The following is a 129133-nucleotide window of genomic DNA, read 5'->3' on the forward strand; positions in this document are numbered from 1 at the left end:
GTCCTTTTATTTTGGGTTTATTTGAGTTCTTATTTTGGGTTTGCAATTTGCTGATTTATGTTTATGATTGAGTCCTAAAATGAGTTGTAAGTTTGCTGAATTGAGTCTTCAATTGAGTCCTCATAATTGAATGCCAAGTGGCATCAAAAGAGTCCATGTTATGTAAAGATTGGGTCAAGTTACATTGGGTTTAGTTATCCCAACGCCTAAATTTAATTGAGTCCAAGGCATTGAAGGGGATTTAATTTAGGAGTTGTGTAATTGAGTCATTATGTGAGAGGATTGAGTCCATGTGAGAGAGGATTGAGTCCTTATGTGAGAGGATTGAGTCCATGTGTTTAAGATTGAGTCCTGGTAATTGAGTGCCATGTGGCAATCCTTGGCTAAAAATTAGGAGGCTCAAGAGTCCATGAAGAGAAGTTCAACCATGAAGACCTCTTACATGTGGAAGAAATTCAAAGTTCAGATCCAGTTGAAATCCATGACAGATTGAACACCATATAATATTTTGAAGATTTTGGGAGCTACAGAAGTCTATTTGAGTTGATTCGAATTTTGTTGGAAGGTAAACATCCATAGCTTTCCAATGACTATAAGAACATGAAATTTGGAGATCGGATGAAATCTGAGGAGTCTCCCGAACTTCATGCTGATGTTGGTACTCGAGAAGGTGTTTGAGTCAAAGTAGGATTCTAGTTGCCTTGCGGCTGAATTCTCTTCTTATGGGGTTCCAATCCGCACACCCAACATGGGAATTCATGGGTGTCTAGGCTTAGGTGGCAAGATATTTGATTGGTCAATTAGAAGATTTAAATTTTAAGAGAGTCCTCATGTAACTAGGAGTCCAAATAAAATTCTGGTTGTAATCCTTATCCGTTGCCAACCTCCCTCTCTATATAAGGAAAGGTATAAAGAATGAAATCAGAATTTTGGTGTTTGAAAAAAAAAAGAGAGAAAACAAAAAAAAAAAATTCTGCAACCCACCCCGACTGCATCAATTGGTATCAGAGCAAAGGATCCTTCACCAACCAGAGCAAATTCTTTGTTCACCATGAATATGTGGACCGACCGTGCTTACAATGCTGATTGGCGATTTCAATATCACCATACTTACAACACTGATTGGGGATCTCAACATCACCATGCTTACAACACCGATTGGCGGTCTCAACAACGAGAAGAAGAAGAGATGGATCATATAGAAGCATGACTACGACTTCGTCACCAACAAGATAAGAAGCTGGCTAAAGTTCTCCATCGAATGGATCTTATACGGCAGAAGGAAGAGGCGTACTAACTCGCACTTCGCATAGAGTCACAATAGCGATAACGACGCCCTGCACAAACACTGATCGTGCGACGGCATTTAGAATGCAGTAGCCAAGGAGTCCCTTTTTCTCGAGGTAACGCTCCTGTTTTCAGATCTGAAACCTCTTTTAATCAAAGTGCTTATCAAGAAAGAGGTGCTCCACAGGCCAATGAAAGGGGCAAAAGACCCATGCCCCAATCCAAGCCGCAAGGAAGGAACCCTACGAATTGCTACAAGTGTGGCGGTCGAGGCCATTTCGTCGTCGTTTGTCCCACTAAAGACGAATGTTTCATGTTGGTATGTGAGGAGGCCGAGATCATAAAGCCTTCTGATGTTCCTCCTCAGCCCACTGGTGTCGAAAGAAGCAGAGTAAACGAAGGAACCGAGGCATATGAAGAAGAAGATCTTGACGCTGATTCAGAAAATTCAGCAGAGATCAACCATGAATCCGAGACCATGTTTGCATTGATTGCCAAGAAAGAAGGTTCTGAAAATTTGGCAGCAGCAGGAACATAACAAACTGAAAATTCTAAAGCAGTAAAAATCAAGCAATCCGAAGTTTCTGCAGTAGAAAATTTAGATCAACAGATGGCCACTGAAGAACCCATTGATGCAGAAAATTCAGATTGCTAGTGGTCAAGGAAGAGCCAATTTCAGCAGCGATCCACGAGAAAGTCGGATCTGAAATTTCAGAGGAGGTCATCCCGTGCCAAGTGTGTGCACCCACATCAGAGTGCGCAGCGGTTCGGCATCGTAATCAGCCCGCACTGGACTCGTGTCTTGGTCCATTCAAGTCACACATCCCGGCTAGCCGAGTCATGCATCCCATTCCAAGCAACCAGCGCCCATACAGTAGACCAATTTCACTTGGGCTAGAAATCTTCAACTCCGCCCCAACTCGACGGAGTCGAGTTCTTTCTCAGCATGGAGGAATTGATGGAGCACGAGCCCAAGTCATAATGGATATATGTCGAGTTTGGATCCTTGCTTGGGAGTGTCCGAAAACACATTGGGTTCATAAGTTCCAGCATTTAATTACATTAGATTGAGTCTATTTGATTTTGGTCAATTAGGCCATATTGAGTCATTTTATTTTGGGTTTATTTGAGTTCTTGTATTGAGTTTGCAATTTGCTAATTTATGTTTATGATTGAGTCCTAAAATGAGTTGTAAGTTTGCTGAATTGAGTCTTCAATTGAGTCCTTGTAATTGAATGCCAAGTGGCATCAAAAGAGTCCATGTTATGTAAGGATTGGGTCAAGTTACATTGGGTTTAATTATCCCAACGCCTAAATTTAATTGGGTCCAAGGCATTGAAGGATCTTGATTTAATTTAGGAGTTGTGTGATTGAGTCCTTGTGTGAGAGGATTGAATCCATGTGTTTAAGATTGAGTCCATGTGAGAGAGGATTGAGTCCATGTGTTTAAGATTGAGTCCTTGTAATTGAGTACCATGTGGCAATCCTTGGTTAAAGATTAGGAGGCTTAAGAGTCCATGAAGAGAAGTTCAACCATGAAGACCTCTCACATGTATAAGAAATTTAGAGTTCAGATCCAGTTGAAATCCAGATAGATTGAATACCATATAGCATTTTGAAGATTTTAGGAGTTACAAAAGTCTAATTGAGTTGATTCGAATTTTGTTGGAAAGTAGACATCCATAGCTTTCCAATGACTATAATAACATGAAATTTGGAGATCGGATAAAATCTGAGGAGTCTCCCAAACTTCATGCTGATGTTGGTACTTGAGAAGGTGTTTGAGTCAAAGTAGGATTCTAGTTGCCTTGCAGTGGAGTCCTACTTTAAAGGGATGAGTCCCATGCCTAAAGGAGATCAATTCAATTGGAACTACTCCCAAGGTGAGGTGTCATCTTATCTCTTAGGAATTTAGATTTAAAAGGAAGTTTAGTTAGGATAAAAGTTTTTTAAATTTAGATGGAAACATTGTCCAAATCTCTCATATATATGAGGAAATATAATGAATGAAGGGGAGATAAATTTTGCATAATTTTTAGAGATATTCTGAAGCTTCTTCACGTTGAAGAAAACCCCTTTCCAGCCATTGGTGAGATGCCATTGGAGAGAAAAAGATAAAGGTGAGATGCCCCAACCTTCTCCTCAAATTCTAGAAACCTAGGGTGTGAGACTCAACCTAGTTTTCCTTAGTTATCCTTTAGAAATAAAATCCAAAAAAATACTCCATTATTCCCTCACATCCACAAGAGCTTTCCACCTTCATATTCTTTAGAAAAATCCACGTTCATATAGCCAACATATTGATCATCAAATTGGGTTCAAATTAGTTCCTTTTGGTGTACCGATTGTGCCCTAGTTCTTCCATCACCCACCTATTAGAAATTCTGATTAAATTCAAGCAAAGTTTCTTCCATCCTCTTCAATACTTCATCCCTTTCAGAAACCATCTAATACTTCAGAAAATTCGCAAGCTATCAGATCTTATATTGATTAGTCCAATCGGCTCGAATTGATTCCTTTCAACGAATCCAAATGCAATCTAGAACCGCCCAACGCCAACCTTTCTTTGGAGCCAATTGCTGCCAATCAAGTTCCTATCTTTTTCTTCAGATTCCTTTTCTTCTTCAGACGCTTCTCATCAGTGAAAAGAGAAAAAATTTTGGAAAGAAAAAAAAAGAAAAGGAAGAGAGAATCATAGCCCTAGGTTGGATCCTTCTACCACATCTGTTCTGCGTCACTGCACCACCATAGTCTTCTGCTCCAAAACAAAACCGATCTGCCTAAAACTATTTTTTTTTTGCTACACTAGACGATTCATACAAGTCTAGTATGAATATATTCAAAAATGTTAAAATATAATAAGTCACAGAGCGCTCTAGGCAGCTCCTCCTCAACAGTCTAGAGAAACCCCTCGGAGTGATTAGCCACAAAAAAAGCCATCCAGTCTGTAGCTTCATTAGCTTTCCTATAGACGCGTTTGGACCGGAAGGTAATGTCACTGCTTGCCATACCCCAAACATTCCAGAGCAGAGGGTGGCGGCCACCAATATCACTAGTGCACCTTTGGATCCAACCAATCATTGTAGTCGAGTCGCCTTCGAACAGGATTGCATTGGCCAGCAGCACACGCCGAGAATGACACATACCAGCTCTAGCTGCCCTTAGCTCCACCCTCAAGGACTGAAATATCGAAGATTGGGCACTCTCCAACTACCATCACTCTAGAGTCCAGGCTTCCGATCACGAAATCCTCACCACCAATCCTGCCACTATTCAAAACATATCCATCAAAGTTGACTTTGAGAAAACTCGGAGGTGGAGGCTCCTAGGTGATGCATACCGTCCAAGATGCTGCAAAAAGCATAGATAGAGTCTCATGAGTCTCAAGCTGTCAACGACCTATTCGAAAGACCTGCATGGGTGATCTCTATAGTCTGCACTCGAGCCTTCTCCATGACAAACCTTAGTGTAGGACTGCTTTCTCCAAAAATTCGAGAGCCAAATATGGTAAGTAGTATAAGTTTCCCTGATGGCCTCATACTGGGTTTGAGGTGTGTCAGCCAACCTTTTAAACACCTGAGTGAAGGAGCCAGATTGAGACGGGGCATCCGATGGAATACCAACAAACTTCCACACATGCATAGCTCGATCACACTAGAACAGAACATAATCCACATTCTCCTCCACCTTGTACCTAGGACAGTACGACAGGATGCTCATTCCGCGCCTACTTAGGATAAACTTCGTCGGTAGTTGATCCCAAGCCAACTTTCAAAGCAATAAGACAACCCTTGGGTGAAGATCAAATCTTCAAATCTTGGTGCAATTCTGCCTTTGATGCTCCTCACTCTAGAGAATGTCGTAGATATCCCTCACTTTGACTTTAGGTCTACAGGACGTACTCTAAATCCTCACATCCGGGCCAGCACACCCAAGAATCTCCAGTGAATGTACTCTCTCTATGCAAGGTGCTCTCCAAATAGATGACCAATCTGGTTGGAGTCCCATCTTATCCCATTAAGGTGGAGGAGATCGCTAACCCGCAAACCACTCACGACCTCTACATTGATAATGGTCAGCTAGAGTCTCATCGGGAGAGTATCCACCCAAAAATTCTCCACAATATCCACATTGTGCCCATCTTCAATCAACAATCTAGTATTAGCCAATGCAATAGGAACATGCTTGCATATTTCTCTCTATATGAAGGAGCATCTCCAATTACTCTAAAATGCTCGATCAGCAGTTTCTGGGCCATACTGGGATGTCATCATCTGACTCCAAAAGTATTATGACTAAGGCCCTGTTTGGAGGAGCTGTTGGCAGTAGAGCTGTTGGAAGTAGAGCTGTCTGAAGTAGAGCTGTCTGAAGTAGAGATGTTATAAAAAGTTGTTTGTTGTTTGGTAACTACATTCGTAAAGTACTATGGTACTTTGTTTTATGTTTGGTAAACAAACTGAGAAAGTACTTTTGTATGACAAAATTACCATAAAGGACATTGCATAGTATTATACAACAGAACATAATAGAACATAACATATATTAAAATATACGATATAGTATAATATTATTGTAATATAAAATAATATTATGTTAATATAGCATAATAGTAATATAATTATTAGAGTAAATTAATATTTGGTAATATAACATAATATTAAATTATTTAACATAACATATTAATGTATTATGATATAATGTAATATATATTATATTTATAGTATAATACAATAATAAAGGTATAAAATATTATAATTATTAGTATAAATTAATTTCTCATAATATAACATAATATTAAATTATTTAAAATAACATATTAATGTATTATAATGTAATGTAATATAATATAATATTTATAGTATAATACAATAATAAAGATATAAAATATTATAATTATTAGTATAAATTAATTTTCCATAATATAATATAATATTAAATTATTTAACATAACATATTAATGTATTATGATATAATATAATATGATATTATATTTATAGTATAATACAAAAATAAAGGTATAAAATATTATAATTATTAGTATAAATTAATTTTCCATAATATAACATAATATTAAATAATTTAACATAACATATTAATGTATTATGTTATAATATAATATGATATTATTTTTATAGTATAATACAAAAATAAAGGTATAAAATATTATAATTATTAGTATAAAATAATTTTCCATAATATAACATTATATTAAATTATTTAAAATAACATATTAATGTATTATGATATAACATATTATAATATTATATTTATAGTATAATACAATAATAAAGGTATAAAATATTTTAATTATTAGTGTAAATTAATTTTTCATCCTCCGAATGACCATTTATCTCTCTAACAATTTTTCTAGCTAGATGATAAAATTGATTAAATGATTACTATATGTTTAGACGAGAATCACATAGATGAAAAATTATTTAGCATATTCTACATGCGTACTTTAATAAGGCTTGGAATACACTTCATATAGCCTGGCACACAGTTATGTCTTCGTGGCATACAGATTAGCCTTTCTGACACACAATTAAGTCTTTCTGGTACATAGTTAAGTAATTTTCGTACACAGTTACTGTTAGATGTATGCCCTAGAAGCCAATCTGGCAGACACATTATTTATTCTGGGACATAAATTTGTACTTGACTTTATTATTATTGAATAATAAATGAGCATCTTTTCATTCATATTGTTTATGTATCTATGAATCGTCCAAGAAATTAATAAGATGATGATACATATTCTCAAGAGTTGAGAATTTGAGCCATGTATCATTGGTGATTAATTTCTAAATGCTCCTGATCAATGGATCATCACGAGGATGGTGATCGATCCGATCAGTGCACAGATCGCTTTCCTTATGGATGGACGAGACTCGAGTCCACAGTGTAGGGACACTGAAGTGAGAGTGCAGGTGCTTGTTAGAGAACAAGGGTACTGAGCGTGTCCAAGACAAGAAGTCACTTGGATGTCTATCCACTCGTCAGTGACTTACTTGATGTTGCAGTAGTGTGACTGGTCCTTTGACCTGCGGTGCTTCGGCTACTCATAGTGAGGTTATTGTAGTTTGACTGCACATATACATGGTCTCTAGTCATATAGGTCCTTGATGTGTAGATTGGCTGCAGTAGGTTCACTGTAGGAGTAGGGTATGCACTTACATGGAATCTATCGACCTTGATAGAAGAGGAGTGATCCTATGTGATTTATTAGACAGAGTTCTAAGACCTTGGCCAGGGCAATAATATACAGTGGACAAAGAGTTTTCCACTATCGAACTCAAGTCGAATAAATCTAGACATATGACAGACGACGGGTTTTGACGAGTTATCCATGACCTCCGGTCTGTAGGGATCCACGATAGAAGGACTGTATCATACGATAACTGCACCTAGAGGTTCATCATTCTATTCTACTAGGTGGCCACTACATACTGCTAGGTGTCACTGGTAGATGGTGAGACTCACAGGGATCATCTTGATGGTCGATAAACCCTGATGAGTTGAGTTGAAATTGTTTCAACCCATTGAAAGGAGTTTTCAATGATATTGTTGGGATTTGTATCCTAAATGTCAATCGTCAGCATATTAATGATTGAATTTTGTAAATGAATTGACAAATTAATAAAGTGTTATTTGGCATTATTCATCATTTCATCTTCAAATGAACTCTTATATGATGAAGTCCTTAGGACTTATGTTATGATAAAGGAGGATTTATCTTTGAGTCCTTAAACTTGTTCGCGACCAAATGATATGTTGTTACTAGGACGACAGCATTATCGAGATTAGGTCGTTATGTGACATATACGTTGGTTGTCCTCTTAACCAAGGAGTGTGGAGACACTGGTATGCCACACAGGTGAAGTGTAGGAGTACATTTCACTGAACGTGACCAATTCCGGAATGCTCTACTGTCGAGAGATGTTCCGAGTGGATATGGGTATAAGTTTGGCCCTCTGACCTGAGACCGCAACCTGTGACTAGAAGCAACTCACTGTACTTTGGTACCGGACTATCTGAATTTCTAATTCAGTGACGGAAGGTCACTGGGTGCAGTCAAGTACTTGCGTAGTCAGTTGTGAGTCAAGATGGAATTGACCCCTCCTGAAAACAGGAGATAATGTCTTGTGATTAATTTAGCAAAACCTTGGCCAGGGTAATCCCAGTGAGGAGTCACGGGATATCTAAAGTTAATCATATAATGGATGTACTAATTATAGGGTTGACAGTGAGCTCTAAGTCATCCTGGCATTAGGAGTCAAAGGGATTGAATTATACAGTAACCATAGTTCAGGGTTCCAGAATATTTGCTTCGCATATATTCGGCCTATCCGGACGTTGGGTACCATTGCTAGATGGTCACATCAATTAGTGTAGGAAATTGTTCCTATACTACCGGCTTAGGTTCGAACCTATGAGGTCACACGCATAGAAGATTCCTGATTGATCAAGAAAGCTGATGAATGATTAAGAATCATTCAGGGATAATTTGGTCAATTTGATTGGCAAATTATCTTATAAAATAATTAAAGTAATTATTGAAGGATTAATTAGTAATTAAATTACTAATAAACTCAATTTGATTGAGTAATTGTGCTAAGGATGAGCCAAATTGAATTGGATTCAAGTTTGGGCTCAATCAGGATTTTGACCTGATTGGATTAGGTTAGAACCAAAAAGGACTTAAGCTGATCAAATTAATTTTAAATTAATTTGTTCTTAATTGGGGATTGACCTAATTGGATTAGGTCCAACACAAAGTAATTAATTCAATTTGATTGAGTTTGCATGAGCCAAAATTGAATTGGATTCAATTTGAGCTCAATCAGGGTCTGACCTGATTAGATTGGGTTCAACCAAATTGCTTTGTTTTAATTTGGGTTTGACCAAATTTGATTAGGTGCAACCCAAGAGGATTAGGCTCAGATGATGTGGCAATTATTGGTGACATGGAATTGGATTTCATGAATTTTAAATAAACCAAAATTATTGCATGGCACATGGACCCATTGCTTGACACATGGCGACATTGTTTGTTATTTGAATTTAAATTCAAACATTAAGCAATGTGTTAAATGATTTTAATCACTCAAACCATCAGCCAAGGTGGCGTATGAGTTTTTGAATGGATTAAATTCGAATTTCAAGAGGTGATTTCGAAATTATGAAGTGTTTTACCTTGCCGCATGGATTTCAAATTCCTTCCCTCTTGCACATGTGTTTAAAATTTGAATTTAAATCAGATTTGGTTGAGATCTGATTTGGGTTGTTCCTATTCCTTTGCATGTGCCAACTAAAAGAGGTTTTCTGAAAATAAATTTCGAATTTTGAATGAAAATTCGGAGGCCATTAAAAGGGGTCAAACATGGGCACCAAAAACACATCCATTGCAGCCTTCTTCCTCACCCGCCTCCTCTTCCTCTTCTTCTCCATTTTAGATAGGGTTTTCAGGGTGAATATCTAGAAGATTCAAGATCAGATCTGAGTCCTCTACTTCTCTTACAAACCTCATCTCCATCTGCTTCAAGACGATTGATCAAGAGTTGATTGAATCCCGACGGGCAGATTTCAGCTTTCAAGAAATTCTGCGCAAGCTAGCACTTCCGCAGGATTGGATCTCTTCAGGAACTTCGCGTGGACTTCTCGTAGAGGCCATTCGTGTGCGTGGCTGCGAAGTCGAGGATCAGATCCACAAGTTTCTTCCATCATAAAAGGTATTAATCCTACATTAATCTTTTATTATGGTGTCAAGATCTAGGTCTGATTCCCCGAGGTTTTACCCTCTTTTGGGGCTCCTCACGGAGATATCTCCAGAATCCATTCAATGGATATTCGGAGATTAATCGGAATAGAGTTCTTAAATTTCAGATCTGATAGTTAATCATGCATAAAAGTTTTAGCATAATTGTTTAAACGATTCCGGCATAATCCTATGTGTTCTTAAGGTGCTGATTTCTAGATTTGATCTTGTAAGCATGCATGAATTAAATTGTTTGATTCGATTTTTCCGCTGCGTTTTAAAACTTAAAAAGAACTACGTATGGCTTGATCCCCCTTATGAAGGGGTACGTAGGCAACCCGATCAGGTTCAGCCATGTTTTTTTTAAAAAAAAAAAAAAAAAATCAGCATGCTTAACACCGAAGAACCTAGGATTCACTTTCAGTGGTATCAGAGCAAGGTTTATGTTTAAACTTTTATGTTTTAATTCTTGCAATTAAATCTGAAATCATTAACATGTTTAGATTAGATCTAAAGTGCTTTTTATGATTGATTTAATTGCTGATTATGCATGATTAAGTAGATCTGAAATTTTGGATGCATATGATGCATGTTTGTGTTAGGATTAGTAACATGAATAAATCTAAAATCATAATATTGTTTAGATTAGATCTAAATAAAGTTTATGATTCATATGATCTCTGATTTTAATGAACAAATCAGATCTGAAAATAAAAGTGAAAAAAAAAAATACATAAGATGTATGTTGTTTGTATTAATTCATGTTGTTATGTATATGTGATGCATGAACATAAAACATAATGACTTAAACATGAATTAAATCTGATTACATGTGATTAATTACAAAAACTCAGATCTGAAAATATGTTTTAAGAACTGAAAGATTGTAATTAATATGTAATTAAAAAGAAATATGCAATGATCAAAACTTTCATAAGTCTAAACTTAATTGAGAATTAAGTGTTATGAAATAGAATTGTAACTCAATTAATTGACATTGCATAATTCTTTGGGCATATGGGTTAGCTTGAATCAAATTCTTAGGATTGGGTTAGACCTAAGGTTAGAATCATACATGGAGAAATAGAATTAATTGATCAAATCTAATTAAGTAGTAACTAGATTAGGTCAAGAAAATTCTAGATCAATTTACAATAGTTGTAGATGGATCAAGTCCATGTCTTTGATTAGACCAAGATGGAACTTGATTTAGGCTCAGAGGTGTAGCCCGAGCTATTTGAGTAATCAAATCGAAATTGATTAACCAGTCGGTGTCTAAGGTAAGTTTGGCAGTTTTGACCGGTGGTTTTTAATTGGGAGCTACTCGCACTGATTCGTCTTTGCCGAGTTAATGGCATATCCCTTCCACCGATCTCACTTACCTGGCCGACATGGTCAATCACATTTTGATTGGATCACTTAATGATTCGAGTTAGCCCATGCCTATAAGGAAAATCAGTTTGACTGATTTAGGTGTCTCCTTAACCGGTTTGAGTCTAATCTGATTTGGTGAAGTCAGTGGGAGAAATTAGACTAACCGGATCTTCTCATCTATCCTAATTATGAAATCCTCTAAAATTATTAGGTCCTTAAAATGAAATGGTTATGGAGATAACTAGGTCATAGCCTCCCATTAAGTTGGGTGATAATGGGTCCAATGTTTTGATAATTATTGGAGGCGCGACACGCCTGGTACTTATCAAGCATTGGAATTGTCATTCAATATATGATGAGTTAAGTGTACCTTCAATAGGCGATCAGGTGAGCCGAGCCACACTCGGGCTTGGTCGTCTATTAGTTGATTAGACTTAACCCTATCATTTAATGGTTGGACCTGACTAGGGTATTCGGTGGAGGCGCCACACGCCTGCCGGAAAACCTAGGGCAAAATCATCACTAGAAGTTGCTTGGTGAAGCAATTGGTTAAGAACCTACCAATAGGTGCATATGGGTTGGCCGAGCCACACTCGGGCCTATATGTGATCTATTGGGTTCTAGTGCCCACTAAAGAATTAGGAGTAATTTTTCGAATTAGAGGTAGAGGCTACCAATTTGTATAAAATAGTGGGAATACCTTTAGACTAAAGTCCAAGTCTATTGAGTTTAGTCAATTCATATACTAATAGCCAAATTTTCTTTTTATGCAGAAATGGCCACTAATTTGTCACTTCGCTCATTGTTGGACAATGACAAGTTGACTGGTCCAAATTTCAATAATTGGCATAGGAAACTGAAAATAGTGTTAGAGCATGAGAGGATCCTTTATGTGATAACGGATCAAGCACCTGAGCAGCCCGCTGCTAATGCATCAAGATCGGCCAGAGACACTTATCAGAAGTGGCTCAGTGACCGGATCACTGTTCGATGCATCATGTTGGCAGCAATGAGTGATGAGTTTAGTAGGCGTTTTGAGAATACGCAGCCGGAAGATATCATTCAAGTGTTGAATGAATCATTCGGCGTTCCTGACGACGTTGAGAGGCACAAAACTAGTTGTGCCATCTTCAGCGCCCGAATGAAAGATGGGACCTCGATAACTGATCATGTACTGTACATGATTGAGTTGATCGAGCGTCTAAGCTCTCTTGGCTTTCCCCTTCATGATCAATTGGGGAAGGATGCCATACTAAACTCATTGCCTGGATCATACCGTCCTTTTCTCACTCATTTTCGTATGACGAAACCTGTAGTGAATTATCACCAATTGTTGGGGTTACTACAAACGTTTGAGAATGATCACCAACTTCTTAAGAAGACGGTGAACTTAGTGGGAGGTTCATCCAAGGGTCGCTCCTTTAAGAAAGGAAAAAAAAAAAAAAAAAAAAAAATAAAATCCAAAAGAAACAGGTGCACCATGCTCAGCCTAGTCAGAAAAAGAATAAAAAGGCTGATCAGAGAAAGGCGGAGTGCTTCTTCTGCAAGAAGCAAGGACATTGGAAGAGGAACTGTCCTCTTTACATTGCATCCCTCGATCCGAACCGGCCTAAGAAAAATGGACAATCAGTTGCCAATCAAGGTACTTATATGATAACACCTTGCAATTTTTCTATTTGTGATAATTCGACCTGGGTATTGGATACCGGTAGTCCTTTTAATATTTGCAATTTGTTGCAGGGGCTACAAGTCAGTAAGAGATTTGAAGAAGGAGAAAGGTTCCTGAATGTTGGAGATGGAAGACCAGTTCCAGTTCTAGCTTTAGGAATTCTTAAACTTAAATTCAGCTCTCATGTAAATGTCCTTAGTGATTGTCACTATTGTCCAAGTTTTCTATTGAATATCATTTCTGTAGGCCTTTTGGCCAAAAATGGTTATGAAATATCAATAAAAAAGGATTATTGCAATGTCATTTGGAATGGTGTTGTTGTAATGAATGGAATTCTGAGTAATGGCATTTACATTTTGTCACAGCCTGTTCATGTAATGTATAAATCCAATAAGCGCCCTAGAATAGATAATGTCACGGATGTCTACCTTTGGCATCATAGGCTAGGTCATATTAACAAGAACAGGATGAACAGGTTAAGTAAAGAGGGAATCCTTGATTTTAATGATTGTGAATCATTGACAACCTGTGAATCATGTCTTCTTGGTAAAATGACCAAATCACCTTTTACCGGAAAAGGTGAACGAGCCAGTGATTTATTGACCCTTGTACATTCTGATGTATGTGGGCCAATGAGCACAGATGCTAGAGGTGGGTATTCATATTTCATTACGTTTACAGACGACCTTTCTAGGTATGGTTATGTCTATTTAATGAGACATAAATCTGAATCATTTGAAATGTTCAAATTATATCGTAATGAAGTAGAAAAACAAACTGGAAAGTGTATTAAAACTCTTCGATCAGATCGAGGAGGTGAATACCTCTCCAGTGAATTTTTGACATATCTAGGAGAAAATGGGATTCTCTCTCAATGGACTCCTCCTGGTACACCACAATATAATGGTGTGTCAGAAAGGAGAAATCGAACTCTGTTAGACATGGTTCGATCCATGATGGGGTTTGCTAATCTGCCCATATCCTTTTGGGGATATGCTCTTGAGTCAGCCTGCTATATTCTAAATAAGGTTCCAAGTAAGTCTGTAAATAAAACACCACATGAGATGTGGACTGGACGTAAGCCGATGCTCTCTCACCTTAGGATTTGGGGGTGTCCGGCGTACGTCAAACGTTTGAAGACAGACAAACTTGAACCCAAGTCTGACAAATGTTTCTTTGTTGGTTACCCTAAAGAAACTAAAGGATATTACTTCTACTTTGCTGAAGAACAAAAGTTGTTCGTAAGCAATAGAGCAATTTTCTTAGAAAAGGAATTCCTTGGTGAAGGAACAAATAGCTCTAATGTTGAGCTTAGAGAAGTTCAACATGTAGAAGATCCGACACCATCTACTGAACCAGCTGAGTCGGATTTGATTAGATCAGATCCAGAACCCATATTAGATGTACCATTAAGGCGATCGGGTAGAGTACCACGTCAGCCGGACAGATACTACGGTTTCTTGGTCCGGGATGGGGATCCTATCGAACTTGATGAAAACGATGAGGATCCGATCACATATATGGATGCAATGCAGAGGTATGACTCTGATAAATGGCTTGGAGCCATGCAATCCGAAATGGAATCCATGAAGGTCAATGATGTTTGGACATTAGTTGACCCACCCGAAGGAATTAAACCCATAGGGTGTAAGTGGATATTCAAAAGGAAACGGGGCGCAGACGGAAAAGTAGAGACCTATAAAGCCCGTCTGGTTGCCAAGGGATATCGTCAATGTTATGGTATTGACTATGACGAGACGTTTTCTCCTGTGGCAATGCTCAAATCCATTCGGATTATGCTTGCGATAGCAGCACACTTAGATTATGAGATCTGGCAGATGGATGTTAAAACTGCTTTTCTAAATGGAGATTTAGAAGAAGAGGTGTATATGATGCAACCTGAAGGTTTTATATCTGCAGATGAGTCTAAGGTGTGCAAGCTTCAAAAATCCATTTATGGATTAAAGCAAGCTTCACGGAGTTGGAACATACGATTTGATAAGGTGATCAAATCATATGGCTTCATTAAGAATGAAGAGGAACCTTGCATTTATAAATGGGCAAATGGTTCAGTTATTATATTTCTTGTTTTGTATGTGGATGACATTCTTTTAATCGGGAATGACATTCCTGCATTACAAGGAATAAAGGTTTGGCTATCATCTCAATTTGCCATGAAGGATTTGGGAGAAGCATCTTACATCCTAGGGATGAAGATCTATAGAGATAGATCTAGAAGATTGCTTGGATTATCCCAATCCACATACATTGATACTATACTGAAAAGGTTCAGTATGATTAATTCCAAGAAAGGCTATCTTCCAATGGGCCATGGAATTAACCTCTCTAAAAGGGATTGTCCGACAACCTCTCAAGAAAGAGAGAGTATGGATAGAATTCCATATGCTTCGGCAGTGGGATCTATAATGTATGCCATGACATGTACTAGACCAGACGTGGCATACTCACTAGGAGTAGTGAGTAGATACCAGTCTGATCCAGGTAGCAACCACTGGAAGGTTGTCAAAACCATCCTTAAGTATTTGAGAAATACTAAAGATCAGTGGCTTGTCTACGGTGATTCTGACTTAAAACTTGAAGGATATACCGATTCAAGTTTTCAGTCAGATCAAGATGATAGCAAGAGCGTGTCGGGATATATCTTCACTCTTAAGGGTGGGGCCATCTGCTGGAAGAGTTCCAAGCAGCATACAGTGGCAGATTCTACATGTGAAGCAGAATATATCGCAGCATCTGATGCCGCCAAGGAAGCTGTATGGTTGCGAAAGTTCATCACCGAGCTTGGAGTGACACCCTCAATTGATGGTCCAGTACCTGTATTTTGTGACAATACTGGAGCCATAGCTCAAGCAAGAGAACCCAAAGCACATCAGCGGACCAAACATATTCTACGTCGCTACCACTTGGTTCGAGAGATCGTCGAACGAGGTGATATTGATCTTCAGAAGATCGACACAAAAGAAAATCTGGCTGACCCATTTACCAAAGTCCTCGGCATCAAAGAGTTCGACGAACACAAGTCGAAGATGGGTATTAGATACTGTGCCGATTGGCATTAGGCTAAGTGGGAGTTGTTGGGATTTGTATCCTAAATGTCAATCGTCAGCATATTAATGATTGAATTTTGTAAATGAATTGACAAATTAATAAAGTGTTATTTGGCATTATTCATCATTTCATCTTCAAATGAACTCTTATATGATGAAGTCCTTAGGACTTATGTTATGATAAAGGAGGATTTATCTTTGAGTCCTTAAACTTGTTCGCGACCAAATGATATGTTGTTACTAGGACGACAGCATTATCGAGATTAGGTCGTTATGTGACATATACGTTGGTTGTCCTCTTAACCAAGGAGTGTGGAGACACTGGTATGCCACACAGGTGAAGTGTAGGAGTACATTTCACTGAACGTGACCAATTCCGGAATGCTCTACTGTCGAGAGATGTTCCGAGTGGATATGGGTATAAGTTTGGCCCTCTGACCTGAGACCGCAACCTGTGACTAGAAGCAACTCACTGTACTTTGGTACCGGACTATCTGAATTTCTAATTCAGTGACGGAAGGTCACTGGGTGCAGTCAAGTACTTGCGTAGTCAGTTGTGAGTCAAGATGGAATTGACCCCTCCTGAAAACAGGAGATAATGTCTTGTGATTAATTTAGCAAAACCTTGGCCAGGGTAATCCCAGTGAGGAGTCACGGGATATCTAAAGTTAATCATATAATGGATGTACTAATTATAGGGTTGACAGTGAGCTCTAAGTCATCCTGGCATTAGGAGTCAAAGGGATTGAATTATACAGTAACCATAGTTCAGGGTTCCAGAATATTTGCTTCGCATATATTCGGCCTATCCGGACGTTGGGTACCATTGCTAGATGGTCACATCAATTAGTGTAGGAAATTGTTCCTATACTACCGGCTTAGGTTCGAACCTATGAGGTCACACGCATAGAAGATTCCTGATTGATCAAGAAAGCTGATGAATGATTAAGAATCATTCAGGGATAATTTGGTCAATTTGATTGGCAAATTATCTTATAAAATAATTAAAGTAATTATTGAAGGATTAATTAGTAATTAAATTACTAATAAACTCAATTTGATTGAGTAATTGTGCTAAGGATGAGCCAAATTGAATTGGATTCAAGTTTGGGCTCAATCAGGATTTTGACCTGATTGGATTAGGTTAGAACCAAAAAGGACTTAAGCTGATCAAATTAATTTTAAATTAATTTGTTCTTAATTGGGGATTGACCTAATTGGATTAGGTCCAACACAAAGTAATTAATTCAATTTGATTGAGTTTGCATGAGCCAAAATTGAATTGGATTCAATTTGAGCTCAATCAGGGTCTGACCTGATTAGATTGGGTTCAACCAAATTGCTTTGTTTTAATTTGGGTTTGACCAAATTTGATTAGGTGCAACCCAAGAGGATTAGGCTCAGATGATGTGGCAATTATTGGTGACATGGAATTGGATTTCATGAATTTTAAATAAACCAAAATTATTGCATGGCACATGGACCCATTGCTTGACACATGGCGACATTGTTTGTTATTTGAATTTAAATTCAAACATTAAGCAATGTGTTAAATGATTTTAATCACTCAAACCATCAGCCAAGGTGGCGTATGAGTTTTTGAATGGATTAAATTCGAATTTCAAGAGGTGATTTCGAAATTATGAAGTGTTTTACCTTGCCGCATGGATTTCAAATTCCTTCCCTCTTGCACATGTGTTTAAAATTTGAATTTAAATCAGATTTGGTTGAGATCTGATTTGGGTTGTTCCTATTCCTTTGCATGTGCCAACTAAAAGAGGTTTTCTGAAAATAAATTTCGAATTTTGAATGAAAATTCGGAGGCCATTAAAAGGGGTCAAACATGGGCACCAAAAACACATCCATTGCAGCCTTCTTCCTCACCCGCCTCCTCTTCCTCTTCTTCTCCATTTTAGATAGGGTTTTCAGGGTGAATATCTAGAAGATTCAAGATCAGATCTGAGTCCTCTACTTCTCTTACAAACCTCATCTCCATCTGCTTCAAGACGATTGATCAAGAGTTGATTGAATCCCGACGGGCAGATTTCAGCTTTCAAGAAATTCTGCGCAAGCTAGCACTTCCGCAGGATTGGATCTCTTCAGGAACTTCGCGTGGACTTCTCGTAGAGGCCATTCGTGTGCGTGGCTGCGAAGTCGAGGATCAGATCCACAAGTTTCTTCCATCATAAAAGGTATTAATCCTACATTAATCTTTTATTATGGTGTCAAGATCTAGGTCTGATTCCCCGAGGTTTTACCCTCTTTTGGGGCTCCTCACGGAGATATCTCCAGAATCCATTCAATGGATATTCGGAGATTAATCGGAATAGAGTTCTTAAATTTCAGATCTGATAGTTAATCATGCATAAAAGTTTTAGCATAATTGTTTAAACGATTCCGGCATAATCCTATGTGTTCTTAAGGTGCTGATTTCTAGATTTGATCTTGTAAGCATGCATGAATTAAATTGTTTGATTCGATTTTTCCGCTGCGTTTTAAAACTTAAAAAGAACTACGTATGGCTTGATCCCCCTTATGAAGGGGTACGTAGGCAACCCGATCAGGTTCAGCCATGTTTTTTTTAAAAAAAAAAAAAAAAAATCAGCATGCTTAACACCGAAGAACCTAGGATTCACTTTCAGATATTGTGATAGAGATCGCAATATATCTCACTACCAGTCAGAATAGAACCTATGGGGTCACACACATTAGAAGTATTGATCGATCCAATGGTTGAATTGTGATTAAGAATCACAAATAATCAATTAGATTGATAAATGAAAACCCGCTAAGAGTTAGTGGTTAGAAGAAGGAATAATTGCAATCGGATTGTAATTTAATTTAATTAATTGGACTTGATCATGAGTCCTACTTGGAGTGGGAATCATGGAGTCCTAATTGGATTAGGATTTCAAATTAAATTAGAGTCCTACTTGGAATAGGATTTCTAATGTCCTAATTGTCTTAGGGCTGAAATTTGAACAAGTCCTGATTAGATTAGAATTTTCTTAAGTCCTAATTAATTTTAAATTTAATCTAATTAATTTCATGACTCCTAATTGGATTAGGATTGAAGAGTTCAATAGAGTCATGGTTCAATTAAGTCCTAATTAGATTAGGATTGGGAGGAAATTGAAATAGGTCCATACAAGTCCTATTTTGACTAGGATTGGACTCATGCACTAGACCCAAATTAAATCACCCATTAATTTGATTAAGTGGCAGATTTAAATGGATAAGAGGGAGGGGAATATGCCCCTCCCTTTGAGCCATGCGTGGGAGAAAAAGGAGGGGCGCATGCCCCTCCTAGGTGGCATGAAATAGAGATAAGGATGAGCTCCTAAAAATAGGAGCTCATCTTTATCCCTTTGCAATTAAAAAGGGAGCATGGAATTTCGGCCAAAATGAATGTTTTTCTCCTCATTCCAGCCGTGAGCACCCTCCTCCATCTTCCTCCTTTGAGCCACAATCAAGAGAAGAAAAAGAAAAGCTTGGGACGCCCTCTTCCTTCTTCATCTTGGTTCCAAAAAGGAAGAAAAAGAGAAAGGCTGCGGGTCTTGTTTTCTTCTTCCTAAATCCATCCTTCTTCTTCTTCCTCTCAAGCCAATCAAAGGTTGATTCAAAGGAGAGGACTTCAGCCATCCATAGCCATCTCTGCAAGGGAGCTAGCACCCCGGTGAGATCCAAATGCTTCGATCGAGTCAGTACTTCGTGTAGATACCTGTAGAGGCCGGACGCGTGTGCGGCTTCCACTGAGCCTTGATCAAATACCACGTAAATCAGATTTGCGGAGACCATCTACCCGCACAAGGTGAAGATCTAATCTTCTTAATAATTTTAAAATGGTTTAAAATAATTTAATTCTAATCTATCTACAAACGAATGGTTTTAAAATACGTTCATGCGATGAACGGATCCCGCATATGTTTTTCCGCTGCAATCTGAAAATTATTTCGAAATTTTCATGGCATATGAGGGATGTTAACAGTGGTATCAGAGCCATAGTTATGTAGATTAAGATTAGAATTAAATTTTTCAAGGCATTTTAGATCTAAAATTTAATGGATTATGCCTGCTGAAATTTATGTATGTAGAATTTTCAGCTTGCTGATTTTTCTGCATACTAATTATTAGATGCTTAGATTAATGATTCTAAAGCTTTGATAATGTGATTACAAATATTTAGAGTCAAATCTAGCATGATCAGCAAGTCATGAGATGAAATAATCAGTTAAATATCAGATCTGAAAAATAATTTTTATGCATGTGATGCGTATGGTGATGATCATGGATGGACCCTTTGAATGTGCTGAAATGTTCTGCGATGTTCTGTGATGCATGTAATTTTAATTTTCAGATGCCTGCGTGCATCTTAAATTCATGTATTAGAGACCTGCGTGTCTCATGAAAAAGGGTTGTAATTTATTCTTTTATTTTATTTTAATTTTTAAAGCAATCTGGGATGTAATCTGTGATGTGTGTTGCACGTCGATGGTTGATCGATATGTACATCAACAAGCTCAACATGCACGGATCGAGATCAAGGGTTGATTAAAGATGGATCAAGGAGTTGATCACAATTGGACCTAGAGGATCAAGATCGAGTCAAGAGTTGAAGACGATCAAACCAATTGACGTGCATGTGCTTGTAAAATGACCCCATCCTGGATCCATGATCATCACCATTTAATTTTATTTTTGATAAATGCCTGGATGTTTAATGCTTATGTTTATGTGGGTAGATTTATATTTGCATGAGATGTGAATATGCGATCGAGTGAGACCTAAATCGAAACCTCCCTAATCAGTCGAGGGTGAACCAACATGAGTTATTCATATTTGATTAATTGATCTAATTGGTGTCTAGGCAAGCCTATAAGGTGGTTACTTAATTAGGACCTTACTCTCTGAGTAAGGGGAGCCTCCCACCTGCTTACCTGGCCAATTATTCGATTACCTCTTATGAAGAACTCAAGTTGCAAACACTAAGACTTGATTATGCAATATTAAGTCCATAGGTCTTCCACCGTAGTAGAGCTGCTAAGGTCTTTTCGGTGTTGATTTGTCTTGGCTGGACACAGTGGGCAAGTTGCATCGGGGATCTGGACCTCTCTATTAGACATGAGATGTTGCGGGGTAAAGGTGGGGTTGGGCACCAATAACTGTTAGGTGAGGACCCAATGACGACTTTATTTCTGCGGTTATACGGTGGGTCTGACTTAACTAAGTAATGGGACCAATAACTGTTAGGTGAGGTCTTCATCACTTAGAGACCAAGTACCACTGCAATTTGCTTGAGAAGCATTGTACAAGAGTTGTACACTCATCCATTTATATGTCACCAATAACTATTAGGTGAGGCGGCATGTAAATAGGTGAGACCGCAGTACCCACTAGAAATCCTAGTCGCGTAGGGTTTTCGTTTCTCCATCAGGAGAGTATGAGGGATTCGAGAAAATAGTGGGAATATATTTGTTTTAAAAGTTCCTAGAACAAATTAAGTTCAAGTACAAAGTCTAACTAGAATCTTTACTCTCTACAGATCACAATGTCAGCTTCAAACCCTTTGACCCGAATCCTTGAAACCAACAGACTGACCAGAACCAACTATAAAGACTGGCTTAGAAACCTGAAAATTGTTCTGAATTGTGAGAAAATAGGGTATGTGCTCGAGAATGATATCCCTAGGCTACCAGCACGTCCTACTGATGATCAGCGTGAGACGCATCAGAAGTGGACTGATGACGACATTAGGGTCAAGTGCTATATCATGGCATCCATGACTAACGAACTTCAATGCCAGCATGAGAACATAAAGACTGCTAGGGAAATACTGGCTCACCTGCAAGAGTTGTATGGTGAGCAGAGCCGCACTGCACGCTTTGAAGTGTCCAAGAGGCTCTTCAAGGCAAAGATGCGTGAGGGGCAATCTGTCCATGATCATTGTTTGACTATGATCAAGGACCTCGAGGAGCTTGAGAAGCTCGGTATGTCCATGCATAAGGAACTGCAGATAGATCTGATCCTGCAATCCCTTCCTGATTCATTTGGTCAGTTTATAGTAAACTACCATATGAATAAAATTGAATGCACTAAGACCGAATTGTTGAATATGTTGGTAACTGCTGAAGGGGCTTTGAAAGGTTCAAGGGGCTCTGTTCTGGCTGCTGAGCTGACTTCTGGTTCCAAGAGAAAGTATACTTGGAAGAAAAAGAAGCCTGCAAAGAAGCACAAGAAAGACAAAAAGCCTGAGAAGGAAGTTCATAAGAAAAGGGCTGATGACAAAGGAAAATGTTTCCACTGCAACGTCGACGGCCACTGGAAAAGGAACTGCCCTTCATACCTCGAGAGCCTGAAGAACAAAAGGGACACACCTTCTGAAGGTATGCTAGACTTGCTCGTGATTGAAACTAACCTTACGGTTTCTTCTACTTCTAGTTGGGTTATAGATTCTGGTTCTAGTGCTCATTTGTGCACTACTATGCAGGGTCTAAAGGAAAGTAGGAGGCTGGCGGAAGGTGCAGTAACCCTTCGGGTTGGCAACGGGGCAAGAGTTGCTGCTGTAGCTGTGGGCACCTACCCTCTGCGATTACCGTCTGGATTTAGTTTATTGCTTAGAGACTGTTATTATGTCCCTGCTGCTAGCAGGAATTTGATTTCTATTTCGTGTTTAGCACATGATGGTCATGTTTTGACTTTTGACAAAGACTGCTGTTCTATTTATTTCAGAAATAAATTAGTTGCACGTGGTTTCATGATTGACAGTCTCTATCACTTGCATATTGATGTGTCTGTGAATGTGTCTGAGCAAGTAGTGAGTGCCATAGGATCTAAAAGATCCAGAGATGAGATAAACTAGAAGTATTTGTGGCACCTCAGGCTTGGCCATATTGGAGAGGACAGAATGAACAAAATGGAGAAAGATAGGCTTCTTGCCCCATTGACTTCCGAGTTATATCCAGTTTGTGAGTCCTGTCTTCAAGGAAAAATGGCTAGATTACCCTTTATAGGATATGGGGAGAGGACCACTGAAATACTTACCCTGGTACACACTGATGTCTGTGGCCCATTCGATGTGCTAGCCAGGGGTCGTTATTCATACTTCATTACCTTTACCGATGACTATTCACGATATGGGTATGTGTATCTTATGAGATACAAATCTGAGTCTTTTGAAAAGTTCAAAGAGTTCAGAAATGAAGTAGAAAAACAGACTGGAAAAACCCTTAAGGTTCTTCGATCAGATCGAGGAGGAGAATACCTTAGTGGGAAATTCCGAGATTATCTCAAGGAAAATGGCATAGTCTCACAATGGATGCCTCCGGGTACACCTCAACTCAACGGGGTGTCAGAAAGGAGGAATCAGACTCTATTGGATATGGTTCGATCCATGATGAGCTTTACTGATCTACCTATGTTTCTTTGGGGAGATGCCTTATTATCCGCAATTTATTTATTGAATAGAGTTCCCTCTAAATCCGTTCCTACCACACCGTATGAGATATGGCATGGTAAGAAGCCGAGTCTTGGTCATCTCAAGATTTGGGGATGTCCGGCCCACGTCAAGCGACTACAGGCGGACAAGTTAGAGTATAGGACCATAAGTGCTCGTTTCATTGGATATCCTAAAGAGTTATTAGGATTCAATTTTTACGTCTCAAAGGATCACAATGTGTTTGTGAGCCGACATGCCGTCTTCTTGGAAAAACAGTTTATCCTTGATAGAGGCAGTGGGAGAAAAATTGAGCTTGAAGAGAGAGTCTCTGAAAAGCAACGAGTCATGGATCCTATAGAACCTATTCATACAGAGCCAGTACACGTAGTACCTCCTCCACCTCATAGATCTAGTAGGGTCTCCCATCCTCCCGATAAATACTTAGGTATACTAGTAGAGGACACCGAGAAAATGTTCCTCATGGGAGATAGGGAACATGTACAGGATCCCAATACCTACAACGAGGCGATATCAGATATCGATTCCGAGAAATGGCTGGAAGCCATGAAGTCAGAGATAGACTCCATATATTCCAACCAAGTCTGGACCTTAGTAGATCCACCAGAAGGTATAGTACCTATTGGATGCAAATGGATCTACAAAAGGAAGATAGGTTCGGATGGAAAGGTAGAGACCTATAAGGCAAGGCTAGTGGCGAAAGGGTATAGTTAGCGCGAAGGCATTGACTATCAGGAGACTTTTTCACCTGTAGCCATGCTAAAATCCATTCGAACGTTGCTTGCCATTGCAGCGTTTCATGATTATGAAATATGGCAGATGGATGTGAAAACTGCTTTCCTGAATGGATATCTTGATGAAGATATTTATATGGAGCAGCCTTTGGGTTTCACTTCCAGTGATGGAGATCACAAGGTCTGCAAGCTGCAAAGGTCCATCTATGGACTAAAGCAAGCATCTCGGAGCTGGAATACTCGTTTCAATGATGCAATCAAATCGTTTGATTTCATCAAGAACGAAGAGGAACCGTGTGTTTACAAGAAGGTTAGTGGGAGTGCTGTCGTGTTCCTCGTACTGTACGTGGATGACATCCTCTTGATTGGGAATGATGCTCCCATGCTAACCTCGGTCAAGGTCTGGTTGTCAAAAGAGTTCTCCATGAAAGACCTTGGGGAAGCATCCTACATTTTGGGGATTAAGATCTATAGAGATAGATCTAAGAGGTTGCTTGGCCTATCACAGAAGATGTACATAGAGGAGGTACTGAAGAGGTTCAGTATGGAAAACTCCAAGAGGGGTCTATTACCCCTTAGGCATGGGATTCATCTCTCCAAAAAGATGTGCCCCAACACATCTGAAGAGATTCAACGCATGAGCAGGATTCCTTATGCTTCTGCAATAGGGAGCCTCATGTATGCCATGCTATGTACACGACCTGATATAGCCCTTGCTGTGAGTGTCACTAGCAGATATCAGTCGAATCCAGGCGAAGAGCACTGGACAGCTGTAAAGAACATTCTTAAGTACTTAAGAAGAACTAAAGATTTGTTCTTGGTCTTTGGAGGAGCATCGGAGTTAAAGGTAGAAGGATACACAGATTCAGACTTTATGACTGATATTGATGATAGAAAGTCTACATCTGGATATGTGTTCTTGTGCAATGGTGGTACGGTAAATTGGAAGAGTTCCAAACAACCGATCATTGCTGATTCTACCATAGAAGCTGAGTATATCGCCGCCTCTGAAGCTGCAAAGGAAGCTTTCTGGTTCAAGAAATTCATTGCAGAGCTAGATGTAATGCCATCAGATGCCATCACACTCTACTGCGATAATAATGGCGCCATAGCTCTCGCTAAGGAGCCAAGGTCTCATCAGAAGTCCAAGCACATAGAGCGGCGTTTCCACCTCATACGCGACTATCTCGAGAAGAAATATGTCGAGGTACAGAGAGTAGACTCCGCGGACAACGTGGCAGACCCGCTCACTAAACAGCTAAGTCAGCAGAAGACTGAAGCCCACCTTGAGAAGATGGGACTTAGATATATGGCTGATTGGCTTTAGTGCAAGTGGGAGATTGTTAGATGTATGCCCTAGAAGCCAATCTGGCAGACACATTATTTATTCTGGGACATAAATTTGTACTTGACTTTATTATTATTGAACAATAAATGGGCATCTTTTCATTCATATTGTTTATGTGTCTATGAATCGTCCAAGAAATTAATAAGATGATGATACATATTCTCAAGAGTTGAGAATTTGAGCCATGTATCATTGGTGATTAATTTCTAAATGCTCCTGATCAATGGATCATCACGAGGATGGTGATCGATCCGATCAGTGCACAGATCGCTTTCCTTATGGATGGACGAGACTCGAGTCCACAGTGTAGGGACACTGAAGTGAAAGTGCAGGTGCTTGTTAGAGAACAAGGGTACTGAGCGTGACCAAGACAAGAAGTCACTTGGATGTCTATCCACTCGTCAGTGACTTACTTGATGTTGCAGTAGTGTGACTGGTCCTTTGACCTGCGGTGCTTCGGCTACTCATAGTGAGGTTATTGTAGTTTGACTGCACATATACATGGTCTCTAGTCATATGGGTCCTTGTTGTGTAGATTGGCTGCAGTAGGTTCACTGTAGGAGCAGGGTATGCACTTACATGGAATCTATCGACCTTGATAGAAGAGGAGTGATCCTATGTGATTTATTAGACAGAGTTCTAAGACCTTGGCCAAGGCAATAATATACAGTGGACAAAGAGTTTTCCACTATCGAACTCAAGTCGAATAAATCTAGACATATGACAGACGACGGGGTTTGACGAGTTATCCATGACCTCCGGTATGTAGGGATCCACGATAGAAGGACTGTATCATACGATAACTGCATCTAGAGGTTCATTATTCTATTATACTGGGTGGCCACTACATACTGCTAGGTGTCACTGGTGGATGGTGAGACTCACAGGGATCATCTTGATGGTCGATAAATCCTGATGAGTTGAGTTGAAATTGTTTCAACCCATTGAAAGGAGTTTTCAATGATATTGTGATAGAGATCGCAATATATCTCACTACCAGTCAGAATAGAACCTATGGGGTCACACACATTAGAAGTATTGATCGATCCAATGGTTGAATTGTGATTAAGAATCACAAATAATCAATTAGATTGATAAATGAAAACCCGCTAAGAGTTAGTGGTTAGAAGAAGAAATAATTGCAATCGGATTGTAATTTAATTTAATTAATTGAATTTAATTAATTGGACTTGATCATGAGTCCTACTTGGAGTGGGAATCATGGAGTCCTAATTGGATTAGGATTTCAAATTAAATTAGAGTCCTACTTGGAATAGGATTTCTAATGTCCTAATTGTCTTAGGGCTGAAATTTGAACAAGTCCTGATTAGATTAGGATTTTCTTAAGTACTAATTAATTTTAAATTTAATCTAATTAATTTCATGACTCCTAATTGGATTAGGATTGAAGAGTTCAATAGAGTCATGGTTCAATTAAGTCCTAATTAGATTAGGATTGGGAGGAAATTGAAATAGGTCCATACAAGTCCTATTTTGACTAGGATTGGACTCATGCACTAGACCCAAATTAGATCACCCATTAATTTGATTAAGTGACAGATTTAAATGGATAAGAGGGAGGGGAATATGCCCCTCCCTTTGAGCCATGCGTGAGAGAAAAAGGAGGGGCGCATGCCCCTCCTAGGTGGTATGAAATAGAGATAAGGATGAGCTCCTAAAAAATAGGAGCTCATCTTTATCCCTTTGCAATTAAAAAGGGAGCATGGAATTTCAGCCAAAATGAATGTTTTTCTCCTCATTCCAGCCGTGAGCACCCTCCTCCATCTTCCTCCTTTGAGCCACAATCAAGAGAAGAAAAAGAAAAGCTTGGGACGCCCTCTTCCTTCTTCATCTTGGTTCCAAAAAGGAAGAAAAAGAGAAAGGCTGCGGGTCTTGTTTTCTTCTTCCTAAATCCATCCTTCTTCTTCTTCCTCTCAAGCCAATCAAAGGTTGATTCAAAGGAGAGGACTTCAGCCATCCATAGCCATCTCTGCAAGGGAGCTAGCACCCCGGTGAGATCCAAAGGCTTCGATCGAGTCAGTACTTCGTGTGGATACTTGTAGAGGCCGGACGCGTGTGCGGCTTCCACTGAGCCTTGATCAAATACCATGTAAATCAGATTTGCGGAGACCATCTACCCGCACAAGGTGAAGATCTGATCTTCTTAATGATTTTAAAATGGTTTAAAATAATTTAATTCTAATCTATCTACAAACGAATGGTTTTAAAATACGTTCATGCGATGAACGGATCCTGCATATGTTTTTCCGCTGCAATCTGAAAATTATTTCGAAATTTTCATGGCATATGAGGGATGCTAACAGTTACATAAGGATTGAACACAATTAATCTAACATGGTATACACATATCTTAGCACATAGTTAATCAAGGATTGCACATAGTTAATATCCATCCTCTCTAACTTTACCTTGTTCATACTTTTCTACATTGTTAACGTAGTAGCAACAAAAATGCAACAAACATTCATGTTTGGTCAAATACAAAACAAAACAACATGTGGAATTGCACTGCATTCAGAAGTCAACGAGCTATAAGTTGAGAAGCAATATGATCACGCAGAATATCCATCTTACGGTTACCCAATATTTGGCTTTGCTCTGCACTCAGTTCTTCCTGTGGTTCATTAATATCTAAACAATCAGAAGAGAGTAGATCCTCATTATCATCATAAGGCTGAAACTCCAAATCTTTGATTGCATGATTTCTAATAAAATTATGAATAGCCATGGAAGCCACCACAATTTGGACTTGTTTATGATAAGAAAAGTTAGGCATGGTACTCAACATTCTCCATCTACTTTTCCAGCTGCAGAATGTCCTCTCAATAGTTGTTGCCCAAGGTGATAAGCCAAGAGGGGGGGTGAATTGGTTTCTCTCGATTTTAACTATCTTACTTATGTTAATTGATGAGTTAGTAGAATTAAAACTAATCACAATACAAACAACAAGAAGTATAGTGGTTCGGTGCTCTCCTAAGCACCTACGTCCACTCCCCAAGCGACCCCTTGGGAATTCACTATAATTCCGCGGATTACAGTTGGATTGTTTTCCGGGCTCACAATCCAAAAACCTTTACACTTTGGTTTTCCGGGTTCACCAAAAACCTATGTTGGTTTTACGGGCTCACCAACGAACCTATGTTGGTTTTCCGGGCTCACCAACGAACCTTTACACTTTGGTTTTCCAGGTTCACCAAAAACCTATGTTGGTTTTACGGGCTCACCAACGAACCTATGTTGGTTTTTCGGGCTCACCAACGAACCTTTACAATTGGTTTTACGGGTTCACCAATCAACTTATACCGTTGGTTTTGCGGGCTGACCAACTAACCTTTACAAGGAGTTTAATAACCAAGATAAGAAGATTTAAGCTCCTAGATGAGCAAATATAACAATATAATCTACAAAGAAGAGTTTAGAGAATAGTTATCGCTTGATGTGACTTCTCTCTTCTTTGTCAAGGATGCTTCACTCTTCAAGGGTGGATGGAGCTCTTAATGACTCTTTGAATCTGCTCAACCACTTTCTTTTGACTCTTGAATGAAGCACTTGGATGAAGAAGATTAGGGCACTTTGTCTTTCTTGTGTACTCTTTGATATTTTGCAAAAGGATGTTCTCTCTGATGAATAGTGCCACTTTAAATAGTTTCCTTCATCCATTGGACAAGCTCCAATGGTTAAAATTCAAAAACTAGCCGTTACTCACTGTTGGAAGGACAAAAAGTACTTCTGCAGAACTAGCCGTTATGCTTCTGCCCGTGTTTGGGTCGGCTCAACCTGTCCTTGGGTCGACCCAACTTTCACTTGGGTCGACTCAACCTTTTCTTGGGTCGACCCTCTCAGAACCACAGAAACTTGCAATTCAGCCTTCCTTCACTTGGGTCGACTCAACATTTCTTTGGGTCGACTCAAGGTTCAGTTGGGTCGACTCAACTTCTTCTTGGGTCGACCCTCTCAGGGTTTCCAGAGAACCTTTTCTGTCATGTATTCTGTCATTGTCTTTGGGTCGACCCTCTCAGTATTTGGGTCGACTCAAGCTTGGGTCGACTCAACTTCATCTTGGGTCGACCCTCTCAGTATTTCTAGAGAACCATTTTCCTGAGTCTTTGAAAGGCTTGAGGTTTGGGTCGACTCATGCTTTCCTTGGGTCGACCCAACTTACTGTTCATCTGTGCCATTTTTGCAGAAGTGTGCCAAATACTTTCTTGATGTGCCGGGGTCGACCCAATCAACCTTGGGATCGACTCAATCCACATTTTGCTGCAACTCAAGGTTAGATTCATTCATATAAACAATGAAATGCATCTTTATCTTATTATACAAATATACTGAGAGTAACAGACTTATAAATGAAGTATCGAATTAACTTGTAACATACTCTTGATTATTGCTTGTTAATCATCAAAATAACACTATCATCCTCAATAGTGCATCTCAGGGAGGAATGTGCATGATTAAAGATTTCATGCATACCCCTTGGTTGACTTCCACGTCAAAAATCTGGTAAATGATATCTCTCCCCTTTGTAAGGCCCCATATATCCCAACGTGTGAGGATATCCTGCATCCACCAAATAATATTTACCTGCATATATATATATATATATGAGTTAGTATTTTAATATATTTAATGAAAGTTAAAAAAGTATACTTGCAATCATAATATATTTAATTAATATGCATACGTCTATATTATAATATATTTAATTAAAATGCATACCTCTAGGTGGGTGTGGAAATTGGAGCTCTTTTCTGTGTATAGCATCTAAAAAAATACGAGTATCATGAGCAGTACCTTTCCATCCAGCACAAACAAAAGTGAAACGCATGTCAAAATCACAACAAGCCATAACATTTTGTGTAAGAATCCCTTTTCGGCCAATATATGATACTTGTTTGGATGGAGAAATTTTCACTGGTATATGGGTGCCATCAATTGCTCCAATGCAGTCCTTAAAATAAGGCCACCAACGACTATCATCCCGAATTTTACTTGGAATATTTTTGAACTCTTTATCCAGCGGGCTAATAATATCCTTGGACATCCTTAAAACATCATTTAAAACATGGGTGAAATATCTACTAACCGTTTCTCCGGAATGTTGAAATCTTTCTTGAACCATCCTATTCCCAAAACCATGTCATAGAATCATCAAAAACATAGACACCAGCTCCTCAACAGGAATATATCTAGAAGCCTTTAAACCATATTTGATTTTCAATTCCATGCACAGATTAATAAATACATGTTTTTCCATTCGAAATTGTTGTTGGCATCTATATGGATTGCCATGTAAAATTTCTGATACAAACTTGTATCCGGTTTGATAAGAGGTCCTACAAGGCTCCTTTTCAATATATTTTGTGTAATATTCAGTAACCATACCAACAGTTGCAGTTAGTAGAATATTATAATTATCATCATCAACTATCTCATCTTTATTGGAATAATTCTCCTCAGAACTATTGTCAATGCTGCCCATACCTGTAGAAAACATATTATGCAAAAAATAAAACATCTGTAGCAAATAAAACAAATGATATATAAATATATAATGCAAATACATATAATATCATAAAATCATAACATCTATAATATCCATAAAATCAATAGCATCCACGATACATTATCCAAGAGATGCCACAAATACATATAGTCCATCATCATTCTATAATAGAAGTTCATAATTAAAACTACAAAACATATTGCCATAATAGTACGTCAACAACTACTTATGTAAGTTTTACATTCGCTTGAGCCATTCAATTCAAAGATTGGTATCTCGGAGAGCCATAAACATCTCTCGATGTTCTCTTTTAAGGAGCACCTCAGCAGCAATCAAAAGCAATTCAGGTTGTGCTACCATCTCAGGCATCATATGCACTACGTCCATCACCTCATCGATACTACGTCCAGGTTTATCAATCATCTTGGATGGCACTGTACTTCTCTTCTCCACTGCATCAATAAGACGACTCAATTGCTGAGATAGTTGTGCAGCACCCCCAACCTTTTTGCATTTCTTATCATGCAAAGTAGAGCTAACTCTCTTCTTTCCTCTCTCTTGGATAGCATCAGATGCAAGAGTAAGGTTAACATTAAAATTATCAGTGGGAACATCATCAATTTTATATGCAATCATATGATGGTCCTCATCTAAGTCACCTAAGCCCTCAAACGTATCATTATTAACCCCATCCAACCTCTCATATACTCCAATTGTGTCCTCAACATCCTCCTGCACCAGTAAAGCTGGTGCCCAGGCCCCCTCCCCAGTGGCACTAGTATCTCTAAATAACCTATCCAATTTTATGGTATGTTGTAGACCACACTCTCGAAACTTAGCTGCATCAGGAATCTCCTGCAAGTTAACAATATATAGTTGTCAATAATAGTTTATAGGTTAGTATAAAAAATCTTACAAATATTAAACTAGTGGCACGTGTACCTGCAATTTTTTTTTCCCACAATGCATCTGGTGCATCTATTGTATTTCTAACATGATCCCATCCAATCCCTGTTTCCTTTCCCACCAATTTCATCCAAATGCTCCAATTTGCTTTCAGGTTATCCCACTTATTTTTAAATTTTTTGTAGTCATATTGATTTCCAGTCTTCTCATTGAATTTTTTAATTATATTGGCCCACCCTACCCTATTGAAATGTGTTCCTGGGCGATTACCAGCTTCATCTTCACCAATACATATATCGATAAACTCCTCGATCAATTTTTCATTCCAAATGGCCTTCCTCTTCTTCTCATCTTGGGTTGATGGACCAGCAAGGGTATGTTGGCTCTTCTTAGACATTTGTTCTTCTTACAATGCAACAACAAAGACATGAAACATTTTGTCAATCATAAGTCATGATTTCATCCATATGAATAAAACACCTTGTAAAGCATATTAGAAAAACAATGAGATATTAGACAAGGCATGCAATAAGAGGCAAAGTTTCTATACATGGTTGGACATTATGTACATCTGGTGGTTCTCTTGTAATTGTTTACCCTTCACCTCTCAGTCCACTGGTTCAAAATTGTCCATTAAACTTCTGATGAATTTATATTATGTGAGTTAATAAAGCTTATCATATGGAACATGTTGCTGGAAATTGGACCCGGGGGCTGCCGCGAACCGAGAGGGGAGGAGCTCCGCTGCCGGGGCGGTGGATGGCGGTGCGTCGACTGGTGGCGTCCTCCGGGAGAGTCCTGCAAGAAAGCCGGTGGCCGGGCTTTCCGGCGCCGGCCCTCCGAAGCTTAAGTCAGAGGGGGCTAATATGTGGGGGGAGTAAAAGAGGAGAATGTTTGTTCTGTGTTCTCTCCTGTGTTGTTGTGTGTATGTCCGTTTGGTGTTCTCTTCTTTCCCCCCTCCTTCCCCCCAGGTTCCCTTTTATAGGAAGATATTATGTTACCTGGGAGGTGACAGGGGGATTTGTCCTCTTTTGTGATAATTGGGCACGATTTTGCTCATTAATGGCGTAGTGGAGAATAAGGCCGGATCAGACCGGAGTCAGGGAGTTGTCGCGGTCGATCGGACCCATTGGGGTGGTTGAACCGCCGGTTGTGGTGGGCCTGGGGTTCGTAGATGGTAAGTGCATTAATTGCTGAGTGAACCGGCGGTCAGGGAGAGCCATACGCTTTGATGGTTCAGTGATCCGGAGATCATCTTGAGCCGTGTTCATTTAATGACTGAGTGCATCGGAGGCCTGAGGGGGTCTCATGCATTAATGATAGGCCGTGCCGAATACCTGCGGAGATCTCGTGCCTTGATGGCTTAGGGATGGCGGCAGGTTGTAGTGGAGTCATGTATTTAGTTGTCAGATCCTTTAAAGGGTTAGACAGAGATTGGGTATTCGGCTAAGGCATGGGCCTGGCACGGGTGCCGAGCCGAGCTGGTCACCCAGCGGAGTGTCCTATGGTGGGATTGCTTCTGGTCGGTACTTTCTAGTCGAGCGCCTCTCTGGTCGGCGCTCTTTGGTCGGGCGCCTCTCTGGTCGGCGCTCTTTGGTCGAGCGCCTCTCTGGTCGGCGCTCTTTAGTCGGGCGCCTCCGAGATGACATGACTTGGGTTTTTCCCCAACACTACCCCCCGACTTTCGAGTTCCAGCTGGCTACCAGCTTGAGCGCGGGAAGTAGTTTTAGTTGGGTCATTATGGATTCCAAAAATTTTAAATTATTGCGCGTTTCGAATTATCGGGCGCTTCGAGGTGCCTTTAATAGGCGGCGTCTCCTCTTTCCCGAAATGTCTCATTATTGGGACGCCTTCTCCGAAGCGTCCTCGCGTCGTGGGCTCATGATGGGGCCGCACGATCCGATGGGGCGCTTCGGTGTTCGAAGCGTCAACCTGAATTAAATGTGGCGCTCCGTCTTTTGGGTCGACACGTGTCGTAATCCAAACGGGGTGCAGCGTTTTTCTCGCTGATCCGGGCTGTTGGAGGGGTCTATATAAACCTTCACCTGGCCTCTCGTTCCTTTTTTATTGTCTTCTTCCTCCAGCTCTTCTCAGTCCGAAGTTTCCTTTCTCCGGCGTCTTCTACAGGTCCCCTTTTTTCCTTTCAATCTTTCCCTCTTCCTCCTAATGGGTTCCGTTCCAAGTGAAGTTGAGTCCACCATGAGTGTTCTGGAGGTCGAAATGACCGAAGAGTGGTTTTTCCCTCTTCAAGGGTTCCGTTTGGAACCCGCCAGGCGGGGGGATCGGGTAACCGATCCTCCGGTAGGCCGGATTGGAGTGTATCTAGAATCACTCTGGGCCGGCCTACGATTCCCTCTTCACGGCTTCGTGAACGAGTTGTTGACGGTATACCAATTGGTTCCGGCGCAACTCGCTCCGAATGCCTGGAGGACAGTGATCGGTTTTCTGTCATTGTGCTTACTGCACGGGATTCCGACCTCTGTCAACGTTTTCCGGCGACTTTTTGTTTTGAAGTCGAATCCGGGAGATGGAGAGTGGCTCTACATCGCCCTTCGGGCGGGTCGGCCACTCTTTCAGGGCGCTCCTTCGTCCATTCATGATTGGAAGAAGAAGTTCTTCTTCCTAGGTTCTGAACGGACATGGGGGTTTGACCCTAGGTGGGGGCCGACCCAGCTCAGGTCCGTCAACAAAGCCCCCAAGCTTTCTCCGCGTGAGCAGGGGATCATCGACACCATCCGCAGCCTCGGGGACGGTATTTTACTGAGCGGCCTCATAAGTGAGGATGCTCTAGTGAACGTTGGCCTGAGCTCGGCGCGTCCCCATGGTAAGAGTAACAATAGGGTGTCTTTTTTGTTTTGTTACAGTTCTAAGCTCTAATCCTGCTCGCCCTTGCAGATATCGCAAAGATGGTGACCAAGAGCGAGGTCCTATACGCCCGTTTTCAGAAGAGGGCGGCCGAGCTCTCAGGAGAACCAACCGAGCCGAGGAAGAAGGCAAAGACCTCAGCGACCGCATTGGTCGAGGTGGGCGCTGCTCGCCCCGCGCACTCCGAAGCTGGTCGGGGCGCGGGCTCCAGTGGAGCTACGGTGGCGCTCCCGTGTCCGGCGCCAATTTCCCAGATCCCTGGTCGGCAGGAAGCCCCAATCGCTGACCAGGGGGGAGTTCAGCGGGTCTGGCGCTCGCGCGTCCCGCTCCAGTTCTGCGGCAGTCCTATCGGCCGCCTGTCCGACCCCAGCCCTCCAGTTCCGAGCCGGGGAGCAGCCAAGGAGCTGCGGGGTCGGCTCTGCCCAGGCCAGCCGAAGTCGGCCTTCCGGGCTCGTCGGGCTCACGGGAGCGGGTGCCTTACGCTCCCGTCTGGTCGGTCTTCGAGGGCATTTCGGCCCTCGATAATCCCCAAGTGGCGCGCGAAGTATTCCGGGTCGCGCTACTTTCGGTCGACCAGGCCAAAATCCGGTCCATGGACTACAGCGCCTTCATGGACTCCACTCTCTACTCCGCCGTCCGGGTAAGTTAGTTTCCCTGTTTGTACAGTCAAGTATTATTTTTAGTATCTCATGTTTTTCACGTCTCTTTTACAGCATCTGCACGAGACGGAGACGCTGATGCACATAGTGCAAGACTACCGGGAGCGGGCCCAGAGGCATCAGCGGGGGCACGAGGAGGCCGAGGCAAAGTGCCAGGCGTCCGAGGCCGAGCGCCTTATGCTCCAAGCAAAGGTGGGAGCAGTCGAGGACGAGGTTCGAGCTCTGACCGCCGAGCTCGAAGAGGAGAAGGGCGCGCATACGTTGGCAAGATCTGAAGTGCGCGCCGCGGAGGCTCGTTTGGCCGAGGCCGAGCTGGCACTGGCCACCCGCGAGCAGGAGGTGGGGAATGCCCGCCTCAAAACCTTAGAGCTCGAGCGGGAAGTCAAGAACCTCGAGCGGAAAGCCGCATACCATGAGGCTCGGGAGCAAGAGGCTCGGGAGCAGGCCCGAGACGCAGTGAAGCTCTTCCGCGAGTTGGAGGAGTTCCGTGACCTCCTAGAAGAGGAGGGCGTGAACGGGCTGATTCAAGGACTTCCGCAACCAATTGCGGCAGCTCCTTCCCGACTTCGACCTGAACCTGCTCAGACCAGGAGCAGGGGTCGAAAGGTCGGAGGCGGAGGCGGAGGCAGAAGCTCCGGAGGCCGACCAGGAAGGTCTGGCCGAGGCGGCCGAGGCCGTCCCCGAAGTCACCGAGGTGGCCTCCGAGGCTGTTCCTGTTGCTGCCGAGGCTGCCGAAGAGGAGGCCTTGACCGCAGAGCCGGCCGTTCCTGAAGCTGCCGAGGCCGAGCCTTAGTATAGTGTGTTTTGTTTTTTTTTTGTTTTTTTTTTTTTGTAAGTCGGGATGGTCCCCATATTTGTAAGGGTCGAGCCCGAGCTTTGTACTTAACCCACGGGCTTTTTGAAATGAATATACATATTTTCCGCAACTCGCAAGCGCTTGTGGTAGACTTAGGTTTCTCTGCTTGGATCCACTTTAGGCTCCAAAGGACATGGGCTCTACGGTCCCAACTTCGTCCGCCACAATTGGACTTTCGTTTAGGCTCGGCATACCGAGCTTAGGTTCGAGTTTCCATTACTCAGTCCTAAGACAAGTAATACAGTGACGCTTGTCTAGGATGCGTTTGGGCTCGGGGGAATCTTTTCGAGCTTAGTTCAGAATTCGATCGAGCCCTAGGACTATCACTAAGACTTGAAGTTTAGTGAAGTCCGGACCTCGAGTCGCCGAGGCGGATGATCGGACTTTTTCCGACAAAACGGGTTGGATCGCTCGTCAGCTCATGATGAGGATTCATCGAGCTGACGGTATAGACCAAGTTTACTATTAAACGGTGCATGTAGGAGGGGCGAGGCCGAGCGATGACTGGCCCGACCGGGGGCCTCGACGTCAGTCGGGGGTTCATTCAAGTAGTTACTTAACCAAGGATGAAAGTAAATTGAGAATGTAAAGACATTGAGTGGGTACCTGGTACCATGAGCGTTCTTACGCCGAGGCCGTGAACCTCGCCTGGCAACTGAAAACGCTTTTCTGCTCGGAGTCCGCTCTTTGGGGACGTCGGCAGAGAAGAATCCAAGTAAAAATAAATGAGATAAAGTAAAGACGTTAATTGAACGGGTACCTGGTACCGTGAGCGTTCTTACGCCGAGGCCGTGAACCTCGCCTGGCAACTGAAAACGCTTTTCTGCTCGGAGTCCGCTCTTTGGGGACGTCGGCAGAGAAGAATCCAAGTAAAAATAAATGAGATAATGTAAAGACATTAATTGAACGGGTACCTGGTACCGTGAGCGTTCTTATGCCGAGGCCGTGAACTCCGCCTGGCGACTGAAAACGCTTTTCTGCTCGGAGTCCGCTCTTTGGGGACGTCGGCAGAGAAGAATCCAAGTAAAAATAAATGAGATAATGTAAAGACATTAATTGAACGGGTACCTGGTACCGTGAGCATTCTTACGCCGAGGCCGTGAACCTCGCCTGGCAACTGAAAACGCTTTTCTGCTCGGAGTTCGCTCTGGTACCGTGAGCGTTCTTACGCCGAGGCCGTGAACTCCGCCTGGCGACTGAAAACGCTTTTCTGTTCGGAGTCCGCTCTTTGGGGACGTCGGCAGAGAAGAATCCAGTTTGTTGCCAATCACGGACTTTTCGCTGATTACGAACAGGGGATTGAGTCGAGCTCCGCGATCGATGGAGAACGAGCCGAGCTCGTTGGTTGAAGCCGATGGAGAACGAGCCGAGCCCGTTGGTCGGTGAAGACCGCATCCCGAAGTATCGGGGCATCCCGACCGTGGTCGGGGTAGGAGAACGAGCCGAGCTCGTTGGCTGAAGTCGATGGAGAACGAGCCGAGCTCGTTGGTCGGTGAAGACCGCATCCCGAAGTATCGGGGCATTCCGACCGTGGTCGGGGTAGGAGAACAAGCCGAGCTCGTTGGCTGAAGTCGATGGAGAACGAGCCGAGCTCGTTGGTTGAAGTCGATGGAGAACGAGCCGAGCTCGTCGGTTGAAGTCGATGGAGAACGAGCCGAGCTCGTTGGTCGGTGAAGACCGCATCCCGAAGTATCGGGGCATCCCGACCGTGGTCGGGGTAGGAGAACGAGCCGAGCTCATTGGCTGAAGTCGATGGAGAACGAGCCAAGCTCGTTGGTCGGTGAAGACCGCATCCCGAAGTATCGGGGCATCCCGACCGTGGTCGGGGTAGGAGAACGAGCCGAGCTCGTTGGCTGAAGTCGATGGAGAACGAGCCGAGCTCGTTGGTTGAAGTCGATGGAGAACGAGCCGAGCTCGTTGGTCGGTGAAGACCGCATCCCGAAGTATCGGGGCATCCCGACCTTGGTTGGGGTAGGAGAACGAGCCGAGCTCGTTGGCTGAAGTCGATGGAGAACGAGCCGAGCTCGTTGGTTGAAGTCGATGGAGAACGAGCCGAGCTCGTCGGTTGAAGTCGATGGAGAACGAGCCGAGCTCGTTGGTCGGTGAAGACCGCATCCCGAAGTATCGGGGCATCCCGACCTTGGTCGGGGTAGGAGAACGAGCCGAGCTCGTTGGCTGAAGTCGATGGAGAACGAGCCGAGCTCGTTGGTCGGTGAAGACCGCATCCGAAGTATCGGGTTATCCCGACCTTGGTCGGGGTAGGAGAATAAGCCTGGTACCATGAGACAATTAGGAGAGTTGGTGAGTTCGAATAAGTACACAAACCATCATAAGTCATCATAAAATGAGATTTATGGTTGAATAGTGGAGGACCCCTTGGGGTCCTACTGGTGATACACGCGGAGATTTTCAGAACTCCAGCTTCGTGGAATGGGAGTCCCATCTAGAGACTCTAGCTTGTAAGTTCCGGGCCGGCGGATGCGCGTGACTCGGTAGGGTCCTTCCCAGTTTGGGGCCAATTTCCCTTGCTCAGTTGGTCGGGAGGCCTCAGCTCTTCTGAGGACAAGGTCTCCTGGTTTGAAGGATTTGATTTTGACCCTGGCGTTGTAGTACTGAGCTGTCTTTTGCTGGTACCTCGCCATGCGAACTCGGGTGGCCTCCCTTGTTTCCTCGATCAGGTCAAGGTTGCTCCTGAGCTGCGAGGAGTTGGAGCTGGCATCGTGATGTTCGACTCTTGGAGAAGGAAGCCCAATCTCCAACGGGATGACAGCTTCCGTTCCATATGTCAGATTGAAGGGAGTCTCGCCGGCGGGGATACGGAATGTGGTCCGGTAAGCCCATAGGACATTGTATAGGTCTTCGACCCATTGTCCTTTGGATTTGTCGAGCCTGGCTTTGAGCCCCTGCAAAATAGTACGGTTTGTTACCTCGGTTTCTCCGTTCGTCTGAGGGTGCGCGACCGAGGTGAAGTGGTGGTCGATGCCAAGCTCGGAGCAGAATTCTCTAAAATGGAGGTTGTCAAACTGGCGACCGTTGTCGGATATGAGGATGCGGGGGAGCCCGAATTTGCAAATTATTGATTTCCAGACGAAATCCCGCATCTTCTGCTCGGTGATCCGGGCAAGAGGCTCGGCTTCCACCCACTTTGTAAAATAGTCGATGGAGACGACCAGGAATTTTCTTTGCCCGGTAGCCAGAGGAAATGGCCCTAGAATGTCAATTCCCCACTGGGCAAAAGGCCAAGGGGAGCTGATAGAAGTTAAGGGAGCCGAGGGTCGGCGTTGGATATTGGCGTTTCTCTGGCATCGGTCGCATCTTCGGACAAAGTCCACAGCATCCTTCTGGAGTGTCGGCCAATAATATCCTTGGCGTAAAATTTTATGGGCCAATGCTCGTCCTCCCAGATGGTTTCCGCAGATCCCTTCATGGACTTTGCGCATTGCATAGTCAGCCTCTGTTGGGCGAAGACATCTGAGGAGGGGAGAGGTGAAAGATCTCCGATAAAGCTTTCCCTCATGCAGTATGTACCAGGTGGCGGGGCGCTTTATTCGGCGAGCCTCTCGTTCATCGCCGGGGAGGACTTCGTCTTGCAGATAGCTGATGAGCTCATCCATCCAGCTGGGCTCGGACTCAACGCAAAGGGCCTGCTCGGGCTCCTCCGTACTGGGTTTTTGGAGATACTCCAGTGCTGCCGCTTTGGGGAGCTCGCTCATGCGAGAGGACGCCAGCTTTGACAGCTGGTCGGCCCTAAGATTCTCCGACCTGGCGATATGTTGGATGTGGAAAGAATTCAGGGTCGAGGCGAGATCCCGTACCTTCTGAAGATATTTCTGCATTGTGGGGTCTCTGGCTTCGAAGTCACCCATGATTTGGTTGACGACGAGCTGAGAATCGCTGAAGGCCTTCAGGTCCTTCACTCCTAGCTCTCTAGCTAGCTTGAGCCCGGCGACGAGTGCTTCGTACTCCGCCATATTGTTGGAAGCAGAAAACTCGAGGCGTAGGGCTTGCTCAGCGACCACCCCCTCCGGGCTAGTAAGGATGAGACCTACTCCGCTACCCCCCGAGTTTGAAGAGCCATCGACATGTAAAGTCCATGCCAAACTCGGGGTCTGCTCCGTTGGTGGCTCAGGTTCGAGCTCGACCTCGTCCGGTATGGTGCACTCGACTATGAAGTCAGCGAGTGCTTGCGCTTTGATCGCCGGTCTGGGTCGATACTCGAGGTCAAATTCTCCGAGCTCGATGGCCCATTTAGTGATCCGGCCTGCGCGGTCTGATCTTTGTAGGATCTGCTTTACTGGCTGGTCGGTCAGCACGGCCATTGTGTGGGCTTGGAAGTAAGGCCGGAGCCTCCGAGCTGAGATGACCAATGCATAAGCAGTCTTCTCCAGCTTGGAGTATCGGGTTTCAGCATCCCTCAAGACCCGGCTGGTGTAATATACTGGTTTTTGGAGTTTGCCCTCCTCTCGGACCAGGACCGAGCTTACTGCCACAGGGGAGACAGCTAAATATAGATAAAGGAGTTCACCCTGTTGAGGCTTTGTGAGCAGGGGAGGGGAAGCCAGAAGGTGTTTGAGCTCTTCAAAAGACTGCTGGCACTCGTCCGACCATAAGAAGTTCTTCGGCTTCTTGAGAGCCGCAAAGAATGGAAGGCAGCGCTCGGCCGAGCGGGAGATGAATCTCCCGAGAGCTGCAACTCGGCCCGTAAGCCGTTGTACCTCTTTAACTGTCCTTGGAGGTGTCATCTCCTGGAGTGCTCGGATCTTTTCAGGGTTGGCCTCGATTCCCCGTTGTGTAATGATGAAGCCGAGGAATTTGCCGGAGGTGACTCCGAATGCGCATTTGGCCGGGTTGAGCTTCATTTGGTACCTCCGAAGTGTGGAGAATGCTTCATCAAGGTCGGCCACATGGTCTTGCGCCACCTTGCTTTTCACCAGCATGTCATCAACATAGACCTCCATATTTCGGCCTATTTGATCTTTGAAGATCCGGCTGACCAGCCTCTGATAAGTTGCCCCGGCATTCTTTAAGCCGAAGGGCATTACCCTGTAGCAGTAGGTTCCCCCATCGGTGATGAAGGCCGTTTTTTTTTCATCTTCTGGCGCCATGCGGATCTGGTTGTATCCGGAAAAGGCGTCCATAAATGCTAGCAGCTCGTGACCCGAGGTGGAGTCCACGAGCTGGTCGATGCTGGGGAGTGGAAAGCTGTCCTTTGGGCAGGCTTTATTCAGGTTGGTGTAGTCCACGTACATGCGCCATTTTCCGCTGGCTTTTTTGACGAGGACCACATTGGCGAGCCACTCCGGGTAAGATATCTCCCGGATGAAGCCAGCTTCGAGGAGTTTGTCAACCTCCTCGGCTGCTGCTCGTTGTCGTTCAGGGGCAGCGCCTCGCTTCTTTTGTCGCACGGGCTTGCAGGTTGGCTTCACTTGGAGCCGGTGGACCATGATTTCTGGATCTATCCCCGGCATATCCGCGGGCGACCATGCGAAGACGTCCATGTTGTCTTGCAAGAAGTTGACGAGGCGATCCCTTTCACACTCGTTGAGGCCAGAGCCGACCTGCACGGTTAGCTCGGGGAAGTTTTTGCGCAAAGGAACTTGGATTAATAACTCACCAAGCTCCACCCACTTTTTCTGAGGGTTGACCCGTGCCTCCCGAGTTTCAGTTGAAGGCTGGTCGGTTGTTGGGACAGGCACCTCAGCTAGTCGTTTCGCCTCGTGGGTCGCCATGTAGCATCGCCTACTACCGTCTAGTCCCCACGAACTTCGCCGACTCCTTGGCTGGTGGGGAATCGCATGAGCAGGTGTCGAGTCGAGACTACCGTTCGGAGGGCGTTGAGACCTGGTCTTCCCAGAATGGCGTTGTAGACCGAGGGCAGGCGTATTACGAGAAAGCTCATCCCCACGGTGCTTTCACGGGGGGCGAGCCCGACTGTGACCAGGAGGTCGACCTCGCCCTCTACTGGGACTGAATCCCCAGTAAATCCAACCAACGGAGCATTCATCCTCCGTAGTTGCTCTGCTGTCATCCCTATTTTACAGTAGGCATCAAAATACAAAACATTCGCCGAGCTTCCATTATCGATCAAGATGCGTTTTACATCAAATTTATTTATGATCATGGAGATGACCACGGCATCATCGTGGGGAGTTTTGACTCCCTCCAAGTCATCGTCTGAGAAAGAGATGGCTTCCGAGACGCGCAGACGCTTCGAGGAGGTTCCTTCCCTTGACGCTTCTCCAACTGGGGGCCCGCCTCGGATGGTGTTGATGGTGCCGGCGATGGGCCTGTTGGCATTTGAACCTTCAGGCTGTGCGGCTTCTTCGGCTGGCTTCTTTTCTTTGCGCCGGCCTCGCACAAATCGATCGAGCACCCCTCGGCGGAGGAGTGCTTCGATCTTGTTCCGGAGCTGATAGCAGTCCTCGGTATCATGGCCGTGATCCCGATGGAAACGGCAATACTTCCGGGGATCACGCCGGATTCCGAAGTCTCGTTTCGGAGGTGGGAGCCGGATACAATCCTGCCCCTCAATCTCCATAAGGATTTCGGCCCGAGGAGCAGTGAGGGGAGTGTAGTTTTCATACCTCCCTTCGAGTGCACGGGCCCGTGGTAGGAACCTCGGGCGGAATGGTGACCTCTGCTGAGGCGGTCCCCGTAGTCGGGGTGGACTCTTCAGGGGGGGCGGATTTCTAGCTCGACGCGGGGACGGGCTTCTGGGCTGGCCACGCTCCTCGCGGCGTCTCTTCTGTTTCTTGGGGTTCTGCTCGACCCCGCTCCACCTAACAGCCACGGCTTCCTCGGCCTTGGCGTACTTCCGCGCCCGAACAAGCATTTCGGTGAGGTCTGCAGGAAAGTTCTTCTCGATGGAGAAGAGGAACCTGTAAGACCGGGCTCCAGTCTTTAGTGCTGACATGGCGATTGATTGATCGAGTTCCCGAACTTCCCATGTTGCGGCGGTAAACCGGTCCAAGTACTCCCTGAGGGATTCTCCCTCCTTTTGTTTGATATCAAGGAGGGAGTCCGATGTCCGCCGCTGGGGCTGGCTGGCGGCAAAATTGCCGGCGAATTGTCTGCCGAGCTGCTCACAAGAGGAGACAGTACTCGGCTTTAGTCCGGTAAACCAAAGTCGGGCCGGTCCTCGGAGTGTCGCTGGGAAAGCTTTGCACATTATGGCCTCCGAGGCTCCTTGTAGGGCCATTAAGACCCGATAACTTTCCAGGTGGTCAAGGGGGTCGGCCCTGCCGTTGTAAGGCTCCACCTGGGGCATCTTGAACCACGATGGGACCGGCTCGTCTTCAATCTCCGGGGAAAAGGGGGACTTCGCGGTGAACTCGAAGTCGCCATCGCATCCCGATTTCCTTCCGTGGAGTGCCTGGATCTGGCGCTCCAGCTTCTCGACCTTCTTGTCGAGTTCATCATTCTGGAGGATCGCTGCAGCGGTTCGTTCGGGTGCAAATTGCCCTGGAACTGACTCAGCCTCCGAGGGTTGTGGCCAGCCATCAGGGCCTCTAACTGGGCGTTCTCTCCAGAGGGAGGCCTGGACTTGGGAGTCCTGACCTCGAAGGGGAAGCCCGCTTGCAGGGGGCTCCGGTTGAACTGGAGCCGGAGGAAGCGGTACCGTCGGGATGCCCCTGGGTTGCAAGCCTTGGACAGCGGTAGCCAAGGCTTGCACCTGTTGCACCAGGACATCAAACTGCTCCGGCCGGACTTGAGGAGTTAACTCGGCTGGGGGCGGCGAGTTCTGGACAGAGTGTTCAGGGCTAGGTGGAAGACGTCGGGAGGCATTGGAAGCCCCCTTACTTCTTAGTTTCATGGCAGCAACTCGGGCCCTTCCTCTAGCGCCAACTGTTGCTGGAAATTGGACCCGAGGGCTGCCGCGAACCGAGAGGGGAGGAGCTCCGCTGTCGGGGCGGTGGATGGCGGTGCGTCGACTGGTGGCGTCCTCCGGGAGAGTCCTGCAAGAAAGCCGGTGGCTGGGCTTTCCAGCGCCGGCCCTCCGAAGCTTAAGTCAGAGGGGGCTAATATATGGGGGGAGTAAAAGAGGAGAATGTTTGTTCTGTGTTCTCTCCTGTGTTGTTGTGTGTATGTCCGTTTGGTGTTCTCTTCTTTCCCCCCTCCTTCCCCCCAGGTTCCCTTTTATAGGAAGATATTATGTTACCTGGGAGGTGACAGGGGGATTTGTCCTCTTTTGTGATAATTGGGCACGATTTTGCTCATTAATAGCGTAGTGGAGAATAAGGCCGGATCAGACCGGAGTCAGAGAGTTGTCGCGGTCGATCGGACCCATTGGGGTGGTTGAACCGCCGGCTGTGGTGGGCCTGGGGTTCGTAGATGGTAAGTGCATTAATTGCTGAGTGAACCGGCGGTCAGGGAGAGCCATACGCTTTGATGGTTCAGTGATCCGGAGATCATCTTGAGCCGTGTTCATTTAATGACTGAGTGCATCGGAGGCCTGAGGGGGTCTCATGCATTAATGATAGGCCGTGCCGAATACCTGCGGAGATCTCGTGCCTTGATGGCTTAGGGATGGCGGCAGGTTGTAGTGGAGTCATGTATTTAGTTGTCAGATCCTTTAAAGGGTTAGACGGAGATTGGGTATTCGGCTAAGGCATGGGCCTGGCACGGGTGCCGGGCCGAGCTGGTCATCCAGCGGAGTGTCCTGTGGCGGGATTGCTTCTGGTCGGTACTTTCTAGTCGAGCGCCTCTCTGGTCGGCGCTCTTTGGTCGGGCGCCTCTCTGGTCGGCGCTCTTTGGTCGGGCGCCTCCAAGATGGCATGACTTGGGTTTTCCCCCAACAGAACAAATGCCTAATGAATCAATCATCATTCCTTCGACAAAAGCCTTAGGACATAAAAGGACAAAAGGTCAACTAAATATAGAACATCTCTAAACAAATCATCCTCCTTTGATCTGATCCTCTTTAGAAATGAGCAGCTTTTTGAACCCCAATATAGTTCTTGTCTAACAACCAAAGATTCTGAAACCACTCTTCTGACTTGTGTAAACAGTAAGATTAATAGCTCTTAAGACTGTGCCCTAAACAACCTATTCTCAGTGCCCTATAACTATAAGCAAGAATTTTAATTATATGAAAAAACATAAGATTCATAATCTACCCCACACTATTCAGCCAATTTATAATAAACAAATCTTTATGAATGCATTGCATGTTTGATGGGTACAATATGACCAACCCAAGCCATGTACATGTTATATAAAACCAGCCAGAACTTTTCTATGTTGGGCTGCTGTATAAAAACCCAAAACATATTACATTGTCAAGTTCTCAATATTGGCCAAATACGATGTTGAGTACCCAATATCTTCTCGGCAATATTGGAAGCATCAGTAACAATAGTATGCGCCACTAAAATGACAATAAGGTGTAAGATCTTTTAATTAAAACATGCTTCAATATTCATCAAATGTCCATTCTTGGAATCACTAGCAGTGAATTTTGTTGAAGAATGACAATGTAAGTAGTAATTTGGATCTTTAAGTCAAAAGCATAAGCATAAAATATTTTGGCTAATTAAGGATAAAAGGAGTATTCTTACTTCTTAAAACTTCAAAGTGCAATGGAGATTGCAAATTTTTGAGCCACTAGGTGACAGTACCTGATAGAGAATGATCCAATCTTAAGTTAGAAGGCAATAATAATATTACCAAACTCCATTAAAATTTTAAATACAAATCTATCTCTCTCTCTCTCTGTAACAGAGAGAGGAAAAACTTGGTCCACCCGAACTAGAGAGAGGAAAAACTTGGTCCACCCGAACCACAGAGGGAAATCTCTCTCTCTGTAACAAAGATTTCTCTCTCTGTTCTCCCTCTCTTTCACCCTCTGTAATAGAGAGGGAGAAGATCTCGCCGTCCACCCGAACTTCCTTCTGCAACAGAGAGAGGATCTCGCGGTCCACCGTGGACCACGAGATCATTAAGCGTACAGAGAGAGGATCTCTCTCTATAACATGGAGAGATCCTCTCTCTCTGTAACAGAGGGAGATCTTGCGGTCACCCGGGGACCGCGAGATCAGTAAGGGGAGGCACCGTGGACCGCGGTGGTGCGGTCCACGGTGTCGCGGCTAGAGCATGAACCGAGGATCTCTCTCTGTAACAGAGGATCGCGGTCACCCGTGGACCGCGAGAGGGGAGGCATCGTGGACCGCGGTGCTGCGGTCCACGGTGTCGCAGCTACAGCCTGGACCGCGATGCTGCGGTCGAGGGGCTCTTCTTCGTGGTCCACGCTCGAGGAGGACCTCAACGTGGGCCGCGAGGTCAATGATAAAAAAAAACAAACAATAGATTGATTTTGGAAGGTACGGAGAAGGATTAAAATTTTTTTCTTCTAAAATGTGGTTCAAGAGATGCATACAAAAGTTGAAAAGAAAAATACCTTTTCTTATGGAAGGGAGTCTGACGGCTAGGGTTTTTGGCTCCAGCAGATTTTTAAATTTATAAAGGGACAAATTATGTAATTATTATATTTTAATATGGGTATTTTTGTCAAAAATACAGCTTTCCGAAAAAGCTGAAAACAGCATTTTCGGAAAGCTCCAAATTGGAGCTTCCTCCCAAAAACTGTTTTCAGCTTCCCGCAAAAGATGAAACAGCTTTTCGAAAATTTTACCAAACATAGTTGTTACGGGGGAACTTAGCCACCATGCCCCACGTGACCGGCACGCGCGCCCAGGAAGACTACGGCAGCCCCTTGATCCAGCAATCCGACCCCGAGTCGGACATCTTCGGCTCCGCAACCCGACCCCGAGTCGGCAGCCCCTTGATCCAGCAATCCGACCCCGAGTCGGACATCTTCGGCTCCGCAGCCCGACCCCGAGTCGGCTGCCCCTTGATCCAGCAATCCGACCCCGAGTCGGACATCTTCGTCTCCGCAGCCCGACCCCGAGTCGGACATCTCTCGACAACGACAGGCTATTCCCCAGAGGCACGCCGCAGCCTCCTGCTCCACTACTCCCTGCAACGGTTGTATCTGGCGCTGCTCCACGATCCCCTGTAACAGCCGTACAAGGCGGAGCTCCACTACGCCCTGTCATGGCCGTACCCAGCGCTGCCCCACGACGCCCTGTAACGGCCGTGTCAGTGGCAGCTCCATCGTGCCCCACGATGACGAACCCCCCTGAAAGACCCCCCAGCCTGGTATATATGCGGCTGGGGGGAGGAGGGGGGAAAGGGGACGAGAACTTCCAGAGCATTCTCTTACTTGCTACTATTATCTCTCCTTCTCCTCCAATCTCCTCTGACTTGATCGTCGGAGGGCCCCCACTGCCCCAGTGGTGGTGCGAGGCTTGCTTGCAGGTTTCCCGGTGGAAGGTGGAGCGCAATCAACACCAACCAAGGCAACTCAAACGGAACCCCGTTCACACCGCTGTGCCAATCGTTCTCGGTTTGGACCACCAGCAACAGTTGGCGCTAGAGGAAGGGCCGAATCTCAGAATCGTAATGGCACGGCGAGGTGGTCGTGGAGCTTCCAATGCCTCCGGTCGCGGGGCCTCTCGCGCCTCCGGCCGGGAGGCCGCTGCATCTCCAACACATTCTCAGCAACACTCCACCGCTCCACCTCCCATTCAGATGGTCGAAGCCGCTCAGTTCGACCAGTTAGCCCAGCAGGTTCGCACCCTCGCGGAGGCAGTGCAGAACCTGCAGGGTGTGATGTCTCGGGCGCCGCAGCGGGCCCAGGAGCCGCTGCTCCCTGAGCGCTCACCTGTCCTCCTCAACCCGCGCTCCTTCCTCTCCCATGGGGAGGAACGCCGGCGCGAGGAAGATTCTCGAGCACGGTCCATTCTGCCGGGACCTTCCCATCGGAGCTGCGCGGGGTACGAGAGGCGGGCCCGGGCGCGTTCCCAGACCCCCCAGTCCTCAAGGAACCCGCGCTCCAGTCGGTCCCCCTCTCGGTGCTCCTTGTCTCCCACCCATCGGTCGCGCTCCCTGGACCGGCGGGTGGACGATCTCCACCGACAACTCCAGGTCCTGAAGGGCCACTCCAAAGATCCCCTCGCCGACTTGGAGATCTCCTTCCAGCCGGCGCTTGCCTCGAGGATCCTGCGGACCTCGAATCCGCCGGGGTTTAAAATGCCGGCGATCGAGCCCTATGACGGGGCGGCGGACCCGCGGGATCACGTCGAGAGTTTCAGGACCCTTATGCTCCTCCACGGAGCATCAGATCCTCTCCTCTGCAGGGCCTTCCCGACGACCCTCCGTGGCCCGGCAAGGGCGTGGTTCGCCGGCTTGGAGGCTAACTCAATCCAGTCCTTCGACCAGTTTACTTGCCTCTTCATCACCCATTTCGCCGTCAGTAGCCGGCGGCGACTGGTCTCCGACTCCCTCTTTGATGTCCGGCAAAACGAGGGAGAAAGCTTGCGGGATTATCTTACCCGCTTCAACAAGGCTACGCTGGAAGTCCGGAACCTGAGCCAGGAGGTGGCTCTTTCAGCCCTGAAGCGTGGCTTCCGAAAGGGCAGACTCACCTTCTCCCTGGACAAACGCCTGCCGCGGAGCTTCCCGGAGCTGTTGTCCCGGGCGAACCAGTATGCGGACGCCGAGGAGGCGGCCGCCCACCGGAGCAAGGAGGCCGCCGAGATCCCTCCAAAGCTCGGGAAGAAAAGGCGAAAAGAGGCACGCCAGAGGAGGAGCCCGACGCCTCAACGTCGGCGCAGAAGCCGGTCGCCGGCGAGGAACCACGGCGCCCTACGCCCTCGTTCTCCGCCCCGACGTTTCAACCGGTACACTCCTCTCCTGACTCCCCGGGCCCAGATCCTCATGGAAATCAAGGGGCGGGAGGACCTCCCGGTCCCGAGACAGATGAAGAAGATTCCTGGGAGGAGGCCCTCTCGGGCGTACTGTGAGTACCACCGAGACCACGGCCACGACACCGAAGACTGCTTCCAGCTTCGGGACGAGATCGAGGCTCTCATCCGCCGAGGGCGTCTCGGTCGATATGTGAACGACCGACGTCCCCCCGCAGACCCGCGTCCGGCCGACCCGGCCCCTCAGGAGCCTCGGGAGCAGAATCGACCCGTCGCGGGCGTGATCCACACTATCACTGGGGAATGCCCTCGGCCCGAGAGGAACGCAGGGGGCTCGACTGAAGCGTCAGGGGCAGCCGTCGCAAAGAGGCAAAGGGTCGGTAATGTAATCACTTTTTGTGATGAAGATGTAAAGGGGGTTCAGACCCCCCACGATGACGCCATGGTGATCTCCCTCACTATGGCAAACTATGATGTAAGGCGTGTTCTTGTGGATAGTGGAAGCTCAGCTGATATTTTGTTTTACGAGGCCTTCCAAAAGATGAGCTTGTCCAGACAATTGTTGCACAAAACATCCACCCCCCTCATAGGATTCACTGGTGACGCTATCTCGGCCGAAGGTGTCGTTGAGCTGCCTGTGACTGCGGGCGTTGCACCCGCAGAAGCCACGGTGCGGCTCGGGTTCTTGATCGTCCGTGTTCCCTCGGCCTACAACGCTATCCTCGGACGACCCAGACTGAACGCCCTTCGCGCGGTGGTCTCTACGTACCACTTGCTCATGCGGTTCCCCACGGCGGCCGGGATTGGAGAGGTCCGAGGTGACCAACCGACCGCAAGGCAATGTTTCCTAGCAACTCTCAAAGGGAAGAAGCCCGTAGAAGCCTTAAGCGTCGAGTCCCTCGACGCCAGAGACGAGGTGGCCTTGCGGCACGGGGAGCCAGCCGAGGGTGTGATCGAAGTTCCCCTCGAGGAAGGTCGCCCGGACAGGACGATCCGGGTCGGCGCCAATCTCGACCCGGGAGCTCGGGCCCGGTTGGTGGAATCCTCCGAGCCAATGTCGATGTGTTTGCCTGGTCGGCGGCCGATGTACCTGGGATCGACCCGGAGGTCATTTCTCACGCCCTCAATGTCGACCCGACCCACCGACCGGTAAAACAGAAGAAGAGACACTGTGCCCCGGATCGGATCCGAGTGGTCGACCAGGAGGTAGACAAGCTCTTGGAGGCAGGATTCATAAGGGAGGTCAGCTACCCCGAATGGCTGGCAAATGTCGTACTTGTCCGGAAGGCGAGCGGAAAGTGGAGGATGTGCGTCGACTACACCGACCTGAACAAGGCATGCCCCAAGGATAGCTTTCCGCTTCCGCGGATAGACCAACTGGTCGACACGACTTTCGGATATCAGCTGCTGTCTTTCATGGACGCCTTCTCCGGCTACAACCAGATAATGATGGCTCCACAGGACGAGGAGAAAACTGCCTTTATAACAGACCGGGGGCTGTACTGTTACAAGGTAATGCCCTTCGGTCTGAAGAATGCTGGCGCCACTTACCAGCGTCTCGTCAACAAAATCTTCAAAGAGCAAATCGGCCGGAACATGGAGGTGTACGTGGACGATATGCTGGTGAAGAGCCGCCATGCAGACCAGCACATCGCGGATCTGGAGGAGACTTTCGCCACCTTGCGGAAGTTTCGCATGAAGCTGAACCCAGCGAAGTGCGCCTTTGGCGCTTCGGCCGGGAGGTTCCTCGGTTTCATTGTCAACCAGCGGGGGATCGAAGCCAACCCAGACAAAATCAAGGCCATCCAAGATATGTCCCCTCCGACCAAAGTGAAGGAGGTTCAGGAGCTCGCTGGGAGGGTCGCCGCGCTCGGACGATTTGTGGCAAAATCGGCCGAACGCTGCCAACCTTTCTTCAAGGTGTTGAAACGCCCGAAAGACTTCCTCTGGACGGCCGAATGTCAAGCAGCATTCGACCAGCTCAAGGAATACTTGGCGTCTCCTCCCCTGCTGTCCAAGCCGCAAGAAGGGGAGATGCTCTACCTCTATCTGGCGGTCTCCCCAACCGCAGTCAGTGCGGTACTGATTCGGGAAGAGGCAAAGCTCCAGAAGCCTGTGTACTACATCAGCCGGATCCTACGGGATGCCGAGACGCGGTATACGAAGGCTGAAAAGATCGCCTTCGCGCTGCTGACCGCGACCAGGAGGCTTCGCCCCTATTTCCAGGCCCATTCTGTCACCTTCTTGACCGATCAACCGCTGCGGCAGATCCTCAGCAATCCTGAGAATGCGGGACGGCTGGTGAAGTGGGCAGTAGAACTTGGTGAGTTCGACATCCGCTACCAGCCCCGACCCGCCATCAAGGCCCAGGCGCTCGCGGATTTCCTCGCTGAGTGCACGGTGCAGGAGGCGGAACCTAGGTCGCCGGAAACACCCAACCTCGACCTCCCGATTTGGACGCTTCACATCGATGGGTCGTCGAACCCCGAAGGTGGAGGGGCCGGGCTGGTCCTTACCAGTCCTGATGGAGTAATAGCCGAGTATGCCTTGAGATTCGGATTTCCAGTGACCAACAACGAGGCGGAGTACGAGGCCCTAGTCACGGGACTCAAACTCACCAAGGAGCTCGGCATCCGGCGCCTGAAGGTCTTCACCGACTCCCAGCTGGTGGTCGGGCAGGTCCGTGGGGAGTTCGAGGCCCGGAACCCGACCATGCAGAATTACGTCTGGAAGGTGCAAGCACTCATTCCCGACCTCGGCAGTGTCGACATCCAGCAGGTCCCAAGAAGTGAAAATGCCAGGGCCGACAGGTTGTCCCGCTTAGTGGGCGCAGACGCGCACAACTTGTCGAGGGCGATCTACCTGGAGACCCTGGATGCCCCGAGCATCGGCGAGGCTGGAGCGGTGATGGCGATTGATCCGGAGCCGTCTTGGATGGACCCGCTTGTCGCCTACCTCGCCGAAGGGATCCTCCCTGAAGACGAAGATCAAGCTCGGCGACTTGTTATGAAGTCCGCCCACTACGTACTCTATGAAGGGAGGCTGTATCGGACCTCGTTCACCGCCCCCCCTCTTAAAGTGCCTCCGCCCCTCGGAAGCGGCCTACGTCCTCGGCGAAGTCCACGAAGGCGTTTGCGGATCACACTTGGGGGCTAGGTCCTTGACGCACAAGATCATGAGGCAAGGCTATTATTGGCCTACCTTGTTGGAGGACTCAAAGGATCATGTACGGAAATGCGACGCCTGCCAGCGCCACGCCAATGTCCAGAGAGTCCCTTCTGTCCCCTTGGCACCAATCACTGCACCCTGGCCCTTCGCCCAGTGGGGAATGGATATCCTCGGACCATTCTCCGTCGCTTCAGCTCAGCGAAAATTTTTGATTGTTGCAATCGACTACTTCACCAAGTGGGTGGAGGCAGAGCCGCTGGCCACTATCACGGAGGCGCAAGTCCGGAAGTTCGTGAAGAAGAACATCATTGTCCGATTTGGGGTACCTCGGGTCCTCATCTCGGATAATGGTCGACAGTTCGACAACAAGCATTTCCGTGACTTCTGCGAGGAGTTCGGGATCGAGCATCGGTTCACATCTGTGTCGCATCCCCAAACCAACGGCGAGGCCGAGGTCACAAATCGGACAATCCTCCAGGGAATCAAAGCGCGAATCGGTCGGACGGGGCAAGCTTGGGTCGAAGAACTCGAGAATGTCCTTTGGGCGTATCGGACCACGCATCGGACCCCTACCGGGGAGACGCCTTTCAGCCTAACCTATGGCACGGAAGCCGTTGTCCCCGTGGAGCTCGGACTCCCCTCACCTCGGGTGGCCGCGCACCGACCCGAGGCCAATTCGGAGCAGCTCCGAGGGAACCTGGATCTCTTGGAAGAAGCGAGGGAAATGGCGCAGGTTCGGATGGCGATGTATCAGCGGAGGGTGGCCCGATATTACAACTCCAAGGTCCGACCGAAGCTTTTCAGAATCGGAGATCTGGTGCTAAGGCGAGCTAAAGCATCTCAATCTGCGGAAGGTGGGAAGCTAGCGCCAAATTAGGAAGGCCCGTATAGGGTTCGCTGGGTAAACCGACCTGGCTCCTACCAGTTGGAGGCCCTAGATGGTCGAGAAATTCCAAAGAGCTGGAATTCCGCTAACCTGCGGATGTATTACCAGTAGAACGACAATGCCAGAAAGACAGTTCAAAAATGTATAACACTTTTCATTTCAATAATTTCTGGTTACAATGGCGTGCTCGTGTGATTACAAGGAATTCCCAGAGGGGAATTAGGGTGTAAAGAAAGTAAAGAAGAGGTGGAGACTCCGAGGAGCTGAAGATCTAGGATCCCGAAACCTCCATCCGAAGCGGCTGCAATCCCACCGGAAGTGGGTGCTTCCAACCGGAGGCGCCATCGACGTCTCACGAAAAAGACGAAGAGCCAGCGCGGATGAAGAAGAAGTGGACGAAGGAGAAGTCCACACTGCTCCTACCCAGAGGCGCCATCCACGCCTCACGAAAAAGACGAGGAGCCGCCGCAGAAGAAGCTCCCGCTGCCTCCAGGGGAACGCCACCTCCAAGGGATATTCCGGTCCTCCCCAGTGTTAGGGGAGAGAAGGAATACAAGGAAGAAGAGCATATGGAGGCGCGGTCCCGGATCAAGCGTCTGGCGCGGAGCTCAATCGGGAGGCTGAACTTCAAGGAGGGGAGACGTGATCCCGGATGAAACGCCTAGAGCGGAGTTCCGCCGGGGAGAACCTCCTTGTTGATCTCAGATGAAACGGCTAGTTGGCGGAAGTCGCGAAGGGCGCGCCTCCCGTTCCTTCGGTAGGGGTCTCTCAACCATGCGCCGGAGAGGAGGCCCACGATCCATGGCAACCTGAACAGCTCCGGCTTGGCAGGCTCCATCGCACCTGCACCAATATTTATAGCCAAACTGCGGCCCCCCGGTCGTTCCGATGCGGGTGGCTCCAATAAATGCGGGCGCATTGAATCCGGAGCCGATCCGGCTCTCGAGGCGTATCTTCCCGCGATTTCCTAAGCGTTATTCTCCTTAATCGCATTCTTTGTGCAGGACACTCCGGGTGGCCTGTACCCCTAGGTCCACATATCTCCGCTCGCGCCCAGGCCGCATCCGCCTCGAAGAACGCGCGTATCGCGGCCGCTTAACTGACACTCCTCGCAAGCAGCAACTGGCGATCCGATTTCCCAGGTAACCCCTCAATTAGCATTTAATGCCCATCTGGTGTTCCCCAGGCGACGCTTGGAGAGGAGGAGAAACACGATCGCAGCTGGCCACGGAGAAATTCCGTCGGGCGGCAAGCGACAGGCGCACGACCAGCGAGCGAAATTTTCCGAGGCTCGGCCCTCGGATGCCAGGCTAACCCGATGATCATCCCGGGAGCAGACTAGCCTGAAGCCCCGACCGGTCGCCTCGGCTTGCGCCAGCCTTGGCCGACCAACGAGCGGAATTTCCCGAGGCTCGGCCCTCGGATGCCAGGCTAACCCGATGATCATCCCGGGAGCAGACTAGCCTGAAGCCCCGACCGGTCGCCTCGGCTTGCGCCAGCCTTGGCCGACCAACGAGCGGAATTTCCCGAGGCTCGGCCCTCGGATGCCAGGCTAACCCGATGATCATCCCGGGAGCAGACTAGCCTGAAGCCCCGACCGGTCGCCTCGGCTTGCGCCAGCCTTGGCCGACCAACGAGCGGAATTTCCTGAGGCCTGACAACCCTCAGATGCCAGGCTAACCCGATGGTCATCCCGGGAGCAGACTAGCCTGAAGCCCCGACCGGTCGCCTCGGCTTGCGCCAGCCTTGGCCGACCAACGAGCGGAATCTCCCGAGGCTCGGCCCTCGGATGCCAGGCTAACCCGATGATCATCCCGGGAGCAGACTAGCCTGAAGCCCCGACCGGTCGCCTCGGCTTGCGCCAGCCTTGGCCGACCAACGAGCGGAATCTCTCGAGGCTTGGCCCTCGGATGCCAGGCTAACCCGATGATCATCCCGGGAGCAAACTAGCCTGAAGCCCCGACCGGTCGCCTCGGCTTGCGCCAGCCTTGGCCGACCAACGAGCGGAATTTCTTGAGGCCTAACCCTCGGATGCCTGGCCTAGCGCCGGAAGAATTCCCTGAGGCCTAACCTTCGGATGCCTGGCCTAGCGCCAGAAGAATTTTCTGAGGCCTAACCCTCGGATGCCTGGCTTAGCGCCGGAAGAAGTTCCTGAGGCCTAACCCTCGGATGCCTGGCTTAGCGCCGGAAGAAGTTCCTGAGGCCTAACCCTCGGATGCCTGGCTTAGCGCCGGAAGAATTCCCTGAGGCCTAACCCTCGGATGCCTGGCCTAGCGCCGGAAGAATTTCCTGAGGCCTAACCCTCGGATGCCGGGCTTAGCGCCGGAAGAAGTTCCTGAGGCCTAACCCTCGGATGCTTGGCTTAGCGCCGGAAGAAGTTCCTGAGGCCTAACCCTCGGATGCCTGGCTTAGCGCCGGAAGAATTCCCTGAGGCCTAACCCTCAGATACCTGGCCTAGCGCCAGAAGAATTTCAAGAGTCGGGAGTCAGCGAGACGCTACCAAGAGTTAAAAAGAAGAAGGACGAAAGTAAAATGAAGAAACTCTATTTGCATTAACTTTCATTGTTTCAGGGCCGAGACCCATACAACTTGGCAAAACGCCAACACACAAAGAAAAGAACAAAAATACAGAAGGTCAGCTTGGAGGAACCTCCGGGTCGGGAACGCCGGGCACGTCCGCAGGGGGTAGGGAGGCGGTTGGAGAATCAGCAGGCAATGGCGCCGGAGAGGAGTCTAGAAGAGAGATCCCACTCAGGTCAATTTCGGGGTACTTAGCCGACACCCTTGTCAGGCCTTCCTCGAAGCCTAAGATAAAGGAGTCGGACCCCGCGTCCGACATGTCACAGACGAACTCGTCAGACTGACGATAGGCCTGTACCGCCTCCGACATATCACGGGTGAACTCGGCGGACTGACGATAGGCCTGTACCGCCAGACGCCCGATTTCCGCACTCTTCTCGGCCAGCGCCGCCTCTGCTCGCTCCGTAATCTGAGCTTTTGCCTCCATGACCTTCGCCACAATCCGGTCGTCCGCCTCGGAGGAGACCCTCAGCAGATCAGCCCGAGCCTCCTTGTGCTCCGCCTCGGCAGCAATGCGAGCAGCCTCGGCCTCCTCCAAGCGCGAACGAAGCTCCTGGTCGCTCGCGCGGGACTCCTCCAAGACCGACTCCAATTCGCCCAGCTTGGCTTCAAGAGACCGGGTTCGGTTGCGGGCGTTGTCGGCTGACTGCCGGGCCTTCTCCCACCTCTCCCGAAAGTCGGCAGCCTTCCGGGACTGCTTTTCGGCCCGCTCCTCCGCCTTCTTGATCTCGCCCTCGAGACCCGAGGCAACCTTGAGTTGCTCCTGAGCCTCCAACAGTTGCTTCTCGAGGGTGACGAAGCCGAGTGCCCGCTCTTCGGCCACCTGGAGCCTCATCTCGAGGTCCCTGGTCGTCCTCCCCGCCGCAGCCTGACCTCCCTCCTCTACTGCCTTCAGTTGGCTCTCGGCCCTCGCCAGAAGCCTCGCCTGTTCCTCGTAGCACTCCTCCAGGCGGATCATGTACTGGGCGAGCTAAGAGATAGGAAAAACGAGGGCGTCAGGCGGGGATCAACAGAGCCTATAAATGATGAAAGCGACCAAAAGAACACTCACCGACATAAGACAGACGCCGCTGGCAGCCCCGACGTCAGGGATCCTCATCTGCCGGACCTGCCTACGGTCCTTCTCCAGCAGCACCGTCTCGATGAGGTTTCGGGCGCCGGCGAAAGTGAAGGCCGACCCCGACTTCGCTCCGGAGCCGGACGGTGGTTCTACAGCCTTACCCTTACCCATCGCTTGGGGAAGAGTCATGCTGACCGTGCTCGGGGCGGGGGCCGCTCCAGGAATCGACAGGGTCCCGCTTGGCCGGGGCCTCGGCGCGCCCCTCCTTCTCGTGTCATCCGAAGCCGACCGAGTCGAAGGCCGGGTTGGGGACCGATCGCGTCCAACCCGGCCGTCTCGGGCACGCTCGGATGACACCTCCGGAATAACGATAGTCTCATCACCGGAGGGCTGATACAGCGCCAACTGTCGGTCCGAGCCCGCGGCGTCCCCCTGATCGGTGGGTTCGGACCCGTCTGTCGGCGTCGGAGTCGCCTGCTGGCGGGACTTCTTCGCCGGTGGGACCCCGCTCGGAGGAGTCCGTTTCTTCCTCCGGACCGCTTCCAGTAGGGACGTCCTACCAACAGCCATCGCCTTGTCCGACCGCATGACGTCGTCGATTTCTGCAAAAAGGACGAGATGGTCGGAGACTGAGAAGCTGATGGAAAGAAGAAACGAAAGAGGAGAAAAAAGCTAAAAAAGAAGTGGTGGCGGGCTCACGGTCAGCGGGGACCGAGCTCAGGCCGACGTTCAGCAAGGTGTCCTCAGAAATAAGGCGAGACACCGGGGGGAGCCGGCCCTCGGCAACCAACCCCTTCAAGACGGCGACGCCATCGGATTCCTCCCTCGACAACCTCGATAGGCCGATCGGGGACTTCATCGGCGTCTCCCAGGTGGCCCTGATTCCCCAAGAGGGATCTACGTCAATGAAAAAGAAACGCTCCTTCCAGCCGTGAATGGAGGAAGGAGCCTCCTTGACGAGGCCGCACCCTCGCCGCGCCGCAAAGCACCACCACCCTCTGTCCTGGGGGTGGCCGTTCAGGCCGTAGCATTCCCAAAAGACATTCAGGGTGGCGGGAACCTCGTGCATGCGGCAGAGAACCTGGAAGGCCGTCAGGGCGCGCCATGAGTTCGGCACCAGTTGCGTCGGCGCCACTCTTAAACCCCGAAGCACCTGCACAACTAAGTCCGAGGGGGGAAAGCGGAACCCGGCCTGAAGAATGCCCTCATTGATGGCAACCTTCCCTGGAGGAGGATGGGACATCCTCTCCTCAGGCCCCGGGAGCGTAACATTGCAGGCCTCGGGAAGGTGGTATCGAGCCACGAACCTATCTAGGTCTTCGGCGACCAGCTCCGACTTAATGCGGTCTGCTCTCACTTCGCCCATCCCTAATGGCCAGTGAATCTACGGTCAGGACGGGGTCAAGAAGGGGGAAAGGACCGGAACGACTGGAGTACACTAATACAAAAGGAGAAAGTATGGAGAGCCTTAAATTGAAGAATGGGGCAACTCACCGGAAGAGAAGGAAGAACGGCTCCGAGAGCGTCAAAGGAGGAGCAAGCGAACAGTCCGACGGCAATGACGGCAGCGCAAAGGAGAAACTCGAAAATGTCTGTAAAGAGAAAGGCGGACGGAGGAGGGCCCCCGGTTAAATAGGCGGAAAGGTGGGTGACGCCTCGGTGACGCCAGAGGACGCCTGGCTGCCGAAGGGTCGCTCGCGCCCCAAAGGCGAATCGACGCCATTAATGAAGGATGTCCGCCGAAATCCTCAGACTGCCAGGTCAGCAACAACCGCCATACGCCATAAAGAAGGCGGGGAGCTCGAAGCGCGCGCGCCTCTCCGAAGGATGGCGGCAATCTCGAAGCATCACTCCCTTCACCCGTTCCCCTTCTGGTTCCGGGCTCGGAAGTGGGGGGCTACTGTTACGGGGGAACTTAGCCACCATGCCCCACGTGACCGGCACGCGCGCCCAGGAAGACTACGGCAGCCCCTTGATCCAGCAATCCGACCCCGAGTCGGACATCTTCGGCTCCGCAGCCCGACCCCGAGTCGGCAGCCCCTTGATCCAGCAATCCGACCCCGAGTCGGACATCTTCGGCTCCGCAGCCCGACCCCGAGTCGGCTGCCCCTTGATCCAGCAATCCGACCCCGAGTCGGACATCTTCGTCTCCGCAGCCCGACCCCGAGTCGGACATCTCTCGACAACGACAGGCTATTCCCCAGAGGCACGCCGCAGCCTCCTGCTCCACTACTCCCTGCAACGGTTGTATCTGGCGTTGCTCCACGATCCCCTGTAACAGCCGTACAAGGCGGAGCTCCACTACGCCCTGTCATGGCCGTACCCAGCGCTGCCCCACGACGCCCTGTAACGGCCGTGTCAGTGGCAGTTCCATCGTGCCCCACGATGACGAACCCCCCTGAAAGACCCCCCAGCCTGGTATATATGCGGCTGGGGGGAGGAGGGGGGAAAGAGGGCGAGAACTTCCAGAGCATTCTCTTACTTGCTACTATTATCTCTCCTTCTCCTCCAATCTCCTCTGACTTGATCGTCGGAGGGCCCCCACTGCCCCAGTGGTGGTGCGAGGCTTGCTTGCAGGTTTCCCGGTGGAAGGTGGAGCGCAATCAACACCAACCAAGGCAACTCAAACGGAACCCCGTTCACACCGCTGTGCCAATCGTTCTCGGTTTGGACCACCAGCAACAATAGTTTTTTATCTAAAAATACTTTTTGGCCCTCCAAAAACTCTCCCAAATAGAGCCTAAAAGACCCGTAAGGTCTTACAGTATATCAAGTGATCAGTGTCTCGCTTTTTATAAGTAGAGACCGGATATCCAACTATTCTCTCAACTAGCTGGCAAACGGTTGCTCATATTAGTAAGTGTATCCCTGTCTACCGCCGCATGAGCTTTATAAGATGCTCCGGAGCATTCGTTCTACAAAACTGTGCTCTAAGAGGACTTGAAATTTGGCGTTCCGCCCGAGGCTTGCCCCAAACCCCGTAGAATGCTAAAACCCCCGCGGTTTTAACCCGAGCCGAGACTATTGCGCTTGCCTACAGAGGGACTTCGCCACCGCTGTCCCCTCTCCTCTCCCATCTCCTCTCGTTTCATCCCTTTCCTCTCCTCCCTCTCGCCATGGCAGAGCCGGTGAGGCTTCGCCTAGAGTTCGAGGACCGCCACCTGCTGACCAAGTCCCACAGGTCGGAGGGGCTGAGGCGCTGCTGGGTACTCCTGAGGTCCGATCTAGCCACCGTCGGCGACCTCGCCGACCACCTCGCCGACTGCTTCGCCCTGCAGAGATCTTGCCCCCATGGCCTTGTCCTCTCTGTGAGTATTTCGGCTCCTCTCTTTTAAACTAGCCATCCCTTGTTTAGAAGTAATGTGGCGTTTTTCGCTCTTCTTTTCCATTGCAATGGATATAAAAATAGTTAGTTTTCCTTGATCATGTTCTAATGCTGTAATTTTAGATTTATCTGAAGCTATTGGGGCCGGGGAACTGCTTTCATGGGTCTGTAGAGAAAAGTTGCTGATTTTGATGTGCATGCGGCGAGATAAATAAGAAAAGTCACTTTCTTGGACGCTGTAATTTTTCCCTCTTTTCATAGTGTACGTTCTCTGCAATAGCTGATGCCCCAGATTTTTATGATTTTAATATTAAGCTACATTTGTCTCAGGCTACTCTTAATATATTATTTCCTAAAAAGGGAGTCTGCCTTCTAATTATAAGAGGCATAGATGAGTAGGACGAAGAAAAAGATGCTCTAAGAATGATCAGTTGGGACCTGGTTGCCTACTTAGGTGAAAATTAATAATTGGTGGAAAATGTAGCTGTTGAGTGGAGGCGGCCTAAGAGTTCAGTTTTTTAGATCAAAGTTTACCGTTTCGGTACCGAACCCCATACTAGTACCACAAGCATTATGTCAATATGGTACAGTATGGAGTATTTTCAGCATACCGAGTGTCAGTAGACCTTCCATACTAGGTATTGGTACCGAATCTGTATAGTATAGTATGCCCCGTACCACTTACTTCGGACTGGTACGACGAGCCATGTTCTAGATATTTTGGCCCAGCCTGAGGATTTCTCCAATTTCTTTATTTAAACTATTTTGCATCATGGGCTGTGATCAATAAACTTATGCAGAATTAAAAATTGGATGATAGAGTAAGAATGAGAAACATTCATAAAAACATTGTTTAAAAATAAATTTAAATGTAAACATTATGTATATCTTTGGGTATATTATGGATAGCTGGAAGCAAGGAAAATATTTCAGAACTTTCAAGATATTAAGAGGCTGTTGGATGACACTCAACAATTAGTTTGAGAGGATAGTGTTATTAGATGGTTTGAGAGCAAATGAGAGGAACAAAGAGTTTAGAGGAGCGTATTAGTTCTGGTGAAGAGGGAGGAGATTTTTTCATTTTCAAAATTGTGGACTTAGATGAACATAAAATACAGAATTTATTTTACTGGACATGTGAAAAGGTAGGTGGTATCCAATTGCATTAGAAAAATTGATAGAGACCTGACAGAAATTTGTGAAGGAACTGTTATTTTCTTATTGAGCATTGCCCCTCGAGTGAAGGTTGAATATAACGGCCTAGCATTTTGAATCTTGTAAAGCGGGGGATGATGAGGGTTGGTAGTTGGCGATGGATTTCAAGGAGAAGGTTGAAAATGTGGGAAACACTCCTACTCAAAACCGAGCTCCTTTTGCTCTAACAATGGTATTCAGAATCAACTAAAAAGATATTTGTCGAAGGTTTTCAGGACATATCATAATACTGGTGTCTTGGTTGCTCATTGTGTCCTCTATCGTCATTATGCTAAGGTGGGAAGTACATAAATATCAAGAATTTTAATTAATGAACTAGCTAAAAGAGGCATAGAAGATTAAATTAAGAACTTTAACTCTTTGTTTCCAAGAGTAGTTATAATCTCTTATCTATCACAAAATGTGCCTTTATTAGTCTCCCTCTCCCCACGATCAACATACCCATGGGTGGCCAGATAGAATTATGTGGTTTGTTTGGTGAAGTTTAGAGACCCATATGTAGATATACATGATCAAAGGGTTTGCACATATTATGGACTGAGAGGTTAGGTAGGCCTACTGTTCTGATACTTTTCAGGTTGCCATCAGGAGCTGTGCTTCAAAGATTATTTATGAGAAATTAATAGATCATTAGATTATTGATGATTTCTTTAGTATGGTTGCACTTGAGGCACCAAATTCAGATTATTTTTTTTTTCAAACTTCAAAAATGTAGTTGTTCAGTGTAAATTGGGTATACTAATCATAACATTTTGGTTTTACCAAAGTGAAAGAAACTTGTAAAATCTATAAAGAAATTATAACCACTAGCATGGTTGAGAATTGCACAGCTAGTTCGTGCAATCATACATAATTTGTGATGTTTGAAATAAAGACATCTTAGTAGACATTATGCTATATGAGGATGTCCTACTTTATGCAAATCCATACTTTATGCAAAGTTTACCTGATTCATTTGGAGTTGCGACAAGGAGAAATTTTAGTTAATGCATGCTTTTGAATGATTTGGACTAACACTCAAAAGCAAATGTGATCCAAGGGTCTTTAGAAGAAATTGGGCTTTGAGCTTTCTCGTAGAGGTTCTATTGTTTCATTTGCTGTTCTTACCCTTTCCTCTCTTACATGAAAGTGAAATAAGGGCTTTTTTGGTGTTAAGGATCACCATGTTCTAACCAAGTTGAGCAAAAAGCTCAAGAGATGCCGATTCCTTTTCGAGCTTGAGCATACTTGCAAAATATTAGCCTTCAAGCGTTTTCCTTTTCCTAAGCGTCTTATCCTCATGAAATAATAATCAGATATTGCAGTGATTTGCTTGACTTAACTACAGTTGTAGTATCAATATATATTAAGGTGCAAAGTCTTCTTCTAAAAGGCCATATGTTATTGACTCAATACTGGACCCCGTACTAGTACCATGCTGGTATAATGTCGGTATGCATGGTACGAAGCATCGGTTCAGCGTACTGAAACTCAGTATGCTTCTTGCACTAAGTCTCGGTTCAGTACTGGTATGGTACGACTTGCCCGATGTGGAGAGATATGTACCAGTACGGTGAACCTTGCTTTTAATCAAATGAAGCTTTCAAATTTGAGAAAGTTGTTGCAAAACTAAGATGGGGAAGGATGGGAAGCTATAGATTGAAATGCATATTTCAAAATAAAGAAGAAAAAAGTTATAGGCATCGTTTTCCTTACCCTCTTTACCAACAATCTTGAAGGCCAAAATGATGATGATAATAGATTTACCATTCTTTAAAAGCAACTATTATCGTTACTAAATAAAAGTGCTCTCTTTTAGAAACTATTTTCTCTCAATCTTGATTTGCCAAGACAAGAATTGGAAAACATCATAAATGCGAATAACTCTTGCCAAACTCTTTAATGAACCATATGTAGGCAAGAAAAGGTCCGGAGAAGTGACTACTGCTATTTATGTGGTCCCATAACATTTTCTTTGAGAATTATTTATTTATTTATTTTTGCAAATATTGTATTAGAGAGAAGAGTTTGTATACAGATAATTATTTATTTTTATCCTTTATTCTATTCTACTGCAGATGGATGAATTTGTTCTGCCTTCATTTGAGTCAACTTGCATTTTCAAAGATAAGGATATCCTCAGGTAAATTTTCTAACTATTTTAAGATAAAATAATCATGATATTTATGATTACTATCATCTCTTATGATAAATCAATGGAGATTTTATACTTAAGTTTGTGGTGGCTTATGATTTAGCAATTGTAAATGAACATTTTAAGGAGAGACGGGCATCTAATTATTTTTTTTGAAGTGAATCAAATTTGCCATGAACAAATTGCTTTTTCTAATGGAGAAGAGAGAGTTCAGCAAGAAAAAAAAAAAGAAAAAAAAAGAAAAGAAAGGGAACTGCTAAATGTCTAAAGATAAGGTGATGGAATTCGAAAAAAAAAGAAAATATAGCATCTTTTAGCGGTAAATTATGTAAGGAAATTGAAACTCAAGTACAAAACCAAATCACATGTCAGAGTGGATGAGCAATTGCATTAAGAGAATTGCTTGATGAGTCCTTGGAGAGTCAAAGGATAAAAAATATACATAAAGAAACTTGGTGGTGGAATGATGAGTTACAAGAGGAAAAAAAGCAAATATATGCATAAAGAAATGCTGATATATCCAAAATGCTTCATCAATGCACTAAGGAATCTTGAACTTTTTCGTGCATGGGCCCTTTTCCATACATGGACAAGAGGGAAGAAGGGGAAAAAAGGGTGGAGTCACTGAAAATGGGAGATGGCTCATGAACAGGCACATTGGGGGAGTTGGCATTGTCTATTAGAAGAGATTTCCCAATCATCATCAATGCAAATTTAAATTTCTCATCATATGTAGCTCTGATGGTAGTTAATTTGATGCCATTTGGTATCCTTTGTTGCTATCTTTGAGCATCTCTGTCTTGTCACGCACACTTCTACTTCCTTTATTCAGTGATTTGCTACTCTCCTGGACCTTTATGTACCCTCCTTATGATAGTGTTTCCTCAGGTACCTTCTTAGCTAGGCTTGCAGACTTCACACCTCGGTCACAGCTTATACAATGTTGCTCTCAGCTTGATGCTGTCATTCCTTGGTATTAGTTTTACATTGGTTGATCTCATGATTTAAAGTTAGGATGCCAAGACTGAAAAGATTTTTTTTTTTGGTTTGTATAGAGGTAATCAGAAATCAGGGTCTTAGAGTTTTGCTGTGATTGACTCATGAACTTAAATTTTATGTACAGATGAATTGTTTGTGCTGTTCCTTTGTCACGTATTGTTTTCTTTAAATTCCAAGAAATTTATGGAAGTATATTTTTGACATATGTGCTGTTCTACAGCTAAAATCTCATAAACATTATTATTACATCGGTTAAACTGGCATCAGCCAATAAAGTGATATATGACACTCAAATGTGTGAAATATTGTTAGCTTTTGAAAGATTATCGTCTTTTTGGCTGTTAGAGCATGAAACTACTGTTAATATTCACTTGAAGGTCACACACAACTCACAAACAATAGAATGAAATCTACAGTGATCTCTTATTTATCTTCTTGACTTGTTTTTATTTCTCTCTCTCTTTTTTGGACCTACTTGATTGTCCCTAGTGCATATTTTGTTTTCAATTATTTTTGACCACAACTACCAAAATTGGAACTGAAGCTATTGAAAACTTTGCTGAATCCGCAATGAATTTGGCTGCAAAAATTGCAGAAGCTGACACCAAGAGTTCAATCCTTGGTTGATCTATGTCTTGTGGTATTATTGCAGTGTCATTCTTCTGTTGAGATATCGGGAGTAGGTTCACCTAGAGTTTAAGGATGTGGTCTGGGATGTTAGACTAACAGAGTTTTGTTGATTTAATACACATGCAGAGGGAGTACAATGCACCCATTGTGAGTTGACATGCTTGTTTGGTTAAGTAGGTAGCATGCCCTAGATTGATGCCAATAATTGATCTTTCTTTAAATCTTATGTTTAACACAAGGAATGCGGAACCATCCCGTAACGGATGGTTCTGCCCGTTCTGAGCCGTACCGGTGGCTTACCAGTACGGTTCCGGCTTTCAAAACGGTTCCCTGCCGGTGCCGGAGAAGAAGAGAAAGAGAGAGCGAGTGGGGGAGGGAGGGAGAAGGAGCAGCGGCGGACGCTGACGGAGGGCCGCGGGGGGCCGGCGAAGGTTGCGGGAGAGCGGTGGAGGCTGAGGCTGCGGCCACGTCCCTTGTTTTTTAATTTCGGAATTTTTAAGTGAAATCGGCAATCGATTTGCCGATTTCGTTAAAAATTTTCAAATTTTTTTCCGCGGCCTCCGCCGTTGCTCCTTCTCCCTTCCTCCCCCACTCACTCTCTCTTTCTCTTCTCCTTCTTCGGCTCCGGCAGGCTTCCTCTCTCGGTATGGGCCCATCCTATACCGACTCATGTCGTCGGGCAACCGGTATGGTGCCCGGTACTGGCAGAGTAGACCTTGGTTTAACATGAAAAGCGTTATCTTTTCTTGCACATAGAATGAATATATAGACGATAGGCAATATTCATAATTTAGGTCTTTTATTGTAGGTTAATTACTATTATTTTATGATTTTTTTTCTCAAGTTGATTTCAATATATACTGACTTATGCACACATAAGCTCAGTTTAATGAGTTGGCAATGCTATACTGTGACATTACTCGTTATACCAGGGTGCAAAGGAAGGGTGGTAAACAGACGCAGGTTGTTGAGATACATGATGCATATCGCACTAAAGATTCTGAGAGTATGGACAAGCAACCAAAACTGTCAAATGATAAGCTTCTGACAATTAAAGATTTTCAAGACAGTTCAGGTGGATACAAAAACAAAAATGAGGAGGACTGGTTTGCTCTTGAAGAGAATGCAATCCTTAAGCAAACTCCATCAAGTGAGGGTGCACATTCAAATAAAAAAAGAAAGCAATCAGATAAACCTCAGAGCTCAAAGTACTTTATATGCCTTTGTCTTGATATCTTTTACATTGCTCATTGTTTTTTTTCTCAGAAAGTTTTGTATCGGCGTTGCATATTGTCTTGGTTAAAAGGTTGATTATTAGTTTGTATTGTAGTTTTCTTTTATGTCCATTCAATTCATTCTGTTAATTCGTCAGATTTGAATCTGATTGTAATGGGGATATTATAACGTTTTCTTGGTATATATATTAGCTTATATATTTTGGAAGGACAACCAACCTTTTCTCTTAAAGAAATGATACCAGGGTTAACTTGGATTTGTGCTTTCATCCATAAACATTCTGTAATTCTGATTTTGCTGGGAAATGATTTTCTGTTATGAATGGTTGCAAGAGCAGAACTACAATTTGTCAGTGCTTTAATGGGTGCTAGGATTCACTGACATACTTCAAAATCTAATAGAACGAACCTCCATGCAAATTGTCGGAGAATACGAAAGTATTATATTCTTCAAAAGCATCTTTATGTTGTCCATTCTTGCATTAGAGCTTTAATTAGAACCCTACTCTTAAAGTCCAATTTATTATGGAATATTCTCTAATTACTTTTGATCTTTTATTCATACTTTCTTGATATTTTATCTTGGCAATGATTGTTCACTCTCTCTCTCTCTCTCTCTCTCTCTCTCTCTCTGCGCACGCGCACATGCGCGCTTGTGCATGGGTGCGTGTTTCTCTCGACTTATTAATTACTAATAACTCATTATTTGTCTGTTATGAAATTTGTTGAATAATGACCTAGAGTTGATACAGCAGTCTCTTATCTACTAACATTCTAAAGCTGTTGTTTCTGACATTTTTCCAAATTTATTTGAATCATTACTGAATCCACAAACTTATTGTCGAATGAATTCCCATTCTTGACTCAATGACGACGACCAGGACTTGAACATATACAGAATGTAATCTTGAAGCATAAGAAATTAAACTATTATTTCTAAGGGATTAAAAGCATGTTTTAGAAATTAAACTATTACTCTAGATGGAATAGTATGACTATTTATCAACCATTTTAAACCCTCATTGTTTGTGTATCATAAATGGTATGTCTAGTTATAGATTCATGATTTACTCTTTGTGAGAACATTTGCATTTAGATGGTTAAAATCTACAAGAGAAATCATTTATGTACTGATTCTTAACATGATGATTTAAGTAGATGCTGAGATACAATAAACTCTAAATAACTTCCATCATGGTAGATAGAATAAAATGGGATTGCTATATATGTTGCAACTTTTTAGCTCAACAAGATTATAACTTGTTGTTCTATCATCCCGGAATTGACATTTAATGCAAATTCAACAACGAGATATTTTGGAAGGGTTCAAGTGGGTAGTATATATTTATATTTAAATGAAACACAAATTGTAGATCTCATGGATCATGTTTAGGCCCCAAAGTTGGACTGGATCTCAAACAGTGTGGTTTGTTGGTTAGGCAAAACTGGACATGATCTGAGCAAATCCAAAAATGATAGCTCAAAATGCTGACTAAGTTCCAAATGCTCAAAGACATCTCCTGCTGAACCGGATCCCACCAAGTAAATGAATTGGTTCAAGGTCAAGATTCTAGATCTAAATGGATAATAGACTCAAAATTGCATTTCTTCATGCTGAACTCAGATCTGACCCCATGATCAATATCTTTACCACTAGGAAAGTGACGATGGGAGAAGGAAAAGAAGAATAACTACTCTCTTTTGCAGTTGGGTCAGGGAAATAAAGATAGCCCTTTTCCAATTTAGATATATAGCAGTACATTTTGCATATTAACATATGTCTCAAGCCAATGTAAGCTCTTTGTCTGCATGTCCATGTATCTATGTATAATTACACTTTAAGAAAAGATAGCAATATTTATACTGAAGCATGCACTTTCATCGGCATTATATAACTTTTATGTGTATGTACAGGTAGCTGCGTGCATGGTATACTGACAATCCTAATACCCATTGATATGAAAGGAATTGCAATATAAAAGTTAATTACAAGATGTAGAAATGACATAGTGATTGTGGAACTGACTTGGTCCTTCTCACAATTCTAAGATGTCAATTTATTATTGGTTAATCAGTATGAAGCATGCAAAACACTAAATATTGCTCATCTTCCTTATACGTCCTTGGGGAGGAAAGGTCTATGCTCAGATCCTATCATGTGATGTTTAATGTGTAAATCATCTCTTTGGTAGCAAGTTCAATATTTGGACTTTTACTTTGTTTTTCCAGATTGATGACAGTAGTAGAAAATGTTAGCGGATTTCAATCATATCTAGTTTGTGATAGTAGTATGCATTGCACTTGCGCAATTAGCTTATTAAATGGATGGCTGTTGTTATACAAGGTCAACTTATAAGTAGGAAGCCTATATAGCTTATACCCCTCATGCTAACATAAGTTTGTGTTCCTCCATTTGTACACTTCCACTTGAATTAGAGGTCTCACCATCTGCCATGCCTTGAGACTCAAACTTATTCAAATCTTGATGTGTGATTATGTAGTTGATCAAACATGGATGCAGAAATAATCATTGTATTAAGAAGTGGATAGCGGGCACATAGCGGCTGGAGGTTTTCATAGCGGATAGCTAGGGATGGAAATGGGTCGCAATGGGTCCAAGGCTCGTTAGGTTGAGCTAACTTCGATCAAACTTGGGGCCTGGCTCGAGGATGTCTAGCTTGGCTTAGTCTTAAAAATAGGGCCCGATTAAATTTTTAGGTCAGGCTCTGTTAATTCTTGGTCTGGCTCGAAGTCTAATCATGAAACTAGCCTGATCCAGGCATGCATTATTGAGGCCGAGCCAGACCTAAATGGCTAACCTTAAATGGATCCTTAAATGGCTAACCTGATCTAGACCTTTAGGTCTAAACATGCTCAACCCAAACCTAAACCTCACAATTTCTATTCCCTTGCTCTAGGCCCCTCTTCCCATACTATCGGAACCCTCCTAGCAGCCCCCCTTCTCTCTGTGTTCCCCCCTCTCTCTCTCTCTCTCTCTCTCTCTCTCTCTCTCTCTCTCGTCGGACTCCCCACACCCCTCGCTCTCTCTTGCCCCATATAGTCAAATCCTTCCCATCGGATCTCCTCTCTCTCCCTCTTTGTACCTCTCTCTCCTTCCCACCCCATATCTTGTGCCCTAGTCCTAATGGCCTAGCCTGGTCAGCCCTTTCTCTCTCTGATCCCATCAGGGAGAAGTAATTTTCTCAATCCGTTCAACTCGAATATCTCAAGAAGATTTAGAAGAAGAAATTTTGGCGAAAGTAGGATACCCCTTTTCTTTCATTTATCCCTCATGAACTGAGACAAATAGACTCTACTTATACTAGTGAGGTCCACACTTGCACCATTTAGGTCGAATCTTCTTCTAGTTCAAATTGAACTTAGCTTTCTCAAAATCAACATGACCAGTGAAAATAAATATGAACTAACATCCTAGAGGATGTTGGAGAAGGTAGATTTCGATTTCTACACCGACTTTGCTTTTAGTCGCTCCGCCTAATTCTTTCTGAATTGGAAGATATATCCGATCAAACTCTTTCAAAAAAAGAAAGGCTTTGATTTGACCGGCTCATTTTGGAGTCTAAATAATAGAATTTAGCTTTGATCACTTGGTGTGCTGCACCCTTTGAGGTGGCTCCACGTCATAGAGCTTGAAAAATTACCTAGTTCGAAAATCATCTCAATCGAGTGTCATGCGGCTAAGTTATGGCCTCAGAAAGTTTAGCATGCAATTTGGCTTCTCGATTAGCATATTTCACTTTTGGACCATGTCCATTCTTAACCTTAGTGGTTAAAGTGGTCCCCATCGAGTCTACTGATCCACTTGGATCTCTCTCTTCCTCTCCGACAGCCTAGGGTTTCGATGCTTCACAAGCGTATGATGGTGAACTCACCCTATTTTTGATGGAGAGCATGGTGACCTCGTCTTTGCCCTTGATACTATTTCAAGCTACAATGCAACTCGTAAGAGTAGCAGAGGAGTGTCCTTTGCTGGATGATGGAACCTGAGTGCCGAGGTGAAGGCACACTCCCTCTTTCCCTCTCTCTCCCCTTCTCACTGCCACCCCCATCCTTGCCGAGCAGCTTGACCTCAAATGTCTTCGTTCACTGAGTTCGCTAGCGGTGATGGCACCAAGGAGTCTAAGGTTGCTAATTGAGAGAGAAGTTGGTGCCAAGCTCAGGTTGGGACCATTTGGCTTTGGGTTGGGCTTGTGTCGAGCTCAGGCACACTCTTGGAAAAAAATTTTGAGCTTAGTTCCAAACTAGAGCCTGAATTTTTTTTTTCTCCAAGGTGGGGTTCGGGCATGAGGAAAGGCCAGCCTGGTTCCAACTCTTAGGATAGTGGATAGTGGGCAATATATGCCCAAGGCAGCATGTTAAAACATATTAATATTTTTTTAAGTATCAAAAAAATAATATCTTACATTAACTTCATGAAAAAAAATAATGAAAAAACATCAAGCGCTATAGCAGGTGCTATATACCCAAAGCAAGCTGCTAAAATATGTCAACATTTTTCTTATTAAGTATCAAACATCAATATTTTAGATCAATTTCATGCAAAACATAATGAAAAAAAACAGAATAAATCTATAAAACATCATCTACTTAACATCATATTTCACGTCAACATCCATATAACGTAAAGGTCGACAATTTAATGACAAATTTCATCATCCTCCAAAAATAACAGTATCATTTATAAGATAAAAATTTACATAATCATATAACTTCAACTATAAATAGGGATATCCAAAATCATAACATCAACTGTAGAAGAAAGATGCCTGCAATCATATTCACTAAATAGGCCGGCCTTCTTCGTCATTTCTCTTTCTCTCCTATGCTTTGTTCGGTAGGGCACAAGAAACTAGACCAGCCCATGCTTTAAACGACATGTTGGACCAATCGATCATTGGACGAATCCAATTCAAAGTTGATTCAGGCTACTATGCAATCAATCGTCCGCTTTGAACCCGTAGTGGAGCGACTACTATAGTAGGTTTTCTGTTGATATATCAGTGCCCAAGTGCCATATAGGCTACTATGGTACTTGGTATAATGTTTTTGGGCCGAAACTGTTACATCAGCCATGGTGGCCAATTTTTAAAACAGTGAAAATAACATTAAAATTAAGATATCTAACCAAACCAAATGATCAAATAGAGCATAACTAAAATTTTCATATAAATTATAATGATAAATAAAATTTTGTAACATAACTTGGACATGGCTGATTATACGTACGTAATAATATACCAATTATAGAACGATATGCTAAACTACTGTATTTTTGGAGCTGTCTCAATGATCAGGCCCGATCATTCCAAGTGCTAATTTCTTTTTTCTTCCAAAAGTGTACCTTAACCATCACAAATATCTTTGGAAGGTCTAACAGTAACAGGAGTAAGCTCAATGTTCCAAAAAGCACTTGGCGGACTTATAGTAGCTGAGGGGTGCATGGCATGCAGAAGATGGTGGTCACATCATCCCAAGGAGGGCAGCTAAAATATATTAGCAATCTAGTACCTTACTAAGTATTTTGTAAACAATACTGAACATGAACATCATGCAAAAAAAAAGTAACGGGAAAATCCATCCATAACTAAGTATCTTGATTAACTTGAGAGTTACTGTTGTATCATATGCTTTAAAGATTTATACCATTGGAGGATGCCAACTAGTGCGGTTGGTAAAAGCTTTGGGGGTTGATACCAAAGACTTGGGTTTGAGTTCTTCCCTCATCTGGATTTCAGCCAATATTTCTCCCATACTAGTTCTTCAAAAAGAAAACCCGAAAAAATAAACCACTGCCATTGTATCTGCCAGTTATTTTTCCTGACATATTTCAGGTTTAGTACATGGTAATTATTATTTGTTGTTCCTAAATATTGATGTCACTTGTTTTCTCTTATTTGATGCAGGAGAAAGAAAATAAAACTGACCAGTCCTGAAATGCCAATTACTACCACTGCACAAGATGATCATGTCCAAGCAGAGCAGAATCAGAGCTCTTTTTGTAAGAAAAATCGTCAGAAAAGTTTAGATAGGACAGCTATGCCATCAAATGGAGATGACAGTTCGGATATGCTGATCGCCCCTCAAAATGATACTGGTGTCGGGAAGAAAACTAGTTCTGTACCAACAGTAGAGAGGTACATTCAGAACTCTGATTTAATTCCATGTAAAAATAATTTAGTACACCATTCATTTAAGTTTTGGACCTGACTCATTATCTGTAGCGATATAACCTTCTAAAATTTGTGAATATTTCCACCCTACAATTCTGTGCCAACAAATAATTTATTGTTTTTATGTCAAATGGATTGTATAGTGCTGGAAGATATCTATAATGTTATTGGTTGTGGTTACATTCAGTGTCTATATTAATTGTTAAGGACTAGGAAGCTTTTGTTAGTGCATGTCATTAAATTACTCATGCCAAATCATGTGATTTGCCATTCAGGAGAAAAAAGGTTTTGTATTTGAAGATATTTTAGCTACTGCAAGCCCCTTTAATTTCTTATCATTCATTACTAATTTTTCTTGCTGCAGTAGCATTGCACAAACTATGGAAGTAAGTTTGAACAAAAAGGGATTTTTCAGGATCCACTGAAAACTATTGGATTGAAGCCTGCAAACTTAGTGGGCCTTCAGCTTCTATTTTTAGGAATAGAAAGAGTAATCGTATTTAATTCTGTTGCTATATCCCATGTGCATTGCTGGTTTTATCAGTCAATGCTTGCTATTCAGGGTTGGTTCATGGAGAGCAGACAGGTCTATATAACTTTCTGGATTGGGAAAAGTAACAAAAAAAATTATGGGAGACAATGATAACAGAGGAAACATGTGCATAACAGAAAATATGAACAGAAATGCTATGGATCTTTGCAAACAGTTTCGAAAAATATGTGGTAGTCTATGAGCTATTTGTAAAAGTTATTAGTTTTGTTAGTACTTAGTAGGCATGCTTATTCGCTAATTAGCTGACTACAAATGTTTTTGGAAACATCTTAACTCTTAAGCATATTTTCAGAAATTTTTAGATAATTTAGTATTCATATTATTTGTTTTTTCTGCATTTTAATTGCATTATTCAGGAGTGGTTGCTTCATCTCCTATCTCTTGTCTAAAACAGTTTTTGGATATCCAATAGTTAATTCACATTTGAACCTTGAGATTTCCATAATATAAATATGCATTGATTTAATAAAATAAAAAACAGGGAAAAGGGGTTGGCCGGGGGAGAGGAAGGTCGAAGCCAGCCGGCGGAGGCCGGGGAGCCGTCGCGTGGAGGAAAGAGCCGCGGAAGAGGGGCTCGCTCCGATCCCTATTTTGTTCAAAACAGGGGCCGGAGGGGGCCCTTTTATTTTTGAGGTTTTTAAGTGAAAGTTGGCAAACCCATTGCCGACTTCACTTAAATTTTTTTCGAAACAGGGGACTGGAGTGGAGCCCTTCTTCCGCAGCTTCCTGACGGTTCTCCGACCTCTGCCTCCTCTGCATGGCGGCTTTCGGCCCTCCGCTGGCCTCCCCCTTCTCTCTCTCATTTTCTCTCTCATTCTCCCTCTCTTCCGTCTCTTCTACTGTGTCGGTACAGGCCCGGCATGGCACGACGCGGGCCTGTACTGACTCATGCCGCCGGGCAACCGGTATGGTGCCTAGTACCGGTTCCGTCGATCCTAGCTGAAAGGATACCTAAAATTTAAAATTTGAGTAGACTTCGAAACTCCAGGAAAGGCTGAAAGTAATTATCAACCTAGTGCTTGTCTGCTTGCCACTCAAGTAGAAAAGGAAATTGGTAAATGAGTCCCTTATTTTCATGAATTCTTGCTCGTTCTCTTTCTGTAGATCTTCCAATTGCATACTTGCTTAGTGTCCCAATTTGTTCTTCATGACGACCAAAAGAAGAATTGATAACTTTCTTTGTCTTATTTTCCTGTTGTTGCCACTGCCTGCAGGTTTTATACTTTCTCTGCAACAAGTAGATGCAGAGGGCTGGCACTTGTAATTACCTAACTATTAGTAGAAATACACACACATATCTATATGTCCATGTAGCTTTTGACAATGAACCAGTCTGTGGAAGTGTTAAGTGCTGTCAAATATTTTATTAAGGGACATGCTTTGGAGAGTAGTGTGTAAGACTTTTCTAACTAGACTTTTGGGTTTTAGTGATGTTTAGGTACAATAGATTTTGTGAAACCTTAATATTTGAGAAATACCTCATTATTCGGAAGTTGAAATTTTGATTTAGACCCAAAAAAATTGAGATTTTGAACTAAAATTGGAAATCAATTTTTTATTTTGAAGAACTTTGAATTTTTAAGTATTTTTATTGAATTCAAATAAGGGATACTTCCTTATTTACATGTAATGTATTAAAATGATAGTACATAAAAATATGTCCTATTATAGTTAATCTGCCTGTTTATCTATAATTGCCTGTCCACCGAGTTACTAAGATAGATGCTTGTCTATCCAACTTGACCCCTAGCAACCGACCTTGGCTGTGTTTGGTTGCTCATTCTCTCTTGGTTTTTAAGGGCAGGTTATCATTTTAACCAGCCAAACACTTGAGGGTTAAAATTATTGGGTCAAAGCCAGCAAAAACCACTTAACCTGGTTAACTTTATTTCATGCGGGAGGGTGAAATAAAGTTACCCGCCAAAACTCTCTATTCTCCTTTTATTTACTTTTCCACAACTTATCCTGCTGACCCTGTGAATGTCCATCAAACTACAGATAACCTCTGGTTAAGGGGTGGTTACAAATGGTTAAGTCTATCTATCCCTTAGTTAGCTATTCGACGTCCAAATGCATCCCATGGGGAACTGATTTAAGCTAGTGATATACCTAGTGGGCCCCGCATATCTGAACTGCCTCTCCCACCTATAAATAGGGTCCAAGATAGGGCAAGTTATGAGTGGAAAAGAAAGTGATGCATGAGCCTTTAGAAGTAGGTAGAGGTGGAGGAGGATGGTGTCTATATAAGGGTTTCTTTTGCATCATTTGGTAAGTAATCCTTTCTCCACGACTTTGGATTGGAAATTTTTGTTTGGTATTTCTGTTTCATACGACTTTATATGCTGTTTTGGATTTCTAAACTAAACTATCTTTTCCAAAGCTATGATTTCCCTTATGAGTATTGTCTTGAATTAAGTTTTGTATTTTTGAAGCTCTGTCTTCTTTTGAAATAGTCGTGAGGTTTAAAACTTTTGGAACAGTATACAAACTTCAAACCAAATCGAAATTTGAATGGCAAAGAAATCTCAAGCTTTCAAAACTAATTAGGGATTCGTGGTTTTAGAACAACTATTAGGGATGACCCTGGACCTCACCAAGAAAAGGCTGGCCAAAAGTTTTTTTTGGGATCCTTGGCCTTGCTTATGTTTCTCACAAGCACCACTGGAAGAAAATATGACTAAAGATTTCTTACTTTGGTGATGCATATTTACAGATAGAAAACTACAAGCCAGCAGCTCCTCCTATGCTCCACATTTTTTCGCCTGGCAAAATGAACTGAGATTGTCTGCAGATTCCTCATTTCTTGCCGGCTCGCGGTACCGAGCGTACCGACATACCGGTCGGCTCCGGTAATGGTATGGTACTGGTGCCGAGCCGAGCCGAACCAATACCGTACCGATGGTGCTGGTTCGGCCTGGTTTCGACCATCGTCATTTTTTTTTGGAGTTCTCTCACTTTTGGATTTTTTTTTGATGTTTCTATGTTTAGGTTTAAGGTTAAAACTAGATGATGCAACTTATTACTTCCAAATGATTCAAATAATGAGATGAAGAATATAAAATATCTTCAAATTAAGATACAATCAATTACATACATTTAAAGCACTCTCGGATATCTAAAATCGGGTCGAGTGGCGATGTTTCTCATCAATATCTGGATCATAAGCATAATATGGAGGCAGATCAACCCATCCCTCTAATCAAGCGGCGTTGTAGTCTTGTATGCTCAATCCCTGAGAAATGCGCGTCGGGTCATAAGAACTCTCGGATCTCTCGCTGAAGCTCTGGCTCTGAGAGGTGTCTTGATAATATGGTTGTGAAGGGGCCATCCGAATATGCCGGCACCAAAATCCAACCCGTAAGACCCTCCAAGCTGCGCAGGGTGGTAGCCACCGGAAGATGACTCCGATGCACCATATCCATAGGCTGGCTGAGGCCGCGGATAATAGGAAGACTCGGAACTTGATACATCAATGGATCCGACTCCACATGGGAGGTCATCTGCAGCTGCATCCTGGCCTCCTGAACGACCTCGAGGAGCCCTTCTTCGATATGCAATGGTATCCGACCGGCCTATATCAGACGGCCTACCGTGGTCCGTATCTTATGTAGCATGCGTAAACTGAGACTCACCGGTGTATCGAAAATCTCTCTTCGGCTGTCTTATAAGTAGTACCATTCTGTCCTCCACTCCCTCCATGGCTAGTAGATCCATCACCACCAGCACCTTCATCGCTGCTGGTCCAAGTCTCCTCCTCGACACTCTCCATTGGGGCCATTTCCTTTTTTTTCTCGTTTGCTGGGATTGACGGCCTCCTGATCGAGTCGACTGGGTACTAGAGCATTCTCATCCTCGCATGAGAGGATCATCTCTCTGAACGGGAGCATTGTACTAGTCTTGCGGTGACTGGCTCCCCTCTAGTCACGTCCTATCAGCGGTAGGAATGCGTGGAATATTGCACTCAGCCCATTGCTGTGGATCGATCATAGCCTCGGTGGCTATGATGCTGGCTGGTCGTTGAGGCAATCCTGGCTCATCAAGCTCGGGCTCCTGCTGCCGGGCCGCAAGTCAGTCAAGCATAGGATTATCATCATCATCTGTAAAAGTCCTATGATGGGATCTGCATACTTGAGCTCCACTTTCTCCTGAATGCATTTTAGCCTCAACCGCAGATTGTAGTGCATATAAACTAGGTCGTTGAGGCACTTTTGTGTCAAACAGTTCCTCTGTTTGCTGTAGATGAGGACGAAGGTGGACCAGTTGTGCTCACAGCCACTCGAGGAGACCGTTTGGAAGAGGATCCGGATAGCTATCCGCTTAAGATTTTTTGCGGATCCGCCAAAATGAATCCACCATTCAGCTGCAAAAATATTGAAGATAATTATATTTTACATATATGATGGCCTCATAGTTGAAGATAATTCAGCTGCAAAAATGTCTTGCAGATTTGTATTGTATCTGGATTCATAGTTGTCTTGCTCACGACAGCTGGTCGCTGTCCAAAGCTGTGGCTGCCCTCTCTAAATAATTTGGTCTGTGAAAAGAAGCTTGTTGTAGTATGTTAATAATATAAGATCCGATATATTTACATATGCTACTAAATCATAGTTACCTCTTCTATACATGATGCGGCGACTTCTGGATCAGGCTCCATCTTATAAATAACATTACGCAGAGCATCAAGAAATTCATCATCCATACCAATTCCACTCTCGTACTGAAACCGGGGATTCAGGTAGTATGCTGCACATAGATGACACCATCTTAGTATAATTATACAAATATATTAATCAGTATAATTATCAATATTATCGCTTACCTGCTAGATGCAATTTTCTACCCATTTGGGCTTCCCACCGCCGCTCAATGATGTCGATGTACTCGTGGGCATGGGCTACATTTGCCTCCATGATCTGAGCCTTTGCCTTCTCCATCATGTGATACAAAAAGCCTATCTGGGGGTACCTCTCGCTATCCACGGCCCGCAACACTTCATATAATGGTTTGATAGCCTTGACTATCGTATTAGCCCGCTGCCAGAACGACTGCCTGCTTACCAAGCCTTCCATCCTGCTTTCTTCAGTGCCGGCTTGGGCATATCTACTTTTCTGCTACTCGGGACTGACAAACATCTGATGTAGGGCTCCTTTCTTCTCGATAACCGTGTGACTCCTGGTCTAAGAATCTCTTCCTCTGTATACTTTCTCATTAATGAAAGAACCCAAGTATGACTATAAATATACCTGGTGATGCGTTGGGCTATCTCCACCGTATGTTGCACCCTACGGATCTTTCCAATGTCCATCAGGATGAGGTCGATGCAATGTGCAGCACATGGGGTCCAAAAAATTTGTGGTCGCCGCTCCATCAAGACCTCTCCGGCCAACTTATATTGTGGCCCGTTATCAGTGACGACCTGCACGACATTCTCCTCTCCAATCTGATCAATCACCTCCTCCATAAGTCTGAGGATGTATGAGGCGTTGTGCACCTTATCTGAAGCATCAACTGACTTATGGAAGGTCTTCGTATCACAGTATGTCAGAAAGTTGATGATGGCCCACTTTGTCGGACCGGTCCAACCATCACACATCAGAGTGAGCCCATATGTGGGCCACTTGCTCTTATATGAGCCAATCCAATTCTGTAGCTCCTTATTGTTGTCAAGAAGCTCACCGTAAATGTCCTTCGGGCCTGGAGGATCGACACCGGGACCGGCATACTGTATGGTGGAAATGGCAGACTTGTAGTATGTATTGTCTGCAGCATTCGCTGGAATGTGGCTGAAGTGGAACCAGGATCCAATAGCTCGCCACATATCCTTCTTTTTCTCCTTCCACATTGTGTCTACCCTTTGCTGCTTCGAATCTCTTCTGGGGAAGGCATACGGATCTACATCATGGATTGACGCAGTTGGTGGAATCCCTTCGGAAGACTTCTTTCGGCTACCAAAACCACTCAGGATAGATGCAATCCGGTCACGTCCTCTGCCCTCGCCCTTCCTGACTGAGGTTGTCCTTTGAAACTCTGGATCTTGTCTGCTTCCACCAGAATCGGCCCCCGACTCGAAAAACGAGGGCCCAAATCGAGCCCGATGCCTCACCACCTCCCTCTGCTGCCACCGATCATCCAGACTCGCCCGCATGGCATCCTGGATCTGTGCCTCCTCCTCATCTGGACTCTAAACCTCCTGTGACTCCATGAAGTGATAGGAAGATGTTTCTGCAGCTTGACGTTCCACCTCCACTTTCTGCTTCGCAACCCTCTCCTTGGTTGCTTTGATCTCAGCGAGGTTTTTCCTCATCAGCTGACGGATGTTTGGTGGGCACTCCAAGCATGCAGATATTTCACGAGAATTACTGGCTAAGTGCTGCTTTAATCTGGTTACCCCTCCTCCTTTGAAACACTTGTGGCAATAATTGTACTGAAACTGGTGCCGTTCACTGAGCATCTTCCCATGCTCCCAGCCAATATTACGCTCTTGGGGTTGCCCTCTCCTTGATGGCTCCATTCCTATGACCACATTAATTTTTTTTAAATTTCTAATATTTTATTTAAAATTTAATTATTAAAATTTTTAATTAAATTATAAATTATATAAATTCTGTGAAAACAAAAGTTAATGTTACCATTAACATCGTCCATATATCGACAACATATAAAAAATTCAAGACGAAATGGAATCATTGAATTATTCCTTTTTTTTGGCAATTTTTGACTTAATTTTTTAAAACAATTTAAATGAAGTATTAAAAAAACAATGTAGGGGAAAGAAATTTTACCTTATTTAGTTTTTGCTGGATTTTTCTTGAAGAAAAACGACGCTCTCTGATCCTTCTAAAATTTTTTCACGCCTTTGTCTTTGCCTTTCTCTTCTTTTCCTCCTTTCTCTCTGCCTTTCCTTCACCTTATTTCTGGCTTTGGCTGATGAATTGCTCGGCTTTTATAGCTGAACAAATGCTAAGATAACCACGCTACGGGTGAAGTAAATGGTCAGCGCTGTGGCACTTTGAAAGTGCCACAGCGTATGGCACTTTCAAATGCCGCCATTGACTCTTCGCTGTGGCACTTTTGAAGGTGCCACAGTAAAGAGTAGGGTGGAAATCATCCGGATCTACCCACCCGTTTAGGCACTGTGACACTCTTGAAAGTGCCACAGCGCGTGGCACTTTCAAAAGTGCCACATTTTGGCACTGTGGCACTTTGAAAGTGCCTCTGGCCAGCGCTGTGGCACTTTCAAAGTGCCACAGCGCTGGCACTTAGCGCATGGCTACGGCCACGCGCAGCATTGCCTTGTACCGGTGGGAACCGAGCGGTTCGCACCAGTTCGAGCATGTACCGGTGCGAACCGGCTCGGTTCGCACCGGTACGAAGCATATACCGACCGGTTCCGACCCAATTTGGGTCGGAACTGATTTCCATCCCTGTACCGGACCGGTGCCAGTCGGTACCGGTCCGGTACGGGTACGGGCTGAACCGACCGGTACAGGTCGGTTCAGCAGACACTGCTTGCCTGTGCTTCCTTATGCAATCTCCCTAACCGATTTCCACCCCTGTACCGGACCGGTGCCAATCGGTACCGGTTCGGTACGGGCTGAACCGACCGGTACAGGTCGGTTCAGCAGACACTGCTTGCCGGTGCTTCCTTATGCAATCTCCCTAATCCGTAGTGGAAAAGATGAATCAGTGTCGAACTCGTTTTTTTTTTTTCACCTGAGCATCAATGTCTCCAGCAACAAACCCTTTCAGGAATCTCCAATATTGAATTCCCAGACACCAAGAGCTTATTAATTCTGTGCAGATAACACATATGGATTTCTGTAATGTCTGAAGATATGCAGTTACCTCCTATCAGTTTCTTTTGTTCTCTGAATCGAACAAATGATTTTGACAATCACATATACAAGGCAAATAGTACACTGCACAAACTTTATTATTTAACTGCCATTTGTTACTAGTAAGCATCTACTTGATAGTTTCAGATCCCAAACAAGCAGTTGGTTCCTTTCCATCTCAAGTAATATCTTCCCTTGTTTTTGTAGCATCTGGAAATGTTTTTAGCTTGCACTTACTTTTATAGGCATGATCCACTTGAGGGGAATCACAGAAGGAAAACATGCACATATGCTGATAGTAGCGCGAAAATGGTTAGTAATTTTTTTATTGTTTCTGTTTCATTTGACTTGATAGTTTAAGTTGATGCATAAGCTCCAAATGATCCTATTGCCTTAAAGTTGATATTTTTCCATTTTAGTAAGTCAGATTGTATTGTGCACACAGTTGCATGTTTTACACATGCTCATGCATGTATTAGTTGAAGAGAGAAGTAAGAAAAGCCTTGTATCTGAATGGTACAAAAAGCAACTGAGGATCAGCCAATCAGAAGTAGGACAGTGGAAAGAAACTATTAAGAAAAACTGGTGGTTTATGATTTTGCTGTAATTAATGCCTCAATAGTATGGCAATTCTGGGGGGTAGTTGCACTATAATATACTAACTTTAAAACCTCTTGCTTGGAAGTTGGAACTATCTCAATGCAGTTAAGATCTGTAACAATTTTCTCTTAGTCATCTTGTCTTGATCATCAAGCCAATCAAAGATTCTATTAGCCTATTTCTTGTTAATCAAGGTAGCTTTTGGCCTCACTTTCAGTTTTCAGTTTTCGATTTTTTTTAAATGAATACTAGTTTCTATTTTTGTGAAAACCAAAAATCCTAAACTTGTTTGGTTGTAACGTGGGTTGAGTTTGGCGGTACCTATGGAGGTGGTGACAGCGGTGTTAGTGGCAATTGTCGTGGCGATTGGTTGTAGTGGCAGTGGTGGCGGCAGGGCCAATAGAGGCGGCGGCGGTGGTCTTGGGCTGTCTTGGTTTTCAAGAACTTTAGAAACCAGATTCAGCTTCCACAATTTCTAGAAACTGAGTAAGAGTTTTCAAAAAAACTAAAAATAGAAATGAGTATCCTAAACACCCTTCTTGCATCAGTTTCTATGTTTCTGAAAATTGAAAACTAAAAAGTGCAACCATGCCAAATAGGGCCTAATAACTTGACCCTAGAAGCCTAAGATAATGGGAAAAGGGTTAACAATGTATAGCACCCCCCCCCCCCCCCCCCTGCTCACTTATAGCCCAGACCATGCATGTGGAGGGATAACTAAGGCTCTGCTTGGTATTACTTTTTCCCTATTTTTTGTTTTTATAAGTGAACACAAAATCCAATACAAAAAAAAGGTGTTTGGTTCCTTTATTTTTTTATTTTTATTTATAAAAGTAACTTCCATAATTTCTAGAAAAAGTGGAAGTGAAAATTTTTTACTTGCACTATTTTAAAAATAACTTTTTGGCTCCTCCCTCACCTTAACACCGCCCCTCCCCTCAATGCCCCCACCGCCTCCTCACTCTTCGATGCCCTCGCCCATGCTTGGGCCTGGCAGAGAGCATGAGAAGGGTTCAGGAGACGATCCTGAGGTGACCTTAGTGGAAGAGTTCCCTCCCCTCCCTCAATTTCAAAATAAAAAAGACAATAGTGACTACCAAATAAGTTTTCGTTGTCAAAAATTTAGAAAAAAAAAACTGTAACAAATTTCTTGTTTTTAAATTTTTTAGAAGGAAAAGTGACAGATCATAATCAGATAGGGTCAAAAGAACTGGTACCATGATTCATACTGGTTAGATACTGATCTAGTACCATACTGTACCAATACACAGTGCACAGACTGGTACGGTATTGGTTTAGAATTTTTTAAAATTTTTAGTTTCTTATTTTTTGGTTTAAAGTTTTAAGGTCTGGAAATTTAGAATTAGGGTTTTGATGTTCTGTTTGTTATTATGTTTGAAGTTTTTCTTTCGCAGTGGTCCCGCCATATCATATGCCATATGTATTGCATGAACTTAATAGATTAAAATCGGTAATTTGATAAACTATACTTTGAAAAGACATGTCAAATGAATATAAATTACAAAATAGATATAGTCCCCCATGGAGTGTCTATGCCACTTGTAGATGTCGGGATCTCGTTCATGATTAGGTTTAGAGACTTGACTCCAACCTAGATATTGTGCCCACTCCTACGTCTGTTAATCTCTTTGATCCAAATTGCCATCATAGTATTGATCCTCTGTTTGATACTAGGTTGGCGGTACCATCTTAAGGTAGATCAAAGAGCACATTGTGACATAATCTAAGGTTGTGGAGGCTAGCAGCCACTCGAATATGAAACCTTAGATAAAGGTATGCTTATGGGTTATATATGCTAATTGCGCAGAATATGACTCAGTTTTATGATGATGATCCAGAGTATCCACCAGATCTTGAGATATCTAGGATTTCCATTTTGCATGCTACATCATTAGCTATATCAGTACCATGTTCCGAACCACCTCTCTAACCCCTTCTCTTGTATACTATTGTATCCTTGCAGGCTTTACATTGTGCGCTATGGATCATATCCTGCATGGCTGAGTGTAATAAGACTTTCCAATGAATAGGCTTATACCATGTGGTTGCAAGTCATGCACATCCCCTCCCTATCCTATGTGTCCTTGGCCACCGGATCCATCATCACTTGAACTATCATTATTATCATTGCTTGTTTAGAGAAGCTCTAACAAAAAGAGAAAGTTCCTATCCAAAACAATAAAATAAATATGGCCAATTCTTGCTATCTGGAACAATAAAATAAAGGTGCTATCTGTGATAATTCACATGAGCTGGCGGTTCAACCAGCAGTGCAAGCAATTTTCTCATGTAATAACGGTTTTTCCTATGGCACAGTTTTGGCTGTCTATCCAGCACGTGGAATGACTGATTGATGGTTCAACCATTTCAACTGGCTGGTCTGATGGGGATTTTTAATCATTACATTAGACTTAGAACATGGCATCCTGGGAAGTTGTCCGTCATAATTCCAGAGCAGTCACTTCTATCTGGCCTCATCGCTGTATAACTGGTTGCATATATAGTTTTATCAAGTAATCTTAGATTTGGATCAGCTATTAACTCTTGAAATACTGATCATTAGGCTAGACCTGCATATTTTAGAGGGCATTATTTCCATAGGCAGCTTGCATTCCTTTTGCGTGCATGTCCTTAAGTTGGATTTTTCTCTCTCTTTCCATCACTTCCATCAGTTCATCATTTAATCTTCTACTGTTGCAAACTTATAAGTTGCACTAAGCAGGTTTTATTTCTTTATTGCCCTTTGGGTTCAGAAAGGCAATTTTGGTGTAACCTATCTGTTTTATCCTTCAGTCCAAGCTTGTTACATATATCATGAACTTCATAATGAATTTAGTTTGTATTAAAGTAAACAAATTGAAGGCTGTAATGGGCAAAGCTAAATATCTGGCATTGAAGCCAACTAATTTGTTCTTCTGCTCCATCTGAAAAATTATTCTTATTATGCTTCCAGTTTACTTCCTCAAGCGACATACTAAGATCTTTCCTCTTTCCTCCATCTAAAGCAGTAATTAAGCACCAGAAAATATGCTCTCTTCAAAAATTTGGAATTAGTCCTTTCCTCTTGAACTGCATATTTAAACTCAACAATTTACTCTTTAGTAAATTTCTTGATATTCAGTAATCTAATTGTTCCCTTTTTATTGACAAAAATGGAAGGTCGGGTACTATTTTGTATTCTTGGATTTAATTGCTGACTGGCACAGTTGATACAACAAATTACATACTTGGCCAGTTCTTTACTGGCACATGAAACTGGCATGATACTGGCTGTGTGCCAGTGCTTGGCATACCAGCAACACCAATGCATCGCAAGTATTGCATGGGACTGCATGCTAGTGCCAAGCTGGCCTGACAATGGCATACAACACCTTAATCTTTGGTTGTATTACCGTCTTGTTTGACATTAGCAATGGTATAATTTCCATTATTCCTAGGGTTGACATCTAATAATTCAGCATTCTGTCTGCTTATAATCCCTGCTTATATAAGTTCATATTGTTGATAGCATGAAAACATGCATTCTCCAGTTACATTTGTCATATTTTGGTTTCTGAAAATGCACATTGAAACAGCTCATTTTTACATTATGTTAGTATAGTTAGGGATATTCATTTCTTATGTTCCATATGTTTGAGGGTGTGGTAGAATTCATAAGTTTATAGTGTGACACAAAGATACTAGAAATTGTTGATCAAGATATATGATAAAAGTTCTTGTCATCACATAAGCTTTGTTACCATCAATTATCTGGTTGTTGCCATATTGGGCTCGTTTGGTTCGCGGGAAGTATTTTTCCTCCTAGGAATATGATTCCTGGGAATCAGATTCCTAGGAAGAGGATACCTAAGAAAGTACTTTTGGCATGTTTGGTTAACCATGGGAAAGTGACAAATTTCCAAAGTGCTTATGTTTGGTTGACCATCCACTTTTCTAGGAAAGTTATGTATAATTCCTATTATGCCCTTAATAAAAATTAGGTCTTTAATGCCTCTTTAATGCTTCTCTAATGCTGAAGGGTCTTTTTGGGAAAAAATAAAAAAGGAGTGATTCCCACCTCATGGGAAAGTAACTTTCCTATGTTTCTCATGGAAAAGACTTTCCCATGAAATGTGGGAATCATATTCCCATGGGAATACAACTTTTCCATCTCTCTCTTTTGAAAACTCCAACCAAACAAGAGGCATTTCATTACTTTCCCGTTGATCACACTTTCCCCCCTCTTTTTCCTGCGAACCAAACGAGCCCATTGTGTGGTCTGAGATGGTCATCAACAAGTATGTTTTATCTTAACCTTATGTTTAGGAACCTTTTAGTAAGGTGGCTGCATTGTTCATGGAAATTCTTTCTTACTCCGATTACACTGCTCCATTCCTAGGCATTTCCCAGTTTTCTCCATGGAAATTTGTCAAAGAGCCTCTGTTATTATGAGTGAAGTATGCTCCTTGTTAAATTTCTCCATTTCAAGATTTTAAACATTTTCTTAAATGTCAACTGTATAAGCATTCCATATGTATATCAAATAGAGAATTTCTCGCATCTGAATACTTCTTAAGGCTTGTTTGGATCTCCTTCCTGCTCCCTTGCCTGATTTGTCTTCTTTTCTTAATCCAGCTTCATGAAAATGTATTAAAGATATCGAGACATTAAATTTTTAATCCTTAACATGAAATGGACATTTCTTTGTTTGTGCTAAATAATTTAGCAAGTTGATCTTCTATTGTGTTTTCTTTAGGAGTTTAACTAGTTGAGCCTCCTTAATTCAGGAAAGGTGTTAGAATCTGTGTACATGATTATTCACTTTCTTATGTGTGGTTACAGTTTAGATATTACATGGAGACATGACATGAGTGTCAAATGTCAAGTGTCCAGAAGAGTTGTTGCACATGAGAATCTTCAAAAAATCAGACATCGGATGCATCCATATTATAAAGATATGTAGAAATAATGCATATAATGGTACTGCAACCTGTCTCTATCCAGTCTCGAGTTGATAACGGTACTGGGATGTGTTGGGATAGACTAGAATGACCATTAATGAGAAGAATGAAGAAGAAAAAATTAAAAAATTACCCCAGATGCTAGGCTGTTCCAAGTGTTAGGACTTAGGATTCCACCATCTCAGTCTATCCCAAGATGTCTTGGTCCATGAGTGAATCAGTGTGCCAGGGGCCTCCTAGGTATCGTTCTCTCGTTGGAACAGTATCACTGGCAGGACATGCTGGGATTCTCCAGGACATGAATTCTTGTGACAGAGTTAATAAAGTCTTTGCTATATGTCATGCTATAGACTTAAAACTTCTAGATGTAAGTGCCAAAAGTTGAAATATAACTGTGAAGACAACATGTTCATTGATTTGAAGTGTCGAGGAGTGCCATGAACTGTCTGGTGTGTAGGTATCCAGGCACATAGAAAAACCCAAATTTTTAAGTGTTCGGGTAACATTGCCCAGATCCCATAATTTTCAAGTTCCTAATACTTTCACTCAAAATCAGATTTTATGTCTGGAAGCCTTTACTTAACAATTTCCATTCATTGAATATGGTAGTTTTGCTTGGTGAGAAAATAAGCAAGATGAGCTTTTAGTCAAACTAGTTTGGTTACTGTTCTTACTTCTTGGCATTTCGCATTTCCCTGTCCTGGATATAAGTACAGTCTATCTTGTTCTATTTTTCCCTAATTTTGTAAGTCTATCTAAGGTAGGATTGATGAATTTTATCTAACTTTATGTCTACATTTAGTTTTTGCCTACTTGGATCTGATGCATCATTAGTTTCTACTTTCTAGAGACTGGGCACATCTTCCAGATTCTTAACTGCACATTTATTTCATGAGATATGGTATCTTTTTTTGCTATGGATTGTGGGGGATGCCCTAATATCCAATAGGTTGTCACATGCTCGGCACTTGATTATTTAAGTGCTCAGATTATGGGAGCATGCTTAATAAATCAAGGGAGCATAGAATATTGAGAAACCAAGTGCCTCGGTTGGGGATCCATGAAGGGTTTAAAAATCCAGGTCTCGCATGACTTAAGAATGGAGGGCTAATATGGCAGTTTGAAGACTGGCCCACTCTCCCCTCTCTCGTTTCCTGAGTCTGTATGTCCATGTACCTTCTCCTCTCTTTCCTGCATCTCTGTGTGTGTGCATGCATTTGATGGATGGATGGCCATTTTTTAGTAAGTCGTAGTTATGTGCCGGATTCTTGGCTACAATACATGATTAATGTTCTTAAGATGAAACCTTATGCGGCCACCACTTTAGTAGTTGACCAAGGATGCAAATTTCAATTTTTACCTAATTTTTTCCAGCAGAATTGGGGCTGTTTAGAGCTGAAATTTGAACTTCTAATTTGATTTCTAAAAGGTTATATCAGATTTGATAAATCGATGACACTTTTTTTGTATCAGTCTCCAAGCAGAAGTACTCGTCATAAGAAGGCCAAAAGAGAGTGGCGATGGAAAATGTGGGAAATGGCTAATCACCAAATGAAAAAGGCACTTGCTTTTTGAAATGATTCTTCGTTACTTAATTTGGTTATATTCGTCTGTAGGGTTCATTTTTTTTTAACAATAGCTTATGTTATACCTGATTATCTGATCAATTTTTAATGATCGATCTGGAATCCTTAGGATATGCAGATCCAGGTGCCAACAAATGACATAGATGGTACATCAGCAAAATATCAGACAGTGGATGAGATCACTAAAGCGGAGGATGAAATTGTTCCTATCATAGTTCGACCTGGTCACATTCGTTTTGAAACTTTAGGTATATTTCAGTTACCACTCTCCCGTGATCCCTCACTTCTCTTTCTGGATGCCTCAAACTTCATGATGTTGATGCCAATAAATTTAAATTTGCATCAAATGTAGTGACTACTTTTTCACTATAATATGAATTGTTTACATAGCATTATTTTTTAAAGTTCCTTGCCACTTATATATTAATGTATATAATATATGGTTGGTGTAAATATTTTTTTCCTTCTACATGGATTAAAGTATCCTATATTTTCTTTCCGAATTTGGCTGATCATTCGAATATGACATCTTGTATTGGGAATTTATGTTATTTTGGTTATTGTCATTTACAATACATCGCTATATGCTTCTCCCTTAATTTTATGATTTTCAGATATCTTTTTCTGGACTTCGCACTTCAGTCCTAATTTATGACAATTAACAGGGAATCCTGTTTTCTTTGGTTTTCATGCTTATTATTTTTAGTAACTCACTTGGTCACCATATTGTATATCCCACTGCATTATGAGTAAGGGCCAGTAAACATGCTGTAGAAAATTGCAATAAATCATAGATGTTCATGCAGCTGTTTGATAACAGCAGATGATGATTGCAAGTGCGGGCATTACTTAATGGATGCATGAAAGAAGACATATAGATGTAAGTGTTCGTTTTAAGAATCCCAAAAACATATATAAATATGGGCTTTGATATTCAAGTTGCTTGCTTCCGAGGTTACATGTTTTTTAATAAATCAGGTTACTTGGCCCTGATGTGACGTTACAGTCTTAATAGGCATCCAAGAATCTATTTTTTATTTTATTTTATTTCATTACTTGGGGCCATAATCATGGGAGCTAAATACACATTTTATGTGTGTGCTGTGCATGGGATAGTAAGAGGATTGTGATGAGTTGTATTGTTTGAGTCTTTGAGATGTGCTGTTGAGTAAAAAGGTATTCTCTCTCTCGTCTTCTTCTCTCTTTTTCCCTCTTTCTGTCTCTCGAGTATCTTTCTTTACTACTATCTCTTTCTATCTCTTTTCTTTCTTTTTTGATTCACCTGCAGAAATCTGCGGTGTGATTGTTCTCACACTTTTGACCTTAAAACTCTTTGAAACCCTCTTCCTAATACCAAACCTTATTCCCTAAACCCTAGGAAGGACCTAGAAAGTCTACCTTTTTCCTTCAATCCACTAATTTGTGCATTTCTGCCTTATTTCCTGTGATAGGACAGCAAGCAGAAAAGGAGAAAAACTCTTTAACTTCCTAATTGTTAGGTCCATTGATGCATAAGCAGGCTGTCCCCTAAGTCATCCTGCATCGCTAGGTGGTTGGATGGTAGGTCCTTTGGATTTTCCTAATAATCAAAGATTTGCTGATTGCTCTTGGAAACAGAAAATAGGATCTTACATCTATATAAAACCCTCTGTTATTAGGGCCTCTTCAATGGTAAGGTTTAAGAAGATTGAGTCTTTGAATATTTGGAGCATGGTTTGCCATACCGGTACATAGCACCCCATTCTGGACATACTATACTGTATTGATACTAAATTGAGTTTGGGGTTGTACCGAGTTTCGATATATTGAACCGACCCTCGTATCGGATGTACTAATACTGTACCAACATGGTACGTGTACTAGATCAGTGCCGAGACGACAAACCTTTTGAGTCATCAGCTAAACACAAGGGTGTTAAGTTTGACTCTTATAATTGTTAGTTGTCTTGAGTGAAATATTTAGACGCATGATGTGTGGCTTCATTTGATTATCATGATTTCTTGAGAAATAGACAACTTGACTACCGTAGTAACATGTCTAATTCAAACAAATACATATATCAATACCTAACAAGCATAATAGAGTCATGTTTTATTTTAATGGCGCTAATGCAGGATTTCAGAATTCACCAAGTATAATGGGGTGGTGGATTTGGCCTCTTTTACCTCCTTTAAGAAATGATGCTGATGCCCTTAGGGAAGGAGAAAGGGGGTCACAAGTGACCTTGCATGTAAATAGAGGATAAGGAGACTTTTTACCTCAGGAAGAGCCAAGGAAGGAGTTTTCCTGTGGTCGTGGAGGTGTTGAGAATTAGTAGTGGGTTGTGGGCAAAGTAGCATAGGTTACTAATGGATTCGATGAAGGAGAGCTAAAGAATGAGGGGGAGACAAGAGCATGGTGAAGATAACCACAAAGATAAAAATACATCAAAAATTTAAAATAAATTTAAAAAGTAACAAGTAAAAGCTGAACATGTAAGAGGCATTTGGAGGAGCACAAGGTGACTGATGGGCATCTTAAGTGCTAGCCTCAACAAGAAACAATCAAACTCCTATAGTCCTATGCAAGGTTCGTCGTCTCAGTACTGGACCCGTATTGGGGTCACACTAGCATAGTATCGGTACGACAAGGTCTCTCCTCTCTTTTTTCCCCTTTCTGTCTCTCCAATATTCCTCTCCTTCTACCTCCCTCTCTCTCTCTTCCACCGTCGAACAACAAGGTCTCTCCCTCCCTTCCTCTCCCTCTATCCCTCTCCCTCTCTTCCTCTTTGTCCGACTTGACACGACGGCCTATTGACCCTCTCTCTCCCTCCCTTCCTCTCTCTCTTTTTCTTTCTCTTCTCCGTCTTCAACTCTCCATGTTGGTACACCCCAAAAAGGCACGGTGTGGGTCCCCTCCAGTACCAGTTCGGCGAACGTTTTAAAATTTTTTGAAAGAAATCAAAAAAGAAAAATCACATAATCTGCAATCGATCCACAACTCTGTCTAATTTAACCCCCTTTAGGATTTATAACTCGACCCAGTTTTGACAACTTTGGAAACAATGCTTGAAGCCCACCACCTAAAGCATCTGAATATCCTAGCAACCTAACAATGTGTGTGTATGTGTGTGTGTGAGAGAGAGGGAGGGTGGGGGTGCACCCAAAGGTGAGGTGTCACATTGGGTGCGAGAGGATGTGGTGTCATAGGGCTATTCATCAAATAAACTTAAGATACAGTTGTTTGCTTAATTTAATTATTTTAAAAAATAATATGAATGTGAACGAAAAAACACAAGTTGGAGAAAACATTTGTCTAGTAGCAGTCTAACAAGTAACAGCATAATGGTGTTAGTTTTGATCAAGTATAAACTCTTGCATGATATTCATCCAAAATTACTTTGAATGATAATATACAAGAATAACAATGGAAGTATCGGTCATGCTTCATATATAAAATCCTAATATAGAACTTTATGTGAAGTAATAATTATGGCTCATTTTTAAGAAAATCCTAGTAAAAGAGTAGGAAATGCACCATCTTGTGAATACGAGATGTTAAAAAGTTGCCATCTTTATACCTATCTATTGATCCCCTAATTCAATAGCATTTTACTTTCTAATTAATAATATCTCTATTTTTGTTTAAGATAATTTTACAAAAGATGTAACACAATATTCATGATTAATACAGAAAAATTCGGATGTGCATTCATGCATAATTTTTTAAGCAATCTAAAATTTCTGAATTTTCTCATAAAAGAGAATTAAAATATAATAATTTTATTTTAAAACAATTATTTTCCAGTTTGGGGATTTCAATCTGTTGAGGAGCATCAACAGGAAAGAACTTGAACTACTTCATAGAATTGTCAATGCAGTCTTTGTACTTTTTCTTCCAATGGATGGTGGACTGGCAGCTTGAGTAACAAAGCTGAGGGAAGGAAGGATGCCCTAATGGTTCAAGGCTTCAATACTTCATCGTGGAAATAGGATGTCTTTTACCCAGCACAATCTTGACATTTGGGACTTAAGGTGGATTTTCCAATGCTACTTTGTCAATAATCAGACGAAGCTTTGACTAATTCTGATTTGACATTCTCTTAGAAAGAGTTAATTGAATATATTTGCATTTCTTCCTTTTGGTTCTTTGCATTTCACCACTCTGTCCGGACATTCCACTCACCTCTTTTCTGATAGCTGTTAGGATGGGAACCTCAAGCTAATGGATGCTGAATTTTATTCTTAACCACATCATTTGTTGAAACATGTGGAACCGAAACCTGAGAGACCATTGTGGCCGGAATTTTTCTTTCTTTGCCGTCTCTGCCTTTCTAGTCAGGTATCACCTTGATATCTGGTCACAACTTTAATACCTGTTCAATCAAGCATGGTTGATTAGAGATTTGGTGTAGACCGGCTTCTTTTTCTTGCTTTAGGGAAGAGGAACTTAAGAATTGGATCAAGGAAATCAAGTTAACTTGCCTTCACTAAATCTAAATTTGTATCATCTTTGGTCATGTGCTTGCACTAGAAGCTTGTAGTGAAAGCAAATTTGATCCACAAGCTGAAAATAGATCTACCTTACGTCCTACTTCTAAGATAAAAGGCGAAGAGAGACTTGTATGTTGTAGATGTCGACGCCCCCCACCCCCCCGAGAGACTTGTATGTTGTAGATGTCGACGCCACCCCCCCCCCCCCCCCCCCTCTTCCCTTCTTTCTTGACAGCATATACTTCAAGAGTGTGTTCCTCCCTCCTTCGACAACATCCTTCAGCATTTATAGAGAAAATATGGTTGTTTTCTCCAGCAATAACTACCGCTGGGTGGTTATTTCCAGCGATAATCACCCCTTAGAGATGGTTCCGATGCAAGATCATTGGATAGTTGCCTGCATTCTATTTACCTGGGTAGTTTTCTCCAGGGAAACATCCTGCAAGTACCATTTTTTTGGACGGATACCACTTGCCAAGCTCAAAAAATGTCATTTGTCACTATCAGGTTAGTTGATTAGAACAGTTTATCAGTTGATAAGGAAGCTGCTTATCAATCAATCATAAAAAATGATTGATGAATTGATTGCCAGTCAGCAATTACTTTAAAGTGTCTCTTGGGTAGCAAGGCATCAATTTATCCTAAACCTGTTTAAACTTACAAAAATTTATCAACCAGAAAAAAAGATTCATGATTAGTCTATCTGATCTGGAATTTATTTGACCACAGATTCTGCTATTTTATGCTTATCAAGTTCTCAGACTTGTTTTTTCCCCTCTTGTTGGTTACAAGGAAGTTGGCCAACCAATAGGTCGTCGCTCACTCAACTAGTGCACTGATAGCTATTTGATGGCCTAGGTTAGCGATGGGTTTCTCAAGCATGCGACTGTGTGGATTCTTTGGAATTGCCTCTTCATCGAGGACTCAAAATTCCTGAGTTATTGTTTTTCTTATAGTGATGATGTGATTAAATAAAATGCTAAACTCGCAAACTACCCCTATGAAAAGGATTAAATGACTAAACTACGGGATTAAACTGAACGCTACACTAAACTACTCCCAGTAAGCTGATTAATGGATCAAGCTGATAACAAGCAACTAATCTACAACTAAATTATAAACTTCGAACACCAACTGATACTATTAGAAAAGATACCTTCCTTGCTCAAATAACCAAGAGTACATGCATTGGTTGCCTTGCTAGGTAGCTGCAAGCTCCTCCCAATCACCATTGGAATAAACTACAGTGGAATGATCAACCAAATAGATGAATGATTACAAAGGAAACAAAAGAGGTGCTAATACAATATTTAAGAGCCCATGTCTTCTTGGGTGTGTTCTGATGCCCTTCCTGTTCTCTTTTCCTCTCTTTAAGGAGCGCATCCTCTCTCCTGATGGCGGTAGTTATCCTACAAATGGAACATGCTGTCGATGCGTGCCTCCTGTCCCATTAACCGCTGCTGCCTCCTACTACCAAAATGCATAGTCATCCTTTGATATCCGTGTACACCTGTTTACCACTCACATGTTCCCAATGAATCCCCTTGTTTGTCCTTTTCTGGTGTTAGCCTCGAGGGTAGACACGTGTCCGAATCTTGCCCTTACACATGGCTGAGCCCAATTAACCTGTCAACAACTTGTTTTTAATGCTTTATAATCTGCCCGGTGACTGTTTGATTATAAGACATTGTTCTGTCTATTGCTGTCATTCATCATGTGATATTAATTGTTCAAGAAGACCAGTGCTTGACATATATATTCACGGAAATGCTTTCCAAAATAATTTGTGTGGTTTTCCAATATAGATTTCTTGGATTTGTGAGAATAATTAAACTGCTTCTCAACTCATCTTGAGCACTATTTAGGTGAATACTTTCAAGGAGACATTGACTCAGTAATGAATCAGTGCCTTTAATACCTATTTTTAAGGAAAAATACATCCCATAAACATGTATTGGATAGAAGCTTCAAAAGCCCTTTTGTTTAGTACTTCCATGGACAATATGTCTAATCGTTTTTTAATGATATTTATTTCATATACCTGAGGACATCATTTGTTTTACAGATGCAGAGCAGAGCAAATTGCCATCAAATGGACCAGTGGTATGCTGCAATCCTTCTACTAATTATGTATTGTTTAGGCTTTCAATTTGTTCTTTATTTGATTTATTTTAAAGTTTTAAATCTCCTTGCTAGTTGATCTTAGTCATTAGTGAAGGTACAAAGTTTGATGGGCAATGTATCTTTATAGATTGGTCGTCATAGTTGTTGGTGCTGGAAAAGTCAGCTGGGATACCATAACTAGTGCAAGAAGATGGGTATCATTTTGCTGATATGGGTATTCTTCAAGATTTAGATGCTAATATAGATGGAAAAGGAGACACTAAAGTTTTGAGGATTTTCCAAGTTACGGCAGGAAATAGGGTGTGCTGGATTTTTTTTTTTTTTTTTTTACGGTGGAAGCTAGAATGTTTTGGTTGAATTTCATATAAGTAGGATGTTGGAACCTATTTTTTCCAATTTATCACCTCTCAACATGCTCGTGCGGACCTATGACATTGTATTGTGCATATTTGGAGAACAGATTCACAAGTGAATATGTGATTTAAAAGAAAAATGGAAATACAAGGTGCGCTTTAATTGTTTTTTTCTGTGTAACAACTGTTGTTTGAGTGCTACTTGGTTTTCCATTCCTCTTTGTGCTTGTGTATGTGTCCACTTGTCACCTGGCATCCTTCCATCCATTTTTCTCTTGCACTTCCTGTATGAGTTTGAAGTGGTCTACCCCTTTCCTCTACTCCTGCTTTCCTCCAATTAAAGTTGCTCGTGCTACCTGACTTAAAGGATAACCTAATTATTGTGAGCACAAGTGTGGCGTATCCAAAGCAAGGAATGCAAGAAACTGCAGTGAAAACAGTGTAAGGATCGACTCATACTGTTCATGAGTCGACTCCTGAAGAGCAAGGGTCGACTCATGTTGTTAAAGAGTCGACCCCTGGTCTGTTCCAAATTTAGGTAGAGACGGGATTTGATCTTCTACCTGTTTGAGACTCAAGTATTTGGGTCTTGAGGGGGCTAACCATTATTGGGCTAGGTTTAGGCTCAAAGGGAGAGAGAGCATGCAAATCATGGGTGTACATGAGCTTGGGTTGAGTGCTTTCTCACGTGGTTTAGCCTAGGGGAGTTTTTTGGATTTGCGTCATGATTAACCATGTATATATACATTCACGTATTTTGTGTATGGATGGAATGAAATCAGATGATACTCCTTTCTCTCTGAAAATCCTATTCTCTTCTCTTCTCTTCCTCTCATGCATGTAAGCCGCCGTCCCTAAGAACCCTAGGCCATAAGGAAGAAGAGCCTATTTCCGCTCGGCTCTTGTTCTCCTCCACCATCAAAGAACCAGTGATCCACGCCTCTAGCAGCCAAGGAAAGTCTCCAGGTGCTGTGGTTTGAGGCGGTTCATCTTCTCAAGATTGGGATCAGATCCGTTCGGTCTCCCACAATTGGTATCAGAGCCATAGGTTGCTGATTCGGTGGAGGAAAATCAAAATCTGCGGTAAGCCTTTAAAACAGAATTTTCTGCGTTCATTAAATCTCTGTTTGGTGTTATAGCTTCGGGAAATCTCAAAGCAGATTTTGAGAAGTTTGATGGCAAGAAAAACTTCACCCTATGGCAGCAAAGGGTGAAGGATTTGCTGGTGCAACGGCGGATCTATAAGGTCTTGGTTAGGAAAAGACCGGAAAGGATCAGTTTGGAAGACTGGGAGGAGTTAGAAGAGATTGCTTTTAGCACGATTCGTATGTGCTTGGCTGATCAGGTGCTACCTAAGATTTGCTCAGAGACAACAGTCAGAGGGCTATGGGAGAGGTTAAAGAACACCTATATGGGAAAGAGTATGACTAATAAACTATGGTTGAAGAAACAGTTGTATAGTCTGCGGATGCCAGAGGGAGGAGATCTGATTTCTCATATTCAGAAGTTCAATCAAGTTTGCTCGGAGGTCATGAGCCTTGATGTGAAGATTGAGGAAGAAGATAGGACCCTTCTACTGTTGTGTTCTCTCCCAGGATCATATGATGGGTTGATCACTACCCTGGTGTATGGGAAAGACACCCTGAATTATGAAGAGGTGATTGGTGTTCTGCGATCTAATGAGCAAAGAGAGAAGATTTGCAAGGGGAGTTCTAACTTAGAGGTTCTTGCTGTTAATGAGAGGCAAGGGAGGCCTCGGGAAAGGGTTAGAGAGAAGTCCAAGGGCAGATCTAAGTCTCGGGGCAAGCAGAAGGCTTGGAAGTGCTACAAGTGTCATCAGATTGGTCACATAAGGAGAAATTGTTCTTTGCTGAAATCTGAGAAGGAAAAGAACTCTTCCAAGGGTGGTTCGGCCAGTTATGGTGGTGCTCTTACATCTGAAGACAGTGGAGATGATATCCTGGTTATTTCAGATGGTCACATGAAGGAAGGCAGTCGGTGGACACTGGATTCAGCATGTTCGCATCACTACACTTCACATCGGGAGTGGTTCGATACTTATGAGAAAATCGATGGAGGGAGTGTGAGTTTAGGTGATGATCATCCTTGCAAGGTTGCTGGGGTAGGCACCATTAAAGTGAGGATGTATGATGGAGTCATCAGAACATTGACCAATGTCAAGCATGTCCCGGAGTTGAAGAAGAACCTGATTTCATTGGGCTACTTAGAGAAGCACGAGTGTGCTTTTAGTAGCCAACCAGGCAGCGGCTGTTTGAGGATCACCAAGGGGGCCTTGGTGGTGATGAAGGGCAAAAGGATGGCTAATAATCTCTATGAGATGGAAGGCTCAGTGGTGACGGATGGTGCAGAGGTGTTGGCGGCAGCACAGGAGAAGCAGTTGGTCTACAAACTGTGGCACTATCAGATGGGTCACATGAGCGACAGGGGGCTCACGGAACTTGGCAAGAGAGGTCTGATTCCAGTAGTAGAAAAGGAAGGGAATGATATATGTGAGCCTTGCATTTATGGCAAACAGCATAGGGTTAAGTTTGCCAACAATTTCAAGCGGAGTGAAGGCGTTCTGGAGCTAGTTCACTCGGATATTTGGGGATCGGCACCTGTTTCAGCTAGAGGTGGAGCAAGGTATTTTTTGACCTTTATTGATGACTTCTTCAAGAAGGTATGGGTCTATCTGATTAGGAAAAAATCAGAGGTGTTTGCCCGGTTTAAATCCTGGAGGGCTGAAGTTGAAAAGGAAACAGGGCAGCCAGTGAGGTGCCTGAGGTCTGACAATGGAGGGGAGTACACAAGCTCTGAGTTCAGAAGGTATTGTGAGGAGAATGGAATCAAACGCCATTTCACAGTGAGGATGACTCCCCAACAGAACGGTGTGGCCGAGAGGATGAACCGTACATTGACAGAGAAGGCCAGGAGTTTGAGGCTGCAGACATCACTTCCCAAAACTTTTTGGGGTGATGCGATAATTTTCTCTTGTTTTCTTGTTAACAGGTCCCCCAATAGAAAGCTTGATGGAGACATTCCAGAGAAGATCTGGAGTGGGAAGAAGGTGGAGCTTGGCCACCTAAAGATATTCGGTTGCCTGGCCTATGCATTAGTGGAGGCGACCGAAAGAAGCAAACTTGATCCGAAATCGCAGAAGATGGTCTTCATCGGATATCAACAAGGGGTCAAAGGTTATTTGCTGTGGGATCCTCATTCACAGAAATCCACCATCAGTAGGAATATTATCTTTGATGAAGAGAGCATCATGAAGAGGCCGGGAGTAGCAGATGAAGCGCAAAAGGCTGGACAGGGCAGTAGGGGACAGCACTCACTAGCAGGTGATATTCCTTCAAATTCTACCTCGAAACGTGTTTCTTTTGAGATGGAATTTGGTAGGCATGTTCCCACACGTATGGAGGACCAGCTAGGAGGGCCATCAGTCCAGGAAGAGGTGCAGGTAGAACTAGAGTTGGGCACTGGGCCGAGCCGCCCACGGCCCGGCACGGCCCGGCACGAAGCGGGTCGTGCCTGGCACGGCCCATTTAAGGGGGCCGTGCTGGGTCACAGGTTACTGGCCTGCGGGCCGGGCCCGGCACGGCCCGCTTCGGGCCTGGGCCGGCACGGCCCGCTCTAGGCCCGCGGGCCAAGCACGGCACGGCCCGCGGGCCAGCCCGGCACGGCCCATAAGGGCCTGGGCCGGGCTGGCCCGCGGGCCTGGCACGGTCCGGGCCTGGGCCCGGCCCGGCCCGATAAAAATTAATGCTTCATAAATTTTTTTAATAAATTAATAAATATTGAAAACTAAGGATTTATGAATATAAAGCCACCTTAATGGTGGGGGGTTTGGCGTAGACCCCTACCAGTTTATTAATTTAAATCAAAATGGTACATGAAGGGAGGTTTGGACCTTGGTCTGACCTCCAGAATACAATAAGAAAGGGCCGAGGTTTGGACCTTGGTCTGACCTCCAGAATACAATAAAAATGTACAATTATAAAAAATTAAGAAATCTTACTAATCATCAGTGAATCAGTATTCACTCTTCAGTCTTTAGTAGTGTTTGTATCATCATCATCAGAGGATGTTGTATTATGTCCACCTTTATCTTGAAGTCTTGTCTCAGCATCCAACCAATCTTTGAAGCAGAGAAGCATCTCCACCGTTTCGCCCGTCATTCTACTTCTCTTTTCGTCAAGAACACGCCGACCTGCACTAAAAGCGGATTCCGATGCTACCGTGGACATCGGCACAGCTAAAATATCGCGTGCAATTGCAGACATAACAGGATATTGATTTCTAACACTCTTCCACCAAGATAATACATCTAGATTCTCTATTTGATTTTCATCATATGCAGACTGAAGATCATTTCGTAAATAAAATTCTAGTTCACTACTTAAAGATGAAGAAGATGAAGATAAACTTGAAGCATGTGTGTGTCTTCTCTGTGCAATGAATGAAAAAATAGATGACGAACGAGAACTACTAGAAGAAGAAATAGAGGTTTGTATTTGTGTTCTAGATCCACGAATTTTTTCATCATATATAGCATAAATATCATAAAGAAGTTGTTTTACCTCATTTTTAGCAGATTCAGAATCTTGATTCATATTTTCACTGTATGCATCAAGTAAAATTAGCACGCCATTTAATTTAACTCTAGGATCAAATACAGCAGCTAAGTTATGCATAGGACCTATCTTGTCCCAATACTCATTCCATTTAGATTCCATTAGGTCAATAATAGGCATTAAAACATCATCATATCTATGTTCTGCAAATTTTTGACTAATTATATATGCTTGCTGTAAAAATGAACATGAAGTTGGATAATAAATACCAGAAAGAACATTGGTAGCATTATAAAAACTAAGCAAAAAATCTTTCCAAATTTTTTCTTTATTCCAATCAGTTTCAGTCAATGTAAAGCCTAATCCACGATCATTAGTATATGCACTTAATAAGTTTTTATATGGGTATGCATCATGTATCATGCTATATGTTGAGTTCCAACGAGTAATTACATCAAGTTTAAATTTTTTAAAACGTTTACCATGATTTATACATAGTTCCTTAAATTCTTGAAGTCTTGATCTTGAAGCATGAATAAAAGAAACTGCATTTCTAATTTTACCAATCACATCTTGAATCATGCCCATGCCAGCTTGAACAAAAAGATTTAAGATATGACATGCACATCTAATATGCAATAAATTTCCATCTAACATGGGATGCAATGAGTCTTTTAATAATGCAACAGCAGAATTATTATTAGATGCATTATCAAAAGTAATAGACATAATTTTATCATTAATATTATATGAACATGCAGTTTGATAAATGACATTTGAAATTTGTTGCCCAGAATGTGGAAAATCAAAAGCACGAAAAGCAAGAATACGTTTATTTAATTGCCAATCATTATCAATATAATGAGCAGTAATGGCAATAAAACAATTACTACCTACAGATGCTGACCAAATATCAGAAGTTAATGAAATTTTTACATTTAAAGTATAAAGTGTTTCAATTAAACTTTGTTTCATTGCTAAAAAGTTAGTCATAGCTACTCTTCTAAATGTACGCCTACTAGTTCTTTTGTAAGCAGGTTGTAGGTTTAATTGAACATATTCTTCAAAATTAAAAGATTCACATAAACTAAAAGATAATTCATCCTTAACTATCCATTTTACAAGTGCTTTTCTTTGATTTTCATGATTATATGCAAAATTACCTACAAGTAATCCCCCTTGTATATTAAGGGTACTTTGAGTTTGAGCATGAGAATCATGCATCCTATGACTCTCTTGATGTCTTTTTAAATGCCCTGTTCCCCCACTACTACTACAACTATAAAGTTTGGCATATTTTTTACATTTAGCTTTCCAGACTCCATCAACCATAACTCTATCAAATTCATTCCATACAGCACTAGTCCTCTTACGAGAAGAGGTTTGATCTTCACTCGGTTCACTAGTTCTAGAGGAACTAGGAACATGGGGTTGGGGATTAGTTTCTTCTCCCTCAGAAACAGGAGGAATGCCAAACTGACTTTCCTCAAAAGATGACATATCTAAATTAATGAATTCAAAAAATAAAAACTAACCACAAGGAGGAATTGAGTAGAGGGTCGGAGGGCAGAGGCAGAGCCGAGATTCTGAGCTTCCTCTTGTGCTCTCAACAGGAGTGACCTTCTCTTCTCAACAGGAACCTCCTCTTGTGTAGCACTTGAACACTTGCTAAATGCAAACTAAAAATTAAATTGCTAGAAGAGCACTTTAGAAGAGAGAAATAATAGCAGTAGAGAAGGAGAGAATAGTTGGTTTGGTGTGGTGAGAATGAGGGAGGAAAGGGCTATTTATAGAAGCCCAAAAAATTTTTTTCCCAAAATACCCCTCAATTTAGCCGTTTTTGGACTGTTGGGAGGGGCAAAATTGGAAATTTTCCAAAATAGCCGTTCGAAACGGCTATTTTTCTCCCCCCCTCTCCAGACGGGCCGTGCCTATTTTTCTCCCCCCCCTCTCCAGACGGGCCGTGCCTGGCACGGCCCGTTTGGAACCGTTGCGGGCCGTGCCTGGCACGGCCCATTTCGTGCCGTGCCCGGCCCGGCCCGGCCCGCCAATAGACGGGCCTGGGGCCGGGCCGGGCTTCCTTTTGCGCCCGAGACGAGCCGTGCCGGCACGGCCCGCTTCATAAGCGGGCCGGGCCAGGCACGGCCCGTTTAGACCTTGGGCCCGGTGGGCCTGGGCCGGGCCGGCCCGGCACGGCCCGATGCCCAACTCTAGGTAGAACCACAGAGTTTCGGTTTGAGGGATCTTGTCAGGAAGTTGCACCGCACAGGCAAAAGCGCATCATCTTTAAGCCTGTCAGGTATGGCATTGATGAGACCATCTCCTATACTCTCATCACTGCCCATGGAGATCCAGAGATATTTGAAGATGCCATGGAGAGCTCAGAAAGGGAGTCATGGATTCAAGCCATGATGGAAGAGATGCAGTCTCTTGAGAAGAACAGGACATGGCAGCTTGTGGATCTACCGGAAGGTGATCGGGCCATTGGTTCTAAATGGGCTTTCACAAAGAAAGAGGTGCCTTCAGAGCAAGGTGGAGTTAGGTACAAGGCAAGGCTAGTAGCCAAGGGGTGAATTGGCAAGGCTAGTAGCCCAGGGGTATTCACAGAGAGAGGGAGTGGACTACACAGAGGTATTCTCTCTAGTAGTACGGCATACTTCAATTCGGGTGTTGCTGTCTTTGGTAGCACAGTATGATATGGAATTGGAGCAGATGGATGTGAAGACGGCGTTCTTACATGGGATCCTAGAGGAGAGGATATACATGCAGCAACCAGCTGGTTTCAGGCAGCCGAGGTTGGAAGAAAAGGTATGTCTACTGAAGAGATCTTTCTATGGTTTGAAGCAGTCACCCCGACAGTGGTACAGGAGGTTTGATACCTTTGTTCTTAGTCTTGGATTTTCTAGATGTGAGCATGATAATTGTGTCTATGTGAAGGATGTGGATGAGGAGAATGCTCTATATTTGCTTCTATATGTGGATGATATGCTCATTGCCAGCAGGAGTATCAATGCAATGAAGGAGCTGAAATCAGCATTGTCTGCTGAATTTGAGATGAAAGATTTGGGTCCTTTCAAGAATATTCTTGGAATGGAGATTTACAGAGATAGAAGCAAGGGTGTCCTCCACTTGTCATTGGGAGAATATATTCAGAAAGTCTTGATGAGGTTTGGGATGGATAAATCTAAACCGGTTGGAACACCGCTTGCAAGCCACATGTCTCTTTCGAAGTTGCAGTGCCCCCAGACAGATGAAGAGAAAGAGTACATGGATAGAGTTCCATATGCCAGTGCCGTGGGCAGCGTGATGTATGCTATGGTGTGTTGTAGGCCAGACATAGCACATGCAGTGAGCCAGATGAGCAAGTACATGGCAAACCCGGGTAAGGGCACTGGCAGGCACTGAAGTGGATATTCGGTATCTACAAGGAACTCGGAAGCTTGGTCTGACATTTGAGCAGCATGATAGATATGGGAGGAACTCCAATGCCTCAAGGGAGTTTTCAGGTCCATTGGAAGGGTTTGTGGATGCAAATTTTGCAGGTGATCTGGATACGAGGAGGTCTACTACAGGTTATGTATTCAGCATGTTTAGTGGACCGATTTCATGGAGATCGACCCTTCAACCTATCACGGCCTTGTCCACCACAGCGGCTGAGTACATAGGGATCACAGAGGCTGCCAAGGAGGCTTTTAGTTGAAGAGACTCATTCAGGAGATGGGGGTGAAGCAGAGTACAGTGGTGCTGCACAGCGACAGTCAGAGTGCTCTGCAATTGGTTCAGAATCCAGTCTATCATGCTCGCACAAAGCATATAGACATGAGGTACCACAGGATTAGAGAGTTAGTAGAGGATGGTGAAGTGATGCTGGTGAAAGTTTATACGAAGAAGAACCAGTCGGATGCACTTACAAAGATTCTTCCACGGGACAGTTTTTTCTCTTGTGTGAGATTGATGGGGTTGGATGCGTGAACCAAGCCGAACCAGTGGTACCGGTCCGAACCGGTATCAGCGCTCACCGGTACGTCGGTACGGTCGGTATGGCAGACCTCGTTGGAGCAAGGTATGCTGAACCGGCCCGTACCGGCCAATTCAGCACATACCGAACCGGTACCAGCGCCGACTGGTCCGGTTTGGCTATACAAAATGGTTCTAGCCCCTACGAGGCCGAAACCAGCCGATATAAGGCCGAAGCAGCACCAAGTTCAGTTTAATCTGTGGCATTTAATGCCACAACTTGTGGCATTTTAATGCCAAGCTTGGTTGTGGAATTCATTAATGCCATGACACACTGTGGTCTTTTTGGCCAGGTTGTGGCATTCAATGCCACGGTCTATGGCTGTAATGCCATGGCGCGCCGCGCGAGCGCTGCGCGCGCGCTTTTTTGTCGGTTTGGATCAGTTCGAACCAGTCTAAACCAGTACCGGCACCGACCGGTATGCGGACCGGTACCGGTTCTGCGATATTTGGGTTGGAGAGATACCCCTGGAAGGTAATCATTTATATGATCTATTTGATTGCCCTTTGAAGAGACTTAATTGCATAATATAAAGACTCTTTGTAGGACACATGAAAAATCAAAATAGTTCATGTCAAGAAGTGCATGTGATCCTTTCATACTGTTTCTTGTCAAACATTGATCTGGAAACTTGTAAGGCTGTATCAAGTTGGTAACTATATGATGTTTTACATTATCCTTTATTCATATGCAACACAGCTCTTGATATCTGCATGCTTTCTGGGAAGTGGATGGCTCATGTTTCTCACAACCTTACAATTGCATGAAATATGTGTTGGAATTGATGAAATTCAGTTTTTGTTTAAAAGTTTTTAATTGATTTAAACCCACATATGATTGCCAATCATTCTCATTTCTTAGTCGCATATGCCATGCTCTTATGCTCCAGGAAACTCTGCAGTGGCATGGAACTACCAGCAAGAAGAAGGGGCAGAAGTGGGGCAGGGAGAAGACCTTAAGCAGGAAGAATGAGGATAATTCTTGTACTGGAGCGTCTAATGAAAAAACTGTTGCAGAAGAAGAAAATGTAGATGGCCATATAGATTTTGAGAGCCTTTATCCTTTAACACGCCTTCCTCAGGTTTGCTTCCCTCGTATTCTTCTGGCGGTTCAAGTGTATAAAAGGACCATGATGATTTTTTTGGATGCTTTCTAAAAAACTTAAAAAGGAACTATTATTTATGTCTTGACGTGCATTTTTTACCATTCTGCCAGAAAGTTCTTTAGCACTAGTACATCGGCAAAAGTGTTGGATTTGAGTTTGTAAATTATCTCTCTACATAAACAATTGGTACAATTGTAATATGTAATTTCAAAGAAGCCAAGCTGTGTCTATTCTGCACCTACTTTTTCCTTTTCTTCTGCCATAGTTAATGCAGTTATTATTACGGCAGATTGAAATAACAACACTTGAATTTGTTGCAGGAAGGTGACGTGCTTGTGTATCGATTAGTTGAGTTATCATCATCATGGTGCCCTGGGCTTTCTCCTTTTCGAGTATGACTTATCTATATGTTGAAGAAAATTGATAGTCACATTAATTGTTGTTTTCATCCTTAAATATGAATATCACAACTTGGATTAAATAAAAATATTATCACATTGAGTCATTTAATGATTATTGTAATGCACTTGAGTAATGTCTGGGTTTGACTATTATTGTAGGTCGGAAAAGTTTCATCATATGATTCCGTATACAAGAAAATTGTTTTGGTAACTGTCCCAGAATACCCACTTTTTTCCAATGAAAAGAACGGCATAGAGGAATCGGCACAGCAACCAGACGTTTCACATTACAGAGAAGATGGCTCTTTGGAGGTATCTGTTAAATTAGTGTTTGTGTACTTCTCCATGGAATTTTTGGTGACTGTTTATTTTTTCGGGAGTTGATTATGACAAAAGTTGATAATCACAACTGTTAAACCAGATCGAATATCCATCACTCCTTGATGTTCGTTTATTGAAGCCAAATGAGTCAAAAACAGAAAATGTACATACTCTTCAAGGCGAAAGGACCATGGCAGCAGCCCCATTAAACAATTGGGAAGCCTCCTTGGCTAAAAATAATGCTGCAAAGTCAGTTACCCCTCTTGCAGGTATCTATCTACTAGAATTAGTTGAGTAACAGCACGGATTGGATATTTTCTTGCTTCATTATTTGCTTAAAATGCTTTGCTTAAGTACAATCTGTTCTCTGTAGATATGATGCTTCGTTATTTATATTCAAAACTCATGCATGATCTTGTTTTGTAGAAAGAAGACCTAATATGCGCTGGGAGCAATTTGAACAGGCTTTAACTGAGAAAAGGGCTGAGCTTCAGCAAAACAATGGTTGGGATAGTTGGACCTCAAATAAAAACACCAGCACTACCTCATCGTCATGCAGATCTTTGAGGGGAAGTGCCCTAGGTCCAACTCTTGCATTATTAAGAGGAAAAGAGGCCAAGTATGCTAGCACAAGAAATGTTAAGGATGCTACTTCAAACAGGAAGTATGCAGGTTCAAATGGAAAGTACGCTAATTCAAAGGGCTAGTATTCCAGTTCAAGAAGTGGTAAGTACAGTGGCTCAACAAGAAGATGGTAAGCATGAGGGGTTTTATGTGGCAGGGTTTGCAAGTATGCTAATACAAAGATACTTTGTAGGTTATAGACTCGAGAGTATTTTGAACTTTTTTAAAATGAGGAGATCCATGTAATTACCCTGTATCCAACTTGGCAATTTACAAAGTGCTGGTTTGCTTCTCAGCTCTTTCTTTAGTATCTTCTATGTCTCACAAGAAGGATTTGATTTGTGCTCAATCCTAATATCTGCATGTGGATGATGGTGGTCAGACTAATCAAAGGGGATGCCATTACTTATGGATTCTCGAGAGAAATTGGATTCTCTATAATTTCTGTTTTTCTCCTGTGAGGTCCTATTAAATCACCTACTTCAGATTGAAGCAGGTCTCCCAATAGACTCTGGGAAGCCCTCCAGATCATGTTGTACCCTGTCCAAAAATTTCCAACCAACATGGAAAGGAACAGGGCAATGATGGAAACAAGAAACGGAGAGGATCCATGCTCCTTAAAAAATTGTGGGTATGAAGAATGTAAACTTGCTGCAGATTTGGAGTTATGACAATGGACTTCTCCTGATAAAAAAGGTGAGTGACATTGTCTACCCCTCGGGTTTATTAGATAGGACATGTAGTTACAGAGGGAGTGACTGAGTTGCATCCTCCTACTTTTGATGGCCTTCTTGATAGCTTTGCTGTGTTAGCCCTTGATAAACAAGTAGGATGGATAGCTTGTTTCGCCTGAAGTAATTCACAACCTGTCGTAGGAAACCTAGAAAGCTGGCTCTCTTCCTGGATGCAGGTGCACGCGTAGGAGTGCTTCTGTGTCTTGCTCTAGATCAAAATCCAACTGGGAGCTTATCTGTTGAATTTGAGGTCTTCAAGCTTTCTAAGATGGAAAAAACTGCTTGATTTTGCTTGAAGGCTGCAGTTATAATTGTAGTCGCTTTTTTTATAGGTTTTTTTTTGACATACCCTCTTAAATATTAAAATTTACCTGAATATTTTTTCAAACTTGATATTTGTATGTATATCCTTAGAAAACACTTGTTTGTATGTATATCATTCTTTTTTTTCTTTTTTTCTTACATATCTACCCACACCATTGAACACCATTAAGTTGTTTTAACACTCAGATTAGTCTAGCACCTACTCTTTAATATTTTCTACAAAATATTGCTCAAAACAAGATAAATTCCCCAATTAGATAACAAAAAGAGTTATAGAAGTTCTTTCGCTAATCATAACATTATTTTACTTTATTTTCTTCATTTATAACAACCACTAAATTTTATTTTATCAAAAACTGGCTTGTAATATTTATTTGTATAGATGCATATAAGGACATATATCAGAATCTAGAAAGACATTATAATTTCTTAAAGGCATACGATTGATTGCAATGATCAAGTTTTCTTGCTATTGTTGTGCTCATGGGTGGAAGAACAACATCAATGATCTCTAAGCAAAATTATTGAAGGATTTCAGAACTCTTCATATTTACTAACAACCTCCACGGTCATGTAGTAGAAGACCATCCTTTACGTTGTATATGTTAAGCCTTTTTTTTTGGAGCTTCAATTTCTGGAAGAAGAAAAGATCTAGTGTATGTGGTCCATTTTGTCACAACAATTTTAAATTAGCAATCAACCTGCACATGAGAAATTTCTAGCTCTAAAAGAGAAACATAGCAAATCTCATACATTAAAATGTAAATGTTGCAAATCTCTCACAATGTTTTTCTTTAAATAATCCATAAAGTTAAAGGCAGGACCTAACCATTTTTATGTTAAAAAGAATATAATGAAGGAAGAACTTCGGCAGCATTGAGAGGAACTTAGATTCCGACGAAAAGAACTTTGACGAACAAAAGAGAGGGAGAAGGACTGCCTATAACGAAGAAAGGAGTTGAGAGGATGGATTTGATTTCGAATGGAGGAGTGAAAGAGAAGGATCTAGAGAGATCAGAAAATTTCTCAAAGAAAGTAAAGCTATTAGTTTCCAGTGAGAACCGTTAAGCTTTAAAGATAAAAAAATAATTTCATAATTTTAATTAATATTTAATTTAAATAAATATAATTTTGAGTGATCACGTCAGTTGAATCACTATATTAAAGGTATTCAAAGGTATTTATGCAAAAATTCAAAAATTGTTTTGCGTGTATATCCTCTTAAATATATAAAATTGTATGAATATTTTCATAAAATTGATATTTGCATATATACCCTTATAAGCGTTTCTTTTTGTGTGTTTTTCTGTTAAGAGTATTTCAGTCATTTCAATTTTAAATTGCTAACTTCTTAACGGCGTTAAATGGCATGGGTGCATACACAAAAAAAAAAAAAGGTGTATACATACAAAACTAATGATATATATATAAATATCAATTTTGGGATGGTATTCACGCAAATTTCAATATTTAGGTGTGTATGTATGCAAAAAAAAAAATTTGTATATAGTATTTTTCTCTAGATATTGATAAAGATGAAGATCTAAAGAAGGTTTGTAGAACTTTTAGACTCCTTGGTTCTCATAAAATGAAAAAGAAAAAAAAAAGATAAAGTAAAAGAAAAGAAACTAAGGAGGGAGAATTTTCTCATGTTTGATGGAAGTAATGAAATTGCAGCAGAAGTTGCTGACAAGAAGTGGATATAAAATATGATTATGTTATATCGAATGACTTGCCTTTCTTGTTCTTTTCTTTCTTTTTGACAATCGGTGGGTGCCTAATTTATTGAGGTAAATAATGTCAAAGTGGTGTTGACCAGTCTTGAACTCAGGGTGCCAGTGCGATACCTCCCATCAATTTGATGAACTTTTGGTACTCACTCTTCTCATTCTTTTCCTTATTTTTTCCGATTCCAAGAATATCTCTAATCTGTTAAAATTTAACATTTTTTGTAATAGTCTTAATTAGATTTTTTTTTTCTAAAAGTTTTTAAAATATGCTGGATTTCTATAAAACAACAGATCCTAACATTGACTTTGGAAACAACGAATAGAAAAAAAAAAAAAAAAAAAAAAAAGCTTGTCATGAGTTAATTATTTTAAAGTCTTTATAGAATTTAGACTTTAGTTAAATTATTCCAAATCTAAGATCTTTACCAGCCATTGGCATTTGTATGTGTATTATACCTAGCAAGCAGATGATGATGATAGAAAAGCTTCAACATTCATGTATGGGAATATAAGGGCCAATTATTATATAACTATAGAAATTGGGAAAACTGGCCCAAAACTCATACTAAACAACCAAGAAATTATAAGATATTTGTTTATGTTGTATTTTAAGGTGGACCAGCTAAAGCTAGTAAGGGAAAGGATTGGTTCTCTCAGAAACTGGCTTTTTATTTTTATTTTTATTTTTATTTTTATTTTTATTTTTTTTGCTGGAACGGGCATTTCATACATCACGGGTACAAATACACTCAATAGAATCAGAAAACAAAAGGTTCCGAAGTGCTCCGGACATATCTCTCTCTAGGCCATAGGGTACCTCTTGAATGGCTCGCTACATAAGCTGCCACCCAGTCGGCCGCCTCATTGGCTCACGATATACATGCATAGCCTGGAATGTGACACCCTCCCTCGCCATCTCCCAAATATCGTGAAGCAGGGGATGATCTTCTCCATAACTGCTCGGGCACTTTCGGACCCAACCGATCACTATAGCTGAATGTCCCTCCAGTAAGACTGAACTCGCCTGAAGCACTCGCCGCGCGTAATACATACCCATCCAGGCCGCCTGCAACTTTGCCTCAGGCACCGAGGTATTGAAGATCTGACAGCCTCCCGCAGCCATCGCACAAGAACTCGGCCCCCTGATGACGAATCCAGCCCCACCTCTCCTACTTCTATCCAATACTGAGCCATCAAAATTGACCTTGAGGAAACTCGGGGGTGGGGGCTTTCAGGTAAAGAATACCGTACGTGGAGCTGCCGAAGCAGTATGGGGGCCAAGGCTAACAAATTATATTAGAATGATGAATTGAAACATGTCAATTCTCTCATCCTTGAACCCACTTATTTCCACACCATCTGAATGATGCAACAGTATCCTTTTTCTTCCTTATGGTAATATCGGATTACATAACAGCCCTGAAAATTTTGACCCTCCATCTGCGCAGTTATCTCCTGGGCACTAATTTTAGTTAAATATTTTATAGTTTAGTTGCATTGCATATGCATTTTTTTTTGGATATAGTGATCCTTATACCTTAATAGTAACTATGTCTTTAACATTAATTAAATATCATTGCACCACCCACTGTTATAACATCTTTATTAATGTCATTAGTCATTGCTTACTATATAGAACTAACTTAAAATTCTTTCACTATAGACCTATAATTGAGACTATTTCTAAAAAATAATTGGAGTTAGAAAGCACTTGAAATCTCTCTCAAGTATTGACTAGATATATAAAATTATTAGTTTGGGAACTAATAGAGTTAATAGTTTTTCTGGATATAGTTTCCTGCCTCCAGTCAAAACTAAAGTGGATGGTTATGTTTGAGAAACACTTGGTTAAGAGTCCAACTCCAACTCTTCATTATACTCAGCAGTTTTTCATTCCAATGTGTTGGCCTTTCTCTAAGCATGTACAAAATATGTACTAAAAAATAAAAATTTAATGATAATTAGGAACATTTAGAAAATTAGTTTACCTGACTTGCCATGAGGTTTTGGCTGGGGTGAAGTACTTCCGCCTCCTAGCTTGCTAATGTATAATTTTTACAACTACAGGTTCTCTAGATTTTGCAAAGTATAATTAATGAATGGCTCCTATTATTCAGTAATGGAGCATTGAGTTCTTCATTCACCAGGTTATCATTGAATTGATGATCGATAAGAAAAAAATAAAAAGATGAAAGATAAAAATTTAATAATGGTCAAGAAATATTTGCAAAAAGTAGATTAGTTGACTAGCTACATGATTTTGGCTAGAACTTCCACCTTCTAGACCTATGTATGCATGGTTATAATGCTTTTGACTCCTGTTCTGTAACCATTAGCTATTGTGAACTTAGTATTTGTTAATCTGATATCATAAAATTGCAACAAATTAATTTATAACTAGCAAAATAATAATGATAAAAAGTTATAACCAATAAAATAATTAAAAAAAGGTAGATGGAGATGTTAATTAGCATATCATAAAATTGAAAGTTCATGCAATAGAAATTCCAAATAAGAAATCCAAATACATAATAGTGAAATACCTCTTGTACATAAGCACCATATTTATGATTAATAAAAGATTGAAATGAATGCATGTAGACCAAAGATTTTTCAAAAGAAGCATATAAAAGAAAGAAAAGACTATCTATAACCAGAGCCCCTGGAATAAAAATGCATTTACAACTTAAAAATAAAAACTTCAACAGCCTAATATTAAATATTGATCCTCTTGTAGCTTATTTATTATTCCCATCTGGATTTTATTTTTAGATTTAGAATCATATTGCGTAGACAATATTTTAATTTTCTCAAATATCTCAAAAAACTCCAAGTGTATGTGACAATTGCTCAATTTTATTCAACAAGAAAAAACATAAACATCAAAATGATCAAGAAAAATTATTAGTCAAAAAAAGAATTTATTTGACGAGAGTAGAAAATGGTTATTGCTCGCTTTAAAATAAAAATACTTAATTTTTTAACTTTTTAAACAATGCAATGCATCAAGAATATCACACCTTATGGTTTAGAGCATGTTTATGTTATGTAGCAAATGTGGGAGTTCCTTTTTAATATTAGTTCAAACTAATATTATTTGCGATTAGAAAATTTTCAAATTTGTATAATAATGTAATTAGTAAAGTAATTTCTTGTTAACAAGTAGTTCAATTTTTTTAGATAGTCAAGTAAATAACTAGTAAGTAAATAATAATAATTATAATTTATGTTAATAAGTAGTGAAATTATTTTTGTTTGCATTATAACTGGTAAGTAAAAAATAATAATTATAATGATGATGAAGAAAGAAAAAAAAAGAAGATGATGATGACATGATGATAAAGCCTGGACATTCAATTCTGGGATATTAAGGACCAATTATTATATAAATAAAGAAATAAGAGTTGTTTGCGGTGAAATATCCAGGAGTTTAGAACAAGAGAACACGTCCCCCGACTCGCCCTCCCCAAAACCAAAATCCACCGTCTTACCCTTCGATTCCTTCTCGTCCTCGAACCCCCTGGACTCCGTCCTCGGCCGATCGACGGCGCTCCGATCGTCCCGCAAGGGCATCTCCGATCCTCGGATCTCTGGTGGTTCGTTCTTATCTCGGGTTAGCTTCTATTCCCCTTCCCCATTGTTTTCTTTCGCCCGCCCACGAAGAGGAAAATTCTTTGCGTCTAGAAAGTGTGGAGACTCCTCACACTGCTAACCTAAAGCACGTTAGGTCAGATTGGTAAGTTTGATCTGAATGGTATATCATGACAGCAATCTGAGTTATTAGTTTGATCTTTGGATTTTTTTTCCCCCAAGTAACCGCTTTGGTAAAAGAAAATTGTTCGATATAAATTAATAACGAAAATGAAGTGGATTAAGCATGGCAAACGATGTCTAGCATGATCATCAGCAATAACGTGATGGGTTAACAAAGCATTTGAATGCGAATGGTTATATATTTTGCAGAAAATTTAACACGTCGATAGAAAAAGGAATGACAACTTGTAATCAAGCCCGTCAATTTTGAATACTTGAAGCAGATGATGAAAATGAATTTTCTATAAAGATTGTTTAAAAAAAAGGCACTTTGAATAAGAATTTTGAATATATTGTTGGATTGAAAAAGATATAGATATTAGAAGAAATTATCATCATGTGTTATCATCTAAAATCTTTTTTTTTTAATGAAAAGAAGATGCTGCATTGGCTTGGTGAAAAAAGTCTGTTGGTTATAAAGCAAGATAGCATAACATCTAGTAATAAAATAAATAAAGATCATAGGAAAGACTACCTTGCAAAAGTAGGCTATTATGATGATCCCATGCGTCTCAATTAGTTCAAGCTACATAATCTTAAGAGCCGAATAAATTTGAAACAGAAAATTTGTTAAGGATGCAACGAAAAATGAAAATGCTCTTTGTAAAGTTTGAAAGAATAATTTTTGATGAAAGGAACTGGAATCACTAGACCTTGAAGAATTTTTGAAGATGTGAAGAAGCAATCTTGATCTTAGAGGCACTATCAAAATAGAAGGCATATAGGAAATCTAGCTGTCTTGACAGAACAGCCAAATTTGGAATTTATTTTGCAAGTCCTTGAATTTATCAGAAGTATGAGGTCCTTAAAGTTCTATAAAAGAGTTTGAGGGTCATGAAAGAGAATTAAGTTCTTTAACTATAAGTGAGGTCAAGAAAGGATGTGCAACTAATGTTGTTGTCATCATTTTAGTGTACACGATATAGTTCTTTATAATAAGAGGGTTAGGTTACTATATGGTAAGTTACATAATGCTTATAAAAACAAATGACTATAGATATGCATCAAACATACTTGAGACATGCAATTAATTTAGAAGGTGTGGTGCAATATTCCTTTTATTATTGTTATTATTATTTTGAAATACAAAACAGGGAAAGGCAACTTGGAGCATTCCTACAAAGGAAGAGGATGGAGATAAAAAAGAAAGGGAACAAAGATAAAGTCATCATGGTTTCTATGACCATTTTGTAGTCATGGTCTGAGGCAATTATAGGTTATTATAACAAAGTAACAATTTCTTCTCCAAGAAAAAACTATATAATTGTTTCTAAGAAATTCATAAACCTTAACTTCCAAATTATTTTATTGATATGTTGCAACAATCAATTAGCCAATATAGCATCAAAAGGTGATGTGATGCATACTTTATATGTTAGTATTGTCAATTTATACTTAAATTAGAATAATTATATAGATAGTGACATAGTCAAATAATGTGTATTATGGCTAAGCCTTTTTGTCAGCATTAATGATAATATGGTGATTCTAATAGGAGGGCTCCAAAATGTGAAAATGGCTATATGATAACCATTGTCTGAAACTATACTATTATGGGCAAATATTTTATTTTAATTTAATTGGTAAATTTACATTGATATTTTATAAATATTAGTTCTAAAAAAATGTGAATGATTATTGAGCTGATATAAACCTTGTAATGCACTTAGGTGAAAAAAAATAACACATTTTCACTATTGTCCAGCTGCTATGTTAATCTTGTGTAGTTTTCATGTGGCACTCACTTTTTTGGTCAGATATTCAATACATACTGCATGTAAAGCATAGCAAATGGGCTTTTCTAAAAGAAAATATTTTTAAATTTTTATATGTTTTAATATGGTAAATCTGGGTTGTCAAATTTTGAGCCTTCCTAAGGAGCAATGAGAGAGTAAAAAATCTACAGTAAAATACCAGAATATCGAAGCTATAGGGGTTTTGTTTTTGTATATACCCCTTAAATGATCTTGTTTTGCAACAATAACCCCCCAGTTCGTTTTTTGACTGATGGTGTTAATAAGTAACCCTTTTTAGCTAAAGGACAATATTACCCTTTTGCATCAATACCCCAAGAGATTTAACATTTGGTTGATACTGTGAAGAGTTATATTTTCGTATAATTTTTTCAAGAATATTATTTAAAAGGTGTAATATTGTCCTTTTACACTTAAAATGATTACTTATTAACATAGTCAGCCAAAAATTAATGAGAGGGGCATTGTTGCAAAAACAAGATGATTTGAGGGGTATATATGCAAATAGTGTTTTTCAAAGGATAAATATGCAATAAGCCATATTAACAAGGCTATGTACAAAAAACCCAAATATTGCTTATTGCAATGACTGGAAACTAAAATGAGTCATTATAACACTATTACGAGCTATCATTTAGGAAAAAAAAATCTAAAACAGATATTTATGTTTTTGAATGATGTATTGTAACAATCATTAGTAGCTACCAACAACATACAATGGCTTGTAATAATAAAATATAGCTAAGTGAAAGAATCCACTTTTAATTTGAGTGCCTCCCTTAAGTTTGGTTCTCCTGCGGGTGTTGGTGGCCCCACATCTTTGTGGCTTGCCTTAGGGTTTCTTATAAAGGGGTATGCACGAGGGTAAGTGCCAGCAAGTGGACTGCTGACTTGTGCATAAAGGACCTTGTGCAAGTGCCATGCAAGGCTGGTATAAAGGAATTTTACTGTCCATGACATAGAACTCCCATTTTCTGAAATATGCAACCAAACCTTGAAGAGAACCTAATTGGAACATAAGTTATGTTTGAGCCCAGTTTGCTATTATTTTAAAGTGGATCAAACCGAAGTGCCCTAAACTGTAAACCATATATTCAGCCATTAATTGCTGTTGACAACTCAGTCATCTGTATTGATCCTTTTTATTATTTATTTGTGTATTAGGGTTTGTTAACTTGCAAAGGACTTGGTACTCAAAGGTCATGGGGAAAGACAATAACAAGGAGAACAAATACAGCATCATCATCCCTACATACAATGAGCGCCTTAACATCGCCCTCATAATCCACCTTATCTTCAAGCATCTCAAGTGCACCCTTCACTCTTACACTCATAGTGACTAAATACGGTCTCCAATTTGTTGCCTCATATATTATAACTTTCCAAATAAAAAATTTGCCATGTGATCTGGTTATTAGAGTGGAAGTAATAATGATTATTACTGTCCCATTTTTAATAGAGTTTTTCTTTATTTAGTGTGATTGGTGGTATAAGTATGCTAATTATCAAGTGCTTGGTTGTCTGTGATGGATGAAGTTATAATACGTTTTCATTGATCCATAATTATGTGGTTTATCTCTTCTCATATTCGCCATAATATTTATAAATTTTCTGTTTCGGTCTCATCTTCTAGTTGTACAATGGAACCACATTTTGACTATTTGGTGTTATATTGTTTTATGAGTAATGACATTGAACTCTTACATGTTTTGATTTCCTTTGTGCCATGAACTTTATATGCAAAATGCTTAAACTTTAGTTTATTAGGGCAAATTATGTAAAAGTGGTAATATCAGATTGTCTTTATATTTAGACTCCTTTATCCTTCGAGATAGTGTATTTCTATGCTTTTGAAATCGTGAGTTAAATTGAAAACTGCTAGGGGTGGGGTGGTTGGATAGATAATCAATAATGTCATATAATGAGGAAGGTGGATTATGTGTTATACGTGTAGAATATGTGATGCATTCAGAGAGTTGATCTACTATCAAATCTAATAGACATGAAAGAAAATGCTTTGATTTTCTATTGTACTTAACAGATTTGAGCTACAACCTTCGTCTTTTTGGACAAAATTTGGTTTGTTTCATTTGTTTTCCTTTCTGAGTACATCAGCTACTGTGGCATACATCGTGTTAATAGTTATCTTCACTTTTCTTGGGACTTGGACTTTGGGAATTTAGAAGAGCTTTGGTAAGTAACCTTGAATGGCATCATTTGGCCAGAGATGGAGATGTTTCATTGGGGTTCAACCTTGTGTAAATCAATAAGAGTGTTGATAGCTTGTTTTGAGAAAGTCAAGAGATGATGATGCGTCCAACTTTGGTGGCTGATGTGGAAGTTGCTACAAACCCAATAAATGGTGCTTGTGTGAAACGCTTGACGGGCTTAGGGGATAATGATGATGCCTAGAGTAATGTTTAGGATAAGAGCTGAATTCGATGTTGGTCATGAAACATTGTGTTTGATATGCTTTTGTTCAAGGATTTAAATCCCAATGGTACTGGCATGTCTTTCCATTATTGTACCATTCAGGTGGGAGATCAGTGCCCAAAATAGTTGGAAGACATGGGTTCTCTATTGAACTGGGACGTCTTGACCATCCTAGTTGGTATCAGTCGGGACGAGCTAGGACAGTTGTATATCAACACTTGGTATGTCTTGATACCCCTAGGAATGTTATTTTTTTTAATTTCCTCTTTAATTTTGTTGTTAATGAGTGTTTTGACCTGTCCCTGTCTGTCTTGACCCATCCTAGTTCCTCTTCTTGGGCTTTAATCTAGCTTGATCTTTCCATGCAATTAGGTTTTGTTTCAATTATGTTTGCAGGAAGTGGAAACCAATGTTGGCTGGCTTGTGTGCCCAAGAAATCTGTCAGTGATTTTCTTTATATAAGTTCTAATTAAACTCAAAGCAGGCTGCAGTTAAGTGGCCAGCCAGTCCATCTAAGTTTTTTCTTAATAGTTGGTTTCTTTTGGGCTTATTTCGAGTCTAAGAGTTTTAGGTGGGATAGGAAGGGTGGCTTGTCTGGTCTATTGCAGGGATATATATGCTTGATGTTATATGGAGTGAAATCTTCATGTATGAAGCACTTTTTAGTGAAATAAAAAACATTGTAGGCTCCTTTTCTCCCTTCCTTTTCTTCCTCTAACTCTTATTCGCAATTCTCCATTTTTTATCCTCTTCCTCTCTAACTTGATTCTTCATAAACTCTTCCACTTACCTCCTTTGTACAGTCTTATGTACACTTTCTTATTCCGTTTTGCAATAAAATGCAGTCATATACAGCTCGTATCTAATTTCATATCAGAAGCAGTTTGGCAGTGATAGCCGTAAGAAGGGGGCTGTTCACCCTGGCTTTTAGTCAGATCAGTCCCCGATCTATCCTTTTTGTGGTTCAAATCTTCAAGGAGTGATGTCCTGAAATAATCTAGGTTACATGTAGAAAGTTCCGACTCCCTCATTGGCATCAATGAAAGCTTGTAGAGTATCAAATGATAGGAATTTTTTCTATAAGAATCCTTTTTGAAGAGCTTTAAGTTTTTGACCTGTGGCTTCCTGATATGTGGTAAGGTGTGACAGATAATGAATAAGATACCGATCACCATCATTTAATTTTTCTCCTTTTATGGTAAACGTAATTATGCCACTCCTTCCATTACATTCATATTAACTGGATCCAGCTGATAGAGGGGCCTGAAATAATTCATGTTGCCATTACTTAAACAAACTTGCTCTATTAATTTGTTAAACTAATGCTTTATAAAAAATGCCAAGTATTAGTGCACATTTGTTCAACCCTGGCAAGTCTTTTTCTTCTTTTCTCTTTTTGTTCCATTTAATCATTAATGTAAGAAAAATAGGAGAATGTTGCTCAAGATCTAAAAAATGGCCAGATAAAGATCCATTCCTTCGCAGAATTTTAACTGTACATCCATTATGGGTCTGAAAATGTGAGAATAAATGAATCCTGAAAATAATTTCAGTTTGTGCTTGTCATTTAGATTGACATTATGTCAGCTTGAAAGATTTATCTAAATTTAAAATAACTGGTGAGTAGTGCTAAAATTAAATGATGAAATAATATTTATTATTAAATCCTGAAAACAAAATGCACACATGCATGTGAATGTAGGTATTCATATGATGGTGGTGTGGTTACTAGCTTGAACATTCAATTATTCCGTCAGGTCAATTCCCTTTAGGCATGGATTTATAGTTAGTCTTCATCTCCAAAATTTTTCTAGATTATTAGGTTCAGGATTGGATTAAAAGCCCATTTCCAGATTTATTTAAAGTTCTAGTCTTAGTAGCCTTGAGGACTTTTTAGGTCATTATAGTTTGTCATGTAAGCTTTTGGGGCATCTTAACCAGGCGAATCTTCTGCAAGTGTTAAACTACAATATTGCAATCTATTTGGCCAAGTTACCTTCCTTGAGCAATTCTACATTGACTATAGAAGAGTTTCTTTATAGGTAAATAGATAGTTTTCCTTGTATCATATTTTTTCAACAAATAATTCTATCAGATCCAATTGTTCGTATTACGTTTCTGAGGTAATATTTGTAAACCAAACAAAAGCATGAGTTATGCATATTTTAGTGTTAGTATTGTTAGAATGAATATTTTTATTGCAAGAGAGTTGTATTGTTTCCATAACAAGGTTCCATCAGCTTGATTGGTAAGACTCTGATTATCATCTTGAGTTTGCAACTTATCTGGTTACCTGTTCCAGTGCCATGTGTATGAAGACATAAGATCGGACACCTTGGACTATCGTCATTCTTTGACATTAATCTTGTTAGGAGGGGAATTTCTCTTTGATTGTGTTCTATTACTTCATGACTGTCATTATATTTATGCTTTTAGAACTAATATTGGCATTCCATCCTTCCTGTGTTTGATTCAGGGATGTTGATTTTGAAGTCATTGTTGTGGATGATGGAAGTCCTGATGGAACTCAAGACGTTGTTAAACAATTGCAGCAAGTATATGGGGAAGATCGCATTGTAAATTCCTACATTAATTATTTGTGCTCAAAAGATTTGATCTTTGTTTTAGATATATTGAACTTTTTTGCTGGTTTTATTGCCTCCTCCCATACTTAAACATTTCATTTCTTTGATAATGCCAGCTATTAAGAGCAAGACCAAGGAAGCTTGGCTTAGGTAAGTATCTAGAATTTTCAACATGGAAATAAAAAAATTAGTCCCTGATGCAGAATACTGTTCCAGGAACTGCTTATTTTCATGGGCTGAAACATGCATCTGGAGAGTTTGTTATAATTATGGATGCTGATCTTTCCCACCATGTATGAGTTTTTTAGTTTTTTTTCTTTCTTGTTTCAAATATCTAGCATATCTGGCATACTGAGTTTTCAAAGATATTGATTTTCAGTTTTTCTTACTTTATTTTCTTTAATTATGTTATATTCTTGTTTGCAGCCCAAATATTTACCAAGCTTCATCAGGTAAGACTTCCAACAAAGCACCTCATAATCATTTCTGCAAATATCTAGATGTTTCTCTATTAGAACATTCCTCATTCAGTAGAAAATATTGTTTTTGGAAAGGAAGGACCTAGTTCTTTTTGTGATCCCCTTATTTTAAACATAAGTAGCATTTGTTTATCATAAATAAGATACTGCCTAACATTTTAAATTAAAAGATTCTTCCATTAATCTGTGCATTGTTTGTTTATCATAAATAAGTAGGATTCACTCATCATGTGAATCATTTAGATTTTATAATAGTGTCTTATATACAACTTGCAAAAAAGGAAGCAAAAGGAAACTGGTGCAAATATCGTTACTGGGACCCGTTATGTTAGAAATGGTGGCATTCATGGATGGAACCTCATGCGCAAACTGACAAGTAGGGGAGCAAATGTACTTGCACAGACACTTTTATGGCCAGGCGTATCAGATTTGACTGGATCTTTCAGGTACCTCTTTTCAGCTGGGAAAATCATGCAGCCCTTTGTTTTGAATCCCTAACTTGTGTTATTTCCGTTAAACAGGCTATATGAGCGGTCTGTTCTTGAAGATGTGATAAATTCATGTGTTAGTAAAGGTTATGTCTTTCAGATGGAGATGATTGTGAGACCTTCAAGGAAAGGGTATCACATTGAAGAGGTATGGAATATAGCCTCAATTTTTTGGTTGTTGCAGTAGACTTCTGCCTGTTTTCTGTTTGGCCGTGTTTTGGCTCAAGCAACTCTTACATGCATTTGTGCTCTTTGCATTAGAGAACAGTGGTGTCATTTTGAGCTTAACTTTGTTATGGCATCTGTTTGGTGATTTCATTTAGGAATTAGTCAAGAGCTTAGATTATTCTTCTAGTACATCTCAAGATGTTGAAAATGATGTTATATGCTTTTCCAATGCTATAAATTCTGCAATTTATTAACAGCAGAAGCACCTGTAGTTCTAAGATCTTGACATAGTTTGATGTCGTTTTGGTTGTAGGTTCCCATAACCTTTGTTGACAGAGTTTATGGAAGTTCAAAACTTGGAGGATCTGAAATAGTTGAATATCTTAAAGGCCTTTTGTACCTATTGTTCACAACATGAGGAGAAAAGTCGTCCTGGGATACTCTTCTTTGATTTTGACATGTATGTTTCATCTAAATCTTATTTGCAAAGCTGTCCTTGTGTAAAAATCAGATGAGGCGTCTGATATAATATTTTTGCGCTGATATTTATTAATGAATTTTTGTTTTTTCAGACAATTGTTATTGGTTAGTTAATTCTATAGCTTTGGCTGTTTGTGAAGTAAAAGTTCAATACAACATGGCAGTTGGAGTCAGATGAGGGATGATTTTGTTGCTTGCAGATCATAGGTGCTACCTGTATATTTGTTCTGCTCATTAGCTCTTGAAAGCCAAGTTTTTCTAATGGGAGATGCGCTGGAGTGCAGAAATATCTGTTTCTATTTGTTTGCAAAGGGGAAAATAATACAATCATCCAGGCAATAAATAACCACTTAAGAAGCATAAATCGGGTGCATGAAGTTACTCAATTCTTAGTTAATTTTTCTTGCATTATAATATTGTCTGACAGATGAGCCTTCACTGCTATTTATGAAATGGGTAATTTGCTTTAATAATAAATCTCATCTTTTGGTTGTTCGTGATCTATCAAGTCAATTTTTTCAATTTTCTTACTGCAAGAACAGCAATGAGATCTTATACTTTATTATGTCGTCGTTCCAAAGGATTTATGGTATCTGATCTGATTAAGTCACACTGTTTGATCCAGAGATACATCTCAAGCTACTGGTAGGTGTACTGTGAGCCAACACTGGTTTGCGGATTCTGATAGATTTTAAGCAAGCCTTTTTCATGTGTTTGATGGATTTCTGCTGAACCTGTACTTGTCAACAGTTGTGCCAGTAAATTTGGGTTAAATCAGGAGGCTGGAAGTTACTTCCAATGAACCATTGATGGGTTCATGCTGGCTACAAGTGTGCATCAAACAAGCCTTATATTAATAAAGATGAGCTCAAGTTGAACACCAGGTCTATTTTCTGACCTACGGTTTGAATTCTAAGTTAAGACAGGCCTTTTTTTTTTCTGGTGAAAAATTAAGACAGGCCTTAGCAAGTCAATCAATCAGGGTAGAGAATCTCACCCATATTATGAAAAGCCAATTGATGACCAGAAACCGTAGTATTTGTAGGAATGTTCTCTTCATAAGATGTATATAAAATATTTATTGGGAATAATTTCCAATTAAAGTGCAGCATGGATGTGAGAACGTAGAGACCCGCTATTGTATGGTGTCTTACTAACTGGTATGTACCTGTCTCCCACCTTTTTGAAGGCATTTAGAAGATATGTACTAGGGATATCGCGGAGAAGTGAGAATTATTATTTTTTTTCTACCCAAGAAGAAGGACTTAAGACACGTTTGGTTCGCCAGAAGAAGAGAGGGGAAATTATGTTCAACGGAAAAATGGAGAATGGCTTTATATTGGGTTAGAGTTTTTAAAGAAGAGGCAGAAAAATAGCTTTTTTATGGGAGTGAGATTCTTACGTTTTATAGAAAAGAAAATTCATGTAGAATATAAAAAAATTCAATTCCCACTAATTGAAAATTGGAGTAATTTTTTTTAAAAGATATATTTCAGCTTTTAGATAGAATGAACTAAGATTTTTTTTTTATTGAGAGTATAAAAGGTATTTTACACAACTTTTCAAGAAAAGTAAATACTTAACTAAATATAAGTCGCTCTGAAATATGCCAGTTTCTCTTTAGTCAATCAAATATAAAAAAAATACTTTCTCAAACATCATATATCCATATACTAGCTTTCCAGAAAAAAAAATCTAGAGAAAAAATTCTTTTCACGAACTAAATAAATCATAATAATGGAATGACATGATATGAGTTTTATGTAAAAAAATAAAAATTCTATGCTATAAAAGTGAAAAAAACTAATAGAAGCAACAGAAGAAATGAAAAACTACCATGAAATGTTAAACCCTGGTGTAGAACTCGGTCTCCATCAATTACCACTTTATATGGTACATGATCCTCGTTCAGGATCCTACCACCATCTGAAGAGTTTTGGGCTTCGAGATTTGTGATGCAATCAGATGGTAGGATAGGACATATCTGTTTGCTGGTGATGTTATTTGAATGGCAAAATGAATGCCTTTATATTGACAATTCTATTTGATTATCTAATTATCGAGGATGGATGGTCATGTCTCACAAACAAGGAATGCGAAACCTAGCCGAACCGTCCGTTCCGCCTGTCCCAATTCGAAACAGGAATGCGGCCGCGACCTCGGTCTTTGCCCCCCGGCCCCCCTCCCCCCGGGGCTCTCCGCTGCTATCCGCCGCCCCTCGTTCACCTTTCTTTCTCCACTCGCTCTCTTTTTCTCTTCTTTTTCTCCGGCTCCGGCATTTTTCTCTATCGGTACGGGCTCGGCACGGTCCGTATCGACTTGTGCCGCCGGAGAACTGGTACGGTGCTCGGTATTGGTTCCTCCAACCTTACTCAAAAACAGATTGGCCTTTCAACCAAGAACAACTGCTGATGAAAAACTATGATAATTTTCTATTTTCTGGTCTCAATCCATTTTTCCGCAAGTAGGAGAACTAAAGTGATGTGGTTGTTTAATCTAAGCTTAGATCTTTGTTCTCATATGATGAGTAGATGACTGCAGCTCTAGTAAAATTACTTACTACCTATCTTGGCTTTTTGAATAAGATCGAGAAAGGAAATAAGGGGATAACTATGGGATTTTCCTGCAATTATTTCGACAGACAAATACTATATAATTTTGACTTGAAGTGCTATACCTATCTTAACTGTACTTCAATAAAAATCATAAATCATTTTTGTAAACTCACTTTATATATTGTTCTCGATTTTTTTGTGGATCCCACTGTTTCTACATCGCTTCATGGCTGTGGTAAACAATGCCTTAAGATACAACAAAATTTCTTCTTTCAATTGGTTTGTTTGTAACTCCTGTTACCGAGAGCATTTGTTCATTTCATGATGTGAAGCATTTATTAAACTAAATATAGCAACTTAGCTGGGATAAACTTTTTATTCCTTTCACTGCTCTAGGGTTTGGGCCATTTGGTGTGGGTTTTGTTTTATTTAACTGGGGTAGGTTTGACCCATGAAGTAAGACATGCCCAGTCGTATCACCATTTCATAAACCTGTAAGATTAGTGATTAAATATTTCATTCTTTTTTAAATTAGTCATGTTTACCATGTTTTGATGTACCAATAATTTATCACCCAAGGGGTTTAAGAGGAATTATATCACTTTTAAGTCAGATATTATCATGCAACTCAGACGGAATCCTTTAAAAAGTAGATCATTGTGTTTAGCACATTTGATGACCCTAAATCCATTACTATCCTGATTGTAGGACTCTCAAATGAGCAAACCATTAGAGAGTAGCCTGTGTTTGACTCCGTATTCAGCTTGAAAAGGATTGCTCTTTAAGAAATGAGCTAGGCCTGAGACTTGCCAAGCTTATTCATGGACTGAGAGGAGTCGCTTGTTCACCCAATCCTAGTAGCACATGTAAACGGGTCTTTCCAGAACTGGTTACAAAAATGGTGAAATTTTTTCGAGTTGCCAAGCAGCAAAACAAATTTGCTTTTTCACCCGGCTGTGCCAAGAACATCTGAAAAAAATACAAGAATGCCGTACAGCTGCTGCATTTTTCTTACTTATGCCTGTTATCAAATCAAACCTGAATTTATTGTGATAGAGAGGGTCAGGAGCCAGAGCAGTTATTGAACCACCTCTTCTCGTTCCAACAAGCTCAAGGCCCTGTTTGGGGGAACTTTTGGAGGGCCAAAAAGTACTTCTGGCCCTCCAAAAATACTTTTAGATAAGAAATGGTGTTTGGTAAAATTTTTGAAAAGCTGTTTCAGCTTTTGCGGAAAGCTGAAAACAGTTTTTGGGGGGAAGCTCCAATTTGGAGCTTTCCGAAAATGCTATTTTCAGCTTTGTCGGAAAGCTATATTTTTGACAAAAATGCCCATATTAAAATATAATAATTATATAGTTTGTCCCTTTATAAACCTAAAAATCTACTGGAGCCAAGAACCCTAGTCATCAAATTTCCTTCTGTAAGAAAAATTATTAGAAAGATAAATGGTCATTCAGAGGATGAAAAATTAATTTATACTAATAATTAAAATATTTTATACCTTTATTATTGTATTATACTATAAATATAATATTATATTATATTACATCATAATACATTAATATGTTATTTTAAATAATTTAATATTATGTTATATTATGAAAAATTAATTTATACTAATAATTATAATATTTTATGCCTTTATTATTGTATTATACTATAAATATAATATCATAATACATTAATATGTTATATTAAATAAATTAATATTATGTTATATTATCCAAAATTAATTTGCTCTAATAATTGTATTACTATTATGCTATATTATAATAATATTATTTTATATTACAATAATATTATACTATATCGTAAATTTATGTATTAATATATGTTATGTTTTATTATGTTCTGCTGTATAATACTATGCAATATTCTTTATGATAATTTTGTCATACAAAAGTACTCTCAGTTTGTTTACCAAACATATGTTACAGTACCACAGCACTTTGCAAATGTAGTTACCAAACAGCAAACAGCTTTACTTCAGACAGCTCTACTTCCAACAACTCTACTGCCCACAGCTCCCCCAGAACAAGCAACCGTCGAATTGGACACACCGGCAAACACAGATAAAATGCATTGAGACCAGTTCAATTCGATACAAAACACCACAATTCAAGGAGACAAAGGTGTCAACATCGGCATAACGTTTCCATCACGTAGATATTTACTGGGTGCAGACTAATTACTTCAAGATTATTTTCTTGGCAAGTGTTCAATGGTTTTGCAAACACACCACCATCAGAGGATGTGAGACAACGCACATACAAATTTCCAAATGGAGAGAATTGTAACATCAGAGAGAAATTATAAAAAAACAATAGACTTCGCACTTCTATGACTTCAGCTATACACAAGGAAGTTGGGCAAATAAATTCTTCGAGCGACATGTACAACTTTGGCATGTGGAGTTTTATACTGTAAGCTGCCCATATCCTCTATACATAATTTTACAGGTACAAGTTATCCGAGAATATACTGGTTGCAAGGCCAGGCTTTGTGGTTGCAAGCAGCAACTCACTGACTCATTTGCTGTCAGGTTACATGAACATACAATTTTTAGCACTTGGAAAAGAGCTAAGACACGCTACCCATTTCCAGTCTGTACTCCTGTTCTTTGGTGCATCAGAAACCAGAACACAGGTGTGATGCAAACAGCCTCTGAATTATGCCACATCAGATGCTTAACATGACTAGGACCTCTGAAGACAAATCCTGGTGAAGAAGGGATGCCTGAGAGCTTCGTGAGCTGCCAACCTCTCTTCAGGGTTGTATCTAAGAAGGCCTTGTAAGAGATCAATAAGATCCCCTGCTGAATGGTCCACATGCTTCATTACTAGGTTCTGCAAAAGGTCGAAGCCTAATGAAACCAAATCTAAAGAAGATAATAGAATCTCTTACAGAAAGCAGATATGGTTACATAGACTGAAGATGACTACAATTGACGAGCAAAAGAAACAAACACTAAAAGCAGCAGCCACAAAATAAAGCACCTCCATGAGGAAATTTGTTTTGTAACAAAATTTGTTTAATAACTAAATTATAAATGATTCTTCAAGTTTCCTGAATACTTTCACCATATTAAAAGCATTCTAAAGCACAGCTCCGAGTCTTTATTTCTTATCGATTGCTTCCAAAATTAGGTCGAAACACTGATTTTGATGAACAAGGTATTATTTACAGGACAGTTTGCCCCCTATTACCAGTCTAAAGAATAGTATGTTCATATTTTTTTTCACTGTACCTGAAGCCGAGAAAGTCTCCAAACAGCCTGTATGCTCTCCCTTGAGGTTGCACCCTCAGGCCAGTTCAGGCGGCCTCTTCTAACGAATTTTTCAGCATGCCGGCTAAAAGAAAACCAGGAAACAGGGAAGAAAGAAGATTCAGCAAAGTAGAAAACGTGATGTTTCATCATTCTGCAATAGGTTAACAACAAAGCAGAAAAAATTTAATGATACTAACTCAGCTCTTCTCAGCATGTGCTGGGGCAAAGGTCCTAATACTCTCTCCATCATGGCCAAGTGCTCCAAGTTCTCATGGGTCTGAAATAGTGTTTCCCCCTGCAGCAATGTTTCCAGAGTTTAAAACTTCACCATATGCATCCAAGTTACTTCAAAAAAATAATATAAACATGAACACATCGAACATACTGAGCAAAGTTCAACAAGAATACAACCAATACTCCATATATCACAGGGATAACTCCATCCAAGTCCTGAAGGCAATGCAACAAACAGTTATCAGACAAAAGTATACACTAAAAAGTAAATGATAACAAAAAAAGAGAAAAGTAAATGATAATAAAAAAAGAGCAACTTACCCAAGATAACCTCGGGAGCCCGATAATGCCTTGTGGATACAACGTAGCGATGGTCTTGGTGATCATAAGTTGTACTTCCAAAATCTATTACCTTGATAGCACTTGATTTGGGCAACAACCTGAATAAGGAGACATCCTTTGGAGGGCTGATTGAAACCTGCCGAAGGAATTAATAAATTAGTCAGTATAATTGATTCCAATGATATTGAGTACAGAAGGTAAAAGAACAGTCCAACCCATGAAGAACATAGTTACATATAGTACCAGCATTAGAATTCAGAACTAAGAACTCAAAATACTAAATTTAAACTAGATCAAAAGGTTGCAAAAGACAATACCTTGTAGTCAGGGACTTTAATGTACTCTGGCGAAACAAGAAGGATGTTCTCAGGCTTTAAATCAGTGTGAATGAGGCGCATAGCATGCATAACTGCAAAGAGGCATATTAGAAAAAGAAAAATGAATACACGATGAAAAAAATTAAGAGATACTGATTACATATAAGTCAGAAAGAAGAAGAAAACAAAGTTTGCTGGAGATGAGTCCCAGTATAGCAGGTAATATAACATGGCAAACCCACCTATTACTACAATATTAAGACCTTAAGCACCTAGATCCCCATAGAACAGTGACGAGACCTCCAAAAAAAGATCATGCAGAAAAAGAACATAGCAGTACACTAGACTAGAAGAATATCAAAGCAGATAGATAAATCATTTGAGGGGTATTGACTACACACATGCTACACATTCCAACAGTTGTCTGGCAAGATCACGAACTAGATCGATGGGAAATGAGCGAAAACCATTTTTCCGTAGAAAATCGTATAAGCTTGGCCCAAGCTTCTCAAAGACCTGTTAAAATCACTTAGATTTGCTGATATGATTTAACCCCCAATACTATTTTAGAAATTGGGGAAGTCATCATAAATCAATCATATACTTACAATACAGATATGGTTACGGTAGTCAAACCAGTTCCTTATTTGCACACAACTGCAAAAATACACCAGCTTACACATGTATACCTTAAGCCCAGTAGAATGCCAACTAAATGAAAAGCGCAGAAAGTAAGCAACATAACTAAATGAAAGGACTTACCGACTCCCATTCTTATCACATGTCCCAAGCTGTTGAAGCATGTCAATCTCTATCATGGCAGCCTCCCGATACTTCTTAATGCCACGGACAATTTTAATTGCTACCATTTCTTTCCTTTCTCTATCCCAACATTCCAAAACCTGGCCAAATGTACCTAATATAGATCATAAAAAGAGACATCAGACATTTGAACTGAATGACAAAAGAATCAAGATCAAAGCTTTCAAGACCATATACATATATACAATTGGAAGATTCTGACAACATGAGTCAATAAGTGTTTTCCTAAAAAACATACAGAAACTGCAAATTCATAAACTTGAATCTCATTAATAATTAAAAAACATTGAATAAGATTATCAGGTTCTGGACTTACCTTCACCCATTTTACTGTGAATCTTATCTGCAAACAAAGCACAAAAAAAATATTAACGTCAGAATGCAATGCT

At 42.1% G+C, this 129133-nt stretch overlaps 5 protein-coding genes across 14 annotated transcripts in view; 2 read left to right on the forward strand and 3 right to left on the reverse strand.

The window, feature by feature from the left end:
* Window positions 1–28017: 28017 nt before the first annotated feature.
* On the reverse strand, window positions 28018–31448 carry LOC148703477 (uncharacterized). Its single transcript, XM_089926905.1, has 3 exons — window positions 30421–31448; window positions 30224–30309; window positions 28018–28519 (listed from the first exon to the last, which is right to left on the reverse strand). The coding sequence occupies exons 1-3, from the start codon at window positions 30832–30834 to the stop codon at window positions 28234–28236; spliced, it is 786 nt and encodes a 261-aa protein (XP_089783031.1). The 5' UTR covers window positions 30835–31448; the 3' UTR covers window positions 28018–28233.
* Window positions 31449–31479: 31 nt separating this feature from the next.
* On the reverse strand, window positions 31480–32521 carry LOC120104949 (uncharacterized). The gene is made up of 2 exons (XM_088709725.1): window positions 32366–32521; window positions 31480–32073 (listed from the first exon to the last, which is right to left on the reverse strand). The coding sequence occupies exons 1-2, from the start codon at window positions 32519–32521 to the stop codon at window positions 31480–31482; spliced, it is 750 nt and encodes a 249-aa protein (XP_088565851.1).
* Window positions 32522–59786: 27265 nt separating this feature from the next.
* LOC103704952 (coilin-like) lies at window positions 59787–106528 on the forward strand. 6 transcript variants are annotated; one of them, XM_088710057.1, is made up of 14 exons: window positions 60151–60270; window positions 60411–60549; window positions 63560–63624; window positions 66198–66473; window positions 72425–72655; window positions 81325–81391; window positions 88114–88200; window positions 88336–88474; window positions 94764–94801; window positions 104657–104848; window positions 105193–105264; window positions 105433–105585; window positions 105695–105863; window positions 106021–106528. In XM_088710057.1, exons 3-14 carry the CDS (start codon window positions 63560–63562, stop codon window positions 106299–106301), a joined length of 1770 nt encoding a protein of 589 aa, XP_088566183.1. In that variant the 5' UTR covers window positions 60151–60270; window positions 60411–60549; the 3' UTR covers window positions 106302–106528. The 6 variants fall into 6 exon arrangements, with proteins under 6 accessions (XP_008786714.3, XP_038986855.2, XP_038986857.2 ...); XM_008788492.6 differs by lacking the exon at window positions 60411–60549 and having other exon boundaries at window positions 59787–60270; window positions 104669–104848; XM_039130927.3 differs by lacking the exon at window positions 60411–60549 and having other exon boundaries at window positions 59788–60270; window positions 88345–88474.
* A 5883-nt stretch (window positions 106529–112411) lies between these two features.
* Window positions 112412–121345, forward strand: LOC103704951 (dolichol-phosphate mannosyltransferase subunit 1). Of its 3 annotated transcripts, none has more exons than XM_088710060.1 (9): window positions 112412–112619; window positions 115738–117227; window positions 119483–119582; window positions 119708–119741; window positions 119808–119884; window positions 120018–120043; window positions 120352–120516; window positions 120592–120706; window positions 121040–121345. In XM_088710060.1, exons 2-9 carry the CDS (start codon window positions 117142–117144, stop codon window positions 121142–121144), a joined length of 708 nt encoding a protein of 235 aa, XP_088566186.1. In that variant the 5' UTR covers window positions 112412–112619; window positions 115738–117141; the 3' UTR covers window positions 121145–121345. The 3 variants fall into 3 exon arrangements, with proteins under 3 accessions (XP_088566186.1, XP_008786710.3, XP_088566185.1); XM_008788488.5 differs by having other exon boundaries at window positions 112414–112619; window positions 115738–115882; XM_088710059.2 differs by lacking the exon at window positions 112412–112619 and adding an exon at window positions 112623–112742 and having other exon boundaries at window positions 115738–115882.
* A 4670-nt stretch (window positions 121346–126015) lies between these two features.
* Window positions 126016–129133, reverse strand: part of LOC103704950 (serine/threonine-protein kinase AFC2-like) — a 5580-nt gene continuing 2462 nt past the window's right edge. For all 3 annotated transcript variants that reach the window (XM_008788485.4, XM_008788484.4, XM_008788487.5), the window contains 10 exons: window positions 129061–129087; window positions 128685–128838; window positions 128531–128579; window positions 128324–128438; window positions 127923–128014; window positions 127585–127741; window positions 127415–127479; window positions 127227–127324; window positions 127009–127111; window positions 126016–126607 (listed from right to left, as the gene is read on the reverse strand). In XM_008788485.4, coding sequence (XP_008786707.1) covers window positions 126458–126607; window positions 127009–127111; window positions 127227–127324; window positions 127415–127479; window positions 127585–127741; window positions 127923–128014; window positions 128324–128438; window positions 128531–128579; window positions 128685–128838; window positions 129061–129087 — 1010 coding nt within the window. In that variant the 3' untranslated portion in view covers window positions 126016–126457. The remainder of the gene's footprint in view (window positions 126608–127008; window positions 127112–127226; window positions 127325–127414; window positions 127480–127584; window positions 127742–127922; window positions 128015–128323; window positions 128439–128530; window positions 128580–128684; window positions 128839–129060; window positions 129088–129133) is intronic.

Source organism: Phoenix dactylifera, chromosome 13, assembly GCF_051530095.1.
Source record: "Phoenix dactylifera cultivar Ajwa chromosome 13, Ajwa_hap1_PhDact_Kaust_v1.1, whole genome shotgun sequence".
Lineage (NCBI taxonomy): Eukaryota > Viridiplantae > Streptophyta > Magnoliopsida > Arecales > Arecaceae > Phoenix > Phoenix dactylifera.

Excerpts from the sequence above, each read along its gene's own strand:
- LOC148703477 (XM_089926905.1), bottom strand. The coding sequence starts at position 30,834 with ATGGTTCAAGAAAGATTTCAACATTCCGGAGAAACGGTTAGTAGATAT. Across the intron at positions 30,310-30,420 it reads CACCTAGAGGTATGCATTTT|TATATATATGCAGGTAAATA; the intron begins AATTAAATATAT and ends CTCATATATATA. Across the intron at positions 28,520-30,223 it reads CCTTACAAAGGGGAGAGATA|CTGGAAAAGTAGATGGAGAA; the intron begins TCATTTACCAGA and ends GACATTCTGCAG.
- LOC120104949 (XM_088709725.1), bottom strand. The coding sequence starts at position 32,521 with ATGTCTAAGAAGAGCCAACATACCCTTGCTGGTCCATCAACCCAAGAT. Across the intron at positions 32,074-32,365 it reads CAGGAACACATTTCAATAGG|GAGATTCCTGATGCAGCTAA; the intron begins GTAGGGTGGGCC and ends GTTAACTTGCAG.
- LOC103704952 (XM_008788489.6), top strand. The coding sequence starts at position 60,079 with ATGGCAGAGCCGGTGAGGCTTCGCCTAGAGTTCGAGGACCGCCACCTG. Across the intron at positions 60,271-63,559 it reads CCCATGGCCTTGTCCTCTCT|ATGGATGAATTTGTTCTGCC; the intron begins GTGAGTATTTCG and ends ATTCTACTGCAG. Across the intron at positions 81,392-88,113 it reads CTGATAGTAGCGCGAAAATG|TCTCCAAGCAGAAGTACTCG; the intron begins GTTAGTAATTTT and ends TTTTTGTATCAG.
- LOC103704951 (XM_008788488.5), top strand. The coding sequence starts at position 115,776 with ATGGGGAAAGACAATAACAAGGAGAACAAATACAGCATCATCATCCCT. Across the intron at positions 120,044-120,351 it reads TATTTACCAAGCTTCATCAG|GAAGCAAAAGGAAACTGGTG; the intron begins GTAAGACTTCCA and ends CTTGCAAAAAAG. Across the intron at positions 120,517-120,591 it reads GATTTGACTGGATCTTTCAG|GCTATATGAGCGGTCTGTTC; the intron begins GTACCTCTTTTC and ends TCCGTTAAACAG.